This window comes from Xenopus laevis, chromosome 6L, assembly GCF_017654675.1.
Source record: "Xenopus laevis strain J_2021 chromosome 6L, Xenopus_laevis_v10.1, whole genome shotgun sequence".
Classification (NCBI taxonomy): Eukaryota; Metazoa; Chordata; class Amphibia; order Anura; family Pipidae; genus Xenopus; species Xenopus laevis.
The window spans coordinates 79730732-79874910 of NC_054381.1; the positions used below are offsets into that span (position 1 = coordinate 79730732).

The 144179-nt window shown below is 40.7% G+C and overlaps 1 protein-coding gene and 1 long non-coding RNA gene across 2 annotated transcripts in view; one reads left to right on the forward strand and one right to left on the reverse strand.

Annotated features, from left to right (window-relative positions):
• The first annotated feature begins 7068 nt into the window (after positions 1–7068).
• Positions 7069–100509, forward strand: ube2ql1.L (ubiquitin conjugating enzyme E2Q family-like 1 L homeolog). The gene is made up of 2 exons (XM_018267685.2): positions 7069–8541; positions 99617–100509. Exons 1-2 carry the CDS (start codon positions 7699–7701, stop codon positions 99746–99748), a joined length of 975 nt encoding a protein of 324 aa, XP_018123174.1. The 5' UTR covers positions 7069–7698; the 3' UTR covers positions 99749–100509.
• Positions 100510–133321: 32812 nt separating this feature from the next.
• The window catches only part of LOC121394672, a 17319-nt gene continuing 6461 nt past the window's right edge, over positions 133322–144179 (reverse strand). The window contains exon 3 of the long non-coding RNA XR_005961918.1: positions 133322–133340. This is a non-coding gene — a long non-coding RNA (uncharacterized LOC121394672). The remainder of the gene's footprint in view (positions 133341–144179) is intronic.

A 144179-nucleotide genomic window follows, 5' to 3' on the forward strand; every position in this document is an offset into this window, starting at 1 on the left:
CCTGTCAGCAAAGAATGATGGGTAAAAAAAAACAGTATTATGGGATATTTCCTGCCCCTTGGCGAAAAAAATACTTTTACGCCACTACATAGGTGGCGGTAAAAGTTTGCGAATATTCTGGCGTTAATTTTGTCTTTAGCACATTTCGCTGTTTAGTAAACCATGCGTTAATGTGTACGTAGCGTTATTTTCAGCAAATGCGATAACTGGCAAACAATTATTCTTGCGCAAGAAAATTCGCAAATTTATATTTACCGCAGGTTAGTAAACTGGCGATAACATATTTGGCGAAAATTCTGTCTATATATTGTGCGAATATTTTTAACGCACTTTAGTAAACGGACCCCTAAATATGAAAGCACAGAGGTTCTACATTTCACCAGGTAACTGATAAGATGGAAAAATTCTATTAGTAAGACTGTACTATGTTAGTGAAATTGTTCCACTGATCTATATAATGACTCTATATCAGGAATAGGTAATGTATACAGTAGGTGTAAATATATATATATATATATATATATATATATATATATATATATATATATATATATATATATACTGCATATATACTGGTAGATTAATTGCAAACATTCTTACAATACTAAATAGTATAGAAAATATTTCTGTGGCATAAGCTGAAATGAATTCCAAAAGCAGAGACTGCTATAGATAAGCTATATAACAGAAATGCATAACAACAGTACATTTGTTATATAATTTTTACCTTAGTGTGACCCTTAAATAAATCCTTAGCACTTATCCGTCATTGAAGTGCGTATTGAAATGGCTCAGTTGCTACGGTAATAGGCAATAGTAGGTCTTACTTTAGGTTGATGACCTTTTCACTGTTACCTTGAGAAAAGCCAACCAGCAGAATCTATAGGCATTAGTTACAGCAATGAGTGATTCCATTATTAATAGTTCTTCACTTGCTGTTTAGTTAATAATCAATACATTTTGATTTCCCTTTTGTACTGCAGAAATACTGGAAATACATGGAAATATAAAATCATGTTAACATCACTACTCCATACACTACTTGTCATCCCTTTACCAATATTACTTAGCTTATAGACTCATTTTATTGCATTTGTTCTTTCCAAGGACATAATGAACAGGGTTTAAGCCTACAGCCAATATGGGTTGATTCTCAGCCTGTGGATAAATGCAAGCCGAGAAACAGCCCCAATGCTCGAAGCACCACTGTTATATGACTGCACGCGGGACCTCTGTGTTGGCCCAGGTGCAGTTGCATGGAGCATATTTAGGCGATAAAAAGCACACAATTGGTTTAGCTATGTAATGCCTTGCTCATGTTCAGTTTCTCTGTGATTATGAAAAACAGAAATAGGCCTCTTGCAAATTTGCTTTGTTCTGCTTTTATAGCATTACCTACTACTATTACCTATTTCCTGTAAAGGAGAACCCATAAGCTTGACACACTTGTTTATTAGCCAAATTACCAAAAAATTATACTTGAATGCATGGAAACACTAGATACAACATTCAAGCAAATGTACTGACCTGTTCTAGAACTAAATTTGTTTTTTATGTGTTTTGCAGTGCCCCCTCCCCCTTTTGTACCAATCCTAGTTTAAAATATCATATTTCTTTCATTGCATTGAAGCTACATTACACAGTACAATATTTTTTTTTCCTGGTGTAACTAATAGTTACTTTGTCTCGCAGCAATGTTATATACTGTGTAGAATACCAATCTGTAATGCAACCAGTTTATATTTTATTACTATTTCTACAATGCCCTGAATTTTAAATTTGTACCAATCAATTACATTCTTGGATTTTGGCAATTGCCAGAGAGGCTGCAGTAAGATGCCATAGACAGTCACTATTTATTGGCCAGGGGGCTGTTTGGGTCTCTGTGTACTTGAAATGCCCAGGCCCATTTTGAATCCCAGTTCAGGCTTGGTACCAGTGTTAGACTGGGGTGTCTGGGGCTTCCACCTGGCCTGCCACTTTAGGGGCTCCCCCACCCCAGTCGTGAACATCTCTACCTGCTGTCAGCCTACACCTCCGCTACCCCCTGGTCCCTGCTTACTGCCACTTTCCTTTTTGCTTGCAGATGTGGGAGTGTTGGTAGAGCACCCAACGTTTTGGTGGGGAGTGAGCCTGGGGGGGGGGCCCACTGGGTTTTTGGTCCTGCTAGCCAGTCCAACCCTGGGTACCAATATATAATAGACTGCTTTTATATGATAAACTCAGTTCATTATTGTCTCCATGCTAGTCCTCCACTAGCAGGGCCGGACTGGGAGTAAAAAGCAGCCCGGGCAAAATAATCAAAGCAGCCCACATGTAAAGACACTATGTTTTGCACTCATCCACACATACAGTATATTGGGGTAAAACTGCAAAAATGGTTATAGGTGATGTGCATATAGGGCTGCCTTTTTTCACTTAACTGTAATTAATGTAAAATATGGTTATTCATTAATTATTATTATTATTACATTATAGTACAGTAAAATATGTAATGGCACCACATAAATCTAGTGTGTCTATATTAACCACTTTGTTGATTTGCCATTTATTTATAAGCCTTGAACATTTTATTTAAAAATTACAAGAATTCAATAGTTCACCATTATAGTATGGGGTATATTACTTCTTATAATATGCAAGTGATACGTGATATGCAAGTGATACAATCTGGACTGTTGGGGGGGGTTGGGGAGTTCTAGTTCAACAAGTGCTTTGTTTTTCAGGTTAACTGTTTATTGCTAAGAATGTTTTGTGCTGCGTAGGTACCAGCCACAATCTGGGGGGGGACTTGGTGAGTTCTAGTTCAACGAGTGCTTTGTTTTTTGGTTTAATGACTATTAAACCAAAAAAGAAAGCACTCGCTGAACTAGAACTCACAAAGTCCCCCCCCCCCAAAGTCTAGATTGTGGCTGGTACCTGCGCAGCACGAAACACTCTTAGCAATAAACAGTTAAACTAAAAAACAAAGCACTTGTTGAACTAGAACTCCCCAACCCCCCCCCCCTCAACAGTCCAGATTGTATCAGATTGTGGCTAGTATATTTTTAGCAATAAACAGTCAGCGATCCCTCTCACACGCTCCCTTCCCGTGTCTATAGCTTTAACCTCCCCTACTGAGCAGTACCTCTTACTAGGAGCTGACATGCCGACGGATCACAATGCAGAGAGGCAGGTCTAGACGAGACGAGTCACATGACGAGCTGTGACGTCTCCTATTCAACCGCACAGTCCAGCGAAGCTGCGAGGGGGGAGGAGGCGTGCTGTCACAGAGCACAGCAGCAGAGTCTCTCTCTCCCTCCTGATTATACGGCAACCGAGTGCTTCAAGCTGGGCCACATTGAAGCTGCCCTATTGGTCTTGCCTTCATTCAACGCGACGGAGGGGGAAACACACTGATTTCTCTGTTCAGGAGCGGCCCACTTGAACAGGAAACAGAGCGGCCCCACGGGCAATTGCCCGAGTTCACAGATAGCCAGTCCGGGCCTGTCCACTAGTCTCTGTTTTAGCCTGCATGGAGATTGGCAGTTAGTGAGCAAGGGTTGCACTGGGATACCTAAGGTCCAGTAGAGTACTTGGCATGCATGGCTCACTATCATAACAATGCCCTAGAGCACAACATACACTGTGTGGGGGAATCGCTCTTTAGGTAGTAGCAGCAGCTCCTTTCACACAGACAGTAGACAGTACACAGGTTTCCAGCTGATCTCACGTGTGCATTTATTTAACACAGCAGCTTAAACACCAACATAACAGTTCATACCCTTTGGGAAGGCAGTAAACAAAAATAGTCCAGCTGTGCTGGTACATGAAAATGTCCTTTTCCCAAAGGTCCCACAGTCTCCCACTTGGGCAATATAAGTCCAGCAAACAAAATTAACTGTTAACTCACAGTCCTTTGGAGATTCCTTGTGCTTTTCTCCTGGAAGCAGCCGCTCCCCAAACACTTAAGGCAGTAACTGGTAGCCAGTCCTTGCTACCAGATAACTTGTCTCTTTCTGTAAACTTGTGCCCAGCAATAAAAGTCCATATGCTTTGAACACAGGTAACATGGTTTACTATGCAAACTTTTAACACAGCCCCCCAGTAGCTCTCCTTTCTCTCCAGGGCAGAGAGCAGCCTTAATTGAGACCCCACCTTTTTACTCCAGGTGAGGCTAATCACCTCCCTGCTACTCAGAGCCTCATTTTCACATCCCTCTGCACTGCTTCATAGAGAATTCTGGGAGGGATATACTTTCCATCTATGATTTTCCCAACCATGCTACATATCCTCCCCCTCTGCTCAAACTTGTTGGGTTGAGCACACTTGGCCACCAGACAGTGTACCCTAGAGAGAGCATCAGCATTTCCCTGTTGACTCCCTGGTCTGTGTTCTACTACAAACTTGAAATTTTGTAGTGCCAGAAACCATCTGGTGACCCTGGCATTTTTCTCTTTGTTTTGCGCCATCCAAGTTAAAGGAGCGTGATCAGTCACTAACCTGAACTGGCGCCCTAAGAGATAGTACCTTAGGGCTTCTAGAGCCCACTTAATGGCCAGGCACTCCTTTTCCACAATGGCATAATTTCTTTCCCCTGATGTTAGCTTCCTGCTAAGGTAGGCCAAGATTCTAAAGATTCAGGACATATTGGGGAAATAGACATTGGAGGCACACTTCCCTCCTCGCACCCTTTTACTTTACCCCAAAAGTTACAAGTCCCAAAACACAGGAAAATCACGTCCCAAAATAACATCATGCATTAAATTTGTTACCACTCCCACTTCATGAATGCAAATTTCACCAGCCGTTTCAAAGGAGAGGGAAGCTGTGGGATAGTTTTTAACATCCCCATGTATGCAAATAACTCCCATCTGGTATGACTGTAGCTTCTGCTTGTCTACCAGGCTGGCATGAACCAAAGTTACCAGACTTCCAGAGTCTAGAAGGCCAGAAACTTCCTGCCTGTCTACTTTGACGGTACACATTTGTGGCTCCACTTCTGCACCAGGTTGGGCAATACAAACAGGCTTAGAAAATAAGGACAAATGTGGTTGTGCAGTGCTACAATCCATGGGTTCCAGGGTAAGTGGGCAACTGGCTGCCATATGCCCTGGCTCATGACAGCGCCAACAAATTACTTGTCCTCTATCCCTCACTTGCAGGTCTGGTTTAGGGCTTTGCCCTCTCAATGGCTTGGTCATGGAATCATTTCCACCTTTTGGGGCCTCCTTCCACCCCTTAGTGGTTGGTATGTCTTAACCTATACCCGGTGCCTTTTGACTCTTAGGGCCAGCACTTTTAGCTGTTGAACTTTGAAGAAAATCCTCTGTGGTAAGAAACTGCTCCACCAGGGCCACCATCTGGTTAGCATCAGTTGCATCAGCTTGGCCTGCAAAACGTTGCAGCCGAACGGGTAAAGCATGGAGAAAACGATCCAGGACCACTCTTTCCACTATTAGTGCAGGAGTTAATTCCTCTGGTTGTAGCCACTTTTGGACAAGATGTATTAGGTCAAACATCTGAGACACTACAGGTTTGACCAAATCAAATGTCCAGGCATGTACCCGCTGGGCCCTCATAGCCAGGGTTTCTCCCAACCGGGCCACTATTTCCGCTTTTAACTTTTGGTACTGATGGGCATCCTCAGGATTCAAATCAAAATAAGCCTTTTGCGACTCTCCGGACAAAAAGGGAGCAAGCACCCCCGCCCACTGGTCAGGTGAAAGTTTTTCCCGCTCTGCCACTCTTTCAAATATGGCGAGATAAGCCTCCACATCATCCTCTGATGTCATCTTTTGTAAAGAGGTTTGCACTCTTTTATACACAGAGATGGGCTCTCTTGATCCACTTTGGGATTTTTCCACAGTCTCGATCCGTTTTAGAAGCTGACTGTTGATAGCCTGCTGTTCCTTTAAAGCTGTTTGAGCAGACTCTGCAAGTATTTGATTAGTCCGCTGCTGATGAGCATTGGCTTGCTGCTGCTGAGCGTTGGCTTGCAGCAGATGATCATTGGTGTGCTGCTGCTGAGCATTGGACTTTACAAGTTCTTTTAGAATCTCCTCCATATTGGCAATGTTCTGTGAAAGTCACCCTACTGTGCTTGATATAACGATCCTTTAATATGACTGTCTCTTTAAGGAGCTGCCCGCATCCAAGCACCAATTGTGGGGGAATCGCTCTTTAGGTAGTAGCAGCAGCTCCTTTCACGCAGACAGTAGACAGTACACAGGTTTCCAGCTGATCTCACGTGTGCATTTATTTAACACAGCAGCTTTAACACCAACATAACAGTTCATACCCTTTGGGAAGGCAGTAAACAAAAATAGTCCAGTTGTACTGGTAAATGAAAATGTCCCTTTCCCAAAGGTCCCACAGTCTCCCACTTGGGCAATAAGTCCAGCAAACAAAATTAACTGTTAGCTCACAGTCCTTTGGAGATTCCTTGTGCTTTTCTCCTGGAAGCAGCCGCTCCCCCAACACTTAAGGCAGTAGCTGGTAGCCAGTCCTTGCTATCAGATAACTTGTCTCTTTCTGTAAATTTGTGCCCAGCAATAAAAGTCCTTATGCTTTGAACACAGGTAACATGCAGTTACTATGCAAACTTTTAACACAGCCCCCCAGTAGCTCTCCTTTCTCTCTCTCCAGGGCAGAGAGCAGCCTTAATTGAGACCTCACCTTTTTACTCCAGATGAGGCTAATCACCTCCCTGCTACTCAGAGCCTCATTTTCACATCCCTCTGCACAGCTTCATAGAGAATTCTGGGAGGGATATACTTTCCATCTATGATTTTCCCAACCATGCTACAATATATATAGGATGTTGAAACAAGGAGGATAAATTTGTGAGCCAGAAAAGATTCAAACCTTAGGTAGCTACAGATAAAGAATTCAGCTACTGTATGTCTTTGTGGGTCAGATAATGCAGAATAGCTGCAAACCCAGTTATTTGAGATGCAGCACAGGTAATGAATGGGGGGATGATAGGAGAAAGGGGCAGGCCAAACACATCTGAATACTGGGAGTTGCCAGTGGATTAATCATAGGACCTTTTAATTATAATGTAGCCAGTCGTGTGTCTGCTTTGCCTGCTGCTTCCATGTGAGCTGCAGTGTTCCTTCCCTCCTCCCCTCCTTGTACAGCAGCCCTCCCCCTCTTTTGTGAGGTCTGCAGATAAGAAACATAAGGGATAGGGCTGGCAGGGGATTAGTACTATTTCACTGCACCAGAAGGAGGTGAAAACAGAGAAGAGTGGAAAAAAGAGTGATTGGGGCACTGCAGAAAAGGAGGAGAGAGAGAGACGTGCTGGCAGCACGGCTGTATTTAATAGAGGGACTCTGCGAAGCTGCCACCATTGATGATCATAAAAAGGAAACGGGAGTCAGATTTGTAGGAGGCTGAATGGGGATTAATCCACTGAGGAGCGGCCAAGCAAGGCAACCTTGCTGTCACAACAGACTCATCCACTTTTTCCAGTGTTCTAGAATCAGCCACTGTGCATTTACCTGCTTGGATTTCCTAAGCAACCCAGTCCCAGGCTACAATTTGATTTATGCAGTGTATAAACAGGAAAATTGTTATGGATTGCCTTTGATCATCTGACTGGTACTGCAATGCTAGGTGCGATCTAAGTTGAGGAAGCACATTGGGCAAGAATCGCACTGCTCTCCCATTCTTCACTGAGAAAGGAGACAGGTTGGTATCAAAATAACGTAGAAAATGGCTACTCTGCTGCGGAAAATAGGACTGATTCGTCTTCACGATAGGGACACAGAAGACCCTAAGCATCATCATCATCGTAGCCAGCAAGGATCGCTGAAGGGTAGCAGGGGAAAGCATAGCATCAACAAGCAACAGCAGCATCAGCAAGGAGGCTCAGCAGGAGGAGGGGGTGGTGGGAGCAGTGGGGGAGGTAGCAGTGGCTGCTGCAGCAATAACACTACAACTACTGATGGGATCCTTGGCCAGCCTGAGATCAAGGGCAAAAAGGCTGAGCAAGGCCACAAGGACAAGCACTATACTGCAGGTGGTAAGGAAAAGAATACCGGTAGAGAGACCAGCACTCCGACCATTGCCAAGGAGCCCAAACCACAAGGAGGTGTTGCAGGAAATGGAGTGGTAGGTGGGAAACAAAGCGGGGGATCTTCCTTGCAACCCCTGGGGCCCCCAAATCGACAACATTGTACTCAGGTGAGGAGCAGAAGGCTTATGAAAGAGCTACAAGACATCCGCAAGCTGAATGATCACTTTATCTCTGTGGAGCTGGTGGATGACAGCCTCTTTGATTGGAATGTTAAACTGCACCAGGTGGACAAGGACTCCATCCTCTGGCAGGACATGAAGGAGACCAATACAGAGTCCATCCTGCTCAATCTGACATTCCCTGACAACTTCCCCTTCTCGCCTCCCTTTATGCGAGTGCTCAGTCCCAGGCTAGAGAATGGCTATGTGCTGGATGGTGGGGCAATCTGCATGGAGCTGCTCACTCCCAGAGGATGGTCCAGTGCCTACACAGTGGAAGCAGTGATGAGACAATTTGCTGCCAGCCTTGTCAAAGGACAGGTAAGCATGAAACCGCAACAGACAACTTTCTCTTGGTACTTCAGTTTTACAGGAATGCCCAATCTGATGCATTTCAGCAGTATGCAAATTGCAGCTTTCAGAATAATAGTAAATTACAGTTGGGGGCTGAAGTTCAACAAAAGCTAAATGGGGTTGGCTTTTTATAACTATATATATATATATATATATACACACACACACACACACACACAAAAAAAAAATAATCTCTCCTGACAAAGATCCCTGTGTGGGATCGAAACATCGAGTTCAACAATATATATATATATATATATGGATTCGTTTATGCAATTACAGAGCAGTATTTTCTTGTATTCTTATGAGTTGCAGCATCTCTGGGAGAAATGGCAAATAGGTATAGAGACATATAAAATAGAGTATTTATGGTTTATATGGATAATCTGCGCATAGCATGATGTTACTCTATGACACCATTTGGTTAATAAAATTGCTTGTCCAAAAAAAACTGGTCCAATCACTGTCACTGTTCAGACTTCGTGAGCTAGTGCTTTTGAGTAAGATCTTATTGTTCTGTAATAATGCCATCTGTGAATATAAACATCTGCCCTAGAAACCTTACCAAATGCAGTTATTGCTTTGGGGTTAACTGGCCCAGTCACAGAACACTAATGATTTCCTTTTTAGGAGAGACGCCTATTACAGTATATTCCATGTGCTGTATTGGGAGATTCTGCTAGTGCGGAGGAACACTAAGCACCTCCAAACGTGAAAATGGATGTCTCTCCTTTTTATGATAAAAATTATATATTCATCATAAATTAGTTATGCTTGCCCTAAAATAGTAAGCTGAGAAAGTTTAGAACATTCTGTGAAAAAATAAATAGCAGCACATTTTACAAGGCTGTGGAATATAACTGGGCTCCTAAAGCACTGGTCATGCAGCCAAAATATTACATGCATTACGTTGTAGCTCATTGGCTTGAGTGGAATTTACATCCAGAATTTGAGAGGAAGGACTGACCCAGAACAGGCAGAAAGGCAGAACATGTATGACTTATCCTTTCGATTTGGTTTAAAACACATGTCCATTTATAATGTTTATAATAATATGTAAGCAGGCTTAATAGTAGATGCAATAGGGTGTTTTTATATAAACCTTAATTTTAAGTGTGCGTGTTTAGTTGCTTGTGTGTGTACAGAGATAGTCCATAAATAGTGCCTATCCTATTTATGTTTTAATGGCCTTTAACCCAGACAGTATGTATTTGTTCTGAGGTATCCTTATCCATAACATCTTTCTCTCTGTAATAATAATATATAACACACTCCATCAAGATATATAAATGAGCAAGGCCTGAAGATAAACCATCCATTTAAGGCAATACACCTATAATATGAGTGCCACAATACTATAACAAATAATATATTGCCATGTTTAAATAAAAATCACCCATATCCAAATAATTTCATTAAAATCTGAATATTGGTAAGTACCATGAAGTATGATGTCATGTAACTGCTTGTGGACTTCCGTGATCTATCAGTTTAGGATCTACCAGTAGATAATGGGCACATATGCTAGAATACACAATTATAAGTAGAGAATGTGTTTTCATGTAGGTGACCTCAGCAGACCTTGGATAGTCATGGTTTAGACCAGGGATCTCTAACCTTTTTTACCTATGAGGCACATTCATTTGTAAAAAAAGAGTTGGGAAGCAACACAAGGATGATAAAAATTCATAGGGGGTTCCGAATAAGGGCTGTGATTGGCTATATGGTAGCCCCTATGTGGGCAGGCATGTTTGGCAGTACACCTGTTTTTTATGCAACCAAAACTTGCTTTCAAACCAGGAATACAAAAATGAACACCTGCTTTGAGGCCACTGAGAGCAACATCCTTCTTCTGAGCCACTGGTTGGGGATCACTGGTTTAGACAAATGCCTTAGGCTACCTAACATTAACATGGTTTAGAAGATTTTTTTATTCAGAAACACAGAAACAGATACATTTTAAGACAAAGGAAAGTAGTATCTAAATCAGCCTATCAGTCAGACCAGTTTTCCAGGTGTTAGTTTATAAATTTAAACCCCACAAGCACACACACTGTTTAAATGTTGGCAGTGCCCAGAGTCTTTCCATCTCAAATTATCTATTACATTTGGCACTAATCCCGGTGCTCTGTTACAATGTCTGGTGCATATTATACAAATCTCAATTTCACTTGGAGATCATGTTAAACACCTGAGTTCCAGCAGGGATAGTTTTCATAATTGTTATCATAACCAAAATCACTGATAAACTAAAATTTCCTCTTCTAAGTATCACTTATCTTAATGTTAACTTCTCTAAAAGGTTAATGCAAGAACACATTTCGGGGAGTCAAAAAAAAGATAAATGGCTGAGATGTACGAAGTCAAAAGGCATAAATCAGTTTTGTGCCTTTTCAAATTGATACAGTAAAAGGAACACAAAAAGGGGCCTGTATGTGTCTGTCATAGCCAACACCCTTTTTAGCAAGCTTTTGAGGATACAAAGGTACTATCTTCAGGCAGGATGTCATAATGGAATCTTAGGCAGCCCACATTTGTTCATTGTCATCATCATTGCCTCACAAACAGCCAGATACTTTGCAGTTGGGTACATATGTGGATGGGCATTTTGCAGGAAGGGTTTATAGCAAAGGTCAGAGATTATACTGTACCTTGAAATGCTCATTTACAGTATACCAATTGCCACATAACTCCCCGAGAGTGCTGCCTTTGTTGTCTGCATAGTTGAAGCCATCTGTGCTCAGGAATCAAAGATTCATAACCGGCGACAGAGGGCACTTGTGTTTGCAGCAATGGGGAAATATACGCTGCTACCTGCACCCGTGCTGACCATGCCTTTAGCTTCATATCTCGTGCAAGGCCCAGAATACAGCACCGTGGGTGATAAGGAAGTTTGTAACTTAATACCTGGTGGTTTAGGAGAGGGCTTTAGAGTGGCTTGCACCCTCTGGCACTTCTAGCCTTTCACATGGAGGTATGATGTATCCTGCTTATTTGCCATCCCTTTTGTAGGGAGAAAGTGTAAAAAGTTGTTTCTTGCTCATGTTGGCAGCAGGAGTTGGGGGAACGGTGCATTGAGGGCACAAATTTCACTATGCACTAATTTTTGCACTCTGCATACCTTGCCACTATTGTGATAAATGAGCCATAAAGGTTATATCTGTTTCCACAGCACCTGCAAATAAAATATTTCTCAGCAGTAAAAGTATTTTTTTATATGAGACATACTGTACGGTAGCTGTTTGGAGAGCCATGAAGGACATTTTGACCCTTGCCTAATTCTGCTTAAGAACTAAAGTCATTGTAATCCCAACATTGTATATGTTATCTTTTAGAGTTACTGAAACTTAATGATGAATACTATTAATAACATTTATATTTCATTGTTTCTCCACTTCCCACATCTGGCTTCTTTCATTGACACCTTCACACCTTTTCTGTTTCTGTTTATCTCTATATGGGGCAAATTTACTAAAGGGCGAAGTGACTAACGTGACGTCATTTCTGGACGGGCCCTGGTGTAAATTGCTAGCAAAGGAGATAGACTGTAGTGCTACTTCACACTCGAACGCCAGGTGAATTTTCACTCTGGCGAATGGACGTAACTACGCAAATTCACTATGATGCGGATTTTAATGAACGTTACTTCTTGCTCCAGACTTGCCTTTGCCACCTCAGACCAGGTGAAGTGAAATAGAGTAGATAGGAGTTCCTCAAAAAAAATGTGAAAATTCCCAAAAAACGCTGGCGACTTTTCAGTTTTTCAGGGTGATAGGCTGCAAAAGATCGTAAATATTTTTTAGGGTACCCAGCTTCTCCCTTACATTTCCTAACATATGGCAAATAAACTATACACTGGGCTTATGTGTAGGGCATTATAACAACTCTAATTTTTTATTAAGGTTCCCTGGGCTTGTGTAGTGTAAATGCTGCAACATATACGTCCATTGAAATTTAACTTCCCACTGTATGCAAATTAGCCAATGCTATTGCAACTTCGCTTTGCTTGCCGAATTAACGGTAGCCCTGGACGCAACTTTGCATTTTAGTGAATTAGCATTGTCCTGTCGAACTTTCACCTGCCGAAGTGTGGCGATGTGATCGAAGCCGTCGCTGGAGAATTTCCAGAGGTTAGTGAATTTGCCCCAAACCTTTGGGTTAGATAATCACAGTATGGCACCCCAACTGCACAAAGACCTTCCATCTCCTTTAAGGGGTGATATGATAACTATGTATAAATATTTAAGAGGATCATATAATAATGTCTCTAATGCTTTATTTACCAGTAGATCTTTTTAGCTGACGCAAGGTCACCCATTCCGATTAGAAGAAAAGAGGTTCCAGCAAAATATTCGGAAGGGATTTTTTACAGTGAGAGCTGCGAAGATGTGGAATTCTCTCCCTGAATCAGTTGTACAGGCTGATACATTCAATAGCTTTAAAAAGGGGTTGGATGACTTTTTAGCAAGTGAGGGAATACAGGGTTATGGAAGATAGCTCATAGTACAAGATAATCCAGGGACAAGTCCGATTGTCATTTTGGAGTCAGGAAGGATTTTTTTCCCCCTCTGAGGCAAATTGGAGAGGCTTCAGATGGGGGTTTTTTTTTTTTGCTTTCCTCTGGTTCAACTAGCAGTTAGGCAGGTTAAAAGGTTGAACTTGATGGACATTTGTCTTTTTTCATCCTAACTTACTATGTAACTATTTTCCAGCACCTGGTTATTGAATCTATCAGGCTTTGCAATTGAGTCCATTTGAGGCAGTCAAACTTTTATAGGCATACTGCAAAGGAACATTTTATATTACAACCAAAGCATTTACTTTAATTAGATTCTAAGCACTTATGGGCTGAATTATTAATGGAAAATTAGCTGCTTCACTATTTATTGTGTTCACTTATATCTCATAAGTGCATCCCAACTCCAGCCATGCCCCTTGCTTGAATGGCTTTAGGATATTCACATATCATACAATTCTTGTATATTCCATGTAACTGACCATTGCTAAGCAAAAATAGATTGAGAATGTTGGTGAGAACTGAAAGCTACTTCAGTGAAGAAGCAAGGATAAGGCAATCAACAGTTGGCCCATCTTAATGGGTTAAATCATTAAAATATTTGTTGTGGTTGGGAAGCTTGGAATAGGTAATATGAGGGGATGATGCAATTACTTGGGTTAGAATATCTGGAGTAGACAACAGAGATTGAGGCAGTTAGAAGATCATTTCTAGAATCTGCGAATAGATGAGAGTAAAACAGCATAGGGCTTTATAGGTAGTTGTCAAGCCTATGCATTTTTATCAGGAAAGAAACGTTCAGCACATTTTAGTACTTTTTTGGCATAACCTTAAGCTTGATTGTGTGTACCAGCAAAACCTGAATACAAATAAATATATATTAAAGCAAGGCCATGTTGCAAGCAGGAAGAGAAAGTTGAGAGTCAGAAGAATTATGTCCAGTCTGTTCTCTGATAAATAGGATCTACATTCACTATATGTTTCTGTAAATATTTGGATCCTGCTTTGTCCTGTGGGAGATGGGCTAAAAATATCGAAATTGAAATCTATTCTTGTCATAAAGCAAGAAATTAAATTGAATTGTCACAGTCATTAGGGATGTAGCGAACTGTTCGCCCGCGAACTAGTTCGCGCGAACTTCGACCGTTCGCGTCCGCCGAATGTTCGCGAACGTTTGGGAACGTTCGCATTTTGAGTTCGCGTTCGATCGTTCGACCATTCGACCATTCGAATTCCTTCGACCGCTAAAAATCGAACGATTTCCATTCTTTCGAACGATTGTAAGCATTCGATCGAATGAAAATCCTTCGATCGAATGGCTTCGATCGTTCGATTCGAATGAAAATCCTTCGATCGAACGATTAAAATCCTTCGATCGTTCGAATCGAACGGTTTTAGCGGGTGTTCGAAGTTCGCGAACTGTTCGCGAACGTTCGCATTTTTTGCCGGTGTTCGCGAACGGCGTTCGCGAACACCAAATCGGCAGTTCGCTACATCCCTAACAGTCATGTGTCAATTGAAATAGTGGAATCTGTAGCAGAAAATGGGATCCAAGTATTACAAGTGCCAATTAATGTTCTATTGAAAAGTAAACCAAATCAATGTATCATTTATCAATTTATGACTGTTTGTTTAGTGTTAAGCATATATATACAGTTGTTCTAACATCATGCATACTGAAATGTTTCCATTGGCCTCTCAGGGTTTCTTATTTATTTGCTCTGTATGTTCTGCTCTATGGAATACAGGGAGTTTGTATTTGTTGCAACAATTAAAATACCACTACTAATAGGACAACGCAAAGTAGAGTCCTGCAGCGGGTCAGGTACCCGCGGGTTACCCACAAAAACCTGCGGTACCCTGGGGGTTGCGTTTAGAAGTTCCAGGTGCGGGTATACCCGCGGTTCTGTGGGTTGCAGGTCTAGTCTAATCAGCTCTATCTAAGTAGGGCCATATCTTATTTATATGTAAAGGGGGGATTTGGAGAAGTGTGATTTTGAATTCAGTTATTGGCGAGCTAAGCTGCAATTTACTGGGTTTTGAAGAGGTCATCAATCTTTCTCCTTTATAGTAAAGTTTATCCATGGCTTCTAAATAGACCAATAGTGTTCACTGTCTTTTCTCAAGAGGTATGCAATTTCCTCAAGTTTCCTAATTTCCTCAACCCTCTTTATCCATTCTATAAATTTAGGAGGTAAAGAGGATTTCCATTTGTACATGATCAGTGCTTTAGCTGCCTTTATAAGATGAAGAAACAGTTCATCTTGCACCACCCTATTAGAGCTAACATCTAGGTAAAATAATATGAGTAAAGGGTGTTAGTACTAATTTTGATGTCAGTGAGTTTCCATATGACATTGGATATCAACATCCAATACTCTCCTAACGTAGGGCATTCAATCCACAAGTACAGATAAGTGCCTTCAGAAAGGTTACATCATAGATTAGAACTGGTTGAATATATTTGATTTAAGCGAACTGGTGTGTAATACCATCTGGTTATCAACTTGTACATCGTCTCCTTCGTCCTAGATGCTATGGAACTTTTATGTACAGATTTAAATATTTTATTCCAAGTCTCTATAGGGATAGTTGCCCCTAATTCTTTCTCCCAGTTTTTAAGACAAGGTGAGTGAAGGGGAGTTTGCGCTTGTATTATTAGCTTATAGGTGACAGATAAAGGTTTCTTTATTGGGAGCGGTCCTTCCATTATATTCTCCCAAATTGTGTTTTCTCGTTCCCAACCAGTTAGGGTGATTGATTTCAAATAGTGGGCTAATTGATTATAACACCATAGATCTCTTGGGTGTCTTCCCCATTTCCTCTGTATATGAGCCAGAGACATTCTTGTCCCTTTCCTAAAAAAATCCTTAAGCTTGGTAGGAGTGGTGTTATAATTCTTCCAATTTGTGAAAGAGCCATGATCTAAACTAGGTGGGAACTCTGGATTCATATTCACCGGTTGTAATGTAAAGGTTTAGGAGAAAGATTAAGTACCTCCCTATGTCGGAACCAGATTTCCAATGTCGGATTTGTAATTGGATGATTCCGGATATATTCCATAGCCGTTTCTCTGTTAACCCATAAAAAATTCTCTAACAGAATGTCTACAAGCTTTTTCAATCTCTATCCATGGTTTTGGTTCTTTTGAACTATGCCAAGCTAGTACTCGTACCAAATGGATTGCTCTCCACGTGTATGGATCAGGAATTGCTAGACCTCCTTTTTCCCTGGGACAAATCAAATTGTTGTATTTAAGTCTAGGACTCTTATCCTGCCATATGAATCTAGAGATCATAGATTTGAGTGAGGAAAAGAAAGCTCTCGGTATGTGAATAGGGAGCACTTGAAGTGGGTATATTATTTTTGGCATTAATATGATTTTAATTGCTTGTATCCTGCCAAACCATGTCAACCTCAGTTTCTGAGGTTCCAAAACCTTCAACAGTGGAATAAAGTTTTATATTCCTTATTTTTGACCATTATGCCTGTGATGTCTGGGTTTTGCCTGATATGTGATAGTAAAGTTTCTAACACCATTACAAACAATAAAGGGGAGAGTGGGCATCACTGTCTTGTACCATTAGTGATTTCAATTTTAGAAGACAGGATGCCATTAACTCTTATTCTAGCTGTGGGAGATTTATACAGTGCTAATATCCTCTGTTTCATTATGTGTCCCATCCCAAATCCTGACAGAGTGGCGTCCAAGAATGCCTAAGAGACTCTGTCAAAAGCTTTTTCCGCATCTGTGGTAAGGATGAGGGATGGGACACTTTCCTTTTTTGCAAGATGCATTAAGGAGATTACCTTAGTAGTATTGTCTTTCCCTACCCTCCCTGTGACAAATCCTGATTGGTCAGAAAGAATGAGTAGAGGTAAGTATTTTTTTAACTTTTCAGCGATTATTTTTGCATGTATTTTAAGATCTACATTAATTAGGGAAAGTGATGTCGAATTTTCTTATTCAGACTCTTCCATCCTTGGGGTTTAATAAATTCGAAAAAATCTGTTATTTTTTAAAAGTCCAATTTTATTTAAAAAAAATCACGATTCTTTTGGGGGTTTTTACATTTGGGGTTTAGTAAATAACTTCCTAAGTGTGGGGTGGCGTTTGGGAGGAACTGCTTCCTTCACATTGAACCTTCTCTTCTTGCCTAGGTTTTCTCTAAACAGTATAGGGCAGGTAAACAACGAGACCACAGTAACGGTTACCCTGTTTTCTCCAATCTTTGTGGTGTCGCAGGGAAAGCAAATAATCAGGCAGTAGAACTAGGGACAACTCCACCCCTCCTTATTTCATTTCCTACCTAATATTTCATGCAATGTGAGCAGTTGGTTTAAATGATTAATTCTTAATTAATTTTACTGGGCTACCAATTAATTCTATATTTTTCAATACCATGAACTGTAAATGTAAATAAGTGATTATTTATTGCACTATTAAGCATAGGAATGGGCGAATAAATTCGCGACTAATTTCTGCGTTTCGCCGCGGACTAATTTTTTGTGAAATTGCGGCAAAAATTCACCTCGTGGCTCATTTTGCCGCGCATCATAATTTTCGTTGCGTGACGAGCCGTGACGCTGAGAGCGCGCGTAAAAAAAAAAGACGCGCGACAAACTGAACGTCCCACTGTCTATATAAGGAGCTGCAGAGGTGGCCATTACTCGTGGTGTTTTTGGTAGAGGTAGAGAGAGCAGGGTAGTGAAAGATTTGTGTGTGATTTAGCTAGTGGAGTTTGTGTAGAGAGCTTTTTTTTCTGAGTCAGTGCAAGTGGAGGTTGTGGATTTCAGTTTACTGTTTTCCCTTTTCTGCTTGCCTGCTCACCACCCAATAGCCCTTTTTAGGGCTAACCGTCTTTGTTTTTGTCTGTGCTTGTGTGTGTACACCTTGTGGGTACACACTTCTGCTGAGGGGATTTAGTTGAGGGTTTTATTTTTTTTCTCCTTTCCTTCCCCCAAATATCCAAACCCCCCTTATTTTTTTTTTTAGTTTAGTTGCCCAATATGATGGGCCGTGGGAGAGGGGTGGTGGTGGTGGGAAGAAGGGTGGGATAGGGAGGGGTGGCCGAGGAAGAGGCCGTGGTTCTGGCCATGGGCATCCAGCCCCACAACAGCCCAGCCCATGTGCCATGCCCAGTCTGGGCACTGTAGTGCAGCACAAGCTGCCATCAAAGCAGCTGCCATCAAAGCAGCTGCAACAACAACAGCAGCAGCTGCAACAACAACAGCAGCAGCTGCAACAACAACAGCAGCAGCCGCAACAACAGCAGCAGCAGCAAATGCCACAGCAGCAGGTGGCTTTGGGTCACAGTGGGGCAACTGGCACACGTAGGACTGTGCCAGATTTTTTTGCCACTGCTTCACGACCCATACACTCGCAGCCGGCAGAGGCGGTGGTAGACTGGCTGACCCAGGCTACATCGTCTGCAGCGGGCACCAGTGAGCGGCAGGAGGTGGCATCACCTGCTAGCTCAGTGTGGGATGACACCCCATCCCTCTTATTTGATCCTGAGGTGGACTTAGGCCCAGACACCCAGGATCTTTTTGATGTGGGTATTGATGCCATGTATGAGGCAGGGTCTGGTCTGGGGGAGGAAGATGACAGGAACAGACCCTGGGAGCCGGCTCCAGAGGATAACCGCAGCAGTTCAGGGGGGGAACTGTTTTTTGTTGATGAGGATGAAGAGCCGGCTCCACCGACCACTGCTAGGGGGGGCAGGCAACAGGGCAGCACTGCGCCTCGGTCCAAAGCCTATGGGCGTATGGGTGGGGACCATCCCCAACCCTCCACAGCAGGCAAGGCAGTGGCCTGCACTTCAGCAGTGTGGGTATTTTTCACGTGCCAGGCAGAGGACAAGGCGGGAGCAGTGTGCCAGCTCTGCCGGCAGAAGGTTTGAAGGGGGCAGGCACGCAGGCCTGGACTGGGAGTCAAAATAGGCCCTGCCAATCCAAGTACACAGAGGCCCAAACAGCCCCCTACCAGCCCACTATATGGTAACTTTCTATGGAACCATACAGCAGCCCCTCTGGCATATGCCAGAACCCACAGATTGCCAGTCCGGGCCTGGCAGGCAGGGTCACATATGGGAACATCAGCTGTAAGTTCCCATATGAAACGTCATCACAGGATGACGTGGGAGCAGCACCAAAGTGGCAGGGCACCGGGGGGCAGCGGTGCTTCCTGTCCACCTCCTCCCATTCCTCAGGGAAGAGGTGCTAGCTCCCAAGACCCTGCAGCAAGGGAAGAGGATTCTGGAGCTCACAGTCGGAGGCAGCCACTGTGTAGCTCAGCCTCTTCTGCAGCCTCATCCTCCTCAATGCGGCCCCTGTCCCGTCAGGTTTCCCTCCCCCGGTTCCTCACCCGCAAGACGCCTCTCTCCCCCAGCCACCCCCAAGTGCAGTGGCTTAATGGCTGCCTGGCAAAACTTCTGGCAGTGCAGCTGCTGCCCTATCACCTAGTCGAAGCAGCCCCCTTCCGACAGCTAATGGCTTGTGCTGCCCTTAACTGGCATTATTTTGCCAGGAAGGCCGTCCCTGCCCTCCACCAGCAGGTGGTGGAGAATGTGTCCCTGTCGCTGGATCATGCTGTCGGCGGCAGGGTGCACTGCACCACTGACACGTGGACCAGCAGGCATGGGCAGGGGAGGTACATAACCTACACTGCACACTGGGTCACCCTGATGAGTGCTGGGGAGGGTGCAAGCAGGGGCGCTCCTCTCAGGCTACAGGTGCCTCCCCGTGGGGTACAGGGCAAACCCCGCATGCCCACTTTCTCCTCCTCCTCCACTATGAATGAGCCACCCCTGAAGCGTCCCCGCAGCTACGCTTCAGTGCAGCACAGGCGATGCCAGGCTGTGCTGCAACTCCTCTCCCTGGGCGAGAGGAGTCATACTGCACCTGAGCTCATGGCTGCCTTCCAGACTCCAGAGGTGCAGCGGTGGTTCACTCCCCGCCAGCTGCAAGCAGGTGACATTGTTTGCAACAATGGTCGCAACCTGCTGACCGCCATCCACCTAGGCCACCTGACCCACGTGCCTTGCTTTGCACATGTCCTCAACCTTGTAGTGCAGCGCTTCCTCAAGAGCTACCACGGGTTGGGTGACATGCTGGAGAAGGTATGCGCCCATTTTCGCAGGTCCCCCACCGCCAGCGCGTCTTTGGCACGGATGCAGCGGCAGCATAATAATAATAATAACAGCGGCCACCCCACAGGCTCATCTGTGACCAGCCGACATGCTGGAATTCCACCCTGCACATGGTGGAGCGCCTCGTAGAGCAGCGCTGGGTGGTCAGCAATTACCTGCTGGAGCACAGTGCTAGGGGTACTCAGGGGGCAGATTTAGGGTACTTAAGTGCAGAGCAGTGGCAGCAAATGAGGCAGCTCTGCCAAGTACTTGCCCCCTTTGAGCAGACGATACACTTTGTTAGCAGGGACAAAGCGTGTCTTAGTGATGTGATACCCCTGGTGTTCCTCCTCAAGCACACGTTGGATGGGCTGCTAGAGGAGGGTGACGTGCCTGAGTAGGAGGAGGAGAGTAGGCCCCGTAGGCAGGCAGAGGGGGCTGAGGAGGAAATGGTGCCGATGAGGAGGATGAGGGAGAGGAGGACTGGGTGCCTGCGCAGCATGGGGAGCAGGGCACATGCCACCCAACCACCCCAGCTATTGTCCGTGGCTGGTAGGGTACAGAGCAGGGGCAGGTCAAGCCAGTTGACCTGCTGCATCTGGAGGGCAGTCAAGAAGAGGTTGTTCGGGGGCACCTCTTTTACATGGCTGCCCATATGCAGACTTGCCTCCGAAGCGATCCCCGGGTCTGTTCTATTAAAGACCAGGAGGATTATTGGGTGGCTACTTTGCTTGACCCACTGTACAAGGGAAAGGTGGGGGAGTTCCTTGTACCAAGCCAGAGAGAGAGGAGGATGGTTCAATTGAGGAGGGCTCTGTGCTCAAATTTAGTGGAGGCCTTCCCCCAGTCTGACACTTCTCAGCAGCAGCAGCAAGGGCGGAGATCTCATGGGTGTGTGGAAGAGCTTTTTCGAGCCTCAATGGCCAGCAGCAGGGCCAGTCAACACCCAAAGCCACCACCAGCAGCGGGTGGAGCATATGGTGGCTGACTACATGGGGTCAGTCAGCGTGCAGGATGCCATTCACCCTGATGATGACCCCATGCATTACTGGGTATCGAGGCTCGACCAGTGGCCAGAACTGGCACAGTACACTCTGGAGGTGCTGGCTTGCCCCCATGCCAGTGTCCTGTCAGAGTGTGTCTTCAGTGCCGCAGGTGGGGTAGTCACTGAGAAACGGACACGGCTATCCACTGGCAGCGTGGATAAGCTGACGTTTATTAAAATGAACGAGGCATGGATAAGCGGGGATATCCAAGTGCCCATTACAGACAGCAGAGACTAGCCTCCTCTTCTCCTCCTCCTCTTCACAGATTTAGCCTCCTCTCTCCATTGCTGCCCATACTCTCCTCCTCAATAGTATTGCCCATTCCCCATCTGTCTGCACCTGCTGCCCTTGCTGCTGCTGCTGCTGCAGCCTGCTACTAGCCCTAGTAGTACTGCTGCTGTGCTGCATTGTCTGCAAATTTTTTTATGGTGGGGGCTATCCTACTGCTATCGTAGATACTATTGCTGCATTGTCGGCAAATTTTTTTTAGTAGTTGAGGCCTAACATAGCCTCTAAATATGTTGCTTCTATTTTTGCTGCTTAGTTGGCTAATTTCTTCTGGTTGAGGCCTAACATGGCTTCTAAAAATGTTTCTTTGAATACTGCCACATTGTTGGCTAATTTCTTCGGGTTGAGGCCTAACATGGCCTCTAAATATGTTGCTTATAATTTTGCTGCTTAGTTGGCTAATTTCTTCTGGTTGAGGCCTAACATGGCTTTTAATAATGTTTCTTCGAATACTGCCACATTGTTGGCTAATTTCTTCAGGTTGAGGCCTAACATGGCTTCTAAATATGTTGCTTATAATTTTGCCGCTTAGTTTGCTAATTTCTTCTGGTTGAGGCCTAACATGGCTTCTAATAATGTTTCTTCGAACACTGCCACATTGTTGGCTAATTTCTTCGGGTTGAGGCCTAACATGGCTTCTAAATATGTTGCTTATAATTTTGCCGCTTAGTTGGCTAATTTCTTCTGGTTGAGGCCTAACATGGCTTCTAAAAAATTTTCTTCGAATACTGACACATTGTTGGCTAATTTCTTCGGGTTGAGGCCTAACATAGCTTCTAAATATGTTGCTTATAATTTTGCTGCTTAGTTGGCTAATTTCTTCTGGTTGAGGCCTAACATGGCTTCTAATAATGTTTCTTCGAATACTGCCACATTGTTGGCTAATTTCTTCGGGTTGAGGCCTAACATGGCTTCTAAATATGTTGCTTATAATTTTGCCGCTTAGTTGGCTAATTTCTTCTGGTTGAGGCCTAACATGGCTTCTAAATACTGTATGTTTCTTATAATTTGGCGGCTAATGTCTTCTGTTTGAGGACTGCCTCATTTAATTCTTCTGGCTCTAATACAGAGTTGATTACAACATGACTGTTGCCACTGTTGTTGCTACTAATGCCTCATTATTTGCCAAAAGTTTTCTGGTTGAGGCCTGCCTCATTTAATTCTTCTGGCTCTAATACAGAGTTGATTACAACATGACTGTTGCCGCTGCTGTTGCTGTTGCTACTAATGCCTCATTATTTGGCAAAGGTCTTCTGGTTGAGGCTTGCCTCCTTTAATTCTTCTGGCTCTAATACAGAGTTGATTACAACATGACTGTTGCTGCTGCTGTTGCTGTTGCTACTAATGCCTCATTATTTGGCAAAAGTCTTCTGTTTGAGGCCTGCCTCATTTAATTCTTCTGGCTCTAATACAGAGTTGATTACAACATGACTTTTGCCGTTGCTACTAATGCCTCATTATTTGCCTTTTTCTTCTGAGTTCTGACTCTTTGCAGCTTTTAAAATATGGGTCACTGACCCCAACTAAAAAGCAAATACTATGTAAGGCTACAAATGTAGTCATTGCTACTTTTTTCTATTTAGGCCTCTCGTATTCATATTCCAGTCTCTTATTTAAATCAATGCATGATTGCTAGGGGAATAAGGTTACTTCTAATAGTGCCTAATAAGCAAATATAGTGTGACTTAATATCCAAATTTATTAAAAAAATCAAAGTATTTGAGTGTTACAGTAGTCAATTTATCAATCTCAGCGCCGTCGCGTTGAAATTCGGCGCGCGTCATAGCAAACTTGGTTTGCACGTACGCATGCGTGCGTTTGCGTCATGTGAACGGGCGTCGCCACTATAAATAGCCCCGTCCTTGCTTACAGTTGTAGGAGTGCAGTTACAAAATGGCAGGACCTGGCATGATGACAAATCAGCAGCTGCGGTACTTCATCAGGTACCTGCACCGGGAGGGATACGACAATATCCCTCCTGGTGTGAGAGGTATCCAGGCACTCCGCCGCAGCATTATGGAGCGGCTGAGGCACAGGGAGTTTGGGGTGCGCCTAACTTTGAGGGTGCTCCAGAGGATCTGGAGCGATTTGAAAAGGCGCCACAGCGCATTCGTTGAACAACTGCGCATGGAGGTTGAAGGTAGAGTTATTTAAAAAGAAAACATCTTATAATGATTTGCTATTTTACAGCAAAAATGTATTTAAGTGAATACTGTAATTAGGATTGGAACAGTTGACTTTGACTGACTGTCATAATTGCAGACAAGTTAGATAACAAGTAAATGAGCTGTCAAATGGAGATTATTTAAACAGATTATAATAGATTTATGTAAACGGAATACATGGGTTTCCCTTCTTAACTACAATAAAGCCACTCGATTCCTATTTATTTTGGTAGTTTGGAGCAAATGTGTATTTGTTTAGGCCTGCGGCAAGTAGAATATTTGGAGGCCAAGCAACTCCTGGGCATCAAACACAAATCGCTCTTCTCCAGATGATTAAAAAGTTAAATTCTTTATTAAGACATAGTATCAATCAAACAAACAAACTTAGCATCTGAGGTCTGACGCGTTTCGTGATACAACATTTCCTCTGAGACCTCTAAGGAAGTGTTGTATCACGAAACGCGTCAGACCTCAGATGCTAAGTTTGTTTGTTTGATTGATACCATGTCTTAATAAAGAATTTAACTTTTTAATCATCTGGAGAAGAGCGATTTGAGTTTGATGCCAAGGAGTGCGCGGCCTCCAAATATTCTACTTGACTGTTGGCGTTCCCCCTAGTGACGGACTCGGGGCTGGCTGCACCCGGGTCACTACCTTTGCAGGGTAAGATTTTCAGCTTTGTTTTCACCGTTGATTATATGTACAAGAGACTTGGAAAACCCAGTGTTTTTAAATAAGAGTGGGGTCCGGGGCAATCTGCACCTGGACCAACCGATGTCTACAGTGAGCAGGGTTCAGTCTGTATTAAACTAAATAGCTAAAATCAATATCCGCAAAATTGTTCTATTTTTAAGATTTAAGCCAAGTTTTAGAGCCAGATTTACTCTTCTGTGTAGGCCTGCGGCAAGGCTAATAGGAATTTTACTTCACATAAAGGTAGATTTATTTAAACGGAATAAATAGGTTTCCCTTCTTAACGACCATAAAGCCACTTGATCAGGCTCGGATCTGTGGAAAGGCCACCAAGGCCCGGGCCTAGGGCTGGAGGATTTTAGGGTGGCGGCATGCTGCCCAACCACACCCATATTGGTTCAGAAACACTGGGGATACACAGGAGATACAATAGTTTCCCATGCAGCAATCCCCATTGCTCCTGTCCAGATGATAAAAATTTTCACTAATTTTTTTATCATCTGGACAGGAGCAATGGGGATTGCTGCATGGGAAACTATTGGTATTTTGGAGCAAATTTGTATTTGTTTAGGCCTGTGGCAAGGCTAATAAGAATTTTACTTCACATAAAGGTAGATTTATTTAAATGGAATAAATAAGTTTCCCTTCTTAACTACAATAAAGTTAATTTTCCTGTAGTTACAACATGACACCTTATCCTGTATAATTCATACTGTACAAATGCAATTGCTGTGTTACTCAAACTGAAATTCATTCATTGCCAGCTGAGTGGATCCAAGATGATCCTGATGATGATAATGCAGCAGCACCACCTGACCAGGCAGCACCGCCACCACCTGACCAGGCAGCACCGCCACCACCTGACCAGGCAGCACTGCCAGCTGACCAGGCAGCACCGCCAGCTGACCAGGCACCACCACCTCACCGGGCAGCGCCACTGCCCGAACGGGCACCACCACTGGACCGGGCACCACCACCTGACCGGGCAGCACCACCACCGGACCAGGCAGCACCACCACCTAACCAGGGGCTCAGTGTAGGCACTCAGACTGGGAATGCCTATTATGACCACACTGAGCTCCTGGTTACCCTGGTCCACCAGGTGAATGCCATCAGGCAGGATCTGGCAGAGGTCAGGGACATAGCGGAGTCCCTGCAGAGGGTCATTGCTCCTCTTCCACTGTAATTGTATTATATTCTTCTTTTGGCCTAGCACCGTTGTGCTATTTTGTTTATTAAAAAAGTTTTTTTATATCTCTATATTTTGAGTTCATTTTTCGTTTAACTAAACTAATACTCAGATGGTACTTGAAATTGTTTGGATTCTAATAACACAACGATGACTATTCTTAATCGGAGTCATTAAAATTACATTACATAGTATTTCAGAATCATTACAATTACATGATGTAAATATAAGGTTCATTCACATAAACATATGGTTTATTCATTTTTATCTGAGATACAAAGCATCCAGATACTATCTGTTCAGATTTATGAGTTGTACTTGTGTTAGTAATCTACTATTAGATATATAAAGTACAGATTACTTTTTGGTTAAACAGTGATATAGAGTAGTAGTAGATACCATTACCAGTTGACCAGAGGTAATGTAAAAAAATCCACAAACGTTAAAAGTTTAAGAAACTTGCAAAATGGGAGCCATTTTTTTCAAGATAGGAGTCCTCTAACAATGCAGGACATGTGTGTAGCAGTATACTAAGTGAAACACGCGTGTGTATTGGTCTTCCGATTGAGTCCAATCCAATTCAGCACATTCAGACACAAAGCAAAAGATACCATATTCATTTATCATCACAGACTACAAAGCTTGAAACTAAGGGAAAATTTTTTATTCGTAGCCCCAAAGGTGAAAAAAGGTTATACAAACAAAACACCCATAGAAGATGGCTTTCATCGAATTACACTGCGCGTCAAAAATATCGTTGCACGCTAAAACACTGATACGCGCCCGCGACAAAATTATTTTGATGAAATCGGGCTGCGCATGTCGTTTCGCAAATTTTTCGCCATTTCACGAATTTCGCTGGAAATTCGAGAATTATTTGGCGAAACGCCACAGATTTGCCCATCACTAAGCATATTCACTGAAACACTAACATCTAGTATAAAAAACAATTAATTGATTATTGGGAATCACTGAAAGTTTGGGAATTCATTTATTTTTAATTCAACATCATTTATTGGACTACTGATTTACTTCTGAAATGTAAAGTTTGAAGCATGATGCTGCAGCATGCTGCAATTCTGTCAGCCCCATTGATGTTTGTGATAATTCATGTGACTAATTGGGCTGAATTAAATTTGTGCAAGAAAATTACACTATTGTGAATAAGCCCAAAATCACTTCCTTAATTATATTTTACATACATTTAATTCACTACATCTGTTTATTATTGATTGGTCTGTAAAGCAAAGGCAATCCAAAAAGAAACCGAAGCAATTACAGACTGCTTTTTAGAGTGCATGCTACTGTAACTGTTACTTTTCTCTAAGCTCATGCCACAAATTTCTTCTGATACAAAATTCTATTGGGTTGGGATTATAGTGCCAAGATACTCGTGCAAACACATCCCCTTGCAAACTGTTTATCTACTCTATGAGTCATGTTTCTCTTCCTCCTTTATTCTCAGACAGGCCATATGGTATATTTTAAAATCCACTTAAGTTAACATTAATGCACTGTATTTTTTATACATGAATATAACAAGTATTCTCCCTATGAAATGTGCAATTTAAATACATTTTAATCAGGTCAAGTGGTTCAATAAGTGGTTGGCATTTGGAAGGTATGGGACCTTTATTGCAACAGCTGGAAGTACTAATGAAAGCAGCTATAACAACTGGATAAGGAAGGTAGTTTCTTAAGGGTAAGGCCACACTGGGAGTTTTGGGGAGATTTGGTCGCTGGCGACTAATCGCTTCGTCATTGCGGCGACCAATCTCCCCAAATGCCTTCCCTCACTCTGCGCCGGCTAAAATGAAAAAACACTGGTGCTAATCTCACACCGCGATTCGGCATTTGGGGAGATTGGTTGCCACAAAGACGAATCGATTAGTCACCAGGCGACTAAATCTCCCCAAATCACCCAGTGTGACCTTACTCTAAAGGGGTAGTTTATCACAACAGAACTTTTTTCCTTCACTTTGATATGTTTACATTTTATCTAAAATGTAGGTTTTAAAACAAAGTCCTTTAATTTTACTCCATCGTATATAAAAAGTTCTTTGTATTTGATTTATTAAATGATAACTTGCTCAGAAGTATCACATACTAGCAATTAATGTATTAATTGTAATAGTTGCACTTTTACAGAGTAAATGCTCAGTAGGAGCTATATCATGTAATGCATCTGTAATGATATTAATTTACCTTGGTGGTCCAGGGTGCCTCACCACTCCTCAGCTCCAGCCTTTTAAGTAGGTTAAATGCTTCGGGTTAAATAGCTGCACGTTTCAGAACAGTCAGTTTCCTATATATTCCCCCAGATTGGACTGTTCTGAAATGCGCGGCTATTAAACCAAAAGCATTTAACCTACTTAAAAGGCTGGATCTGAGGAGTGGTGACATAAGGCTAAGAATTACCCCTCGAACACAATTGTATTGTGTTATATTCCTCCGAGTGGCCTATTACCGAGCGTGCTTTACCCTGCACATGGGCACTGAACAACAGACAGCACGGCGACCGGCATGGACTGGGAGGTCCTTTAAATGGCTGTGAGTACCATCATGTAACCCCCTAAGCACAGCTCCTTTTGCATCAGAGCCCAACTATGGGGGAAATTTACTAAAGGGTGAAGTGGCTAAGGCTGGCGAAAATTCGCCAGCGTGACGTCATTTCGGCACTTCACCGATTTACTAACGGTAGCTGGCAAGGTGATAGACTCTGGTGCAACTTCGCACTCTAATGCCAGGCGAATTTTCGGTCTGGCGAAAGAGCGTTACTACGCAAATTCACATAGTTTTTGATTTTACTGACAGTTACCTCTATCGCCAGACTTGCCTTTGCCACCTCAGACCAGGCGGAGTGCAATAGAGTAGATAGGAGTTCCTCAAAAAAAGTTGAAAATTTTTCTAAGTCCCAAAAAACGCTGGCGTTTTTTCCTATTTAAAGGGTGATAGACTGAAAAAGATTGTAAACCTTTTTTTGCGGTACACTCCTTCCCCCCTACATTTGCTAAAATATAGCACTTAAACTAAACTGTGGGTACATGTGTAGGGCATTATAACAAGCTTAATTTTATTAAGCTTCCCTGGCCTTGTGTAGTGTAATGTATTTGCTGCAGCATATGCGGCCATTGTACTTTAAATGCACACTGTATGCTAATTAGCCAACACTAGCGTTATTTCGAACTGCTGAGCGTAATTTCGCCAGCGTTCAGTACCCTGTGCGCAACTTCGGATCTTCGTGAATTAGCATTGTCCAGGCGAATTTACGCCTGGCAAAGTGTTGCGATCTGCGTGAAGCCATGGGGGGAATTTTCGCCGGTTAGTGAATTTGCCCCTATGTGTTGTATATTCTTTCTGCGGATTGCCTCCGAGTGGCCACTCTCCCGGATAATGGTGAGCACGGCTATCGGTCTCCCATATACGTCGTGGCAATTAGTGAGAATGGTCCTCGATATGGTAAATCCCGGGCTGTCTGTGGTGGGGGACACATTGCTGGGCGGATGGAGGGGGCCCGTGACGCTGGTACAGTTTATGTGGGGCGCAGAACAAATTGGAGAGCGTGATAAAAGACTACATATGGATCTATATCACAATGATAAACACTGGGACTGTTTGTGATGACGGTGGTTCTTCACAGCAACACTGGGTTAATGTTTCTCTAACAACTGGAACGCCTGATGGCCTATGGGGTGGGTTTTGTACTTGGGATGTTTATTTTATTTTTTATCATCACAGTCATTTTATCCTGGGACATTTTTCGAATATATTTTTTAGTTCACTGTAATTTGAATTTAATTTATTAGCATTTAGGTATGAATATTAAAGCGCTTAAATTGTGATTACACGATAATGATTAGTATAGTATATTATGGGTGATTGACACTTGATTTTGTATTTGTAGAATTTGTGGGTTTTATGTGACTACATGTATCAGGACACATGGGAGTTGTAGTTGAATCCTAATCCTTGGGAATACACGTACTGGGGTAGTGGTGAACACACATTGTGGTATGTGATTATTCATTGAAACAGTGATCACCTGCTACCTGTTTGTTATTAGTAATGACATAGAACACAACATGCAACAGAGGTGCTCTGCTGGTCCATTTGGGGATATTAGTTGAGGCCATACATATGATCACCCCAAGGTGGGTCGCTCCCTGTAGTGCTATAGAGTAAAAGGGTTAACAATAGAGAGCCAATATGTTAGCTCGACATTTCAAGTGAAAGTTTAACAGCCCAAAAGAAGGAGAGATTGTTGTGTTAGACTCAATGATTTTCACATGAACAATATAATTTACAATAATGGTGTCCTTGAGACTAACCTAGTAATGAAACAATGTATGAATGTAACAGATAAAAGTAGTAACATATAGGAACATTCTCTGATTTTTGTGAAACATTAGGACAAATTTTGTTATATTATTCCTAAAGATAAATACAAACAGATATATCTTATATACATAGATTGGAAATATACCTAGTCAAATTTTTAATTCACTTTTAATCATGTGACTTAGCTGTAGCTGGTGATTTCCCATCAGTGTGTGGTTAAAAGACATGTTCAGTATTGACTTTGGCACTTTGAGAAAGGCTGAGGAGTGATTCGAAACGTCAGTCTGCTGCTATTTTACTAAATAAATTTGCGTATATATATATATATATCAAGGGAAAGTTGTGCCCATCACTAATTTTTAAAACCATTAGTCGGGGGTGCAATGAGGCTGTGACCACATTGTATTGACCATGCACCAATAAATGATTTTTTGATACACATTGGATGGTGACCGCTGTGAGTGCTTTCATGGACTGCTTTAAATATTTTTGGATAGCACCCACCAAGTGACTATGTGAGTGGTGAGTGCCGGGTCCCTAGCCTTTCTCAAAGTGAATGAAACAAACAATCACAACCATTTTAAAGCATCAAAGGCGGGAAAAGGGAATGGGTGAAATCACAGAGTGTTGTGAATGTGGGTGGGGCAATACACAAACGTAAAAACAACAATAAAGTGTGTGAAATATACAAAAAACACTTTGCAAACACAAAAGGTGACAGAAAACAACATTGCATGTACAGAAACTGAGGAGTAGTCATTAAAACTGCAATAATGTATAATAAGTATGTAATGTAAGTATGTAATAAGGGGTATCATTGCACTAGGTCCGTCCAACAAGATGCGGTATGATGATGTAAAACTATATTATTTCACTTTAAGTCAGTAGCTGTGAAGACAAAATGGAACTTGATCATTAATGTGCACAATGGAGAAAAGGCCCAAATATTTTTGAAGGGGCAATCGACCCATCTAGTACTAGGACCACATCCAGAAATTGTTATTGAATAGACCACATGTTGTTGGTTAGCAGCAGGCCTGGTTAGTGGGGGAATAGAAGAGGAAAAAAGGAATAGAGGTAGGGGAAAAATAGGGCTGTGTAGTCGTATCGTACCCTATATTGACATAAATGTATGTGGGTGCGTAATATAGTGAATAAAGTACCCCCTCTTGTAAAATATAAGGATATTATAAGTTACCGAGGAGTTTCATGACCATATAAAAACACGAGGCCGAAGGCCGAGTGTTTTTATACAGGTCATGGAACTCCGAGGTAACTTCTAATATCCTCATATTTTGCAACTGGGGGTACTTTATTTATTATAATACACAAGTTTCAGTGAGTCATGTGACAGAAATGACATGAGAACTCACCGTTTATAACTGATGACATCAGAACTCACAGTTTATAAGGATATAATTTACAAGATATTCATGGCTTTTGTGTATTATATAAGATTTATATCACATCTATCAAACTAAGCATATCAGAAAAAGGGGGCATAGGAAATCAATTCGTTTAAGCCTCGAGGGCTAATAGTGTCCAATCTGTGTATCCATTTCAGCTCGGTCTGGAGTAGTAGGCATTCACGATCACCTCTCCGGATAGGTGTGGGTACAAAGTCAATTATCATGCTGCTCATGGAGGCTAACGTGTGTTTTTTTTCAACAAAGTGCTGGGCGACAGGTGTGTCACCAGTTCCTCTACTGAGTGCGGAGCGTATGGCAGACCTGTGGTTGGCCATACTGTCCCTGAAGGTTGTTATAGTTTTGCCCACATAAAACAGGCCACAGGGACACTTGATGATATAGATAATAAATTTAGAGGTACAGGTGACTCTGTGCTTGATAGGAATAGGTTGTCCAGAGTGAGGATGTGTGAAGGTAGGACCGGAAAGAAGTTGTCTACAGGTGGTGCAGTCTGTGCAGCGGTAACATCCAGGGTTTGCACTGGGAAGCCAGGTGGAGGTGGTCAGCGTTTGATCAGTGACGACCAGTTGATCTCTCAGGTTCCATCCTCGTTTATAGGCGATCCTTGGAGGTAATTTGTAGCATGGAGGCAGTGTTTTATCTTTTTGTACTAGTGACCAATGGTTGTGTACAGCTCTGGTGAATGATTTGCTGCTTGGAGAGTATGGACTGAGAAACGTGAGATTCTCCTCCATGTTTGTTGTTTTGTCTGTGCAAGTGGAGGATAGTAATTGGTTCTGTGTGTAGCTGGTGGCTCGCTGGTAGCAATCTAAAAGTTCATGATGCGGATAACCACACCGTTGAAAACGGTCTATGAGGTCATTTAATTGTTGTTGAAGGAGATGTGGCTCTGTATTATTCCTCACTGTACGGATCATTTGTGAATAGGGTATACTCTTAAGCAGATGCGGTGGGTGGCAGGAAGTGTGATGCAGAAGTGTATTCCTGTCAGTTTCTTTCTGGAAAATTGTGGTGATGAGATGAGTGTCCTTCTTCATCAGTAGAATATCTAGAAATGGTAATTTAACAGAGTCATTGTTAGCCGTAAACTTGAATGTCGTGGGGAGGTTATTGAGTTCTTCTACCATCTGGGAGAATTGTTCTTTGGTACCAGTCCACAGGATCAGCAGGTCATGGATATAGCGCCATAGTTTAAGTATATGTACTCCATATTGGGGCATAATGTATTTCTGTTCAAATTGGGACATGTACAGATTGGCGAAGGATGGAGCAACGTTAGAGCCCATACTGGTCCTACTGATTTGAAGATAATAGCAGAGTTCGAATTTGAAATAGTTTAGTTTGAGGCAGAGTCCCAGGATCTCGATCAAGAATTCAGTTTTTGGGCGAGTAGGATCAGGATTGAGTATGAGTGCCTGTCGGACAACCTCTATGCCGTCATCAGTGGGTATTACTGTATAAAGGGAAGAAACATCCATCGTGGCAAGAAGTGTATGAGCAAGTGTATGAAAAGCCACTACGTCAAGGTAAACCTAATATGGAGGTCCCTAACTCATTTAGTCATAGTATAAAAAGACTTGGTTCTCTGCATAATAGCATTACCTGTATTCAGTGTGTGTTGGTGGCTTTTCAACTTTATGATCATAACTTTGTAACTAAAAACCCCTGTTTTGTAAACACATGCACTTGCATTTATACTGAATTGCTTATGAGACAGGGGACCAGGGAAGTGCATTGTAAGTAGCACTTCCCTTATACTTAAACATACCTTGATTTAGCCTTAAGAGTGCTTCCACAACCCCTAAATTTCGTATATGACCTCTTTGTACCCTGTTGGGTGGTCCCAGAGCCTTAACTCCTTTTACCACCCCTTGTGTGGCTACTCTTAGCCCAGGCTCATAACAGTACCTGGTGCACCCATAAGCCATATACCTAGCACAACAATTGGGCACCTTTACAGTTGGGCACCTTTACTACACGGGGACATCTGAGGCCCCTACTACTACCACGTGAACCATTACCTCAAAAGCTCAGTTCCACAACAGTTCAAGACTTGGTTAATCTCTAGAACGGTGACAGCGCCTTACTTGGTCAGTCTACTCTTTTTTCCCCGATTATCGCCACTATTTCTCTGATTCCACGCCCTTATTCATCCTTTGTATACTACAAGCGCCCCCTACAATACGTAGTTACCATGCTGCATTTTCCTAGCAACCAGCACTTGGCATACTTGATAACTAAAGCGTTGCCATGCTGCATTTTCCTAGCAACCAGCACTGGACATACTTGATTTCTAAAGCGCCCTCTCCTGGCCATACTCCTTTAATGATCCTCCTCCTAAGCCACACCTCCTGTTACAGTTACAGGCAGAATGTATGGGCCTTGAATGCTTGCTCCTTTAAGCTTCTGCCTCGCAAAACAACACGTAAGTGCAGACTCCCTTCAATATATTTTATGCGTATTGATACACTTTACCGCTTCTCTGTTTCCTTAGCGGTTATTGTGTTTAACGATTTAACGATCTTAACCTTTCTTGCTATATACCATTAATAGCTTTACATGCTGCCGCATATCAGCTCTATTTAGCGGCTGCACATTTTCGGATCTGTTTATGTACTAAGATTGATACATTGCACTACTAATCAGTACTTCTAGAAAGAGTTCACTTGAACAGGAAGTTCTAATCTTTACTCTGTATACATTGTTACATGTCACTATGATTGTTTTGGCTGCCTAGGAGTTATCTTAGACTCTCATCTGTCTTTTTCACCACACATGCAAACACTTGCAAAATCTTGCCGTATTCAAAAGCGCGACATTGCTCGAATACGACCATATCTCAGTTCAGAATCAACTAAAACACTGATTCAGTCTCTCATCATCTCCCGCCTTGATTACTGCAACTTACTCCTCACAGGTATTCCAACAAGTCACCTTTCACAACTCCAATCTGTTCTAAACACGGCCGCTAGACTCATTCATCTAGCTCGCCGCTCAACATCAGCTACTCCCATATGTATGTCCCTTCACTGGCTCCCAATCTCTCCCAATCAAATTCAAATTACTTACACTCACATTCAAGGCCCTTAATAATGAAACCCCTCCCTATATTTCATCTCTAATCTCCAAATACACTCCTTGACGAAACCTACGCTCTGCTTCTGATCTTCGCCTCACTTCTCCTCTGATCACTTCTGCCCATTCTCGTCTACAAGACTTCTCTCTGGCTTCTGCTTTTCTCTGGAACTCTCTGCCACAAGCTGTCAGACTTTCTCCTTCTTTCCAAACTTTCAAGCGCTCCTTAAAGACCCATCTGTTTAAAGAGGCTTATTCGATGTACCTTAATTAATCATTGCTATATCAAAAATGACAAAATGTTTATATAATCCTAATGTCTCAATTGTACCCTAACCTTTTATCTTGTAAACTCTAATCTCTAGGTCCTTCTAACCCTATTGTATTCTGTAATCCTTGTTTGTTATCCACCATTTATTCCCTGTTTGCTATAACTGCAGTAAAGCACTGCGTATCTTGACAGCGCTATATAAATAAATGATGATGATGATTGTACATTATTGCAGTTTTAATGACTACTCCTCAGTTTCTGTGCATGCAATGTTGTTTTCTTTCACCTTTTGTGTTTGCAAACAGTTTTTTGTATATTTCACACACTGTAGTGTTGTTTTTACGTTTGTGTATTGCCTCACCCACATTCATGACACTCTATGATGTCACCCATTCCCTTTTCCCGCCTTTGATGCTTTAAAATGGTTGTGATTGTTTGTTTCATTCACTTTGAAAAAGGCTAGGGACCTAGCCGAAATGTTAGTTTTTTTCTGTTAAAATTAAAACCTTTTTTTCTCCATAAGTCCTGTGTGTGCTAGCTTCTTTTGAGCCATTGTAAATACTAATACATAGCTCTGCACCCAGGCACCTTATATATATATATATATATATATATATATATATATATATATATATATATATATATATATATATATATATATATATATATATATATATATATACTGTATACATACATTAGCAAAAAAGCTCACAGGTCTTTTGTAATGGTGAAAAAGAAAAAAAGTTTATTCAATGTTTCGGCCCCTACTAGCAGGCCTTCTTCAAGAATCAACAAATGCCGTACAAACAAAGTGCTCTATTTAAATGTAAATTGGCGCCAAAGGGAGTAACCCTTTGTGGTGGCATCACATACTGTGTATATATAATTATTTACAAGCAAATACTTGCTACCATTTGTCACTTAGTGCCCATCGGTGCTATCAACTATATCATTACGCTAGAACGTTTATAAAGAGTGAAACTCACTATATTAAAAATTTACACCAGTGAGAGCGGACCTCCGTCCATTCCGTGCCTTTAAAAACATCCACGTCTCAGGATATCAATTCCACTTTTCCCCTTACCTCTGGTGGACCCATCGGACCTGATTGATTATCTCAGCCCTTTCCATCAGGATCTGATCTCAGTAGTAAATGGCAACCCCACTCAGAACCCCATTGTCTATCATGGCTATGTCCCCTGAGCTTGCTGAAGCTTTTCAGAGGTCACAGTGGCAACATACATATGCTTATATTACCGCTTACAGATTGTTCTGTCCTCCCTACGAATTACCCTGAGGCAGTGTGTAGTTCGACATGCAGCTACACCTCCCCACAATCCAATAAAGAGACTGAGCTAGGAGTCTGTAAATTTTACTGGATAGGCAAGTGGAATAGATAAAGAGCTGAGTGGAGAGGTAAAAACTGTAATACAAACGAAAGGAAATACAATCAGTACAAAGAATAATAATGCAGAGACATATGCAGATATATAACTATAACAACGCAAACGCTAGCTGGCACGAAATGTATATACAGCAATGTCTCTGGTGGTGCTGGCAGTTGTAAAGGTGTTTCGGTGCAACTTTCTGTCTATTTGCTTACCAGCGATGCTGCCATAAAAGGAGAATGCAGAACTGTGTGCTTCTTCCACAGCATGGACTGTAAAATGGAGTCCTAGCTCCCATAAGGCACTGTTTTAGGTCACATGTAGTATGGTAGCCTGATTAGACCAAATGCAGTTCTGTCATAAGCCATGCGGAGGTGTAGAATAAACATGAACTGGCCTTGTGCAATTACAAGTGTCCAGCGGAGGGAGTTCATCAAAGGAGCAATGAACTATAACAGCATGATGACAGCTTATGCTGGAGACATGACACTTCCCGTCTGATATCTATAGATGCCACCACTTTATTCCTCAGGAGATTAGTAAAGTCAGTTCAGAAACTGGTCTGAGGAACAATTTTGTTCCCCCTTGTTTGGAGGTTTTAACCCTAACTTTGCGGACTCTTCCATCCTCACTTGAAAATGTTTCGGTGACAAGACCTAAGGGCCATTTATTTCTTTGTGACTGACAGTCTTTCACAAGAACAACATCACCAGGTTTGAGATTGGGCTTGGTAGTTTGCCATTCGTATCGTGGTTGCAAAGTGGAGGTGTATTACTTTCTCCATCTGTCCCAGAAGGTGTTTGCAAGACACTTTACTTGTCTCCACTGTTGTTTGTACAAGTCTTTAGTGGTAAATTCCCCGGAGCGAGCACTCATAGTCACAGTTTTCTGAGTAAGCAGAGTGGCAGGAGCAAGCAAGAAGGGATCTTCTGGGTCGTTTGAGACAGTGAGAGGTCAAGCATTTATGATAGCTGAGACTTCAGACATGAAAGTGATTAGAGACTCATGCGTGAGCCTTGTAGTTCCCACTTGCAAGAATATGGAATTGAGGATTCTTCGGGCTATGCCAATCATTCTTTCCCAAGCTCCTCCCATGTGAGAAGAGTGAAGTCGGTTGAATTTCCAGATGCAGTCCTGATCAGTTAGGTATCTCTCCACATCCTTAACATTGACGTCTGAGGGAATGTGCAGTTCTTTTGCTGCTCCAACAAAGTTTGTGCCTCTTTCAGAACGGAGGTGCTTCACAGGACCTCGTATTGCAATGAAGTGAGGGCATTTATGAAACTTGAAGTGTCCATTGACTCAATGACCTCTATATGGACAGCTCTGATGGTCATACAAGTGAATATGACTGCCCAATGTTTACTGATGGCATGACTTCCCCTCATATGACGTGTGGAGACAGACCAAGGGGCAAACACATCTAGGCCAACATTGGTGAAAGGTGGGTCTAAACTAAGTCTGTCAGCTGGAAGATTGGGCATCTTTTTTGTTTGTAACTCCCCACGGAGTTTACGGCAAAGAATGCATTTGAAAATGATACTGTTAATGCATCTTTTGCTCCAATTTTCCACAATCCAGCCGCTCGTACAGCTCCTTCTGTAAATAGATGACCCTGATGTTTGACTTGATTGTGGTAGTGGCACACAAGCAAACTTGCAATGTGGTGGTGACCAGAAATGATTAGAGGATGTTTCTCTTCAAACTCTAATTTCACACTTTTGAGACAGCCTCCTACTCTCAATAGGCCAGTTTGTTCAAGGAATGGATCAAGCTTCCTTAGTGCTGTCCTTGGGAACAGGCTTGTCTCCTTTGATGCAGTCAATCTCTTTGGAATAGATCTCTTGTTGTACGGTGCGGATGATGACATATTTAGATTGCTGAAGTTCTACCACTGTGTAGACATTCTTACAGTGATGCCATCCTTTGCAGGTACTTACATTTGTATGTTTCAAGGAGTCAGCTATGTGGGTTAAGTGGGTGATAGCTTGGATCAGTGATTTCCAAGTTAAGAATCTGTCAGATCTGCTGGATTTAAATTGGTTGTCAGTGGTTGTTGTATGACATGTGGACACTGTGGATAGATTTGACCATCTGAATTGGCATCTACTAGTTCAAATGTCTCACTCTCAGGATTAGTTTCTTCTGTGTTACACAAGAATGCTGGTCCTATGAGCCAAAATGTGTCTTTAAGCTGACTTGCTGCAACAGCTCTGGTTGCGTGGTCTGCAGGGTTGTAGTCGGTGGGTACATAATGCCACTGTTCTGGACATGTTGATCGCCTGATTCTGAGCACTCTGTTACTGACAAAAACATAAAACCTTCTATTTTCATATAGATGTAACCCAGTGCTACCTTGCTGTCTGTGTAGAATACAGTCTCTTTGAGTTCTATGCCTGTCTCAGTTGTGACAAGCTCAGCTAGTTCTACAGCTAGAATGGCAGCACAGAGTTCCAGTCTGGGTATAGTGTGTTCAGGAATTGGTGCCCGTTTTGCCTTACCCATAACAAATGCAATGTGGCATTGTCCATAGATGTCCACAGTTTTAAGGTATGCTACAGCAGCTATGGCTTTGACAGAAACATCAGAGAACACACAAAGTTTTTGACTTTGTACCTCTGTAGAAGGTACCGGGGCATATGGGTGTGTAACACAAAGGTTGGAAAGAGTTGTTAGAGAACTTCTCCATTCTGCCCACAAATTCTTTTTGTCAGGAGCCAGTGGGGTGTCCCAATCAGATGTATCAAGGGTTAAGTCTCTTAAAAGTGCTTTACCTTGTATGGTGACGGGAGCGGCGAATCCTAAAGGATCCTACAGGCTATTTATTGTGGACAGAACACCTCTACGAGTGAAGGGTTTTTCTTCCCCGTTTACTTGGAAGGCAAAGGTATCAGACTTTAAGTCCCACAGAAGCCCAAGGCGCAGTTGCACGGGTAAAGAGTCAGCTCCCAAGTCTAAGTCTCTTAGATCATTTGAATGGTCTTGAGAGGAAAAGGCTTCCATCGCTCCTTTGCTGTTGGAAGCTATTTTGTGAAGCCTGAGGTTTGAGCAAGCAAGTGCCTCTTGTGCCCATTTTAGAAGACTGATAGCAGCCTCGTTTGAAGGTAGAGATTTTAAGCAGTCATCTACATAAAAGTCTCTTTCTACTTATTGGCTGACATCTCACCCATACTCTACCTTACTTTCTTGAGCAGATCGCCTGAGCCCGTAGATCGCTGAACCTAAAAAATCTCATAAGTTTCTGTCTGTCTGTCTCTCTAACAAGAAAACAATGAAACATTTGTTAAATGTCAGCAATAAATGCAATAGAGTCTTTGCGGAAACAAAGGAGTACTACCAGAAGTTTGTTATTGAGGTCAGGGCCTGTTAGGAGAAACACCTTTGAACTTGGCACTGGAATCAGAGACCACTCTAATCTGTCCCGGTTTCTTTGGGTGGTATACCCCAAATATTTGTAGGTACCAGCAGTCCTCTGAGTCTTTGAGGGTGGGTGCTATCTCTGCATGGCTACTTTCAAATATTTTCCCCATGAAAGAAAAGTGATCTCTCATCTCTGGTTTTCTTTGAAAGTTGCGTCTGAGAGAAGAGAAACATTTAAGGGCTTCCTCTCTGTTATTAGGTAGGCGTTGTCTCTGAGGCCTGAAAGGTAGAGGAGCAACCCAACTGTTTGAATAGTTTTTAACTAGTTCTTGTTTCATTATTTTTAAAAAGAGTTTATCTTCAATAGACATTGCCAATTGGTTATCCTCTTTTGTTCTCTGGAACACTGTGCATCCCAAATGATCTTGATCACTGTCACAGGTGAGATCATCCTGGCTTGTTGGTATACAAAGTCCATGAATACAGTGAAAGGAGGAAATGGGACGTGTGCAGTTCTTTGAATTTTGACCCATGTGCCATCCACCTCTCTTGTAAGTTGTAGGGCAATTTTTGCACTATGGGGTTACCACCTCTGGCTGTGTCAAGGAATGCAAGTCCCGGGAAGTCCCCTTTGACCTTGGCTACCTGTAGTTCCATTAAAAAGTCACTTAGTTCCCTATGTTTTTGGTAACCTTAATTAGATATTTTAGGGAAATCATCAATTCTTTTGAAAAGTGCATTTTCTACTACCTCTGCTGAGCCATAGCACTCGTTAAGTCTGTGCCAGATCATTCTGAGACCAGTCTCTGGGTGGTTTATGTTGATGACCCTGATCCTTTTGGCATGCTCTGCAGACTCAGTACCTAGGTATTTGATTAGGAGGTCTATTTCCTTGCTGTAAGACAGGTCTAAATCTTTGATAGTGTTTTGAAAAGAGGAACGCCAGGCTCTGAAGCCTTCTGGGTGGTCATTAAACTTTACAAGTCCTTTCGTGATTAGCTTGCGGCGTGCAAAGAACTTGGCAAAGTCCATTGTGACCTGGTTAGTACCAGGGTAACCTGGGTGGATGAGTGTAATATTGAGGTGTTAAGGTGTTGTGTAATCATACTTGTCTGGAGGTTCTCTTTTAGGTTGGTCTGTTACATACCACTTTAACATAGCAGAGGAAGCTGGTGCAGTCTTAACCCTAGGCTTGGGTACCTGGCTGAAGAGGGTGCTATAAGCAGGATCACTTTGCTCAGCATGGTCTCTGTGATGAAATTGCAGCTGGCTTTTGGAGGTGTATGGTATCCTTGGTCTGGCTCAGGGGCAGCATGTTGGCCTGCTTGTTGTGCTGAAAGAGAATCTGTGTCCTGCTTGTAGTGCTGTAGATGTACTCTCTAGTGCGTTGTAGTGGGTTATGGGGTTCAGTCTCAAGATCAGGTACCTTGCTGTGTCTTTCACTGTTAGGGTACGCAATCATCTCTAGAGCTTCTGCTTCTGCTAAGGCTGCTGCAGCTTCCCTTTCTATGGCCAGTTTTTCTAGGGATGCTTCTAAGTGAGCGCTTTCCACTTTTGCCTCCACAGCTAGGCATGCTTTCAGGCAGGCATTGTATGCTTCCCTTTCTGCTTCTAAGAGTGCATTCTCTGCTTCCCTTTCTGCTTCTATGAGTGCTTTCTTTACTTTTGTCTCCATTTTCCTCTCTGCAAAGGCAGTACTGGGCTCTGCTGCTTCTGCTTTTGCGTGGGCAATGGCAGCTGCATTAGTAACAGATGAGCATTGAGAGGAGCCCGAAACCTGGGATCTGGTTATTAATGAAGATGTATTTTTCTGTGACATTATGCAACACTGGATACACCTTTGCCTGTTTTCGCTTTAATGGCTCCTCTGTGCTGTAATGACTTAATAGCAGTGGCTGTATCTGAATCACTGTACTAGGATGTTATCTGCACTTACAGTGAGGCTACAGTTTTATCCACTTGTGTGGAAAGGCTGTTTTACTGCGCACTCAGTGAGTTATAGTTCAATCTGCCTCTCAGGCAGCCGATGTTTCACTGTTCTGTTCTCCCTACATATTACCCTGGGGCAGTGTGTAGTTCAACATGCAGCTAAACCTCCCCGCAATCCAATAAAGAGACTGAGCTTGGAGTCTGTAGATTTTCTTGGATAGGCAAGTGGAAAAGATAAAGAGCTGAGTGGAGAGGTGAAACTGTAATACAAACGAAAGGAAATCCAATCAGTGCAAAGAATAATAATGCAGAGACATATGCAGATATATAACAACACAAACGCTAGCTGGCACAAAATGTATACACAGCAATGTCTCTGGGGGTGCTGCCAGTTGTAAAGGTGTTTTCATGCAACTTTCTGTCTATTTGCTACCAGCGATGCTGCCATAAAAGGAGAATGCAGAACTGTGTGCTTCTTCCACCGCATTGACTGTAAAATGGAGTCCTAGCTCCCCTAAGGCACTGTTTTAGGTCACATGTTGGGAGTATGGTAGCCTGATTATACCAAATGCAGTTCTGTCATAAGCCATGTGGAGGTGTAGAATAAACATGAACTGGCCTTGTGCAATTACAAGTGTCCAGTGGAGGGAGTTTGTCAAAGGAGCAATGAACTACAGTATAACAGCATGATGACAGCTTATGCTGGAGACATGACAGGGACGTTTCAGGGCTGACTCAATCTGCTCGTGCAGTGCTGCTGTTGAGTGATGTGTAGTGCTGCCGTTGTGTGACTGCCATCGCTGGTCGCCACCCGCCAGCACACTGTCACTTGATCATGTCCCACATAGCAGACTAGCATTAGGCACTTGCCCCCGCACAATGCGTGTCCTCTCGCAGTTCAGCATTTTAACCCTTTGCCAGATGGTTGACCACATTAATAACACCTCCATACCTCCATATAATCATGCTACTATGTTGAAGTTCGACAGGGTTGCCGCTACTGAAGATATATTTACCTGTATCGGGCTCTTTTGTCCTTCCCAGTCCGGCTTTCCAACCATCAGCTCAGGGACTATACATAACTCCTGAAAAATTGGTAACAACATCATTGTGTCAGTGATATTAACCAGCAACAAATCACATTGCACAAAGTCAAGGGTTCTTATCATTGGTACATATTTTTATGAAACTAAGGGTCAAATAGCAACAAAACAAGCAATTTTAGCATTTATGAAACAATGTTTAAGCATCCTTTCTTGTTAGTTAATTACAATGTACCATTATGTTGTATGGAGAGTGGAAACAAACCAGGGTAAAAGTATGATTAAGCTGGTATATACAGATATTACTGCATCATGATTCTCACATCCATTTAACTCATTAATCTACATCAGAGGTCCCCAACCTTTTTTACCTGTGAGCCACATTCAAATGTAAAATAATGCTGGAGACCAACACAAATCATGCAAAAGTTTCTTGGGTTCCAAATAAAAGCTGTAATTGACCATTTAGTAGCCCCTATGTGGACTGACAGCCTACAGGGGGTTCTGTTTGGCAGTACATGTGGTTTTTATGCAACCAAAACTTGCCTCCAAGCTAGAAATTCAAAAATATGCAGCTGTTTTAAGGCTACCGGGAGCAACATCCAAGGGGTTGGAGAGCAACATGTTGCTCACAAGCTACTGCTTGGGGATCACTGATCTATAGGTTCTATGTAGTAAGCACCCATGCTATATATTTTCCCCCGGAAAAAGAAAGAAAAAAAGCAAGGAAAAAGATTTTGATAAATTTCCTTATTAACAACATTTGGACTCTTTAGGACCATTTATGTAAGTAAATGTATTGTCTGTCCAATGTTATTCATAGGAAGAAAAAAGGAAAAGAAAAAATACAAAATAAAAATAGACAAAAAAGGTTTGTGCGTAAAGTTACTTCACAGAAAAGGGGACATTGGCAATATTTCATTAAGACCCTTCGGTGTCAAGGTGTCCAGTTTGTATATCCACATAGTCTCTTTCCTTAATAATATTGCATCTCTGTCCCCCCTCCCCTTCTGGGGGCAGGGATATGGTCGATCACCATGTGCCTAAATTGTGGTAATGAATATTTGAGTTTTAACCAATGTTTTAGTACTCATTGGTCAGTCTTCCCTGATGCTAAGGCAGTTATATACCAGCCTAATCATACCTTTACCCTGGTTTGTTTCCACTCCCCATTCAACGTAATGGTACATTGTAATTAACTAAGTAAAGATGCCTAAACATTGTTTCAAAAATCAAAAGATGGCTTGTTTTGTTAGTATTTGAAACTTAGTTTCATAAAAATATGTACCAATGATAAGAACCCTTTACTTTGTGCAATGTGATTTGTTGCTGGCTAATATCACTGACACAATGATGTTGTTACCAATTTTTCAGGAGTTATGTATAGTTCCTGAGCTGATGGTGGGAAAGCCAGACTGGGAATGACAAAAGAGCCTGATACAGGTAAATATATCTTCAGTAGCGGCAACCCTGGCAAACCCCCAATGTAGTGGCATGATTATATGGAGGTAATGCCTGAGGAGGTGTTTAATTAATTAATTAATTAATGTGGTCAACCATCTGACAAATGAAGGGTTAAATGCTGAACTGCGAGAGGACACGCATTGTGCGGGGGCAAGTGCCGAATGATAGTCTGCTATGTGGGATATGATCAAGTGACAGTGTGCCGGAGGGTCGAGACCAGCGATGGCAGTCACTCAACGGCAGCACTACATGAGTGGATTGAGTCAGCCCTGAAACATCCGTAAGTGGTAAAATGAATGTTCGTATGTTGCCATGGTGATCTCCGAAAAGAAGTATGGAGCTTGAGCAAGCCACGATAGGCAATGGGGTTCTGTGTGGGGTTCCCATCTACTACTGAGATCAGATCCTGATGGAACGGGCTACAATGGCTGAGATAATCAAATCCAGTCCGGGGGTCCACGAGAGGTAAGGGGAAAAGTGTAATTGATATCCTGAGACGTGGATATTTTTAAAGGCATGGAAAGAACGGAGGTCCACACCGGTGTAAATTTTTGGTGCCAATTTACATTTAAATATAGCACTTTGTTTGTACAGTATTTGGCCTGCAAGTAGGCCCGCAAGTAGGGGCTGAAACATTGAATAAACCTTTTTTCTTTTTCATCATTACGAAAGACCTGTGAGTGCAGTTATTTTTATACATATGTGTTTGCAACCAGCACCCAGGCACATTTTCTTTGATATTCGTTGTGCACCAGCTTGGGTCTTAGAGTCACGCAAGTTTGGCCTAAGCTTTCTTACCTTCTAATAAGCACAGGGAACTAAACGGTACAACGCAGGCAGACCCGGAAGTGCCCTGCTATCTCTGTGAAGCAATCGCTGTTACCATTGCCTAGCAACCCCTAATGCTCATAGTAGTCCATGCGTTTCTATTAAACAGCGTATTCACGGTAGCTGCATCCATTTACTTTGTTGTAGCAGCCTATACCGATAACTGTACAATACGCTCAGTGGAATAATTAGCGCAGAGGTACAGGCGACTGCTGGGTAGTGTGGTATGAAACCAACCTTTTCCCAAGTGTCGGCACATATCCATTAACCCCTAATGCAGTGTGGTAGGCTGTCAGGTTGCATGAAAAGGCTAATTGGTAAACAGGCACTGTGTCACTGTGCTTGTCCCAGACCGGGTTATTGCTAGTGGGTACATATCTATGCCCACAGCATAGATATGTACTGTTGGGTACTCCTGCTACCCAAGGTATAAGTGCGTGCTGTTGGGTACTCCTGCTACCCGCAGTCTGGATACGTGCTGTTGGGTACTCCTGCTACCCACAGCCAAAGTGTAGAGGGGGGGCTTTGTAGCAAGCATGATAGTAACATTAAAAAGAAATATGTGTGAATTCAGAGAACTGTACAGGGCTGGCAAAATAGATAGGCAGTAATTTACAAGTAGCCGAGTTAAAGATACATAGTCAAAAATTACAAGAAGCTACATAGTTATATATATAACAGCGCTTGCTTCACGGAGACTGCAGGGCACTTCCGAGTCCCAGTTCACCGATTCGAGACTCGGGACGGGTTACACCATGCTCTGCCTGCGTTGTACCGTTAAGTGCCAGAATCCCAGACTGTAGCACCCGTGCTTATTAGAAGGTAAGGGGGCTTTGGCCAAACTTCACTCTACGTTTTTAGACTCTGCACACTGTTCACTATCCTTTTGGTTGCTATGCGCCCTAGCAACTAGATTTTGGCACCATTTTGTGTATTTAACTTGGCTTTCTGTGTACTGGCACTGTTCTTCTCCCTCACGAATATTCCTGTGCGGAATCGGAACCTTCACTTTATCTGACTTGTCGCTTAAGCTGATTGATTTTGGAGTGCCATCATTGGTGGAGTTTTTATACATATAGCAGACCGGCACCCAGCTTTCATTATCTTCTTATGTTGTGCGCTCCTACTTGTTGGAACCATATATACATACAGTGTGTATGTATGTATATATATATATATATATATATATATATATATATATATATATATATATATATATATATATATATATATATATATATATATATATATATGTAACTGGTAACTGATAGCAGCACAGAGCATGTCTTGCGAATCACAAGAAGAGAAGATGGGGGACACGGGGGATTTCCAGAGGCATATATATTCACTGACTGTAGTCACCTTGGGCTGGTACAGAAACCCAAAACATAATGGGGCTCATTTATAAACATTGCAATAATTTGAAGAAACAAGGTGCCCCAGAATATATTGTAAATGACTCACTGAATAGTAAATATGGTCCTGGTGCACCAGCCCCAGACCCCCAGCTTTAGGGAGCGGTACGGCAAAGGATATAAAGAAGAAGCAGGGCCAACCCGTACTCAAAAGGATCCACAGGACCAGAGAAAATTAATTAAAAAATATGTTTTTATCTATACAAAGTTAAAAATGTATATTTGCATCTCCATCCACCCTATGCGTTTCGTACCCACATAGGGCACTTAATCATGGGCTCTGATGTCAGCCACAGGATATGAGCATTTATAGAGAGGACAACCAATCAAAACACAAATAAGAAAATGAAAAGAAAAAAACCAGAACAATCCTTACAGAGACAACGACTAATATACATCTCTAAGAGGCTAAATGAAAACAATATTTCAAAAATTACGAAAAATTTTACAAAAAATATACAAATTTTAAGGAGAATTAAACAATAAATATATCATAAAAAATGTATGAACATGAATAATAGCAGCAAAGAATGCACAAGATATAAGTAAAAGTACATATGTATAGGATCAGTCAGAAGAACTTTTATATAACATTAAATCATACTATACATAAAGAGAAGTGGTATAATCAACATATCAAGAGTAGTAGCATGTCACATCGAATTTGGCTTTCATACCTAAAGGTATCCTAGTTCTAAGATTAAAAATCCAGAACAACTCTCTCCTAGAAAGAATTTTCAACAGTGAATTTCCACCTCCCCGGTTATTGAGATATACTCTTTCTATACCCTGAATACTGCAGCAGCCAAGATTCCCCAGAGTTACATGAATGGAAGTGTTTGGAAACATTAGTATCCTTCTGCGTGTTAATATCAGAAAGATGCTCTCGAATTCTCTCCTTTAGTTTGTGCGAGGTTTTTCCCACATATTGGCTCTGGCATATCAAACATGTGATCAAATATATCACATTTTTAGTGTTACAACTGATATATTGTTTTATTTTGTGAGCTCTGCCCTCAGATTGGACAATAAAAGTGTCACTTTTTTTCATATAAGGACAAATCACACACCTTTTCTTCTCCACATATAAAGTTCCCCTTTGTGATTAGCCATGTGGAATTACAATCTTTTTTTATTTGGTGTTTACCATACTTGGAAACAACATATTACTAAGAGTTCGGCCTTTTCTAGTGACAAATTTACACCCAGAACTTAGAATGTAGTTTAGGTTATTATCCATCCTTAAAATAGGATTTTTTTTTTCAATTATGTGTTTAATCATGGGGTATTGTGGGCTATAAGTTAGTATACATAATGGTTTATCCGTATTGTATGGAGCTCGGGGTTTGGACACACGTTTCTGAAGGAGAGAATTCCTAGGGGTTGCAAGTGCTTTCTTAAAAGCTTCTGTGAACAGACTCATGTTGCATCCCCTATATAGTAATCTGTCTCTTAGATGGCATGCTTCTGTTACAAAAGTGTGAAAATCGGAACATAATCACCTAAGGTGTAAAAATTGCCCCATTGGTATATTTCTTAAAAGATGTTTGGGATGTGAGGAGGTGGCTCTCAGTATGGTGTTAGCTGCACATTCTTTACGATACAGGGATGTGGTCACCCGATTTCCCTCATTTGACAGGCTAATATCTAAGAAATTGATCTTGGTATCATGATATTCATGTGTAAAGCATAAATTTAGATCATTAATATTGATGTACTCATTGAATGTTGTTTTATCACCCTTCCAGATAAAGAGAAAGTCATCAATGTAGTGTCTTTAAAAGTGGATACATTTCCAGAAAGGATTGTAGTCAACATATATATATATATACATGTACTCCCCCCACCCCATGTATAAATTAGCATAAGATGGGGCAAATTTCACCCCCATTTTTGTACCCTGTTTTTGTAAATAGAATTGATTATCAATTCAAATTGCAGTAATAGACGGCACCAATCATTGATTTGTTGTCTTAAAATGCCTTTATTGGGACATAGGCTCTGACCCCAAACACCCGGCAACGTTTCAGACCTGTTCACGGTCTTTTCTCAAGCCACTCAGACAGCACCTGTGCTCTGTTTTTTATACAATGTATCACAGTGACCCCTAGTGACATTTTTCACAATTACAATGTTTCACATTTTAAATCGCCATAATTGTGTCAAGTTACATAAATCGAAAAACATGTATCTCTGTACCTCTGTGCAAAAAGTCCAGTGTTCCTTAAAGTGTCCAGTATTTTAGATGTGCAAAAGTTATGCTGTAAAAGACGGGAACATAATAATTACCCCTTCAATAAAATACATATTAAAATTAAAAGACATTTTTTTCATTATTATTAAAAACAATTCAGCGATATATTTTACTCAAATCATATTCCCTGTTTAGGCCATGGGGAGCCATCGTTTCCAATTGTCTGATCCATCTTGCTTCCTTCTTTAATAACAACTTTATTCTATCTCCTCCCTTCGCATTTTCGGTACGCTATCTACTATTTGATACTTTAATTGTTGTACCCCATGGCCTGCAGTTAGAAAATGATTTGCGACTGCTTGGTCACTTTTTTTAGTATTTATTGCGGACTTGTGCTCTCTTATGCGTTCCTTAGCACTTCTGGTAGTCTGTCCAACGTAGGATAACCCACAGGGGCACTTGATCACATATATTACATAAGTGCTCTCACAGGTATAAAAACCATTAATTTTAATTGCTGTACCTTTCCTTGGGTGGTATAGTGTATCGCCTTTCAAGCAGTTTGAGCAGCAGTTGCAGCCAAGGCATGGGTATGTCCCATTCTTTCTCGGCCGCAACAGTCGCTCCTGGGTGCCACTCCCCCTATATCTGCTCTAACTGCCATTGATCCGATCGTTTTTGTTTTTTTATATGATATAAGTGGGACATTTTTAAAAGAATCAATCTCAGTTAAGCCCTCTTTAAGCAATGGCCAATGTTTCCTAATTGCTTTCTCTACGTAGGTACTCACGGTACTGTATCTTGATACGAAAGGGATTCTCTTAGTGTCACTTTTTTTACTTTTCTTTATATTTCGCTGAACCTCATCGCGTTGTTGCTCCAATAATCCCTTAGGGTATCCTCGTTGTATAAATTTGGTTTGCATTTCACTCAGCCGAGTTTCTAATGCACTGTCATCGGATACTATTCTTTTAACTCTCGTAAATTGTGACTTTGGTACTGATTTTTTGATTTGCATCGGATGAAATGATCTATAATGCAATAAAGTATTTTTATCTGTTGATTCAGATTCAGGTACTTTCAAAAGGGCTTTCGTTCGGTATAGTGTCTGGCCCGGATTTCTTTGAATTAGATTGTGATTTATACAGATTTTTTCGTAACATCAAATTGAAGGTGGAATTTCAAAATAGCAGCAATAAGGGTGGGGAGGATGGCTTCTGTATTTTTAAGGCAAATAATCTATCACTTAAGAAACCAAGTGCATATATACCACGAGGTGAAAATGTTTTTGTAGAAACCTTTATCAAAAATGTGACCAGGGAAATAAAAGACATAGAAGAGGATTATAGAAAAGGAACTCTGCATACTGTTCCAAAAAATCTATCTGAGGCAGAATATAAAGCATTACAAATTTTGATAAAAAACGATAAGCTTATGATCAAGGCTGCTGATAAAGGGGGAGCCCTGGTGGTTATGGATAAAGATAAATATATTAGTGAAATTGAACGTCAATTATCTGACGAATCTACATATAAAAGGCTAACCACCAGCCCTCTCCCGAATATCAAGGCACAGATAACAGGTCTTATAAAAAATGCCCGTGAAGCAAATATAATTGATGGGCCCCTGGGGGAATTCTTGCAAACAGAGAATCCAATAACACCTGTGTTTTATGTTTTACCTAAGATACATAAGAATCTAGAGAACCCCCCAGGGCGCCCTATCGTTTCATGCATGGAGTCTATTTTGTCCCCACTCTCTGTCTTTGTAGATAAAATAATTAACCCCTATGTATCAAGACATCTTTCATATGTGAAAGACACTGGAGATTTTTTGCATAAAATAAATCAAATACAAAATTTACCTGGAGACATCATCCTGGCCACGCTTGACGTGGAGAGCCTGTACACCTCCATCCCACATGATGGGGGTGTGGAGGCGGTCTGCGTCGAGCTGGGCCGAGATGAGTCCCTGGATGGGTCACAAAAAAACTTTGTTTTGACATGTTTAAAACTGGTTTTATATAATAACTTTTTCTTATTCAAAGATCAATTCTACCTGCAGATACGGGGAACCGCGATGGGGTCCAATGTGGCCCCTTCATATGCTAACATTTACATGAATGCATTTGAGGAGACCTTCGTATATACAAACGATCTATACATAGCGCACTGTCTGTGCTGGTACAGATTTATCGATGATATTTTTATAATATGGACGGGGCCATCAGGGACCCTCTCTAAGTTCCACGAACAAATTAACTGTACCAGCACAAACCTAAGATTTACAGTACATACTGATGGGCACCAGGTCTCCTTTCTGGATACTTTGATCAGTCGAAAGGATAATGCACTGTCATCGGATTTGTACATAAAACCAACAGATAAAAATACTTTATTGCATTATAGATCATTTCATCCGATGCAAATCAAAAAATCAGTACCAAAGTCACAATTTACGAGAGTTAAAAGAATAGTATCCGATGACAGTGCATTAGAAACTCGGCTGAGTGAAATGCAAACCAAATTTATACAACGAGGATACCCTAAGGGATTATTGGAGCAACAACGCGATGAGGTTCAGCGAAATATAAAGAAAAGTAAAAAAAGTGACACTAAGAGAATCCCTTTCGTATCAAGATACAGTACCGTGAGTACCTACGTAGAGAAAGCAATTAGGAAACATTGGCCATTGCTTAAAGAGGGCTTAACTGAGATTGATTCTTTTAAAAATGTCGCACTTATATCATATAAAAAAACAAAAACGATCGGATCAATGGCAGTTAGAGCAGATATAGGGGGGAGTGGCACCCAGGAGCGACTGTTGCGGCCGAGAAAGAATGGGACATACCCATGCCTTGGCTGCAACTGCTGCTCAAACTGCTTGAAAGGCGATACACTATACCACCCAAGGAAAGGTACAGCAATTAAAATTAATGGTTTTTATACCTGTGAGAGCACTTATGTAATATATGTGATCAAGTGCCCCTGTGGGTTATCCTACGTTGGACAGACTACCAGAAGTGCTAAGGAACGCATAAGAGAGCACAAGTCCGCAATAAATACTAAAAAAAGTGACCAAGCAGTCGCAAATCATTTTCTAACTGCAGGCCATGGGGTACAACAATTAAAGTATCAAATAGTAGATAGCGTACCGAAAATGCGAAGGGGAGGAGATAGAATAAAGTTGTTATTAAAGAAGGAAGCAAGATGGATCAGACAATTGGAAACGATGGCTCCCCATGGCCTAAACAGGGAATATGATTTGAGTAAAATATATCGCTGAATTGTTTTTAATAATAATGAAAAAAATGTCTTTTAATTTTAATATGTATTTTATTGAAGGGGTAATTATTATGTTCCCGTCTTTTACAGCATAACTTTTGCACATCTAAAATACTGGACACTTTAAGGAACACTGGACTTTTTGCACAGAGGTACAGAGATACATGTTTTTCGATTTATGTAACTTGACACAATTATGGCGATTTAAAATGTGAAACATTGTAATTGTGAAAAATGTCACTAGGGGTCACTGTGATACATTGTATAAAAAACAGAGCACAGGTGCTGTCTGAGTGGCTTGAGAAAAGACCGTGAACAGGTCTGAAACGTTGCCGGGTGTTTGGGGTCAGAGCCTATGTCCCAATAAAGGCATTTTAAGACAACAAATCAATGATTGGTGCCGTCTATTACTGCAATTTGAATTGATGAACGGATTGAGGCTGGGAACCGTTGGACGTGCATCATACTAAAGGTCTTTGGAGGTGAGGGTGCTGACTGTGTAAATTGTGAAGTAGAATTGATTATCAAAAAGAAAAAAGTTATGTGTCAACAAGAAATTTATTGCTTCTAGTATGAAATTTAGGGAACTTTCATAATTGCTATAGTGATCCAAATGGCCTCTCCTTCATATTCCAGTCTCCATCTCATAGCCCTTTTTGCAGATACATATGGGCTTAATAAAACACAGACTTCACTAAGCAACTCATTGGTGTGCTTCTGGATTTTCTAATCACATGCATTCATGACCCTGTGCTTCTGGTAAAGCACCAGCACTTCCAACAAGTGACCTTCAACTAGGTAGAGCACTCCACTATCGTGCAGAAAGTTTTTATCTATCATAGTTACATAGTTACATAGTTAAATCGGGTTGAAAAAAGACAAAGTCCATCAAGTTCAACCCCTCCAAATGAAAACCCAGCATACACACACACACACCCCTCCATACTTTCACATAAATTATATATATCCATACCTATACTAACTATAGAGTTTAGTATCACAATAGCCTTTGATATTAGTCTGTCCAAAAAATCATCCAAGCCATTCTTAAAGGCATTAACTGAATCAGCCATCACAACATCACCCTATCATTTGTCAACTTCCCACACTAGTAATCAGTCAATCAGTTGTTACCTTTACAGGTTTAGTGCAGGTAGAATATTAAAAGTAAATATCAGATTGGTTGCTATGGTTTAGTTCTGCATAAGCAGTCTGTGGTTAAAACACAGATTTGTGTTCAAGGCAGTCCTTTGCATACATTAAATATGTGTACAATATGTACAATAGCTATTCGCTTATGATTCAAGGAAAAATGTAACTATACTAAGAAGCCCTCCGACCACTGGGGTACAGGTTACTGCTCTTGAGTAATCCCTTCTTCTAATGTATTTAGCTAGTCAAGTACAGTAAAGGAAAACTACATTAACCTAAAAACTCCAATGACCCAATGTTAAAAAACAAATATACTGAGGACAGCATTTAAGAATTTGTATATGTATAAAAGGGACACTAGGGTAATAGGACACTAAAACCAAATCATTTTACTGAATAACTAGTCATAAACTGACATTTTGCTCTTTTGGATAATTTTAGTTTAAAAGCTCTAGTCAATAATATACAGGTCTCTTCATATGGTTGACCCATATATACAGTAATGTGTTGGCAGCTTCATACTGTTTGGCTACTTGTTATATCAGAGATGCTTGTTAAAATATGAGCAGTAAATGGGCGGTGCAAAATACAGCAAAAAAATTAAGCTTAGGAAAAAGTTCATTTTCAACAAGACAATGATCCCAAACACCAGGCCAAAGTTATACTAGAGTGGACCAAGAACAAAAGGCAGATGATCTCAGTCAAGTAAAGAGCTTGAGTAAGAATCAGTCTGGAAGAATAGGCCAAAATTACAACTAAACAGTGTGTAAAGCTCATTTATACTTTTAAAAAATGGCTAAAGCTGTAATTTCTTCAAAAAGTGACAAAAAAAGTTTCTATTAGTATTTTAAAGGACAAGAAAAGTCTAATGCACCGGAACGTGCCAATAAATAAATCACTCAGTAAATAAACTTACTTGTTTTATTGCTTAGACATACAAGGTATGCTCATTAGCGTGAGATAAAATGCTGTTAAGAACCCCTGAGTTGTTGAGTTCCTCAAAGAACTCCTCAAATTTACATCTCCCCCAGTGAATTTCCTTTGTCCTTGTTCCAAAGTCCTTTAAATAATGAAATCAATTTTAAATCTAGACATCTTTCCAACACAGGCGGAGGGTGATTTTTTCGTTTGGAGAGGCTAAAGTTGACCATGCTAGCTTAAAGGGAACAATTGGAAGTCTTTAAAATGCTGCTTAATAAATATACTTGTCAGTATATTCCACTTGTAAGCAAGGAACGTCGTTGCAAAGCAAAACCTTTTTGGTTCAATAGAAGCGTTGGTGTTGAGGTGGGTAAGAAAAGACGTGCTTTTAAGGCTTTCAAGTTAGCTGGTACAGCCGAAACATTTATAAGGTACAAGGAGGCCAATAAATCATGCAAAGAAGCTATAAGGCAAGCTAGCTAAAATTGATATAGAAAAGGATATTGCTGCAAGCAGTAAAAAAAATCCAAAATAATTTTTTAAATATGTTAATAGTAAAAAAATGAAGCAGGAAGGGGTGGGACCCTTACTATCAGAGGGGGGTCAGCTGGTTGATGAAAACAAAATAAAAGCGCAGATTCTGAACTCATATTTTTCATCTGTCTACACAAATGAGGAACTAGTAAGTGAAGGTTTCCTTCTTAATAGTACCAATTCTAGTAATACAACTAATGATGCATGGTTCACACATGAAGAAATTCAAAAGAGACTAGAACATGTTAAGATTAACAAAGGTCCGGGGACAGATGGTATTCATCCCAGGGTAATTAGCGAGCTTAGCTCTGTGATTGCCAAACTTCTTTACTTAATTTTTCAGGATTCATTGAGATCTGGCATAGTGCCAAGAGACTGGCGAATTGCTAATGTGGTGCCTCTATTCAAAAAAGGATCCCGTTCTCAGCCTCAAAACTATAGGCCAGTTAGTCTGACGTCAGTGGTAGGAAAGCTTTTCGAAGGGTTAATAAAGGATAAGATACTGGACTTCATATCTGACGTCAGTGGTAGGAAAGCTTTTCGAAGGGTTAATAAAGGATAAGATACTGGACTTCATAGCAAATCATAATACTATGAGTTTGTGCCAGCATGGTTTTATGCGTAATAGATCTTGCCAGACTAACTTAATTTCTTTTTATGAGAATGTAAGTAGAGACCTCGATTCTGGGATGGCAGTGGATGTGATTTACTTAGACTTTGCTAAAGCATTTGATACAGTGCCACACAAAAGGTTACTGGTTAAATTAAGGAATGTTGGCCTGGAACATAGTATTTGTACCTGGATAGTGAACTGGCTAAAAGATTGGAACATTTTCTAATTGGACCAGTGTTGTTAGTTGAGTACTGCAGGGCTCTGTACTAGGTCCCTTGCTTTTTAACTTGTTTATTAATGACCTGGAGGTGGGCATTGAAATTACTGTTTCTATTTTTGCAGATGATACAAAATTGTGCAGAACTATAGGTTCCATGCAGGATGCTGCCACTTTGCAGAGTGATTTGTCTAAATTGGAAAACTGGGCAGTGAACTGGAAAATGAGGTTCAATGTTGATAAATGGAAGGTTATGCACTTTGGCAAAAATAATATAAATGCAAGTTATACACTAAATGGCAGTGTGTTGGGAGTTTCCTTAAATGAGAAGGATCTAGGGGTCTTTGTAGATAACACGTTGTCTAATTCTGGGCAGTGTCATTCTGTGGCTACTAAAGCAAATAAAGTTCTGTCTTGCATAAAAAAGGGCATTAATGCAAGGGATGAAAACATAATTATGTCTCTTTATAGGTCCCTGGTAAGGCCTCATCTGGAGTATGCAGTGCAGTTTTGGACTCCAGTCCTTAAGAGGGATATAAATGAGCTGGAGAGAGTGCAGAGACGTGCAACTAAATTGGTTAGAGGGATGGAAGACTTAAATTATGAGGGTAGACTGTCAAGGTTCGGGTTGTTTTCTCTGGAAAAAAGGCGCTTGCGAGGGGACATGATTACACTTTACAAGTACATTGGAGGACATTATAGACAAATAGCAGGGGACCTTTTTACCCATAAAGTGGATCACCGTACCAGAGGCCACCCCTTTAGACTAGAAGAAAAGAACTTTCATTTGAAGCAACGTAGGGGGTTCTTCACAGTCAGGACAGTGAGGTTGTGGAATGCACTGCTGGGTGATGTTGTGATGGCTGATTCAGTTAATGCCTTTAAGAATGGCTTGGATGATTTTTTGGACAGACATAATATCAAAAGCTATTATGATACTAAGCTCTATAGTTAGTATAGGTATGGGTAAATAGAATTTAATTAAAGGTAGGGAGGGGTGTGTTTATGGATGCTGTGTTTTGATTTGGAGGGGTTGAACTTGATGGACTTTGTCTTTTTTCAACCCAATTTAACTATGTACTGTAACTAACTATGTAACTATATGTAAGTCATCCCGAATTTCTTTTACCCCATTAATAGAGCTAATAGTGCTTGCACGCTGGTATATTAAGTGTATTAAAGACAGTGGGTCCTGGCACATTATACTCAGTGGGAGACAGTGGGGGTCATTTATAAAGTTTGCGCAGTGCAAAATAGTTCGCAATGGGGGCTTTGCGCTAGATTTCACTTGTACTTAATGCTTTGCTCTCATTCGCAGTTTTGCGATCTGTATTTTGTTTCGCGCGATAGTTGGAAATGGTCGCAGGCCACACGCTAATTTGCGAATGCGCACCTTTACTGACTGTATATTGCGAGGTCGCTCTTACATATGCGCGTTGCGCATAACGTGGGTTTTGGACTGTTTCGCTGCGACACTAAAGTAGTGGCGTAATTCAAGCTCTGGATTGCGATGTGTGAATGCGCAAGCGCGCTTTGCGACTTTCATTATTTTATAAGTTCTATTGCTATCAACGTTTGTGTTTTTTATTTTGTATGTTGTTCTTACAGTTTCCATTTTTACATGTGTATGTTAGTTGATGTTTTAATTGTTATAATTATGATAATAATTGATCTCTTTTGCATATACAGGTATAGGATCCCTTATCTGGAAACCCAATATCCAGAAAGCTCTGAATGACAGAATGGCTGTCTCCCATAGACTCCATTTTATCAAAATAATCCAAATTTTTAAAAATGTTTTCCTTTTTCTCTGTAATAATAAAATAGTACCATGTACTTCATCCCAACTAAGATATAATTAACCCTTATTGTAAGCAAAACCAGCCTAGTATGGGTCAATTGTCTTTATTTAATGTTTACCTGAATTTCTAGTAGACTTAAGGTATGAAGATCCAAATTACGGAAAGATCTGTTATCCGGAAATCCCCAGGTCCCGAGCTTTCTGGATAACTGGTCCTATACCTGTACTTTACTAATTACATTACACAGGTATGTTTAGTGCTCCTTCAGCAGCTAAAAATACATAGTACATGACATATATGGTTTGGATCAGAGATCAGCAACTTAGTTAAACATGTGACCTACTTTTATTTGTGATAAATTCTTGCAAATGATTACAGCCTATAAATAACTAAATTTAGTGATGCAATTGTATGCTAAAAGTGACTATTGGAAATCCCTCAGCAGTTTGTTTGCCTACTGTTTTGCATTAGTAGTTTTTATGCATTCTACATTAATCTGCAAGTGTTGAATACTGAATTATGTATTTTTAGCGTGTAAACAAGTAACCACATTTTGCTGGTGACCCACTGGAGTACACTGCCTTACAGGTTGGTTGCTTAACACATCACCACCATTGTGAGAAATTTGCTTGCCTTTTTTAACTTAGTTTGGTAGATTAATACATGGAAAACACAAGTAAAATAATCGGCTTTTTGGATGAGATCCCAGAATACTCAGCAATTGGACAAATAATCATATTTGAAACAAGTTTAATTATTTTAATGAAGACATAGCCTTAAATCCATATGCGTTAATTTCCTTTGAGGAGAACACAGCACCCAATTAAACATCTTTGGGCTCTTAACAACAATTTTAAATGCTAAGAAACACCCAGAACAAACCCTACTAGGCTTATGATCCACAGCCAGTATATGGCACACTCAGGGAACATAGGGCTGGCCCAGTATGGCATACTCAGGAAGCATAGGGAAGCCATAATACATCAGGAGACAGGGATAGCTATCATGACCACTGCAAGATGTACTACATACAGTTGACACAGTGCTGGTGCCCTTTCAGAAGATTGTATGAGCGTGACCAGGTGAACAATGTAGTCAGTTTAAATCTGGGTCACAGGTGTGAACAATACAGGGCTTGAACAATAGAGGTGTCACTAGTGTGAACAATGCAGGGGGAATTACATGTGTGAAAAAATGTACTAAATTACAGACAGTAGTGTGAATTTGAGGTTTAAACAATGCTGGGGCCAGTTTTTACAGTTAAAAAAAATTGTCTATAATCTGTTGACGTACTAGCACACCTTCAAGAGTATCTTCAGGATGGAACTGATCTATGTCTTCCACTTGACTGAGATCCTCTAAACCGTCAATATTCTCATTATGTAAAAGTGCAAAATTATGAAATATACAGCAGCAAAAGATGATTAGACACACTTTTTCAGGACGATAAAACAGTGCACCACCAGTTTTGTCAAGACAACGGAATCTGCTTTTTAAAATCCCAAATGTTCTCTCTATTATGCATCTTGTTGTTTTGTGGCTTTTATTAAAGCGTTGTTCTGCTCGAGTCTCTGCATTTAACAGTGGTGTTATAAGCCATGGTTTTATTTGATAACCATTGTCCCCTTAAGGAAGAAAAAAATTCATAATTAAGAATAGAAAGCAAAATGTAATCAATCATGAATAATGTTTGTACACAATTTGGACAAGTTTATAATGTTGTAATGGCATGTTGTTTTCTTTAATGTTTAATGTGGTCATAGCATAAAATTTATTTTGTGTTGTGTATGAAAGTTATTTAATAATAACAAAAAATAAATAGATTCGCAATGCGAACACAACCGTTCCATTGTGCAGTTATTTTCGCAGTGACGTATTTCCGGTTCCTTCGTTTCCGGTTGTTACAACATATGCGTAGAGGCAACATGGCGGATGCATTAGACAGAGCTATTCGCTTCTCCCATGCTGAAGTGATGTTTATGCTGAAACATCTTGCTCACTTTAAATATAAAAGCACAGAAGGGGATTCCAGTGTCAAGACACGTCGGAAAAAAGAAATCATGGATAAAGTATCCAAGCTAATGTATGCAAAATTTGGAATACAAAGAACAGTGCTCCAACTTCAGAAAAGGCTGTCTGATGTTAAAAGACGTGGATTTCCAGTGTATGATGAATACATTAACATTATTTTTCAGGGTAAGTAATATTAATATTCAAAATGTAACTACTAATGCTCGGTTGAAAATTTTGAAAATATGTTCAACAAATAAGTAGAATACGTTATTAGTAGTGTTTTATAAACTATTAGGGGAAAAAATGTATAAGTATCATTTCAGTATTGCATTTTAGCTAAAGTCAAGAAATTTGCATATTATGTGATGCATGTTATTTTTTTGGGGGGGGAATGATTGATAACTATGGTTCTATTATATCAGAAAACTGAATAATGTAATTATGTATCAATTTACTAATGAAGTAGCATAACTATATTATAGATGTCACTATATACACTTACGTTTATAATATTAGGGAAGTATAGTGCAACATTTCCAAAGTATGAAACTACAAGGAGTATATATTGTTATAAATATTTTTGTAATATTTTTAAAAACATATATATATATTAAATGGGGACAGGCATCTCTGGTTAAATGATAAATTAATTACCAACAACAGTTAGACAACTGCCATTTTTCTTTAGAAAAATGTTTTATTTTATCTAAACGTAACTGTAAAATTTACACATTTACAATGTCATAAACGGACTCATTAATTAACTTTATTTGTCCCAAACAGGAAACTGTTCTAAAAAAAAGACCTCTTAAAAAACAAGTCTCAATTACTGACCGTCAAAGTCTAAATTCTGAAGGTAGGTGAAATTTTGGACTATAGTAAAAATGTTATTCTTATCTATTATGCTTTTATTGTGATATCTATTGTTTAGTGCAAGATTTTCCCTTCAATGAACCGGTGATCGGTCTGCAGAAAAAAGAAAAAGCTAACAAAAGAAGCACTTCTTTGTATACTAATGTCTTGAAAACAAAAGTCTCCAAAAAAACTTCTGTTGAACGTAAGTTTAAATCACATGAGGCATCAAGCAATGGCATTGATTGTGGGACAAATATGCACATAGGATATAACCAATGCCAACCATTACAATTTTTACTTAAAATGTACAAACAACAGTTGGCAGTCTTTTTTTGAAAGGTCAGGCCCCTGGATAGATGGGTTATTGCCACGGCTGTTTCATTGAGCCTTAATATTAGATTTCTAAGGGAATAGTGACGTTAAGCATTCTGTAGATGGTTTCTGTATATTTTACATTTTAGATTTAAGAGGTAGGAGTTCATGTGTGTATTGTATGTAGCTACATTTAGGGCATCTTATCTATTTTACATTGTGAATATAGTTTAGAACAATATATGATTATGTAAAAAACTATTATCTAAGAAACATATGGTTCCGAGATGCAGATAGCAGGTTAACAGTTTCATGACCTAATCACTTTTAGAAATATTTCATGTATTGAACATTTGATTCTCATAACAAGTGTAGTATTGAAAAGTATTAGCATTTAGCAGGTCGTTCCATTGCAAATCTGTATACGTAATGCATAATTAATTAATGTTATTTGATTAGTTAAAAGTAATATTATTTTAAACAATTCAGCAGTCATTCAAACTCTTCTATACGAAACACAAATGCAAGCCACAACCAGCATGGCAAATTAGTAAATAATGTACATACATAATGCATGGATGCACATAATTATGTTTAGTGTACAGAATGCATCTAAATGATTTGATAATTAGCCATGCAGGCTGTTGATTCAATATGTGTTTAGTTTTAAGCAATGAGGTGGCAACCATAACTGCACGAATGAAGAACTGTGTCTTCATTTTGTGCTTCTGCAACAGCGCCCACTTGAACTGCAATCAGTCATTAAACTTTAAATAATAAATTAAATTAAAATGTAAATGTAAAAAAAAAAATGTAGTGTTGTATTAATAATATTCTAACAATAATTTTTTTTATTGCCGAATAGACAAGTCTGATGCACCTTCTACCTCTTCTTCTCAAGCAAAAGCTGGAGAACTACTTAATTCCATTAAGGTGATGAAGCGTAAATCTCGTAAATCATCGAGACACAGAAATGTTATTGTGCAAAAATGTCACCGTTCAACATGTGTAATGTACCTTAATAAGATTCAAAAGCTTATCTGTGCCATGGGTAAATACTGGCATCATCTGAAAAGGTTGCATTAAGGCATTACATGGCAAGTTTTAAATAGAAAAAGTTTATTTTCTGTATTGTCATCATAATGTCTATGCTAATTTGTACAACTAAAAAAGTTCTTTGTATGTAAATTGTTTAATATGTATCTGAACATTTAGAAAGTACAGCACTATTTGCACTATTGATACATTATTATTAAGAATTGTTAATGGTTTTATATTATATGTAAGTTGAACTAGTAATTGTACCTTAAAACACACACCATTTGTGCCTTTCCGCATCCACATGTTGATTTGTCATGAAGGTTTTGTAGCTAGTTTGAACGACATAAAAAATTGAAAACAACCTCAAATCTTCAGTGCAGCTATTCTACACAGACTAGGGAAGGGTGTAGTTGTCATTCTGTTAATCATGGTAAAACCACTGCCTGCGGACATCACAGCAAATTATATGTGTGACCAGGGCCTTAAAAAACAGTTCAATGTGAAAATACAAACTGTAAATTGATTGTCTGTGCAAAAAAAATACAAATGTATCTATTATGTTTAGTAAGCCAAAAAAACATGTATAAAGGCTGGAGTGAATGAATATCTTAGATATAGCCAGAACACTACTTCCTGCTTTTCAGCTGTATAAGTCAGTAACTTGAAGGGGGTCACGTGGGACATAAATGTTCCGTGAGTTTGCAATTAATCCCTAGCACGCTGCTCAAATTCATAAGCAACAGTTATGACCCATGTGCCCCACCTCAAGTATTTGATTCGTTAATTCCTGGTAACCAGGTTAACCTTTTACTTCTAACCAAGAGAGCTGAAAAGCAGGAAGTAATGTTCTGGCTATTATGTTACACATCCAGTCACTGCAGCCTTTATACATTACATCTTTTACTTCTGCACAGCCGATTTATTTACCTAGTTTTTAGTTTGATACTGAACAATTTGTTTAAGTTAATTTTCTTATAGTGAGCATTCAAGTGACAGTGTTGCACATAATGTTTTATTTTTCCTTTAAAAAATACATTGCATAGATTGCAACCTTGGCTGTGTTTTTTTTTTAATTTTAATTTTACAAAAAATACACGTGTTAAAGCAATAGGTGACTAGTGAAAACTGATAAAAACAACAACCAACATAGTGCAATATGGTAAGTATTCTTCTCTATATATAATTGAAAATAAACTTGAAACCATTCGAATTTGTTTAGAAAAAAGTAAATTAGAAAAATCTTTATAATGTCTTCCACAGCCTACACTCATTGCACTTAATATTTCTTAGGTAAAGAAAATTTTGCTTACTGTTTAGTTAAACAAATAAAAACTTTTTTTTACCATGCACTTTTAATTATGAGTATTTTAACAGTGGAAATCAATGGGCTACTTTTTTAGAAGGTATACCATAATACCACAAGCAATCACATACTTCAGCAGGTGTGTTTTATATATAAAGATGATAATTCTGTCAATTGTTGCCATTACACTTTGAATATTCTATCATGTGCATATTAATAACAACATAATTGTTTCTATTGCTTTGTTTACACATTTTACAATTAATGTGGATTTAACTGATCACTTGCTTACTATGTATTAAAATAAATACTTTGTTCAAAATGGGAAGTGTGTTGTTTTCAAACTGATAATTAGATTTTTGACGTCACATTAAAAAGTGGGAGTTTACTAACGAGTATACTAAGATTTTGAGAACTAACATTTCAAATCAGCCTTCACTCATTTTTATTCCTTAATTCTTGGCATAACAAACATATTACCACAAAACGCACAGCAATAGTCCATAATAATTACACTTTTTTTAAACAAAGTAACATTTATTTGAAAATGTAGTTCAAAAATAAATGGTGATTTTAGAAAGTAACAAAAAATGCACAGATTTCTTTTTTTTTCATACCCATCCAAGAAAACCAAGAATGGCCTATATAATTACAGTAACTTAGCTAGAAGATACATTTTTTAAAAGTATTTGTTTTCAACAAACAAATAAAAATGTCGAACCATTTAGACAAGTTTGATAATAAAATTGGTTAGACATAAAGTAATTTAACCAAAAAAACAACCTGTTTTCAACCAGTTTATATTTACTTTGGTAATTACAATTTCTAAAGTAAACTTTATTAGAATTAAACAAAGCTTGCTATTTTGGACACAAAAAACTAAACTAAATATATAGAACTAAATAGTCAATTTGAGTGTTTACTGGGGTACAACTGTGTACTTTTACATGTTGGTATTAATTAGGAGGGGATATACTTGAAGGACCTTTGTCTATTAAGAAGGCCTGTACACTATTGGACTATGTATAAATAGTTTATTTTTTATTTTTTTTATTTTTTCTACTAGAGCAAGCAAGTAATTCTTTATTTCCTTTTACTTGACGGAGTGATCGTCTTAAAGGCTTATTCTTGTCCAAAAATAGTACATCTACATCAGGCACATTGTCAACAGACAACTTTGTAGTAGTCATGTTCTCGTTTGTAACAACTTTACTTGATTGAACATTAGTTTCTGCAATTACAGGACACAAAACAAGGTTCCTTTTGTAAATCGATACTATTGTCTGCAAGACTGCAAATAGAGCCCTCTTCATTCTCCACTGCAAGCACCAAATGTCGTTCCATTTTTAAAAACTCAAAAAAAGCACTCTCTATTCTACAGACACTCTCTGAACTTTTTTAAAATACAATTTTGTTCAAGAATTGCCTTAGTTTGTTCTCTCATAAGAGTTAGCATTTCCTCCTGCTTTTCACCGATTTTTTCCTGCATTTTTGAAGTTTCCAGGCACGTTTCAAACATTTTTTTCCCCATGGCAGCCTTAGAATCTTTGCTGACTTCTTTTATTGCCGAAGCTGTGTTGCTTCTGTTTATTTCTTCTTTACTTTCACTAATTTCAATGGGGTCTTTATTTGGCAAAAAATTTTCAACAACAGCTGGCAAAGATTAAAGGAACAAAGTTAGTTTTGATATTCTAGTTGATAAGGTAATTATGTTGTTTACAAAAACAAACACATTTCCTTTATTAACTTATTACAGGTTTTTGATCAAAAAATAAACTTGGGTAAGTAGTAGTTAGAATATGCACATATTACTTCTACCCATTGAATGGCAGGTGCCTATTTCCTGTCATACAATTATACATTTTATGTGATGGCCACATAAGCTGTATCACTGCAGGCAGAGGTGAACATGTTTTCCCTACACCTGACATTATGGTCACAAACTTCCATGGACTTAAAAAGACTTTTACTGAAAAACGAATTACTAATCTCTACTGATTTTTACAAAATAATTCCACTCATAGGCTCGTTAATTTGTTTATATATATTATAAACAATATTTACCATATGTAGCAACTGACTTGGGATCACTACTATCCAAAATTGAATCACCCTTCACTAAAATGTCCGGGATTGTTTCTTGAACCTAGTAGACATACAAAAAATTTTTTATAATGATTGTATAAATGATTGTATAAATGAAGACTTAAAGTATTATTTGGTCTAACTTTACCACAATATAAAAGTAATCAGAGGCAAAAGTTAGTAGACTGGTGTTTTCATTTAATGTATAAGAAATCAGCACAAGGAAAAGGATTTTCAAATATAAATTTTAATTTAAAAATATTAATAATTCTATGTGAACATAGATGATATCTTTATATATATATATATATATATATAATTTTTTTATTTTACATACATAAATTTTTATGGTACACCCAAACTGGCAATGTGTTCAGCCAAGTACAACATGAATAGCCATTAATTTACTAAAACAGGCCGTATTTTGACCTCATTGTAATTGTGTTTCCTGCCCCTACTTTGAATTCCCACTATAAATGTTTTTATCTTTCAATGGCCAAAATATTAAGGACAAACATTATAATTTACCATTTAGATTGATCTTTTAAAACATGTACAGACAATTTATGCCAAAATATTATTTTATTTCATAATCCCAGAAATACTAAAAGCAGACATTACTTGGCTCTCAAATTGACTGAGTTGTTTACTTTCTCCATCACCTCCTCCAGTTTTTCGGCTGCTCTTTTCTAATACACTTAATTTGTCCTTTGTGCGCCTAATACAAAACAGACATAGATATTATTGACTGCCTGGTTCTCTCTGCAAGTTCATTTTTAACATTTATAGTATTTACAGACCTACAAGAAAACATAATATTAGTTTAACTAATCACATTGTAGACTAGAAATGGAGAACATTGGTTGCTTTACATACCGTCTAATATCTAGCCATCGTTTTTTGAGATGGACTACTGTTCTCTGGCCAACTCCTGCTGCACAAACTTTATTTTTAATTCCTTCCCAGATTTGGTTTTTCCTTTGAGTCGATATTTTCCCAGATATAGACCCGTACAGCAATTCATAGTTTTCTGTAATCTAAATAAACAAAAAAACTTTCACATTTTTACATTGAATCAAAAAAAAAATATCTAATGCAATTAGTATATTGATGTACAAATTTTGCATTCACATATACATGCTAAACCCGGTAACACTAATACAGTTTGTATAAATTCAGATAGTTTTATACAACCCCAATTTTACTTGAAACAAGGAAACTAATTAAAATTAAATATGTATAATCATGTATAAGTGTTACAGTAAATTTTTACCTTAATATAAACGTTAACAGCACAATAGTATATTTTACTATGATATTCTAAAACAAACTGTTTTAACTGCAAGGGTTTAGCATTTCATCACTGATGTTAATCAAAGGAGGGCATGTAGAAGGTATGTGTGTTAGTCAAAATTACAATTTAACGCAATAAGGGATTAGTGCTGGTATCCCTTATATTGACTAATTAGAGGCAGCACCCTTAAAATAAAAATTTTCAAGATTGAGGTGGAAAAATAACAGAAACATTATATATAGTGTAGTACTTATGAGTAAAATGTCCACATATACACTAAAAGATGTAAGTGCCAATGTCACAACAACATTTTTTGTTGCATGCCACCTTAATACATATGCTTTTGGTTGAATACAACCCCCTATAAACAAAGGGTATAAAAAAAGTAGGTATTGCACCCATGGTGTCTAGTTGTAGTTGCACAAAAGCCCACAATCTCATTTCTTTCTGAGTTTACCAAGTGATCATAATTACATGAAGTAAGTTAAAGTAAGCGTTTAAGATTGGTAGTTGCCTTACAGATTATTTGTTTTTTAGATGGGGTCAGTGACCCCGATTTGAAAGCTGGAAAAAGTCAAAAGAAGGTGAACCACTCCTTTAATAGAAAATGGGGCAGATTTACTAAAGGGCGAAGTGACTAACGCTGGCAACGATTCGCCAGCATTACCGCCCGCAGGGATTTTGCCGATTTACTAACGGGCGCAGGTGTCACTTCGCTAGCGAAAGAGATAGACGCTAGCGGTGATTCACACTCTATCGCCAGGTGACTTTTCGATGTGGCGAATGGACGTTACTCCGCAAATTCACTAAAATGCAGATTTTACTGAACGTTACCAGACTTTCCTTCACCAGCTCAGACCAGGCGAAGTGCAATGGAGTGCATAGAACTTCCTCAATCTTCAGTTATTACTTTATATTCTGAGTGGAAAAAGCATCTAAGTTCAAAAACGCTTTTCCTTTTTTCATGGTGATAGGCTGTAAAAGATTTTTTTTGGGTAACCAGTTTCCTCCATACATTTTCTAACATACAGTATGGAACATTATTTTACAGTGGGCTCATGTGTAGGGCATTATAACAACTAAAATTATTAAGGTTCCCTGGACATGTCTAATTATCAGTGTAAATGTATTTGATGCAACTTGTAACATAAAGACGTCCATTCAACTTTAAATTTCCCGGTGTATGGAAATTTGCCTGATCGCAAGACCTCTAATGAATTTGCGCTAGGCAGAATTGAACACTAGCACATCTTCGCTTTGATTTGCTCGCATAGAGAAAATTTGCCAGCGACCATCAGTTAGGACGAAACTTCGGATTTTAGTAAATTAGCGTTGTCCCAACGAATTTTCGTCTGGCAAAGTGTTGCGATGGGTGTGAAGCCGTTGCTAGCGAATTTTCGCTGGTTAGTTAATTTGCCCCTATGTTTACAATAACTGAAACTACATAGTAACATAGTAAGTTAGGTTGAAAAAAGACACACGTCCATCAAGTTCAACCTTTTAACTTTTTTTAACCTGCCTAACTGATTGATTGATCCAGAGGAAGGCAAAAGAAACCCCATCTGAATTTCTTCCTGACTCCAAAATGGACTAGTCCCTGGATCAACTTTTACTATGATCTAATGTATCTTCCATAATCCTGTATTCCCTCACTTGCTAAAAAGCCATCAACCCCTTTTTTAAAGTGATACTCATGCTAAAAAACTACTTTTTAAAATGTGAATGTACATTAAAAGTTATCTATAGGTCATGTTGATCTTTTTTTGTTGAGAGGTCTGTTTTTGTAAATAATTTTTAGTTGATGTTTCTAAACCTGACTGTTTTTCTAACCTGACTGTGCCATCTCGTTAAAGTTTCTAATGCTAACAGACTTCTGCTGCACAAATATGGCAGCCCCCTCATAGACGAGCATGGGGAGTCAGATGGGTAATGTAAAAGCTATATAAAATTATAAGTAGCAATCAAAGCCAATACTATGGTAGATGTAAAATGGTTTAATTTCTCTTTAATATCTCTTTAAAGCTAATCTAATGTATCAGCCTAATGGTTTCATTTTATTAATGTATATTAGGTCGCTTAAATCACATTTTCATTATGCAAACTTTAGTTTTTGCATTTGCATCGCCTTTAATGCATGGGGATGGAATATTTAGGTAAACTTTTTTCTAACATTAGGGGGGCGTGGTCTGGATGGCAACCTAGCAGGACGTGCGCGCTAGGTGCTCCGCACTACATTCATCCTGAACTTTACTTTAAAGCACACTGAAGGGCTGCAAGAGGCTCATCCTCTCTTCCCAAACATTCTTTGGACTACGCTGACGAGGATATGGGAAAAAGTACCCAGAGGGTGCGCTCAGAAGCCGCCTCCAAGTTGGAACAACTCGCAGAGTCCTACGCACCAACCCTCCATGGATCAGCCGTCAGACACAGGCGCAATAGAGATTGACCCGCAGCCAGCGCCAACACCGCCTGACTTAATGACGGCTATTTTGCAATGCCAGACCACCTTGACTACCACCTTTACCTGCAAGATAGAGGAGCTCCGTGTGGACCTCTCCCTGATTAAGCAGGATCTACAAAATGTCCGCGAACGATCCAACAGAGCCGAAAGCAGAATCGGAGACCTAGAGGACCGCACTGCCTCTTTACCAGAGGATCTGAGGCTTCTACGCCGCCAAGTGCAGGCCAACACAGACCGCCTAGATGATATGGAGAACAGGCTGCGTAGGTCTAACATTAGAGTGGTCGGTCTGCCGGAACGGAGCGAAGGGACATCTCCCGAACAGTTTGCGGAGGCCTGGCTCAAAGATCTCCTAGGCCCAGCTACCTTCTCGGCGCAATTCATGGTGGAGAGGGCGCACCATGTCCCTACTAGGCCCGGACCACCTGGAGCGCCACCACGCCCTTTCCTGATCAAACTACTGAACTATCTACAATGCCCTTGATCAAACTACTGAACTATCTACAACGCCCTTGTTTGACGACAGACTAGAGACTGGAACTGCCTTAACCACGTTCTGAGTTTGAAAATTCTTCTGTTATGGGATACAGGTATCCCCAAGTTGGGGAGGGGATGCAGGGTGGGGGGAAAATGTGGTTGATATGTGTGTATTTTTTTTTTGTCTTTTCTTCTCTTTTCTTTTTCTCTCTTCTGGGAGCAGGTAACGAGTACTATGCCTATATCTTGTATATGCAACTGCTATGATGTGCATGCACCAGGGGGGCGAACTGCCCTGGGCCTGAAACCCATGGCTACATACCGCACATTACAGGAGGATACCACAGCTCCTGGGTGGCGGCTCCCGGGTGGCGACCCCCCACCGGTGCTGGTTTATTTTATACAGTAACTTATGTCAGTGAAATTCACGGTGTTGTCCTGGAATACCCGGGGGCTAAATAACAAGATAAAACGCTCTGTAGTAATGGGTCAACTACGGAAATCTGGAGCAGACCTAATCTTGCTTCAGGAAACGCATCTTATAGGACAGCGAGTGCTAGCTCTGAAACGTAACTGGGTGGCGGCTGTTTATCACTCGGAATATTCCACATACTCAAGAGGTGTGACTGTATTGGTTAGGAAGTCCCTTAATTTTGCTTTGGAGCAGGTGATCACTGATCGGATGGGCAGATATGTAATTGTTAAATGTAGACTGAACAGCCTATTATACATTTTGGTGACTGTGTATATCCCACCCCCCAGCAGAGATTACTCTCCTTAACGACATTTTCCAAAAAGTGGCCACCCTTGGACCTTATCCAACTATTTGGGGGGGTGATTTCAATATGGTACCTGACCCTGGCCTGGATAGGTTAAAGCCAAGTGTCAATGACTCCCAGGCGTTTGGCAATTGGCTAGATTCCACGCATTATATAGACGTTTGGAGATGGAAATATCCACACCTCCGACAATATACCTGTTACACAGTTGCTACATCTGCCCTATCCAGAATTGATCTCATTCTGACCATGTCAGATCTCCTAGCAATGGTTTCTAATGTTCATTTTGGCACCCGGGTATGCTCAGATCATTCACCTGTGCTGATGACTATTGAGAAAGGTGGGGAAACCCACGCCCAAGCCTGGAGACTCCCCACAAAGTGGATCTCCAACCCTAAAGTAACGGATAGGTATATTGCCCAGTTAAAAAACTATTGGGAGATTAATGCGCACACAGCCTCTGACCAATCGGTTTGGGACGTCTGCAAAGCTGACTGTGGCTAAATCCAAGACCTGACTGTGGCTAAATCCAAGTTAGGGGAGGCAGAAAGAGACCTGACCAACGACCCCAGTGAGACCGCTAAACAGGTTATGTCTGATGCACAAAGAGACGTAGACCTGATACACATAGACAAATACTCCCAAAAAGAATTATACCATTCAGCAACATGGTTTAGCCAGGGAGACAAAAATGGAAAACTTCTCGCCATACTGGCCAGGGATGATACCCCCCGCTTAGCAATTGCAGGAGTCAGGGATGTATCTGGGGCCCTTCTCACTGATAAGACTCAAGTCACTAAGAGATTTGGGGAGTACTTTCAAGAAATTTATGCTGCCCTACCTCCTCTGCCAGGCCAAATGCTCACAGATTTCCCTTCCATCCCCCTAGACATGAGACACTATTTAAATTCCGACATCACGGAGGAAGAGATAGGAGAAGCCATATCGGCCATGCCGAATGGCCGATGCCCAGGGCCCGATGGCCTACATACTGAGTGGTACAAGGCACACACCCAAATACTAACCCCCCAGCTTAAGCCCATTTTAAATAACATCTCTGAGGCATACCCACTCCCTGATATGTGTTATATGGCGCATGTCACACTCATTCATAAAGAAGGCAAGCCCCCGGAGCATTGTGACCGCCCCATTTCTCTCCTAAACTGCGATGTCAAGATCTTTGCTAAGGTGTTGGCCAATAGGCTTAAGAGAGTGGTGAGGGGGATAGTCCACCCAGACCAGACAGGCTTTATGCCAAACAATGCCACGGACATAAACATCCGGCGCCTTTTTAACAACCTTGAGGTCCCCCATGACAACGCAGGAAGTAGAATAGTCATGTCTTAGATACTGCAAAAGCATTCAATACGGTCTCCTGGGCCTATCTTTGGGAAGTCCTCCGACACTTTGGTATAGGTCCCCGATACATCTCCTGGGTGAAGGCACTTTACCTAAAACCACAGGCCAAAATAGTTGTAAACGGTAACCTCTCGGAAGCCATGCAGCTGGGACGGGGGACTAGGCAAGGTTGCCCCCTCTCACCCCTGCTCTTTGCACTTGCAATAGAACCACTGGCAATACAGGTTAGGGACTCCCCGACCATACTTGGGCTGCAAATAGGTAGGCTTGAGGAAAAGGTCTCCCTGTATGCAGACGACTTGTTATTATATCTGGCCAATCCTAGAGGGGCCTTTGATGCTGCCTTAGACCTCATCGATAACTTTGGAAGGTTCTCAGGTTTAAAGGTTAACCGCGATAAGTCTGTGATTTTCCCCATTGATCCACTTCCTGTTGAATTTGCTGCGAACATTGGCTGTCTCAGGGTGGTACAATCCTTTAAATACTTAGGGATCACCATAACGAAAGATTGCAAAGGTTTTGAGGAGGCTAATTTGTCCCCAATAACCAAGGCACTGGCCAACAAAATAGATGTATGGACGCAATTACCACTTACCCTCCCTGGAAGGATAAACTTATTCAAAATGGTATTCCTCCCCAAATTTTTGTATGCCCTCCACAACTCCCCCATCACACCCAGATCCCAGTGGTTCAAATATGTGGATCGGCTTATCAGGAGACTTGTATGGGCCGGAGATCGCCCCCGTTTAAATTTTAGAACTCTACAAGCCCCCGTTGCTAGAGGAGGACTAGCCCTTCCCAAACTAAAGCTGTATTTCCTTGCAGGCCAGTTGACCTACTCGCATTGGTGGTTGGTTACCTGCCGGGACAACACAGCTACAAACCTGGAAGCTAACATAGTGGGATCATTAGAGGCCCTAGCAAACCTCCTTTATAGGGGACCTTCTATAAGACATAACACCACGACCCCCATGCGAACAGTGCGCGATGCATACCAGAAAGCACCAACATGGTCCAAGTGGGTGCCACTCTGGGGTAATAGCTATCTTCCTCAATTTCTCACTATTCCTGATGTCTCTCAATGGGCCGCTAGTGGTATCAAACAATTGCAAGATGTAGTAGTGGAGGGGGACTTAAAATCGTTCCAAGCTTTGAAGGATGAATTTAACCTGCCCCAAAGTATGTTTTTCTGGTACCTCCAACTTTCCCACGCCTTTCGTTCCCAATTCCATGAGAGACCGATAGAAGTGTCAGGCACTACTCTAGAAAATATCTATGTAAAGATGGTCTAAACAAACCTTTGTCCCACTCATATACACTGCTGTGGTTGACCTCCCCTGATCCACTTGTCAATATTCTAGGTAAATGGAAAAGGGATATCCCTGAACTAACCGATGACATGTGGGAGGACAGTTTAAGGCAGATCCCCAAGATAACTATACCTGCTAGGGATCGGTACATTCAAATGAAATTCCTGAATAGGGTCTATCTGACTCCCTATAGGCTGGGCAAAATGTTCCCTAATGCATCCGATGTTTGCTTTAGGTGTGGGGGGGAGGTTGGTTCCTATATGCACATATTTTGGCATTGTCCAATTATTCAGAAATTCTGGAAAGACATTGTGTTTTATTCCTCCAAAGCCTTAGACCTGCCTCGTATTTTGTCCCCACTGATCTGCCTACTGGGAATATTAGAGGACCTGGATCTGGACCACTGCACCAAAATCTTCTATCTTCAACTTCTCTACTTTGCAAAGAAAGCCATACTTCTGAATTGGAAGTCTACTGCCCCTCCATCCCTGCCATTCTGGCTGAACTTAGTCAATAGTTCTCTGTCAAACCAAAAACTGACATACCTTTCCCGCGGCTGTCCGCAAAATTTACCAATATCTGGGGCTCGTGGCTGACCTACAGAGATAACCCGGTCAATCTGCTGAGAAATGTGACTTGTTAAACTGTGCTGTTCCTGATTGCTAGATGTGTTAGCATGCCCTACTCCCTTTACCTTTGCTCTCCTATCTTTTCTTTTCTTTCTCTGTCTCTCTCTTACCCTATTTTTTTTGAAAACCTGAAAATAAAAACTTTTAATAAAAAAAAAACAGTCACATTAAAATTATATTTTTGAGTTTCAAGACTTCTAAAATATCACAGAAAACAAAATTTGTGTAGGAGAAAAAGTTGTGCCTTGAAAAAGTTTTCATACCCTAGACACTTCATAGCTGAACTGATGGCTCAGCTCAATCTAGTCAATGACTGACTCAGGATATGATTCATAAAGCTTTAATAAAAATTAAAGTAAACAAGGCTCCAGGGCCTGATGGCATACACCCCAAGTTCTAAGAGAGCTTAGTTCAGTTTTAGATCAGCCCCTATTTCTGATTTTCTCAGAATCGCTTTCATCTGGTTTGGTACCTATGGATTGGAGAAAAGCTGATTTCAATATTTAAAAATGAATTACGATCTCAGCCTGGCAATTATAGGCCAGTAAATTTGACATCTATGGTGAGCAAATTATTTGAAGGCTTGTTAAGGGATCACATCCAAAATTTGTCCTAGTGAATGGCATTATGAGCAGCCAATCAGCATGGCTTTATAAAGGATAGGTCATGTCGGACAAATTTGATTGCTTTTTATGATGAGGTAAGTAAGATGCTGGACAGTGGGGGGGGGCAGTAGATTTGATCTATTTGGATTTTGCCAAAGCATTTGATATCGTGCCCCACAAACGACTGCTTTGTAAACTAAGGTCTGTTGGGCTTAATAAAGTTGTTTGCACATGGATAGGAAACTGGCTACAGGATAGGGTACAGAGGGTGGTTGTTAATGGTACATTCTCTGCTTGGAGTAAGGTTCTTAGTGGAGTACTTCAGGGTTCGGTATTGAATTCCACTTTTGTTTAACTTGTTCATTAATGTAAGTAATTCGATATTGATAAATGTAAAGTCCTGCACCTGGGATAAAAATAACCAAGCCACTTATACCCTTAATGGAACTGCACTAAACAAATTCATAGAAAAGGACCTTGGAGATCTTGTAGATAATAAACTTGGGTGTAGCAAGCAATGCCAGACAGCAAATAAGGCATTGAGCTGTATTAAATGGGACATAGATTCACAGGAGGAGGGGGGGGGGTCATTCTTCTACTTTATAGAGCACTGGTAAGGCCCCATCTAGAATATGACATACAATTTTGGTCTCCAGTGCTCAAACAGGACATTATTGAATTAGAGAGTGTCCAGAGAAGGGCAACTAAGCTGGTTAAATGTATGGGAAATCTTAGCTATGAGGAAAGACTGGCCAAATTGGGGATGTTCACTCTGGAGAAGAAACGCTTAAGGGGTGATATGATGACTATGTATAAATATATAAGGGGATCATATAATAATCTCTCTAATGCTTTATTTACCAGTAGGTCTTTCCAGCTGACACAAGGTCACCCATTCCGATTAGAAGAAAAGAGGTTCCGCCGAAATATTCGGAAGGGGTTTTTTACAGTGAGAGCTGTGAAGATGTGGAATTCTCTCCCTTAATCAGTTGTACAGGCTGATTCATTAGATATCTTTAAAAAGGGGTTGGATTGCTTTTTAGCAAGTGAAGGAATACAGGGTTATGGAAGATAGCTCATAGTACAAGTTGATACAGGGACTAGTCTGGAAGTCAGGAAGGAATTTTTTTCCCCATCTGAGTCAAATTTGAGAGGCTTCAGATGGATTTTTTTGCCATCCTCTTGATCAACTAGCAGTTAGGCAGGTTAAAATAGAGTTCAAAGGTTGAACTAGATGGCCTGTGTCTTTTTTTATACCTTACTATGTTACTATGAACAATTTGGTATTCTTATTAAATAACCAATTATATTACCATTTATTATTTATATAACACATTTACTCTGCAATTTACAGAGATTGTTCATCATTCCAGTCTGCCCCTGTTCCAGTGGAATATATAGTCTAAGGTACCTAATCACATTCACACATGCTATGGTCATTTCACCAGGAGCCAGTAACCTGACTGTATGTTTAGTAGGAGAGTGAACTCCTTTGCACATAGTGCCCAGCATGAAGTTGAACAAACAACTTCTACCTTGTACTGCTGGGTTCCTGATAGAGATGTCGCGAACTGTTCGCCGGCGAACTTGTTCGCGCGAACATCGGGTGTTCGCGCTCGCCGGAAGTTCGCGAACGTCGCGCGACGTTCGCCATTTTGGGTTCGCCATTGTTGGCGCTTTTTTTTGCCCTCTCACCCCAGACCAGCAGGTACATGGCAGCCAATCAGGAAGCTCTCCCCTGGACCACTCCCCTTCCCTATAAAAACCGAAGCCCTGCAGCGTTTTTTCACTCTGCCTGTGTGTGCTGAAGAGATAGTGTAGGGAGAGAGCTGCTGCCTGTTAGTGATTTCAGGGACAGTTGAAAGTTTGCTGGCTAGTAATCGTTTTGATACTGCTCTGTTATTGGAGGGACAGAAGTCTGCAGGGGTTTGAGGGACATTTTAGCTTAGGTAGCTTTGCTGGCTAGTAATCTACCTTCTACTGCAGTGCTCTGTATGTAGCTGCAGTGGGCAGCTGTCCTGCTTCTGATCTCATCTGCTGACTGCTGCAATAACAGTAGTCCTTGTAAGGACTGCTTTTATTTATTTTTTTGTTGTTTTACTACTACTACTACTACTACTATAAGAGCCCAGTGCTATTAGTCTAGCAGTGTTGGGGAGTGGGACTGGTGTGCTAATCTGCTGCTCCTAGTAGTTCAGCAGCACCAACTTTAATTTTTTTTTTTAATATTCATTTTTTTTTATTTTACTTTTTTTTATTTTACTACCGCTGTAGTAGTGTATAAGTTGACCTTTTAGGCATTATTTGCCCTGTAGGCATTATTTGCACACTGTTTTCTTCAACCCGCCATCTAGCTGTGTGACCTTGTTCACATTCTGTCTAAATATCCATAATATTACCGTCTCCAGAAAAAACACCGGAGTGACTTTTTTCAAGCAGCCATAATATATTTTACGTAATCCGTATCCACCGCTGTAGTAGTGTATACGTTGACCTTGTAGGCATTATTTGCACACTGTTTTCTTCAACCCGCCATCTAGCTGTGTGAGCTTGTTCACATTCTGTCTAAATATCCATAATATTACCGTCTCCAGAAAAAACACCGGAGTGACTTTTTTCAAGCAGCCATAATATATTTTACGTAATCCGTATCCACCGCTGTAGTAGTGTATACGTTGACCTTGTAGGCATTATTTGCACACTGTTTTCTTCAACCCGCCATCTAGCTGTGTGACCTTGTTCACATTCTGTCTAAATATCCATAATATTACCGTCTCCAGAAAAAACACCGGAGTGACTTTTTTCAAGCAGCCATAATATATTTTACGTAATCCGTATCCACCGCTGTAGTAGTGTATACGTTGACCTTGTAGGCATTATTTGCACACTGTTTTCTTCAACCCGCCATCTAGCTGTGTGAGCTTGTTCACATTTTGTCTAAATATTGATAATATTATCGTCTCTAGAAAAACCACTTGAGTTACTTTTTTTCAAGCAGCATTCATATATTTTACGTAATCCGTATCCACCGCTGTAGTAGTGTATACGTTGACCTTGTAGGCATTATTTGCACACTGTTTTCTTCAACCCGCCATCTAGCTGTGTGTATTATCGTTTCCAGAAAAACCAACTGAGTTTTTGTTGTTGTTGTTGTTTTTTTAAAAATAATGCCAGGCAAAGGCAGGCCGCCACGCAGAGGCCGTGCTAGGGGCCGTGCTGCTATGCAATCCTGTGGCCCTAGCAAATTGCCCAGTTTTAAAAAGCCAATGACCCTGAACTCCCAAAATGCTGAAGAGGTAGTTGACTGGCTTACACAGCACACCCCATCCTCTACCGTTTCTAACTTTACCACAACATCCTCCTCATCCTCCACTGCTATGGCCACCCCACGTAACACTTCCTCCACCACCGGTGCCCCTTCTTCACTGGGGTCAGAGGAGTTATTTTCCCATGAGTTTCTTGAACTGAGTAATGCGCAACCATTATTGCCAGAAGAAGATGAAGGAGATGAGGACCTTACACCAGATTTAATTCTGGCAGAGAACACGATAGAGATGGACATAATGAGTGATGAGGAGGAGGTCCCCGCTGCTGCTTCCTTCTGTGATGTGTCAGAAGAAATTGATGCATCTGAGGAGAATGATGATGAGGAGATTGATGTTTTGTGGGTGCCTAGTAGAAGAGAGCAAGAGGAGGGTAGTTCAGATGGAGAGACGGAGAGTCAGAGAGGCAGTAGGAGAATAAGACTTAGAAGAAGCAGGGAGGACAGCCCGCAGGGATCAGTAGGGCAACAACATGTATCGGCACCTGTGTTCAGCCGGCCAACGCACCCGCCATTGCCGCCAATGCCGCCAACTTCTACTGTTACCGCCAGATCGCACACTTCCAAAAAGTCAGCAGTGTGGGATTTTTTTAATGTGTGTGCCTCTGACAAAAGCATTGTAATTTGCAATGAGTGCAGTCAGAAACTGAGCCTTGGTAAGCCCAACAGCCACATAGGTACAACTTCTATGCGAAGGCACATGAGCGGCAAGCACAAAGCACTTTGGGAGCAACACCTCAAAGGCAACAGGCAAACTAAAAGCCACACTCCTTCTGGTCCAGCATCTTACTGCTCTACCTCTGCTCTCCTTGACCCGTCTGAACCACCCTCCACTCCGCCTTCCACCTTGACCACCTGTTCCCATTCCCAGTCATCTGCCACCAGCCAAGTTTCTGTGAAGGCCATGTTTGAGCGTAAGAAGCCAATGTCTGACTGTCACCCCCTTGCCCGGCGTCTGACAGCTGGCTTGTCTGCACTCTTAGCCCGCCAGCTTTTACCATACCAGCTGGTGGACTCTGAGGCCTTCCGCAAATTTGTAGCAATTGGGACACCGCAGTGGAAGGTACCCAGCCGCAATTTTTTTGCTAAAAAGGGAATACCACACCTGTACCAACATGTGCAGAGCCAAGTTACCGCATCTCTGTCACTTAGTGTTGGGCCAAAGGTCCATATGACTACTGACGCATGGTCCTCCAAGCATGGTCAGGGCAGGTATGTCACCTACACTGCCCACTGGGTGAACTTGGTAATGGCTGGGAAGCAGGGAATGGGTAGCTCAACAACAACAGTGGAGTTGGTGTCACCGCCACGGATTGCACGCGGTTCTGCCACCACCTCTACTCCTCCATCGCTCTCTACCTCGTCTTCTTCTTCTTCTTACTCTGCTGCTGGGTCCTCCTTCTCCTCCTCCACACCTGTGCACCCCCAGCTCCCCCTAGGCTATTCGACGTGCCAGGTACGCCGTTGTCACGCTGTCTTGGGGATGACGTGCCTGGAAAGCAAAAACCATACCGGATCTGTACTCCTGTCATCTCTGCAGTCACAGGCCGATCGGTGGCTGACCCCACACCAACTGCAGATCGGAAAAGTGGTGTGTGACAATGGAAGCAATCTGTTGGCAGCGTTGAGACTAGGCAATTTAACACATGTGCCCTGCATGGCACATGTGTTAAATTTAATAGTCCAACGTTTTGTCTCCAAGTACCCAGGATTCCAGGACGTTCTCACCCAGTCCAGAAAGGTGTCGGCCCATTTCAGACGTTCCTACACAGCCATGGCACGCCTTGCTGACATTCAGCAGCGCTACAACATGCCAGTCAGGCGTTTGATTTCTGACAGCCAGACTCGCTGGAATTCAACGCTCCTTATGTTGGAACGTCTGCTGCAACAACAAAGGGCCGTCAACGAGTACCTTTTTGAACTGGGTGGTAGGACTGGATCTGCACAGCTGGGGATTTTTTTCCCCCGTTACTGGGTGCTTATGCGCGATGCCTGCAGGCTCATGCGACCTTTTGAAGAGGTGACAAATATGGTCAGTCGCACCGAAGGCACCATCAGCGACCTAATACCCTTCGCTTTATTCCTGGAGCGTGCCGTGCGACGAGTGACAGATGAGGCTGTAGACCAGCGTGACGAGGAGCTGGAAGCGCACGATTTCTGGTCGGAATCACCAGAACGAACCCAGGCACCTGCTGCAACGCAGGGAGAGGTGCCAGAAGTGGAGTCAGAGGAGGAAGGTGGCTTTGTGGAGGAGGAGGAGGAGGACCAACAGGAGCAGGCTTCCCAGGGGGCTAGTGGTGACCTTTTGGGGACCCCTGGTCTTGTACGTGGCTGGGGGGAGGAGACCGTGGATGATGCAGTCCTTGATAATGAGGAAGCGGAGATGGATAGCTCTGCATCCAACCTTGTGAGAATGGGGTCTTTCATGCTGTCATGCCTGTTGAAGGACCCCCGTATCAAGAGGCTTAAGGAGAAGGACCTGTACTGGGTCGCAACGCTACTAGACCCTCGGTACAAGCATAAAGTGTCAGAAATGTTACCAACATACCACAAGTCCGAAAAGATGCGGCATTTACAAACCAGCCTGCAAAACATGTTGTACAATGCTTTTAAGGGTGATGTCACTTCAGGAACTCATCAACATTCCAGGGGCAGAGGTGCCAGTAATCCTGCCACGAGCACACCTGCAAGGACAAAGCCCTTTGGCCAGTCTGTAACGTCAGACATGCAAATGTTTTTCTGTCCAAGGCAGCGCCACAACCCTTCTGGATCCACCCTCAAAGAACGCCTCGACCGGCAGGTAGCGGACTACCTGGCATTAACTGCAGATATCGACACTCTGAGGAGCGATGAACCCCTGGACTACTGGGTGCGCAGGCTTGATCTGTGGCCAGAGCTGTCACAATTTGCCATGAACCTCTTGTCTTGCCCAGCCTCAAGTGTGCTCTCAGAAAGGACCTTCAGTGCAGCAGGAGGGATTGTAACTGAGAAGAGAACTCGCCTAGGTCACAAAAGTGTCGATTACCTGACCTTTATTAAAATGAATGAGGGGTGGATCTCGGAGGGTTACTGCACGCCGGAAGACTTGTTCTGACTTCTATGCAGCTGTCCTTCTCTTCAAGCCTCATGACTCCACACACAGCTGTCCTTTAGCGTCCTCCTCCTCCCTCCGCCACCGTTACAAACTAGGGTGCAAACCCTACTGGTTTAATTTTTTCTGGCCTCTGTGCTTCAGTGGCTGCAACCAAAAAAACTGGGCAAACAATGTCTACAAGGTCAACGTATGGCAAAAAATGACTATTTTCAGCATTTATATGGCATATTTTTTCTGGCAACTGTGCTTCAGTGGCTGCGTCCAAAAAAATGCATATTTTCTGCATTTATATGGCATAATTTTTCTGGCCTCTGTGCTTCAGTGGCTGCAACCAAAAAAATGCATATTTTCAGCATTTATATGGCATAATTTTTCTGGCCTCTGTGCTTCAGTGGCTGCAACCAAAAAAATTTATATTTTCAGCATTTATATGGCATAATTTTTCTGGCAACTGTGCTTCAGTGGCTGCGACCAAAAAAATGCATATTTTCAGCATTTATATGGCATAATTTTTCTGGCCTCTGTGCTTCAGTGGCTGCAACCAAAAAAATTTATATTTTCAGCATTTATATGGCATAATTTTTCTGGCAACTGTGCTTCAGTGGCTGCGACCAAAAAAATGCATATTTTCTGCATTTATATGGCATAATTTTTCTGGCCTCTGTGCTTCAGTGGCTGCAACCAAAAAAATTTATATTTTCAGCATTTATATGGCATAATTTTTCTGGCCTCTGTGCTTCAGTGGCTGCAACCAAAAAAATGCATATTTTCAGCATTTATATGGCATAATTTTTCTGGCAACTGTGCTTCAGTGGCTGCGACCAAAAAAATGACTATTTTCAGCATTTATATGGCATATTTTTTCTGGCCTCTGTGCTTCAGTGGCTGCGGCCAAAAAAACTGGGCAAACAATGCCTACAAGGTCAACGACGTTGACCTTGTAGGCATTGTTTGCCCAGTTTTTTTGGCCGCAGCCACTGAAGCACAGAGGCCAGAAAAAATATGCCATATAAATGCTGAAAATAGTCATTTTTTGCCATACGTTGACTCAATGTATATGGCAAAAAATGACTATTTTCAGCATTTATATGGCATATTTTTTCTGGCAACTGTGCTTCAGTGGCTGCGACCAAAAAAACTGGGCAAACAATGCCTACAAGGTCAACGTATGGCAAAAAATGACTATTTTCAGCATTTATATGGCATATTTTTTCTGGCAACTGTGCTTCAGTGGCTGCAACCAAAAAAACTGGGCAAACAATGTCTACAAGGTCAACGTATGGCGAAAAATGACTATTTTCAGCATTTATATGGCATATTTTTTATGGCAACTGTGCTTCAGTGGCTGCGTCCAAAAAAACTGGGCAAACAATGCCTACAAGGTCAACGTATGGCAGTTGTTTAAAGAGAACAGTAGATTACTAGCCAGCAAAGCTACCTAAGCTAAAATGTCCCTCAAATCCCTGCAGACTTCTGTCCCTCCAATACAGAGCAGTATCAAGCAGATTACTAGCCAGCAAACTTACTATCATCTGTCCCTGAAATCACTAACAGCTCTCCCCCTACACTATCTCTTCCAAGCACACACAGGCAGATTTTTCAGATACATTTTTGCCCTTGATCCCCCTCTGGCATGCCACTGTCCAGGTCGTTGCACCCTTTAAACAACTTTAAAATCATTTTTCTGGCCAGAAATGTCTTTTCTATATGTTAAAGTTCGCCTTCCCATTGAAGTCTATGGGGTTCGCGAACCGTTCGCGAACCGCTCGCGTTTTTGCGCAAGTTCGCGAATATGTTCGCGAACTTTTTTTCCGACGTTCGCTACATCCCTAGTTCCTGACTTGATATATCAGAGAGCAATATCTAGTCTAAAATCAACCAGATATCCATTCATATATATCTAGATTGGCCTGATTTGTCCATGGTCATGGGTGGCCATATCAGGAAAAGATTGCAAAACAAGGAAATCATTGCATGCATGCTCAGCTTAAAACTGGGCACAACCATAAATATTACTTTTTTACTTTTATGAGAATATTAAGTGTTTTTTTAATGTGTATCCCAGTAACAGAGGACCTGATTTATGTTACTAGACTGAGCCTTTCACATTTATCAGTTTAATATTTAGAAACAATGCTACACATCTGTACAGGAATACAATTACTGCATACAAGACAAGAAGGCACACAGAGGAGCACTCTGGACATATTTAGTACATTCTTGCATATTTAGTATTTTAATTGTTGCGTTTGAAAACTGGGTATACAATTTTGTCATAACTACTGCACATATTTTATACATACAGTACAAAGGGGAAAAATCCTCCCTGACTCCAAGACAGCAATCAGACCAATCCCTGGATCAACTTGTACTATGAGCTATTTTCCATAACCCTGTATTCCCTCATTTGCTAAAAAGCTGTCCAACCCCTTCTTAAAGCTATCTAATGTAGCAGCCAGCATGACTGATTCAGGGAGAGAATTCTACATCTTTAACAGCTCTCATTGTAAAAAAAAACCTATCCAAATATTAAGACAGAGCCCAGGCAGCAACACCGATGTCGCCCCCGCTCTGCTTTTAGAGCCTGACCGTGTTCAGGGGGGCTGCATTGCTAGTGCAGTGAGCACTATTGCAGAGCTGAATTTCCGTGTTAAATGGCTCTTAAAGTTACCAGAGGAGGCTTTTTTCACTCCTGGTAACTGGCCGCTCCATGCCACCTGAGGCAAGGTTTTCATGGCCTCATGGCAGGAGCAGCCCTGACGGAAACTCCTTTCTTCTAATTGGATAGGGTGCCCTCGTGTCAGCTGGAAGGATCTACTGTTAAAAAAGATATTATTATATGATCTCCTTATATATTTATAATTATGCATTTTTAATGCATAAGTTGAAATATTTGCATATATCACTGATGACATTGCAGCCATGTGTTTTACTTCCCAATAGCCATATTTCATACACCAACAGTACCAACTGTAAATAAAGATATAAAAGATACTGTATAAACATATCTTTAGCCTGTTCCCGCGTGGTGTAACAAGCTGAGAGTTCTAACTTGTTGATCTACTATATAGCAAGAACTTGTTGATCTACTATATAGCAAGGGCATGCCTCAAAGTGCTTCTTTTTATGTCTCCAGCTAGCATTGACATGACAGGAAAATAATATGCCTAAATTATTATAATTACTGAAATTATAATATACAGTATATTTTCAACTTATCATCAACATATTTTTATTTCAAACATGCAAAAATACACAATTCAGAAACAGTTCATTCCACAGATTAATACAATATAAAAATATTTTAGGTCAGGAGTTATTCAATGTTTGTAGAGATGTGGATTTTATTTACATGAAACCCAGGAGCCTTTTTTGCTGTATGAATATCCTCTGTCATATTGTATCCTACAGGTGACATGGCTGACTGGTCGCCTTAGAATATGCTCTGTCTCTGAGCATCAGGGCTGTCTCCTTCCTTTCAACAAGGCAGATATTACTTTCCCATAGGACAGACAGAGAGATCATAGTGTACTGTACCAGAAGATCTCTCTATACTACTGTATATCTGCCAGCTACTAGTCTAATTATACACTGAGTCAGTCAGTTCCCAAGCTGATCCTATCATTAACACTTACAGAACCCAAAGTTAAAATATATATATATATATATATATATATATATGTGTTCTCCCAGAAGTAATTTTTTATGGCAACTAGTGCATTCTAATTTGCACACTGGGAAATCAAGTCTTGATCAAGTAGTCTAAGGTACAGTGGAATGGCCTGAGATTCACTGTCATGGTGAAAGACATTTAAGATACCTCCTAAAAGTGCTCAGGGGCCCCACAGTAATTCATGCCCATTGATTTTATCAGTGACTCCAGTATCCAAAGATCAGACATGGTGCTCTAAAAGCATATGTTAGCATACAGGATAGGGAATGTAAACAATGCCATTGTAGCGATCGTACCTGGTGGTCTAGTGGGGGGACGGCAGGGACGCCTGCTGCCCCCTCCGCGGGGATGCCCGCCGCGCCGTGACACTCCCTCTGGTAGGCCGCAGGCTGCGTGCGGATGCTCCCGTGATGACGTCAGGGCACAAGGGTGTGAAGTTTAAATGTATAAATAGTTTGTTTGTGCGTTCTGACCTTGCCCGTTATAGGATTTGTTCCTGTTGCTGTTAGCTTTTGCTATTCTGTTCTTGTTCCTGATTTTGACTACCTGTTGTGACCCCTGCCTGTTCCAGACAATTCTGAGCTCTGTATCCTGATCCTTGCCTGAAATCCGACTACCTCTTCTGCCTTATCCATATATTGATCTCCTGGTTTTGACCCTTGGCTGCCTGACCACGTTTTGAACTCTGCCTGCCCAGACCCGGCCTGATTTGTTTACACTCACTTTCTGCCTGCCTCGAACCGGCCTGTTCTGACTACGATTCTCTCTAAACACCTTGCACCATGACCTTCTGCCCAAAGACTTTGTTTACAGTTGTAACCCTTCGATTGTTTAGAACCTTTCGCCTTGCACTTCTCGTTTTAAGATCTGGCGGCATCTGAGTAGCTGAGGGCTCCTCCCGAGGCCAAAGGCGGCTGCTATAGGCAGAAGCACGAGCCGAGACCAGGGTGCTTGGCATTGGTACTAGATTCTGGGTGCCAACCGTTACAGACATTAGGGTGACATTTATTATGCTGACTGCGGTTTCCCATAGATATGTGGTGCGGTTTGAACTGTGGTCTTTGTTTTTACCACAATTCAGCCTGCAGCTTCTAATACCTTTATACACTGAGTGGGTCTGCTTTTTCCTCTGTTGGCATCCATGATTATTCCAATAGCAACTCAAGCAAGAGCTCAAATTCACATATTGGATAATACATATACAGGAGTTAGCAAAAATCATGTGGCTGGTTATGTATGTTGTGTTGTGCTTTCATTCTCTATGGCCAGCATTTCTTAAAGTTTTTTATGGTATTCTTTATATACGTTCTATAAATATTGCTGCTTTTATTAGTTGCTCCTCAGTATAAGTACTCATTAGATAAAATTTATATATTTATTTGTTTTCTTGTTTGTTGGTAAGAATAACTGGAAAATCATATGTAGCAGACCTAACATACATAGTAACATAGTAAGTAAGGTTGAAAAAAGACACATGTCCATCGAGTTCAACCTTTTTTTTTTTATTAACTACCTATCTGCCAGTTGATCCAGAGGAAGGCAAAAAACCCATCTGAAGCCTCTACAATTTGCCTTAGAGGGGTAAAAATTCCTTCCTGACTCCAAAATGGCAATCGGACTAGTCCCTGGATCAACTTGGACTATGAGCTATTTCCCATAACCCTGTATTCCCTTACTTGCTAAAAAGCTATCCAACCCCTTCTTAAAGCTATCTAATGTATCAGCCTGTACAAATGATTCAGGGAGAGAATTCCACATCTTCACAGCTCTCACTGTAAAAAACCCCTTCCGAATATTTCGGCGGAACCTCTTTTCTTCTAATCGGAATGGGTGACCTTGTGTCAGTTGGAAAGACCTACTGGTAAATAAAGCATTAGAGAGATTATTATATGATCCCCTTATATATTTATACATAGTCATCATATCACCCCTTAAGCGCCTCTTCTCCAGCGTGAACATCCCCAATTTGGCCAGTCTTTCCTCATAGCTAAGATTTTCAATACCTTTTACCAGCTTAGTTGCCCTTCTCTGTACCCTCTCTAATACAATAGTGTCCTGTTTGAGTGATGGAGACCAAAACTGTACGGCATATTCTAGATTCTACAAGTGCTCTATACAGTGGAAGAATGACCCCCTCCTCCCTTGACTCTATGCCCCTTTTAATACAGCTTAAGACCTTATTTGCCCTTGATGCTGCTGACTGGCATTGCTTGCTACAGCCAAGTTTATCATCTACAAGGACTCCTAGGTCCTTTTCCATAATGGATTTGCCTAGTGCAGTCCCATTAAGGGTATAAGTGGCTTGGATATTTTTACATCCCAGGTGCATGACTTTACATTTATCAACATTGAATCTGATTTGCCACTTAGCTGCCCAGATTGCCAGTTTGTCAAGATCATGTTGCAAGGATGCCACATCCTGGATGGAATTAATTGGGCTGGATAATTTTGTGTCATCTGCAAACACTGATACATTACTTACAACACCCTCCCCTAAGTCATTAGTGAACAAGTTAAATAAAAGTGGACCCAATACAGAGCCCTAGGGGACCCCACTAAGAACCTTACTCCAAGTAGAGAATGTCCCATTAACAACCACCCTCTGTACCCGATCCTGTAGCCAGTTTCCTATCCACGTGCAAATGACCTTAGTTTAGAAAGCAGTCGTTTGTGGGGCACAGTATTAAACACTTTGGCAAAATCCAAATAGATCACATCTACTGCCCCCCCCACTGTCCAGAATCTTACTTACCACATCATAAAATGCAATCAAATTCGTCTGACATGACCTATCCTTCATAAAGCCATGCTGATTGTTGCTCATAATGCCATTCATTAGGACAAAATTTGGAATGTGATCCCTTAACAAGCCTTCAAATAATTTGCCCACCACAGATGTCAAGCTTACTGGCCTATAATTGCCAGGCTGAGATCGTAATCCCTTTTTAAATATTGGAATAACATCAGCTTTTCTCCAATCCATAGGCACTATACCAGATGACAGTGAATCTGAGAAAATCAGAAATAAGGGCTGATCTAAATCTGAACTAAGCTCTCTTAGAACCCGGGGGTGTATGCCGTCAGGCCCTGGAACCTTGTTTACATTAATTTGTATTAAAGCTTTTTGAATCATATCCTGAGTCAGCCACTGACTAGATTGAGCTGAACCGTTCTTGCAGTTATTAAGTGAGCCTGTGAACCCAGACTCCTCTATTGTATACACTGAAGAAAAGAACCGATTTAACACATTTGCCTTATCTGTATCTGTTACAACCATACTGGTACCATTATTTAATGGAGCAACACTCTCAACCTGCATCTTTTTACTATTAATATATTTAAAAAACTTTTTAGGGTTAGTTTTCACCTCCACCGCAATTTACTCTTCATTTCTTTTCTTAGCCTTCCGGATTGCTGATTAACAACATTTATTACAGTGTTTATATTCATTAAATGCAGCTTCTGTCCCTACAGATTTGTAGTTTTTAAATGCCTTTCTCTTCTTTCCCATTAACTTCTTTACTTCTGTATTAAGCCACACAGGATGATTCTTAGAGCTTCTACGTTTAGTCCTTAAGGGAATAAATTGAGAAAAGTAATGATTTAATATCATTTTAAAGGACAACCATTTTTGTTCTGTGTTTTTAGCTGAAAACCTAATGCCCCAATCAATGTCTGTAGGGCAGCCCTCAAGGCACTAAAATTAGCTTTTCCAAAATTCATGGTTTTTGTTGCCCCAGTATATTTTTGTTTTTTGCACCAGACATTAAAAGATATAACATTATGGTCACTATTACCCAGGGGTTCAATGACTTGCACATTTGCTATAAGTTCTGGGTCATTTGAGATCACTAAATCAAGAATAGCATTTTTTCTGGTAGGCTCCTCAACAACCTGTGCTAAAAAATTGTCGTGCAATAGGTTTATAAACTTGTTCCCATTAACTGATCTGGCAGTACCGTTGCTCCAGTCAATATCTGGGTAATTAAAATCCCCCATTATCATTACTTTACCTAAACTAGCAGCCTTTTCTATTTGCATTAGGAGCTTTGTCTCTACCTCCTCACTTACATTAGGGGGTCTATAACATACTCCTACAATTAATTTTCTGGATTCTTTACAATTGGTGAAGAACTCCACCCATACGACTTCTGCCCCCTCATTTTTTAACATAACCTCCTCCTTTATATGAGCTTTTAAATCCTGCCTAACATACAGACATACCCCATCTCCTTTTCTATTGCCTCTGTCCCTCCGAAACAAAGTATAGCCACTGATATTTACTGCCCAGTCATGCGACTCATTCAGCCATGTTTCGGCCACACCAATCACATCATATTTTCCTTCCAACACCTATCCTGCTAGAGAATAGATGTAGCGCTTCAAGGTTATTTTAAAGTGTCAACATTTTTTGTTTAATGATACATTAAAAATGTATTATAAAAATCTGTGTGGAAAATAACCAACATAAAAAGTACAGATATTTTTTGTAATAGTAAAGCAAAACACAAAACATATTGTACATCACGGTAAAAGTTGTCCAACCATTAATCCTTTATTCAATCTATGATTAAGTGCCCAAGTGCACAAAACACATGTACTAATCTACTTTGTGGCCTCAAATAAAGTTATCAATTCTTTTAAAAGCTTGTCTGTGGGATCTGTGAGTGCCTGCCATTTTCTGTTTGGTTGCATACCCCCCCCCCATTGAGCTGTAGGTCTGGGGCATGTGCACCAAGACCCCACGTATTACTGTTGAGATTACAAATATATTGTACACTTACACTGGGAATTTTTTTTCTCTTTAAATGTATTAGTCCTTTGTTTCCCACATTTTATCACACTGTGTATTTTTTTCTAGTACTTTGGGATAATAAGCCCACTACATGAAAATAAAAGCTTGACAGCATTGTTACAGTACATTTCATTTATTTTGTGACGTTGCTTCTTACACTGAGAATGGCAAATCATTATACAAAAATAAGTAAGAATTCTGTTACAATCTTGATCCTGATCCCTTTTGGGTAGCAGCAAGTAATACATTGGACGTTGTATTAATTATTAATTATTAATTAATACTCCAAACCCCTTGATAATTATTAAAGAAAAGTAAAGAAAACTACCTTGAAAAATAGGTCCAACAAAAATACATTTTAGAATAGAGTTTCCACTTTTTCATTCATTTATGAACTTAATTTTAGTGTGAACTTTATCCATTGTTCCTTTTTTATTTCTTGGTCTCTTCTGTTTCTAGGCCTTTTAAATGTATTCATCAGTTTACAGTGGAACAGAATTTGAGGGACCTGAATCAATCATTTGCAACATTTGATGCTTGTGCTGAAAATACTTTTTGCCTGTTCTTTTATTTAATAACTATCTATGGTTTTTATTTCTTTCGCTAAACAAGCTAATTTTGGAAAATTAAACTGAATTCACATTCCACTTCCTGTTCCAAAAGAGCAAACAAACTAGTAGTGCACTGAGACACACCCTCCTATATAATAGCTGCTCTACAACAAATTGCAGCTGGGGGGAGGAAGGAAGGTGTTTATGTATGTAGAGGCTTTTCAGTGCACTATTGGTTTGACTTTGCTCTTTGAGAACAGGAATTAGAATGTTTCATTTTCATATTCTGCCCTGTGTAGAGCAAATTAATTTTAAAAAAAGTCAAAAAGTATGATTTGCACCAAGTCCAATGTTGAGAAAGGTGGTATGCATAATACATAATAATGTGTGGCTGTATAATTTATGCAAGGACACAAAGCACTTTAGGTGGCCATGCCTGTACTAATATGGCTTGACCAGTTTCAACCTTACTGCCCAGCCACTGGGCAGGTCTTCTTGCTGTTCCTTCACACCAGAGTCATTTTTCAAAAATACTGATACTTCTATTTTGGATGTGTGGGTGTGTGAGAAGGGCCACAGTTGCTCACAATTTTATTGAAGACCTGATCATTTAATCTAAATAACTAGATCAGTGCTATTTTGCTATGTTAATGACATAGCCAGAAAATATTAAAAGTTTTGATTAGTTATTAACTAATGTATTAGCTTTCTTATGAAAAGCTAAAGGGAAACAGCAATGTATTACTGTTAAAGAGATACTGACACCAGAAATTAAACTTTTTTACATCTATCATAATATTACCTTTTAAAGCTTCTTATAACTTTGCCATAAAGTATTTGCACAATGCTTTTACATTACATGTCTGATGCCCTGTGTTCCTGTATGAGGGGGCTGCCATATTTGTGCAGCAGAAGTCCATTAGCAATGGAAATTTTAACTGACAGGCTGAAATGGGACAATCAGGTTGGCAAATCAGTCAGGATTAGAAACTTCAACTAACAACTTAGATAACCAAACCGCTCAGCTAAAAATGATCAACATGACCTTTAGGTAACTTTTATTGTACGTTCATATTTTAAAAAGTAGTTTTTTAGTGTCAGTATCACTTTAAGCTTGCACTAATTTTTGTCTTTGTTCTAAGGGAATGGATTTTTCCATTCCTGAATTTATAGTACATCTTTGCAGCTAGCAATTTACTAGTGACAAATTACTAGTGACTTAATACTTCCATATCACTGGTAGAACATTTGTTTGTATGTGTATGTTGCATAATACTCAATAACATCTAAGTTTCACACTCATAAGCCTAAACAAGAAGGAGATTTCTAATTTTAATATTAGAAATTTGCAAGAATTTAACTTACACTTTTCCTTCAAAATCCTCTGCCAGCCCAGAAATAATGATCATTAACAATTAAACATTTCTGTTTTGCTATAATATATACTCTTTGTTTCTTCTAATTTACCAAGGGTAAGAATTATCTTTTTTTCAAGGAGTTTTATTGGTTAATTTTTTTCAAGAGGTGATGTGGAACTATGTATATGGTCAACCTAGTACTTAGAGGTTATGAGAAAAGAATGTGTTCTTCGTTATTGTACAGGAGATTAAATTAACACCTTTTCATTTTGACTAGCCCGGGTACTTATTCGCAGGGAAGTGTTTAAATAATTGCACTGGGAGTACAAGATGAACTGAGACTTGGGAAATTTTGATTGCCGCTACTGAGGGAAATCACATCAATCTGAAGCTGTGATGGTCAACCCCCAATTCATTGATTATTACCAGTACATCTTGTCAGTAGGAAAACCTAGTGCTCCCTGTTTAGATTACTGGTAAATTTCCAAAGAAGATTAGCATGGGTTCTCTAGTACTTGCAAGCAAAATGAGCTGCTCGACATCTCCCTCTTTTTAGACATTTTGATCACCTAGCTTGGAACTGCTGGCAGCAACTTTCAGCAGTAATTCTTGCCATAGGTTTCTCTTTACATAGTAACATAGTAACATAGTAAGTAAGGTTGAAAAAAGACACACGTCCATCAAGTTCAAACTTTTTTTTTTTATTTAAAGATTTTATTTTCATAAGAAAGAAAAAAGAATTTGAACAAGCATAATATTAAGACATGTATGATAGTTACAGATACATTATCATGGATTGGAATATCAAGACTTGCAAGCACTGCTAGATACATATCTATTTGTAACCAATAAACCATTGTATTGAACATATAGATGCATCATTGTCTTTATTAGTACTACCATCATGTGTTCCATCTATGTTATGGGAGAAGTATTGCCCAATCCGTTAATAATGCTTTGCATGAATCCAAGAGAGGAGAAGAAATATAAACTAACAGAAGTTATAAAGGGGAAAAAGAGGGGGATGATAAGTAAGGGAAGAAATGTCAGAGGGTGGATGCTGAGTCAATTCGAGTCTGTTTGAGCTGTCTCAAATTCTGCCCAGGGAAGCCACAACAGTGCATTTTGTATCCTGTACCATGTAGATATGCTCTGATGGTTTCCATGTTTCTAATCCATTTCACTTTAATGATAAGGGCCTGTTGGTTTGGCAGGTAGGTGCTCTTCCACTTGGCAGCTCTTAGCGTTTTTGCAGCCATAAGTATATGTGTCGCTAGTTTATTGGCATCTGAGGTTTTCAGTGTAGTAAGAGGTAGACCCAGGAGGAATGACAAAGGATCAGGTTCTATGGAAAGTCTAAAAATAGTAGATAGAGTATGGGCCACCATTTTCCAAAATTCCCTGACAATTTTGCAAGTCCACCACATGTGGTAAAACGTACCCCTCTCTCCACATCCCCCAAAAAATTGCGAGGAGGGGGCATTACTTGAGAGATGGGCAAGCTGTGAGGGGGTATAATACCATCTAAATATCAATTTATACAGTAGGCCTTCTCCAGTATAATGGTGCACACTGATGTTTTACTGGCCTTGTCCCAAATTGTTTGCCATTGTTCCATTTCAATTGTCTCTTGTAGGTCTCCTCCCCATTTAGCCATATACAGTTGTGTTAAGGCGGTATTATTCTCCGCGAGCTTGTTATATATTATTAATATCAGATGAGCATTCTGATATGAGTTATTGCATAAGAGTTCAAGATGTGTGGGAGTTGAGGTCGGGGAATCACCCTGCAAAAAGGTTTGTGTTATAAAATGACGTATTTGTAAAAATCTGAAGAATTGGCCGTTTGGGATCCGGAGGCTGTCCTTGAGGTCAGGAAAAGTACGTATCTCTCGCCCTGCAACTAAGGTTGAACAGAGATGTGCTTTGTTGTCTATTCAGGGGAGAAAGTCTCTTTTTTCGATCCATGGGGGGAATTTTTTATTGCTCAAGAATGTGCAGTACATCGAACTGCATGGGGAGAGGTGTAGCCTTTCTCTGTATTTGTCCCAGATTTGTAGTAAGTGCATTGTTGTGGGGGGGAGGTGGTCAGGTATGTCTCTATCTTTTCCCGGAATCCAAATGATCTGATCCATTGTCATAGGGGTTAGGCCCGTGTTTTCAATCTCCAACCACGGCATGTTAGAGTTTCTATGCATTGCTACAACTTCAGATAATCTCGCTGCCATATAATATCTAAATATGTGCGGTACCCCTATTCCCCTATTTTTTTTGGCTTCGTCATAATGTCTAGTTTTAGTCTAGGACACTTGTTATCCCATATGAAATTCGTGATGGCCTTTTGGAGGGTATTAGCTGTCCTTTCAGAGAAATGTATTGGGAGGACTCTAAATAGGTATAGTATCCTGGGAAGTAGCGTCATCTTTACTGCCGAAATACGGCCAAACCAAGAGAGTTCATATTTGCTCCAAGTTTGCAGACATGTTTTCAAGGAGGTCAGCAATGGAGTATAGTTGTTGTCTTAGAGGGAGCCATATGTTGCAGTCAGCTGTATTCCAAGATATTTAATTGCCCGTTCTTGCCAATGAAAGTCAAAATTGAGATGTAACAGTTTTTTCTCCATAGGGTGCATTTTGATTGCGATTGCTTGAGAGTTAGAATTGTTGATCTTGAATCCTGAGAAGAGGCAAAATTGGTCCAGCAATTCATTAAGATATAGTAGTGAGGTTGGGGTGAGCTCAAGGTAAGTAGAATATCATCTACTGGCAGAGTAGCCATCAGGGCCTGGAGATTTGCCCGATTTAGGATTCTTGACCGCCTCTTGAATTTCCTCTTGCGCAATAGGGGCCATCAGCTGTTTTTGTTGCGTGGGTGAGAGGGAGGGCTTGATCCAATCTGATATAAAGTGGGACTGCCTCGATTGCGTTGCTAAGGGGGCTTTGTCGTCTGAATACAGCTCTGCATAGAATTTGCGAAACATCTCTGCTATCTTGAGTGTATCTCTTGTGATATGTCCTTTCGAGTCACGCATGGCATGAATGGCATGGGCTGCGTTGTAGTCTCTTAACTTGCGTGCTAACATGTTGTGTGGTTTATTAGCATACTCAAAATATTTCTGTTGAGTTCTGTTTAAAGCAAATGCCGCTTTATCTGCCAAAAGCTGCGTCAGATCAGTTCTCAATAGGTTAATTCGTTGTAAGGCTGCTGGAGTGGGATTTTGTTTATGTTGTATAGACAATCTATGTAGCTCCTCTGTTATAGAAGATACCTTCTTGAGTTGATCTCTTTTTGCCTTTGAAGCTATGTTTATCAATACCCCCCTCACCACCGCTTTGTGGGCGTCCCACCGAACCGCTAAAGAGGTATCCATGGGATCATTTTCTTTAAAGTAGTCTGTCAAGGCCTTCCTCACCGTTGCACAAGTCTCTTGATCGACAAGTAGCGAGTCATTTGGCTTCTAGGAGCTTCTACCTCTTATTGCATCCCAATGTTCAAAGACAGCCTCCACCATCCCATGATCTGACCATGTTATTTCATGTATTTTGGATCTCCCCACTACAGCAATCTGTGTTGAACTGGTGAACAGAAAATCGATGCGTGAGTATGAGTTGTGTACTGTAGAGAAGTATGTGTAATCCATGTCAAGGGGGTGCCTTTCTCTCCATATGTCTACCAAAGCTAAGTTTCTCAAGTGTTTCGTTAGGCGTTTGGTATCCGATGAAAGTTCTGGGGGTTGTTTTGCTGTCAGGGTATCTCTGGTTCTGTCCAAGTTGTTATGCAGAATTGTGTTAAAATCCCCCCCCCCCACACTATCAGCCTGCCCTCTTTTACCTCTGCCAATTTCTCAAAAAATGCAGAAAAAAACGTTGTCTTTCTCATATTCGATGCATAGACTGAGGCCATCGTGACCATTTGGTTCTGTAACAGACCAGTAACTATCACATAGCGGCCCTCCTGGTCTATAAATTTTCTTTGTAGCTGGAATTTCACATGCCTATGAATTAAGATGGCCACCCCTTTTGATTTAGTGTCTCCACTGGATAGGTAGCAAGTGGGATATGCTTTGCTCATGTACTTTGGAAATGAAGTACGGGAAAAGTGGGTCTCCTGTAATAGGATCACATCTGCTCTTCCTTTTGTTTGGGGAGTTGAGCCCTCTTACATTGTGAGTTATCACTTTCAAGTGGAATGGGTGGACTTGTTCGTGGTCTCTGCCGTGGCTCTCAGCTAGCTCCTCTGCCTTTGTGTGTGTGGGTAAAACTGGGAAAGTTTCAACTTACAATAGTATAGGTAGGGGGAGGGGGCCCTGAATAGACAGTATCTCAGGGTATCTTGGGGTCCACTATCGGGGTACAAATTAGGTTGTATCCGCTGGGGTTTCCCAAAGGAGGAGTGAGACTAGTAGGTTATTATTTGGGTATGCTCTCCCCCCAGTCCCGGGTGTATGCAAACATATACAGTACGTAAACATTCACTTATGCATCCAATATACTATTCAAGAAAAAGAAAATTCAACAAGCAATTAACACAAACGAGTTAGGTGAAAAAACCTGAGGGTCTGCCGGCTGAAGTCATAGGATCTTGTCTGGCATCTGGGTCTCCCCTCTGGATGGGTGGGTGTCAGACTATTTCTCCATGTGCAATGTCATGAAAAGGCAGATATAGTCCTTCCTTGAGAGTCCTATAGATAGTTCTGTAAACCGGTTCCTCAATTTCGTACTCCAAGAAGGCTGCATGGGTCAGAGGCCAAAAATAGTCCGTGTCCATCCTTACTGTTTGAGTAGTTCCGGCACCTCAGGAAATGTAGAAAACTATTGGTCCTCATCTGCAATTGGTTCCTGTAGCCCTTCCAAATGTTTAAGAGCCTCCGCAATGTCTTCTGGGTCTCTCATAGTGTAGGTAACATCGTTGTAAGTAAAAATGAGTTTAAAGGGGAAGCCCCATTTGTATTGGATGCCCTTTAGTCGTAATGCCTCTGTAAGCGGTTTCAGCTCTCTCCTTTTCTGTAGAGTCGATGGAGCAAGATCTGCGTAAAGTTGAGGTGTAATTCCTTTCAGTTCTATCGGGTTTTCCCTGGCCGCCTTGAGTATTGCTTCTTTTGTGCGGAAGTAGTGAAAATGCACTATGATGTCCCTAGGAGGTGCATTGCCCTTTGGTCTCGCCCTGAGCACCCTATGGGCTCTATCCATCAGTAGATCACTCCCTTGCATATTCGGCAGTAATTGTTTAAAATATCTTTTCAGGAAAGACTCCATCTGTACAGTTTCAGGGACACTTCTAATGCGTAGATTGTTTCATCTGGAGCGATTCTCTAGGTCTTCTTGAGAGTCATGAAGCTCCTTTAGTTATAATTGCAAATCTTGGATTTGTGCTTCCGAGTTGGTGAGTCTCTCTTGAATATCACCTTGATCCTGAGTGACTGTCTGGAGTCTTTGATCCACGGAAGAAAGTTCGGAGGTGATCTCTGCCAAGGAATTTCTAAGTTCAGATTGAATATCCTCCTTAAATCCACATAAGAACTGTTTTAGTTCTTGAATATCCTTCTTTGTGCATGGGGCATTGGAAGATTCTTGATCTGATGAGTCTGCGTTCTGGGAACCCATGAGTTGTTTTTTGGCTGTGGATCTGCTTTTAAAGAAATCTGCTCCCTGGTCGGCCGAGCCTGCTTTGCTCTTACCCCCCGTCATTATAGAGGACAGTGCAGTATCAGTCTCCGGATGCGGGTAACGAGGCTTGCTCCCTATCCAAGTATGTGCAGTAGGTGGCAAGATGGCCCTCTTTGCTTTCAGGAACGATTGGTAAGAGGTGTCATATGTTGCCAAATGTCAATGGTCACTGTATAGCTGTTCTTTCCTCACACAGCCCGGATATGTGAGTTCAGATAGGGAAGTAGGAGTTGTGCGGTGTGTGCAGTATAAGGGCCTACGGGGCCTTACAAGTCTTGTAAAGCAGGTGAGCTATCTGGAGGGATATTAACTGTGTTGCCAGGTGATAGCGTTCCTCTCTCCAAAGGCTTATGGCCTTATCAGCCTGCGTGGTGGGGCGGTGTGTGTAATGAAGAAAGGCCCGCCTCAGTACAGTGCAGTGCGGTATTGGTAAGCCACGTATTAGATGGCACTGGGCCCACGTGGGTATGCGCTCACCTATTGCGCCGAATGCGACCCTCCGCAGTCGGTACCGGCTGCTTCCTCCCGGCAGGTCCAGTCTCCCTGCAAGCGGCAGTGATGTTTCAGCTGTAAGGGAGTTGTACTATGAGCTATCTCCCATTACCTACTGGTAAATAAAGCATTAGAGAGATTATCATATGATCCCCTTATATATTTATACATAGTTACCATATCTCCCCTTAAGCGCCTATTCTCCAGCATGAATGTCCCAAATTTGGCCAGTCTTTCCTAATAGCTAAGATTTTCCATACCTTTTACCAGCTTTTACCCTTTTAATACAGCTTAAGTGCAGTCCCATTAGGGGTATAAGTGGCTTGGATATTTTTACATCCCAGGTGCATGACTTTACATTTAACATAGTAACATAGTAACATAGTAAGTAAGGTTGAAAAAAGACACACGCCCATCAAGTTCAACCTTTTAGGTTTTTTTTTATCTGCCTAACTGCTAGCTGATCCAGAGGAAGGCAAAAAAAAGCCTCTCCAATTTGCCTCAGATGGGGAAAAATTCCTTCCTGACTCCAAAATGGCAATCGGACTAGTCCATGGATCAACTTGTACTATGAGCTATCCCACATAACCCTGTATTCCCTCACTTGCTAAAAAGCAATCCAACCCCTTCTTAAAGCTATCAATTGTACTGAATCAGTTGTACAGGCTAAGTATATAAGTGGCTTGGATATTTTTACATCCCAGGTGCATGACTTTACATTTATCAACATTGAATCTCATTTGCCACTTAGCTGCCCAGATTGCCAGTTTGTCAAGATCATGTTGCAAGGATGCCACATCCTGGATGGAATTGATAGTTTTGTGTCATCTGCAAACACTGATACATTAATTACAATACCCTCCCCATACTTATTAATGAACAACTAAAATAAAAGTTGACCCAATACCGAGCCCTGAGGGACCCCAGTAAGAACATTACTCCAAGTAGAGAATGTACCATTAACAACCACCCTCTGTACCCGATCCTTAGCCAGTTTCCTATCCATGTGCAAATAACTTCAATAAGCCCAACAGACCTTAGTTTACAAAGAAGTCGTTTGTGGGGCACAGTATCAAAATCCAAATAGGTCACATCTACTGCCCCCCCCCCACTGTCCAGCATCTGACTTACCTTATCATAAAAAGCAATCAGATTTGTTTGACATGACCTATCCTTCATAAAGCCATGCTGATTACTGCTCATAATGCCATTAACTAGGACAACATTTTGAATATGATCCCTTAACAAGCCTTAATTTGCCTACCACAGATGTCAAATGTACTGGCCTATAATTGCCAGGCTGAGATGGTAATCTCTTTTTAAATATCGGAATAACGTCAGCTTTTCTCCAATCCATAGGCACCATACCAGATGAAAGTGAATCTTAGAAAATCAGAAATAGGGGCTGGTCTAAAACTGAACTAAGCTCTCTTAGAACCCGAGGGTGTATGCCATCAGGCCCTGGAGCCTTGTTTACATTAATTTTTATTAAAGCTTTATGAATCATATCCTGAGTCAACCACTGACTAGATTGAGCTGAACCATTAGTGCAGCTATGAAGTGAGCCTGGGTACTCAGACTCCTCTATTGTATACACTGAAGAAAATAACTGATTTAGCCATTTCTATATCTGTTACAACCATACTGGTACCATTATTCAATGGAGCAACACTCTCAACCTGCATCTTCTTACTATTAATATATTTAAAAAACTTTTTAGGGTTAGTTTTCACCTCCACCACAATTAACTCTTCATTTCCTTTCTTTGTCTTCCGGATTGCTGATTTACAACATTTATTACAGTGTTTATATTATTACAGGAAGTTAAAGCAATGCATGCAAGCAACTGCCTCCGATCCAGGTGGGTAAAGAAGTGGCTGAAGGCAAATAAGATTGCAAATGAGCATAAATATGTATTGTGATGGTGGAGCAAAGTTGGGACATCACCTACATGGCCATATGTTTTGGGAAGGACCTCGTACTCATTGCCAGATCAAGTGTTAAGTAGAGGGCTGACTTGCACCTAAGCAACTGTACACCTCATGCACAGTACTGGGAAATTGATACATCCTATAGATGATGTGTGTTGTGTTTTAACACTGAACCTGTTTTTCATAAAGTCTTCCATGCAAGTTAGATGTCGCTGTTAAATGTGTTTCTAAAACTACAGCATACCTCACTATCTGTAAATCACAAGATGAGGTACATTGCACACACTTTTACTGGCTCTTACATTAAATCTCTAACAGGCTGTTAGTCTTCCCTCATCCTATCCACAGCAACCCAAACGTTGTAGTGTGTTCATTGAGTTCTTTGAGGCACTTAAAAGCCTTCGAGAGATACAGGCGAGTAGATTGCAGCTGAATCACAGAAATACACATTTACTAACTTTCTTAAATACAGCAAATACTAATGTATACAGAAGTGGAAATAAGGATTAGAATTAAAATTGGCACAATTTACAAAATGGACTGTAAATAATGTGTTAGTAATCAAGATGCAACTTTATATATTGAAGTAAATGTTTGGTTTGGTGCCATATTGGATCAAAAAAGGTGGTTTGGTTTTCTGGTGATTTTTCTGGTGGGCAAATACTTAATCGATCAAACTTCCACAACCCTTCCTATGTAAATATATTATATTTACAACATGGCAACCAACACATATTATATAAAGTTTAAATACATGCTAAAATGCTTTCCTGTGCAGTGTATCCTATGCTTATATGATTTAACAAGATCTACTTTTAAATAGGGTATATTTCAGCTTTATGGTGGAAATGTTTGTTATTTTTGTGTTGTCTTTACTTTTAGCCTTTAATTTAGAAACAAATACAGAACAAAGAACTGTAGCAGTCATACTTTAGTTCTATTAACATTGTTTTTATTCTGCACTTGTTTCCCAGTCAATACATATATTGCATAAGGCCAAAATGCTTAGCTCCCATTTAAAAAAGCAAAACAATCCCAAGCAGAGTACAATAAAGTAGGTGTGAATCACAACAATATTGGGCATAACTAGACATGATCTGAGATGTTAAGGACTTTGCACAAAATGTAGCAATATTTAAATCAGGAAAATTTACAGATATGATTAAGAGCAGAGAGAGTCTGAGGTTTGAATATATCCTCAATTATCATGGGTTTTATCTTGTTTTAGTCACTTGTTCTCATTTGCTAGTATCTCTAAATGCAGGCTGCTATTGACTTTGAGAAATGTTGTGACATGGAACCACATTGTCAGTTTTTTAATAGCACTAACCAAAATGTGTATTCTCTTTGCAGGGGCGCATCTGTAGAAAAGCTGGCAAATCCAAAAAAGCCTTTAGCCGCAAAGAGGCAGAAGCAACATTCAAAAGTCTGGTGAAAACCCATGAGAAGTATGGCTGGGTTACCCCACCTGTGTCTGATGGCTGATGGATAAGAAGCTTAAGAAAATATAGACATTCAGGAAGGAAAGAGAAAACAACCTTACAGAGAAAATGAATATATGAATATATTTAAAAATAAATCACTATGCCATCTTCTCAGTGCTGTATATCATCTATACATCTGTCCTTTTCTACTTCAGCTTCAGTTTGAGAATGTGACTGACAGGAAGATTTATAATTTATCTATGTTCAGATGTGTTTACACTGGAATTTATGGAAGGAACCTAGAACATGGAAAATAATGTGCTACAATCATGTTTCCAGACTGATGAGCGATCCTCTTCAAGTCACTATAGTGTGGAGATTTGTCCATTCTAGGCATGATATTTCAGCTTCTTTCCATGACAGCAGTAACAAAAGGCAGCAGCAGCATTAAATCTGTGGTTGCTTGGTTTATTTAAATGTAAATGAAGCCGTTAATATTTTATAGGCAAGCAGTGCATTGCAGGTACATGTTTGCTGTGATGTTTATCTTTGTCCTTTTTCCTGCCAGGTCAACACAAGTTTGAAGATTTGTCTTTATGTGGAGCTGTGGTCCGCTGTGACTCAAAATTTAGACCTCATTTGTGTTCGATGTGATCTGTGTTGGATAACTGACGAAATATAACAGTGGGAAAAATAATAATAAAGAGTTATAGTGTGGAGCTATTGTAAAATAAAAATCACCTGAAATGTTCAATGCTAATTCTGTGGTGTAATATATGGTGCAGTGAGATGTTAAGCCAAATAAACATCCTTTCTGACAGATGCTAACAGGCTCACATTTCACTTATGCTATGTGAGGCTCATTAAATGCATTCTAGGTTGATGTGTATAAGCTAGGCATTATCATGTTTCATTCAGGCAGCTATTCATTAAAACTTAATACCACAAGCATTCCCTAGCACAAAAATGCAGCATATTTTTGTGTCTGGAGGGATAACAAAATACAATTATTGTAGAAGTCATACAGACATAAAAAGGCAGGGGAAAAGGGCATGAAACCAGGGGAAAAATGTTAGTGCTGTGTGTATTGTGCCTGCAGAAATGTGGTTACTTCTATTTTCAGGGTCACTGGCCCTTAAATTAAACAAGGAGAACAGAGGCTTGTACATATGTTATACTGTTGTTTATGTCAGAAGCATAGAATTAGTCCCTGAAAGACAAGGTGGCCCTGATAAAGTAACTGCCTATAAAATCCAAGGCATTATTACAATTTGAGTGTATCAAGTTTTTAGAAGCAAAAGTAAAGCAACAATCTACATACCATATATACTCGAGTATAAGCCGAGTTTTTCAGCATCCAAAAACCTCGGCTTATACTCGGGTCAGCGGGCAATAGCTGAGATTGCAGTCACTTTTAATCATTCCTATACCAATAGTTCACTTGGGGAGAGACTGCAATATCCCACAGCGTCATCTGTTGGTTATATGAAAGAATAACAGTGACTGCAATATCACACAGCACCCTCTGTTGGTTATACGAAAGATTAACAGTGATGGCAATATCAGACAGCACCCTCTGCACATGGTAGTGGGACAGTGGGACAATGCACACAGTAATCCGTTTGGCAATTCTCTGTCACCATCAACTTTGCAAAGAAGTCCGGTTGATCGCTGGGGGGGTCGCTTTGGCAGAATGTGCGCTGCTGGGAGACAGGGCTGTAGTTGTGTCTAGGCTTATACTAGAGTCAATAAGTTTTCCCAGTTTTCGTAGGTAAAATTAGGTACCTCGGCTTATACTCGGGTCGGCTTATACTCAAGTATATACGGTAAGTGGATTGAATAATGTGCTGGCATACCGCTGCAGGTAGTTTCACAATTTTAGTGTGGGAGGCTTTTAAAAGCATGTTTGGAGAAAAGCAGTATACTGGCATTCAGTCACAGGGACCACACAAATAATAATGTGGCTTATTTCTAAAGAAATGACAGCTATAGCAAAACACTAGCAAACAAGTGTAGGTCTTAAGCTGGCCTTAGACACAAAGATCCAATTGTACGAATCGAGGATTCGTACGATTTTCTGTCGGCTGCTGATAATTTCTCTGCATGTATTGCCGATCATGCGATTTTCAGTGGGATACTGTTACCAGCTTTGTCAAACATAACTTTCGTACGATTGCTGTCAGGGGCAGAACATCAGCTGATCTGCTCTTTTACTACTTTATTTTATCGGAATGGTTAGTGGCAGGTCGGGAGATGAGTAAGTCTGATCATTTAAGGATTCGAACGATCGGGTCTTTGCATCTATGGCCAGCTTATGTATCATATATGTGAGGCTTGAGAAAGAGTGTTGGCCCGAAACGACCACTGTCACAGGCAGGGCCGCCATTAGAAATCACGGGGCCCCGTACAACAAAATTTTTGGGGCCCCCTGGGCCCCGCCCACACTGACGACCAAGCTCCGCCCCATATCCCGCCCACATCACAGTTAAAAGACCACACAGACATCAGCGCTAAAAAAGTAACCCCCCCCCACACAAGTTGTAAAAAGCTATTGATGGTCAGGGCCCCCTTATAAAAAAAATTGGGGCCCCAAAAAAATTAAAATTTTTTTTTTTTTAAAAACATTGGTGGCAGGGGCCCCCTGTTAAAAAAAACTTGGGGCCCCAACAAAAAAAAAGTAAAAAAAACTAAAAAATAAACAAACATTGGTGGCAGGGGCCCCCTTCTAAGTTAAAAACAAATTGGGGCCCCAAAAAAAAATTTGAAAAAAAATTTAATTTTTTTTTGAAAAAAAAAAAAACATTGGCGGCAGGGGCCCCTTATAAGTTAAAAACAAATTGGGGCCCCAAAAAAAATTTAAAAAAAAAAATTTTTTTTTGAAAAAAAAAAAAAACTGGTGGCAGGGGCCCCCTTACAAGTTAAAAAAATTTGGGGCCACCAAAAAGAAAATTAATTTTTTTTTTAAAAAAAAAAACCCAAAAAAAAACAATGGTGGCAAGGGGCCCCTTACGAGTTAAAAAAAAAATTGGGGCCCCAAAAACAAAAGTTTTAAAAAAAAGATTGGTGGCAGGGGCCTATAGAATATTAAAATAATACATTGGTGGCCAGGGGATTAAAAAAAAAAAAACACAAACTGGTGTTCAGTAGAATTGAACTCATGGCTTCAGTACTTCAACTTCGCCTCCTTTCGTGACTTCGGGTCTTTTCACCGCTTCAGGACTTCGGCTTCGGCTGTTTTCGTGACTTCGGGTCTTTGCGCTGCTTCAGGACTTCGGCTTCGGCTGTTTTCGTGACTTCGGGTCTTTTCGGCGCTTCGTGACTTCGGGACTTCGGCTTTTTCCGTGACTTCGGGTCTTTTCGTCGCATCGGCTTCGGCTTTTCGGCACTTCCGCATTCGGCACTGAAGAGGCAAGACGTACGGCTCGGGCGCTCGTAAGGGGGGCCCGGATCTTCAAAAAAATGCAGCGCTGCCGGGCCCCCCTTCATGCCCGGGCCCGGTACGCTTGTCCCCCCTGTCCCCCCCTGATGGCGGCCCTGGTCACAGGATTCGGAGTGCTGTAGCGTGTTTCTTGGAGATATCTGTGAGGCAGGTTACTTAAAGGAACAAAACCATAAAAATGAATATGGCTCAAAATGCCATATTCTATATACTGAACTTATTGCACTATCCTACAGTTTCAGTTTCTAGATAGCGGCAATGATCCATGACTTTAATCTTGTCACAGGGGGGTTACCATCTTGGAAAGTGTCTGCAACACTTCCATGCTCATTGGGCTCTGAGCAGCTGTTGAGAAGCTAAGATTAAGGGTTGTCGCAAATTATCAAGTAGAAAATGAGTTTGGTCTCTAATATAAGATGATGCTACAGGGCTGATTATTAAATTCTGATGCTAGTTGCACTGTTTTCTGTGCTGCCTTGTAGTAGTAGTAGTTATCTGAATTAATTACTAATACAACTTATATTGTGACATTTATATTCTATGTGAACTGTTTATTTTGAGTCGGCTCCTAAGCTCAGTAAGTGATAGCAGCACAGAGCATGTGCAGTGAATCAGCAGATCAGAAGATGGGAAGCTACTGGGGCATCTTTGGTGCCACAGATCTTTACTGCTAAAGGGCTGTGGTTGCCTTGGGCTGGTACAGAAGCCCAAAACATAATGTACAACATTTCTAGCCTACTGCTTTAGTTAAGCTTTAGTTATCCTTTAAAGGAGACATATTATGTAAAAAACAAGAATGTGGCAGTGCATTATACTCTTTTACATATAGAAGGAAAGTGGCGTTGCTGGTTACTGTATTGAACATTTCTGCTAAAACCCTACTAATGCTGCCCATCTGTTCCACTTCCTGCTGCCTTCTTTCCCAGGCTGAGTATGGGAGCTGGCAGCACTCAGAACACTGCACTGTAAGATATGAACAAAACAGCAGCGTGAAAATTCTCCAGCATCAAAAATATTTGTTTGCGCGCCGGAATAGTCGATTGGGTCAAAACTGTTGCACGTCAACATTATTCGGATGCCCATTGACTTTAACGCGGGCATCAAAATTCGTGTGTTAAACTGTTTTTTTTGCCAAAACGGGACAAGTTCACCCATCACTGAACATGGACATTGTCCTTAGAAGAACTATATTAGGATGGGTTTTTAGCTATGTTATGTCTCTTTAAGGCACGGAGGCAATAAGACACTGTATCCAACTACAGGTACCTTGCCAACTGAGCATGGTAGGTTTCTAAAGGTTTTGTTGATAAAGCAAGTTTCTGGGATACAAATGTGGGCTATAGCAATGTGATGAGGTTTGAAATATTGGTCATACCCAATTGCACTTACCTGCAGACACTATACTCTTTCCCTCTAGACACACCCTTCTAAAATAGAGCATTTAGTTATCATGGTAGGAACAAAATACATATGTACGTAAAACTGTATACATACAGTACATACATATGAATGACTGCAAGCAGCAATCACTTTGCAAACTCAGCTGGCAGCTTTAAGAAAGAGTTTTATTGTAAAATTGTTTGACCCATTTATCCCCTACTTGAATTGGCCACTGTACTTTCATATATTGTGTTTTCACTTTATTTATGTAATAGAGTTTAAAAAAATGTCTAACTATTTCCTTTTTAGAAGAACCTAGAAAAAATGGCTTAAACAGCTGGGTTGGCAAAGTCACATGTGGTGGCTATTCAGAAATGGACGAAAATTGAACAATTTAGCAAGGGCAATGCCATGGGGCAGATTCACTAAAGGGCAAAGTGGCCAACGCTAGCATCAATTGCCAGAAATCCCATCTACTGTGCCTATTCACAGGTGTAGAGGACAATTCATTACTTAATGAGATCGTCGCTAGTGTTTGCACCATATCGCCAGATGACTTTTTGCTTTGGTGAACGGTGGTTACTCTGCAAATTTTACTGAACGTTACTGAAAAGTCGCGTTTTTTACAAGTTTAATGAATTTCCAGAATACAGCATATGATGTCACTGACATAAGATTGAGGAAGATGTAGCTTTGTTTTATCAGTTCGTCTTGTCTGAGATGGCGAAGTAAACTCTGGCGAAAGGGATAACGTTTAGTAAATTTTGCATCTTAGTGAATTTGCGGAGTAACGACCGTTCGCCAGAGCGAAAAGTTGCCTGGCCTGGGTGCGAACGAATGATATCGGCGATCTCATTCATTCTCGAATTGTCCTCTACACCGGTTAGTGAATAGGCAATGTCCCTGCGGATGGGATTTCTGGCGCATTGACAGTGGCGTAACTACCGGGGGTGCAGGGGGTGCGATTGGGCCAGGCACCGCACCCCCTCAGGGCCCCCCGGCAGCTTGCGCACCACTCTGTTCTGCGGCTGTTTCCGGCCGTACGGAGGGGGCGGGGCCCGGCTGCATGTCCCGCGCCAGGGCCCGCCCCCTCTAGTTACCTCTCTGCGCATTGACACTAGCGTCAGCCACTTCGCCCTTTAGTGAATCTGCCTCCATGAGTTTTATCATATAGAGGCAATAATATACAACTATGGCAGCTCGGTTGAGCAAGAAAAATATTTCCCTTTAAAATGTTTTCATTATCAAATCCCCTAACACTTTGAATTATGGCAGTTTTAGTGGTTTGTGGTTTTTAATAAAACATTAAAAGCCCACAGTCACTTTATGCAATTAATATGACTATGCAAAAAAAATGAGTAGTAATGTATACAGGCAAACCTTAAAGGGATCCTGTCATGGGAAAACATGTTTTTTTTCAAAACGCATCAGTTAATAGTGCTACTCCAGCAGAATTCTGCACTGAAATCCATTTCTCAAAAGAGCAAACAGATTTTTTTATATTCAATTTTGAAATCTGACATGAGGCTAGACATTTTGTCAATTTCGCAGCTGCCCCTGGTCATGTGACTTGTGCCTGCACTTTAGGAGAGAAATGCTTTCTGGCAGGCTGCTGCTTTTTCTTCTCAATGTAACTGAATGTGTCTCAGTGAGACATGGGTTTTTACTATTGAGTGTTGTTCTTAGATCTACCAGGCAGCTGTTATCTTGTGTTAGGGAGCCGTTATCTGGTTACCTTCCCATTGTTCTTTTGTTTGGCTGCTGGCGGGATGGGGGAGGAAGGGGGATTTCAAAATTGAATATAAAAATATTCAAAGAAATAACACAAATAAGAGCCCACACAAGGAAGCCATTCAGCACAGGAACCCCTGTGGTTTATTGTGTCAAACAGAATATACAATGTTTTGGGGGCTTGCCTCTTTGTCAGTTATATGAATAAAACTGATACAGCTTAAAAATTAACAATATATAAGAAAATATTTCTCACATGTGCACTCTTGATAAGAATAAAAACTGTTAATACTATTTAATCAGTTAATTGTCTCATATTGTGATATTACTTCTTGTAGAATTAATATACCGATAGAAATTATGGTATGGTGGCAAAAATCATTTTTCTTTTCTATTTAGCTGAGTGCTAGATTTCAACTACTTAAAATGATTGTCTGTAAACCGTCTATACAGCTTTCCCCTAATCTTCCATTTCACTTGGGTGAAGTTATCATATTATAGCATCCCCAATAGTAATGGGCGAACTTCTCCCGCTTCGCCAAAAATTCGTGAATTTCCTGCGAAATTCGCGAAACGGCAGAAAACTTGTGAAACGCAAGTCCAATTATTTTTGACACTGGCGACAATTCCGATGCTGGCGACAATTCTAACGCCCATTAAAATCAATGGGTGCTACAATTGTCGCCGGTGTCAGAATTGTCGTCAAATATATTTTGCAGCAATTTCGTGAATTTATTCGCCGGCGGCGAAACACGGAAATGCGGCCAAATTTGCGCCTGGGGAATAAATTCGCCCATCACTAATCCCCACAACTGGCCTACATTATTTAATAGACCCTATCAAGATACATGGGTTCTACAAAATACTAAACACAAAACACTGTATATACTTGTACAGTGTGACAAATTAGAAAAGCTAGGGGCCCATTGATTAACAATCAAATTTTGTTTTTTTCCACAGATCTCTAAAAAATTCATGGTTTGCTCAATTTTTTAAAAAGCTCTAAAAAATAAAGATTTATTTAAGTGTAAATACCACAAAAACCACTAATATATAACTTTGTCAGGTAAATGTTGATGAGGTCCTATAGAAGCCACCTTAAATAAATTTAGACTTTTAAAGGTTTTGGGGGTTTTTTGCTAAAAATTTTCTGAGGTGTTTGAGGTAGTCACATCTCTTAGCGCATTGTTCAGTTTAATTTTACTGATTTTTTTAATAAATGTCATGGCATTTGTAGTTTTAGAGTTTGTGAGTTGAATTGTAGTTTCAAAAACCTCTAAAACCACTAAAATTCGACCATTTGTTCTTTTGAGGGGGAATAATGACTGTATGCTTTTGAGGACTGATGGTGCATATGGCTTGTGCACAAGGGCCTCAATTACTTGTGACAGTGAAGTCAGACACGTTACAGTGATACATAATGAGCAATTTATTGTAACACTGTACAAGTACATAGTTACATAGTTAAAACAGGTTGAAAAAAGACAAAGTCCATCAAGTCCAACCCCTCCAAATGAAAACCCAGCATTCATACACACACCCCTCCCTACTTTTACATAAATTATATATACCCATACCTATACTAACTATAAAGTTTAGTATCACAATAGCCTTTGATATTCTGTCTGTCCAAAAAATCATCCAAGCCATTCTTAAAGGCATTAACTGAATCAGCCATCACATCATCACCTGGCAGTGCATTCCACAACCTCACTGTCCTGACTGTGAAGAACCACCTACGTTGCTTCAAATGAAAGTTCTTTTCTTCTAGTCTGAAGGGGTGGCCCCTGGTATGGTGATCCTCTTTATGGGTAATATGCTATGCTATTTGTCTATAATGTCCTCTAATGTACTTATAAGGTGTAATCATGTCCCCTCGCGCCTTTTTTCCTGAGAAAACAAACCCAACCTTGACAGTCTACCCTCATAATTTAAGTCTTCCACACCTCTAACCAGTTTAGTTGCACATCTCTCCACTCTCTCCAGCTCATTTATATCCCTCTTATATCCCTCCAAAACTGCACTGCATACTCCAGATGAGGCCTTACCATGGACCTATAAAGAAGCATAATTATGTTTTCATCCCTTGAGTTAATGCCCTTTTATATGCAAGACAGAACTTTATTTGCTTTAGTAGCCACAGAATGACACTGCCCAGAAGACAACAAGACAACTTGTTATCTACAAAAACCCCTAGATCCTTCTCATTTAAGGAAACTTAAATGTAGTATCATAAATAGAAACAGTACTTTGACCTCCAGGTCATTAATAAACAAGTTGAAAAGCAAGGGACCTAGTACAAAGCCCTGTGGTACTCCACTAACAACACTTGTCCAATTAGAAAATGTTCCAGTTACCACCACTCTTTGTAGTCTATCTTTTAGCCAGTTCTCTATCCAGGTACAAATACTATGTTCCAGGCCAACATTCCTTAGTTTAACCAGTAACCTTTTGTGTGGCACTGTATCAAATGCTTTAGCAAAGTCTAAGTAAATCACATCCACTGCCATCCCAGAATTGAGGTCCCTGCTTACCTTCTCATAAAAATAAATGTAAGTTAGTCTGGCAAGATCTATTACGCATAAAACCATGCTGGCATACATTCATAATATTATGATTTGCTATAAAGTATATTATCCTTTAATAACCCTTCAAAAAGCTTTCCCACTACTGACGTCAGACTAACTGGCCTATAATCTTGAGGCTGAGAACGGGATCCTTTTTTGAATAGAGGCACCACATTAGCAATTTGCCAGTCTCTCTACACTATGCCAGAACTCAATGAATCCTGAAAAATTAAGTAAAGAGGTTCGGCAATCACCGAGTTAAGCTCGGTAAGTACCCTGGGATGAATACCATCTGGCCCCCGGACCTTTGTTTATCTTAACATGTTCTAGTCTCTTTTGAATTTCCTCATGTGTGAACCATGCATCATTAGTTGTATTACTAGAATTGGGACTATTAAGAAGGAAACCTTCAAAAACTGGTTCCTCATTTGTGTAGACAGAGGAAAAATATGAATTCAGAATCTGCGCTTTTATTTTGTTTTCATCAACCAGCTGACCCCCCTAAAGGTCCCACCCCTTCCTGCTTAATTTTTTTACTATTAACATATTTAAAAAATACTTTTGAATTATTTTTACTGCTTGCTGCAATATCATTTTCCATATCAATTTTAGCTTGCCTTATAGCTTCTTTGCATGATTTATTGGCCTCCTTGTACCTTATAAATGATTCGGCTGTCCCAGCTAACTTGAAAGCCTTAAAAGCATGCCTTTTCTTATCCACCTCAACACCCACACTTCTATTGAACCAAAAAGGTTTTGCTTTGCAATGTCGTTCCTTGCTTACAAGGGAAATATATTGACATGTATATTTATTAAGCAGCATTTTAAAGACTTCCCATTTTTGTTCCGTGTTTATCCCTGTGAAAAGCATTTCCCACTTAAAATGTTGCATAGATGCCCTTATACTGTCAAAGTTTGCACGTCTGAAATTTTGTGTTTTGGTTACTCCCTCATAGAAATGCTTCAGCAACAGAATCTCAAAGGAGACCATGTTATGATCACTATTCCATAAATGCTCACCCACATAAATGTTAGAGATGAGTTCAGTATTATTAGTTATTACAAGGTCCAAAAGTGAGTTATTCCTAGTAGATTCTTGAACGAGCTGGAATAAAAAGTTGTCATTCAGCATATTTACAAACCTACTAGCTTTTTTTCTCTTGGCAACCCCATTACCCCAGTCAATGTCTGGATAACTGAAGTCACTCAAAGCAACAACTTGACCCAGCTGTGAAGTCGCTTGTATCTGCAAGAGTAACTGGACTTCATACTCGTCACTTATACGAGGTGGTTTATAGCATACACCATTGATAATTCTCTTTGCCCAGTCAAAATCTCTACCCAGAGGAATTCTACACCCTCACCAGTGCCAGCTATGGTTATTTCTTTAGTGCATGGCTTTAATTCAGGCTTTACATACAAACACACTCCTCCATCCTTTTTTATCCCTCTGTCCCTCCTAAAAAGTGTGTAACCATTTAAATTCACAGTCCAGTCACATGTTTCATCCCACTAGGTCTCAGTGATACCAATTATATCATAATTTTTAGAGCATGCAATTAATTCTAGGTCTCCCATTTTACCTGACAAACTCCGTGCATTTGCCAGCATATAGTGGAGGTTACTACTTTGACTTTTGAAATTTGCTTTACCTAGTGGAGAATTGTATGTTAAGGATTATTCTGTTTTCTTTGTAACAGTGGGACCTCCTTATCTGGTAAACTGTATGCCCCCCCTCACTCCTCCCCCATGACCCCTTACTAACCCCACTGCCCCGTCTACCCTAGCTTCCCCATAACTCTCAACCGCCCCCCCCCCTGCCTAGTTTAAACACTCCTCCAACCTCTTAGCCATTCTTTTCCTTAGCACAGGGGACCCCCTTCCATTGAGGTGCAAGCCTTCACGACTGTATAGGTTGTACCCCAAGAAAAAATCAGCCTAGTGCTCTAGGAACCAAAACCCTTCTTTCCTACACCTTGAGCCACGCATTTATCTCCCTAAGCTCACGCTGTCTTCCTAAACTTGCACGTCATACGGGCAAAAATACAGAAAAGATGACATTGGAAGACCTTTCCCTGATCTTAGAGCCTAGATCACTGAAATCACTCTTTAAGGTCTTCAATCTACCATTTTTTATGTCATTAGTACCGATATGCACTAAGACAGTTGGGTCGTGCCCAGCCACACCCTTTAATTTATCTACCCGATCAAGGCTTTCAAGTTAGCTGGTACAGCCGAAACATTTATAAGGTACAAGGAGGCCAATAAATCATGCAAAGAAGCTATAAGGCAAGCTAAAATTGCTATAGAAAAGGATATTGCAGCAAGCAGTAAAAAAAATCCCAAATTATTTTTTAAATATGTCAATAGTAAAAAAATGAAGCAGGAAGGGGTGGGACCCTTACTATCAGAGGGGGGTCAGCTGGTTGATGAAAACAAAATAAAAGCGCAGATTCTGAACTCGTATTTTTCATCTGTCTACACAAATGAAGAACCAGTAAGTGAAGGTTTCCTTCTTAACACTCCCAATTCTAGTAATACAACTAATGATGCATGGTTCACACATGAAGAAATTCAAAAGAGACTTGAACATGTTAAGATTAACAAAGGTCCAGGGCCAGATGGTATTCATCCCAGGGTAATTAGCGAGCTTAGCTCTGTGATTGCCAAACCTCTTTACTTAATTTTTCAGGATTCATTGAGATCTGGCATTGTGCCGAGAGACTGGCGAATTGCTAATGTGGTGCCTCTATTCAAAAAAGGATCCCGTTCTCAGCCTCAAAACTATAGGCCAGTTAGTCTGACGTCAGTATTAGGAAAGCTTTTCGAAGGGTTAATAAAGGATAAGATACTGGACTTCATAGCAAATCATAATACTATGAGTTTGTGCCAGTATGGTTTTATGCGTAATAGATCTTGCCAGACTAACTTAATTTCTTTTTACGAGAATGTAAGTAGAGACCTAGATTCTGGGATGGCAGTGGATGTGATTTACTTAGACTTTGCTAACGCATTTGATACAGTGCCACACAAAAGGTTACTGGTTAAATTAAGGAATGTTGGCCTGGAACATAGTATTTGTACCTGGATAGAGAACTGGCTAAAAGATAGACTACAAAGAGTGGTGGTAAATGGAACATTTTCTAATTGGACCAGTGTTGTTAGTGGAGTACCGCAGGGCTCTGTACTAGGTCCCTTGCTTTTCAACTTGTTTATTAATGACCTGGAGGTGGGCATTGAAAGTACTGTTTCTATTTTTGCAGATGATACTAAATTGTGCAGAACTATAGGTTCCATGCAGGATGCTGCCACTTTGCAAAGTGATCTGTCTAAACTGGAAAACTGGGCAGCAAACTGGAAAATGAGGTTCAATGTTGATAAATGCAAGGTTATGCACTTTGGCAAAAATAATATAAATGCAAGTTATACACTAAATGGCAATGTGTTGGGAGTTTCCTTAAATGAAAAGGATCTAGGGGTCTTTGTAGATAACACGTTGTCTAATTCTGGGCAGTGTCATTCTGTGGCTACTAAAGCAAATAAAGTTCTGTCTTGCATAAAAAAGGGCATTAACTCAAGGGATGAAAACATAATTATGCCTCTTTATAGGTCCCTGGTAAGGCCTCATCTGGAGTATGCAGTTCAGTTTTGGACTCCAGTCCTTAAGAGGGATATAAATGAGCTGGAGAGAGTGCAGAGACGTGCAACTAAATTGGTTAGAGGGACGGAAGACTTAAATTATGAGGGTAGACTGTCAAGGTTGGGGTTGTTTTCTCTGGAAAAAAGGCGCTTGCGAGGGGACATGATTACACTTTACAAGTACATTAGAGGACCTTATAGACAAATAGCAGGGGACCTTTTTACCCATAAAGTGGATCACTGTACCAGAGGCCACCCCTTTAGACTAGAAGAAAAGAACTTTCATTTGAAGCAACGTAGAGGGTTCTTCACAGTCAGGACAGTGAGGTTGTGGAATGCACTGCCGGGTGATGTTGTGATGGCTGATTCAGTTAATGCCTTTAAGAATGGCTTGGATGATTTTTTGGACAGACATAATATTAAAGGCTATTGTGATACTAAACCCTATAGATAATATAGTTATGGGTATATAGAATTTTAATTAAAAGTAGGGAGGGGTGTGTGTATGGATGCTGGGTTTTCATTTGGAGGGGTTGAACTTGATGGACTTTGTCTTTTTTCAACCCAATTTAACTATGTAACTATGTAACTATGTAACCACATGCCGAACCCTGGCACCAGCAAACTGTTCGGTTGTAGCAATCGTGACGACAGATTACCCTATCCACTTTCCTAATAATTGAGTCCCCTACAACCACAATCTGCTTAGGCCTGTCTCTGCTCTCCTCCCCACCACTACTAGAGAAACTAGAGATCAGCCCCATCTAGAATTGCCAATCCAGAGTTCATACTCCCATCCTCATCACACAATCTGCCAAATTTGTTGCGATGTATAAGCTCCAGATCAGCCTGCATTTTTCTTTTGCCCACCTTATATTTTCTAACTGTCACCCAGCTAGCTGCCTCAATATCCTGCTGCTGTTCTGTTCCCCCCAAACTATCTGACCCCACTAGGTCCTGCTCAGTGAGCAAGAGACTCCTTTCAAGATTGTCAATTGACCGCAGTGTTGTTATTTGTTGCTCTAGTGCTCTAACTCGAGCCTCCAAAGTGGCAATTTGCTCACAACCACCACAGAGGTAAGCATTTTGGATCTCTTGTTCAAAATCTGCATACATATGACAGATTGTGGTGCACTGAGTCAGACCTTCAATCCTGCTAGCACTCATTATCCCAGTACAGATCAAAACAGGAATAAAAAAATAAATAAAATGGTTTAGAACAAACTTTTGACCTACTTTGAACCTCCTTTAGTTTGAAACTCCGGTGTTTGTAACTCCACTTACAGATCCCTCACTTAACTCCGGTGTTTGTAACTCCACTTACAGATCCCTCACTTAACTCTGGTATTTGTAACTCCACTTACAGATCCCCCACGTACAGATCCCCCACGTACAGATCCCCCACGTACAGAGCAAACACTTAAGAGCAGCTAAACACTAGAGCAAGCTCCACTGGAGTCCCAGGGGTTCTATTTATACAGTCTGTTGCAACTAATCAAACCCCACCCCCTCAAACTGAGGGAAAACTAACTGCAAAGTAAAGCAGGTTGTGACAAACTTGCTGTAAGCACACTAGCACACCAGACTTTGTTATTTAGCACTCAAGACAGAAGAAAAAACTATAAAAAACAAACCACAGTATTTAAATATAAAACCTTACTATAAAATAGCAGTTAATAGCAAATACTTATCCTTTTCAGTTGATTTGTTTGCTTTTAGTTGCTTTTTCCAGTCAGCAGCTTGTTTCAAACAGGAACATGAACAGGTATGTAATGAGACTTCACATTTAGTACTCAATAAAATAGTATAAGCTTTTAATGAAGAGGCATGGAGTACTGTAGAGATTCACAAATCAGCATTCAGTTCTCCTTAAAGTGAAAATATACCTCCCCTCTTTTTGACATAAGTTCATTCAGTTGGACTTAAAGGGCACCAATCATAACTAAAAGTATTTACTAAGTAAAGACACTATGTGAAAGTTTATGTAAAAATATGATTTTTAAAACTAGAATTGTTAGAGTTAGAATTGTTTGTATAATGTAAATCATCAGCTCACTGTACCTTCTGCAAAATCTCCCCTATCTCCACCGCAGTTCTAGCTGAGGCAGACATCTTGGATTTCACTGGCTCCTCCTACCTATATCTTCACAGCCAACTACAGCTCTGAAATCTTGCACATGCTAAATTGAAATTATTTGGTTGCTTAGCAACCCTTCTAAGCTATTTTCAAATCAGCCAAACCTCTGTGTTAGGTGCTGTTCAGTAGTGCTGCCACCTTCTGAAAGTTAGTGTGTCCCCTTCATTTACATAATAAGATCACTAGCAGGGGACAAGATAGGGAAATCTTGTGATACTTCTAGTGGAGGAATTTACTAAAACAAGGCAATGCTACAATCTGAGCATGTTCCTGAAATTTGCATGTTATAGTAACATAGTAAGTTAGGTTGAAAAAAGACACACGTCCATCAAGTTCAACCTAACTGCCAGTCACTGTTATAGTAACTGTATGGCCTCCCTCAGTGAAAGAACCCATTTGACAAAGTAAGGGATTTTTAAAAACTGCAGTTTAAAAAAAACAAACAAAAAAACTATATATGTAGTTTGATTAAACGTGTTTAGGTTGTACTGGTCAGATTGTTAATATGTGTTTAATTTCGGCTGTGATAGGTGCCCTTTAAGCATGAACACTATCTGAGCTTCCAGAAATAAATATAAATGTATATTTTATTTTACACAGATATACAGGGTCGGACTGGACACCAGCTTGCGATTGCCAGTGTGCATGCACTACTGTCGCCATGATTAATTTTATTTGGAGGCCCGGAGATTGGGGGGCTGGTCCAGCGGGAGCCTGGAGATTGGGGGAGGGGGGCTGGCAGATACTGCACTGCAGATATACCTTATTCCACATATTGAACGGAAACCATAATAGCCTTTGAGGGAATAGTTCCCCACCCCCTTAGGTTTAAGGAGTGATTCAACTTCTTTCTTACCTTGTACCATTGTGATAAAGTCCCTCTGCTTTTTAGAGAATGAGTGCACCACACACTGCAAAAAACAGAGTGATTTAAAGTCTCAGAAAGCATCACTTCGCAATGGTGCAAGGAGAGGGAGGGATTGCTTGGAAACTGTTTTTATGAATGTGATTTCTTTTTAGTATGTGAAATGAGCTGTAAAAAATAAATTTAAATGAATATTTGGTGGTTTAGCTGCTATGTATGCATCTTTTTTACATAAGCCCAATTCAATGAACTTGTGTCTAAAAGGATGATATATTTTGCCTTTATATGAAAACTATTATGCATTTCAATCCGCACAAAAATTAGTAAACAGCATATGTATCTATCTATCTCATCTATCTCTCTGTCTATTTATGTCTTATATATGTATCATCTATCTATTTCTATCTAGTATCTTTCTATATCTGAGTATCTATCTATTTATCTATCTAGTATCTATCATCTATCTATCCAATATATAATACACAAAAGCCATGAATATCTTGTAAATTATATCCTAATAAACGGTGAGTTCTGATGTCATCAGTTATAAACGGCGAGTTCTGATGTAATTTCTGTCACATAACACACTGAAACTTGTGTATAATAATAAATAAAGTACCTCCAGTTGCAAAATATGAGGATATTAGTGTCACGATCGCCGCCCGGAGCAGGTCCAGGAGCTCTGGGCGGCGCGTCCTTCCCTGCCGGCGTCGCTTCCAAAATGGAGGCGCCCATGGCCGCCACGTGGGTAGCGGCGCCAGCGCGATGACGTCAGCGCGCCGACGTCGGCGCAAGGACGCCAATGACGTCACTATGGCGCCAAATTTGAAAATAAAAACGCTACCTAGACGCCAGAATGGCGCCCAAGTATAGGAATCATTTCCTGCCTGCCCGTGAACTCTTGCCTGGATCCTGACTACCCCTTTGATTAACCCTTTGGACACCGTGACCTTGCACCCTCAAGAGGGCTTCCTCCTCGATCCTGACTACCTCCCTGGAGGGAGCTCCCGACTCCCTGACATTATACTTGGGCCATGGATCCTACTGAGGAAGCTACGCCTGATGTCGGACGAGCACTCCGCGGACTGGCATCCCGCATGGAGGAATATGAAGCCCAGCAGTACCGCATAGGTCAGGCACTCGATACCCTTCTCTCCCGAGTGCCTCCAGCGTCTCCTGCTTCCCAAGCGGCTGTAAATCCTCCCATGGCGGACGTCTCGTCTAGCACAGGTCTCTCGTCTGGTGAGCCTCGTATTCCGCCTCCTCCTCGCTTCAGTGGGGACCCACAGGCCTGCAGAGGTTTCGCTACTCAGTGCCAGATCCAGTTCGAGTTTCAACCCTCGCACTTCCCCAATGAACGTTCCAAGGTGGGGTATGTGATGTCTCGTTTGGTGGGCAAACCGCTTGAGTGGGCAACATCTCTTTGGGAGAAGAATTCTCCACTGACTTTTGATGCCAAGGCTTTTCTTCAAGCATTTCGTACTGTGTTTGATGCCCCGGGTCGGGTCACAAATGCCCCTTCTCGTCTTCTGCAACTCCGTCAGGGAAACCGCAGTGTCAGTGACTATGCTATTGACTTTAGAACTTTGATGGCTGAGACTTCCTGGAATGACGATGCCTATAAGGCCGTATTCTATCAAGGTCTGTCTATTCGCATTAAAGATGATCTTGTCTCCAGGGAGTTCCCTGATCTGCTGGAAGATCTGATTGCACTATCCATTAAGGTGGACACTCGTCTCAGAGAGCATCAAGTAGAGAGGGAGCGTTGTAAACGATTTCAACCCTTGTTGGCACCTCGCTTCCAGAGACCTCTCTTGCAAACTCCAGCTGCTCAAGCTTCTCCTTCTCCGGAGGAACCGATGCAAGTTGGAAGGGCTCGTCTCTCCGAACAAGAAAGACTCCGTAGACGAATGACTGGCTTATGTCTGTATTGTGGTGGACAGTCTCATTTTGCGAACTCTTGTCCGGTGAAGCCCACGAGTTCTGTTCCCCGAGGTATATCTAGGGTAACTCATGTAGGGGGCACTACTCCGAAGTCTCAAGAGAACACTCACAGGTTTCTCCTTCCTTTACAGATTCGCCTAGCCACTAAGACCATTGTCGGCTCAGCTTTCATTGACTCTGGAGCTGCTGGGAACTTCATGGACGCTCTTTTCGCCAAACACATGGAAGTTCCCTTATTCCCATTGACCACTCCGCTTCGTGTCACTGCCATTGACGACAGACCCCTGGAGGCTGAATTTATCTCTATGACGACTGGGGAATTGCCTGTGCAGTTTGGGACGCTGCATAAAGAAAGACTTTCGTTCCTAATTATTTCCTGCCCATCCGTTCCAGTCGTTTTGGGTCTCCCTTGGCTGCGCCTGCATAATCCCACCATTGATTGGTCCGCAGGACAGATTTCCCGTTGGAGCCCATTTTGCCAGAAGCATTGTCTTCCTGCTGAACCCCTCCAGAGGGTGAATATCTCTATGTCTGATCTGAAGACTCTACCCTCCTTTTACAGGGAGTTCTCTGATGTATTCTGTAAGAAGTCAGCAGAATTCCTTCCTCCACATCGACATTACGATTGTCCTGTCGATCTTCTGCCTGGAACCATGCCCCCTAGAGGTCGTACTTATCGTCTCTCTCCAGCAGAACCCACTGCCATGAAGCAATATATCCAAGAGAATCTCCAGCGGGGGTTTATTCGCCCTTCTACTTCTCCTGCCGGGGCTGGATTCTTCTTCGTGGAAAAGAAGGATGGAGGTCTACGTCCTTGTATTGACTACCGGGGTCTTAATAAAATCACCGTTAAGAACCGGTATCCCTTGCCCCTGATTGCTGAACTCTTTGACCAACTGAAGGGGGCTAAAATCTTCACTAAGTTGGATCTCCGTGGGGCGTATAACCTTATCCGCATCCGGGAAGGTGACGAATGGAAGACAGCATTCAACACTCGTGATGGGCACTACGAGTACCTCGTAATGCCCTTTGGTCTCTGCAATGCCCCCGCTGTCTTTCAAGAACTCGTGAATGACATTTTCCGGGATCTCTTGGGAAAGTCTGTGGTCGTGTACCTGGATGACATCCTAATCTTCTCGAAAGACCTTGAATCTCATCGCTCCCAGGTGAAAGAAGTGCTCTCTCGTTTGAGGAAGAACTCTCTCTTCGCCAAATTGGAGAAATGTGTCTTTGAGGTGTCTAAGATTCCTTTCTTGGGTTATATCATCTCCCCAGAAGGTTTCGAGATGGATCCCATTAAGGTGTCAGCAATCCAAGAGTGGCCCCTTCCCTTGAGCACCAAGGCTATTCAAAGGTTCATCGGATTTGCCAACTACTACCGGCAATTCATCAGAGGGTTTTCTTCCGGTATTGCACCTATCCTTACTCTCATCCGTAAAGGGGGTAATCCCAGGTCCTGGCCTCCAGTTGCTTTAGAAGCTTTTCAGTCCCTAAAAGACGCATTTTCTTCTGCCCCAGTCCTCCGTCATCCGGATCCTAAGTTACCCTTTTGCATTGAGGTGGATGCATCTGAAGTAGGTGCTGGGGCTATTCTATCCCAGAGACATTCTGACGATGGGAAATTGCACCCCTGTGCCTTTTTCTCCAGGAAGTTTTCCCCTGCTGAACAGAATTACGATGTAGGGAATCGAGAACTTCTGGCAGTCAAACTTGCTCTCGAAGAGTGGCGTCACCTCCTAGAGGGTTCTTCAATCCCGGTCACGATTTACACTGATCATAAGAACTTGGAGTTCATACATTCTCTCAAGAGACTGAATCCTCGTCAGGCCAGGTGGGCCCTGTTCTTCTCCCGCTTCAACTTTGTCTTGACTTTTCGTCCTGGCTCCAAGAATCGGAAAGCCGATGCTCTGTCTCGAAGTTTCACTCCAGTGGATCGTACTCCTGAAAGACAAGAGCCTATTATTCCTCCTGTCAAGATCATCGCTTCCTTGTACCCTCAATTCGCTGATCAAATTCTGGCTGGTCAATCTTCTGCTCCTCCTGATACCCCCATTGGGATGGCGTTTGTTCCCTCTGAGTTACGTCTGCCCATTCTTCAACAGACCCATTGTTCCAAGCAAGACTCTTGAACTCCTTCGACGTTTAGTCTGGTGGCCGACTATCCGAAAAGATGTCAAAGACTTCGTTGCTGCTTGTACCGTTTGTGCCACATCCAAGTCTAGCCATTCCCGCCCCAGTGGCTTATTGCAACCTTTGCCTATTCCCTCTCGTCCATGGACTCATTTAGCAATGGACTTCATAGTTGAGCTTCCTCCCTCTTGTGGGAACACGGTGATCTGGGTTGTGATTGACCGCTTTAGCAAGATGGCCCATTTCATTCCTCTGAGGAAGCTTCCCTCTGCTGTGGAGTTGTCTCAGCTCTTCATCCAGTATGTTTTCCGCTTGCATGGTTTCCCTGTGGAAGTTGTCTCCGACAGAGGTTCTCAGTTTACAGCAAAGTTTTGGCGTTCCCTGTGTAAAGATCTGGGTATTACTCTCCAGTTCTCCTCCGCTTATCATCCCCAGACAAATGGAGCAGCTGAACTAGTAAACCAAGCTTTGGAACAGTTCTTGAGGAACCACTTCTCCCTTTGTCAAGATGACTGGTCTGATCTTCTCCCATGGGCGGAATTTGCCCATAACAATGCATGCCACTCTTCCACTGGAAGGTCTCCATTCATGACGGTGTATGGTCAGCATCCTCAAGCCTTTCCTCAGGACTTTGTGTTGTCTGACATCCCGGCTGCTGATGACCATGCAGCCCACATGTCTGCTATTTGGGCTGCAACCAAGTCGAACTTGGAGAAGAGCGCTCTGGTTCACAAGACGTTTGCTGATCGTAGACGTAGACCCTCTCCTCCCTACAAGGTTGGTGATAAAGTCTGGTTGTCTTCCAGGAACATTCGGTTGAAGGTGCCTTCTCCTAAGTTGGGTCCGAAGTTTGTGGGTCCATTCTCCATTTCGGAAGTGATTAATCCTGTGGCTGTCAGACTTCAGCTTCCCCCTGAGATGCGAATTCCCAACGTATTTCACGTCTCTTTGGTGAAACCCGCTACCTCCAACCGCTTTTCTGTAAACCAGTCTCCTCCTCCTACCATCTCTGTGGATGGTCAACAAGAATATGAGGTGGAAAAGATCCTTGACTCCAGAATCTCCAGGGGCTCCCTTCAGCACCTCATCAAGTGGAAAGGCTTTGGCCCTGAAGAATGCTCCTGGGAAGGACACTCTGATGTTCATGCTCCTCGTCTTGTGACGGATTTCCACTCCAAATTTCCCCAGAAGCCAAGTCCTGGTGGTCCAGAGGCCCCCCGTGAGGGGGGGGGGGTACTGTCACGATCGCCGCCCGGAGCAGGTCCAGGAGCTCCGGGCGGCGCGTCCTTCCCTGCCGGCGTCGCTTCCAAAATGGCGGCGCCCATGGCCACCACGTGGGTAGCGGCACCGGCGCGATGACGTCAGCGCGCCGACGTCGGCGCAAGGACGCCAATGACGTCACTATGGCGCCAAATTTGAAAATAAAAACGCTACCTAGACGCCAGAATGGCGCCCAAGTATAGGAATCATTTCCTGTGTGTATCCTGGGTTCCCTGTGAGTTTCTATAGCTTAATCTTGTTCCTGATTGTTATTCTGACCCTTTGCCTGGACTTTGGACTTTGTTGTTATCTGCCTGCCCGTGAACTCTTGCCTGGATCCTGACTACCCGTTTGATTAACCCTTTGGACACCGCGACCTTGCACCCTCAAGAGGGCTTCCTCCTCGATCCTGACTACCTCCCTGGAGGGAGCTCCCGGCTCCCTGACAATTAGAAGTTACCTTGGAGTTCCATGACCTGTATAAAAACACTCGGCCTTCGGCCTCGTGTTTTTATATGGTCACGAAACTCCTCGGTAACTTATAAAATCCTTATATTTTACAAGAGGGGGTACTTTAGTCACTATATCTATGTATCTATCTATATCTCTATCTATATCTCTATCTATCAGCTATCTCTTTCTGTCTATTTATCTGTCTCATCTATTTCTATCTAGTCTCTATCTATTTATCTATCTAGTATCTCTATCTATCAGCTATATATTTATCTAATATCTCTATCTATCTCTTTCTATCTATAGATACAGTAGATAGATCCATCATCTATTTATCTATCTATCTATCTATCTATCTATCAGCTATCGTATCTATCTATCTATCATCTATCTCGTATCTCCATCTATCTATCTCTTTCTATCTATAGATAGATATCTAGTGTCTATCATCTATTTATCTATCAGCTATCTTATCTATCTATCTATCTATCTATCTATCTACTGTATCTATCTATCTATCATCTATCTCTTTCTATCTATTTATCTGTCTATTATCTATCTCTTTCTATCTATAGATAGATATCTAGTATCTAGCATCTATTTCTCTATCAGCTATCAATTATCTATCATCTATATCTATCTATTTATCTGTCTATTATCTATCATCTATCTCTTTCTATTTATCTATCTAGTATCTATCTATCTATCATCTATCTATCTAGTATCTATCATCTATCTATCTCTATCTATATTATCTATCTAGTATCTATCTATCATCTATATATATATCTATTTATCTAGTATCTATCATCTACCTATCTCTATAGATAGATATCTATCTATCTAGTATCTATCCATCTATCAGCTATCTATTATATATCTATCATCTATCTCTTTCTACATATTTATCTGTCTGTTATCTATCTCTTTCTATCTATTTATCTATCTATTATCTATCATCTCTATCTATCCAGTATATCTATTTATCTATCTATCTATTTATCTAGTATCTATCTATATCTATCATATATCTCTTTCTATCTTTTTATCTAGTATCTATCATCTATATTTGTATCTATCTAGTATCTATCATCTACTGTATTATCTGTCATCTATCTATCATCTATCTCTTTCTGTCTATTTATCTATTATCTATCCTCTATTTCTATCTAGCATCTATTTATCTAGTATCTATCTGCCTTTCTATCTAGTATCTATTTATCTATCTAGTATCTCTACCTACAGATGAAGCCACTTGGATTTGTGAGTTAAATGCGTCATGACTCAGAGTTAATTGAAGAAACTGTGTTATCTAAAGTTATCTTAACTCATTTAATGCATTTAACCTTTTCATTAGCATACCAAAGCACCATTGTTCACAATGGTGAATGCTTTAATTAGATGGGATGTTGTGACACAGTTTTCTGTGTTAAATGAGATAAATGGGATATCTGTGTTTAGTTATTCTGTGTCAAACAGACAAACCAAAGTGGCTGCATCTGTATTATCTATCTCTTTCTATCTATAGATAGTCATCTAGTATATATCATCTATCTATCATCTATCTATTATCTATCTTTCTATCGATAGATAGTATCTCTCTCTATCTCTATCTATCTATATCTCTATCTATCTCTATCTAATTATAGAGCACAGTGAAATCCTGAGAGGGACACAGTCCTTATTTCATAGCTTTGTCTGGGGTACATTGTAGTGCATTATCCACACTGTACACAACCAGAAAACATTAAGGTATCTGTCAGTTTTTTCTTATGGACACAAAGCTGTCCAATAAATATAAGAAAGACATTTATTATAGTTTTTAACAAAGTGATCAAACCCAGAAGCCATAAGGGTCCAAAGGATCCAATTTCCAGTTATTGATTTGGGAAGCAGCACCCACAGAGCTCTTCCTAAGCCAATGGCAGGGGTGGAACAAGGAAGAGATAAACCAGGTAATGGCATTGATTAGAAATCAAATTGAATTAGTCTATGGGTGGCAAATTTATTTTGTTGCACAAACTTTTTTTCACCAATTAGAGTCTATGGGTGTAAATTTTGCGGCAAAATTTACTCATCATCACTTTATATTTCATCACTTTATACCTGTACTTCACTCACATCAGTCCCTGCCCCTGTGGAGCTTAGTCTTAAAGGAGAAACAAACCCATAACATAAAAAACCCCTACCCTTTGTAGACCCTACTCCCCCCAGCCTTTTTTTAGCCCTCAGAGCAGGTTCTGTCCCCTGCTGTTCATGGCAGCCATCTTCTTTTTTTCGTTAAACTTCGGAAGCAGACCTTCGTTTTTGGCACATGCTTAGTTGGAGTAATTTTTCCGGTCTTGAACAACTGCGCATGTGATGAAAATTCCAAAAAACATTTTTGTGACTTTCGGCGCATGCGCAGTTTTTCACGACTGGAAGATTACTTCAACTGTGCATGTGCCGAAAACCGAAGTTCTGCTTCCGAAGTTTAACAAAGAAAAGAAGAAGGCTGCTGTGAACTGCGGGGGACAGAATCTGCACCCTACAGTGTCATCTCTTTTTTTTCAACATCTTCAATCTTGCGGCTGCCTGTGAAGAAGCCACTGTTTTTTTACTTTTCAGCAAGTGGACCATACATCTGTGCAAGCTATACCTCCTTCACTGCGATCGCTGCTGTGGTCTAAAATCATCACCAGTTACCTAGGCCAGTGGTTTTCAAAAATAACTTACGACTTCAAGTAAGTCAAGTGGTCAGTCCCACTGGCAGCTTTAAACCTCAATGGATCCTGTCTCATGCCTGGGAAGAAATATTTTATGTGGTTGATAAGTTTAACTTTTTTCCTTCTTTCCCTACAGTGTCATATCTTTTTTTCAACATCTTCAATCTTGCGGCTACCTTTGAAGAAGCAACTGTTTTGACTTTTCAGCAAGTGGACCAGACCTGGACAAGCTACACCTCCTTCCCTGTGCTCTCTGCTACAGTCAAAATACAGTTCATCACACTGATCCCCCACACAGGTATCAATTTGACATTCATTTTTGTAGATTAGCCATCCCATCTCAAATCCATATAAGATACTTATGGTGATTTTCCACTGTTTTTCACAGCAATGGTGGATAAGTGGATTGCCAAAAAACAAAAACTAAATTCACAACAACAAGTGACCTCAGAATCTATAATATTGATCGATGATGAAGAATCTGAACCTAGCATTGTCCTTCCAACACCTAATAAAAAAGGCACATTGTGGATTTCCTCAAGTGCACATTCTCTGAGGGCAGAATAGAACAATTATAAAGCACTTTACCAGCATTTTAATCATACTCTCATACTTCTGCAAATGCTGGCACAGATTCTGACAAAAGGGGGCCAAAAGGAACTTTTAATCCATGCTTTGGTGATAAAAAAAATTAGTCTCTTGGCTAGAAAATTTAAAGTATGTTCGCAAAATGCAGTTCAGGGGTTCAGAGAATACGTAGCAAGTGGGGAGCATGTAGTGCCTTTGCATCTGCAGCCATTAAAATCAGCTGTAAATACTCTTATCATATCCACTGCGGAATGTGAGAGATCATTCAGCACCATGAATATTTTAGTGTCGCCTATAAGAAATTCCTTGCTTCTAAAAACTGCATCAAACTTAATGTTTATATCTTTAGTTGGTCCTCCACTTCAACACTTTGATCCAAAGATCTATGTTCATGAGTGGCTAAAAATGGCTACAGATATGCAGAATATCTTTCATGTCATCCCTCAGTCCCCAAAGGTTTTGTGGAGCAAACGAATTGTGGAGCATTTTTTGAAAACAAAGTGAATAGTGTCTTTGAATGTCATATTTTTATCTTGCTGGAGATCTGCTGTTTATTAATATCAAACATTGTGGCTAGATTTATGGACTCAGTCTAAAGGTTCATTTTAATTTAAGATTTCTAATACAATTCCTCACCCTAAAACCTGTATCTTCTAATATCAGGCATTGTGGCTAAAGTTTGGACTCGGTCTAAAGATTTATTTTAATTTAAGATTTCTCAAGCATTGTGGCCAAAGTTTGTAGACTGTCAATCTAAATAGTTTAAGTTTTCTTTTAGAATTCCTTATGTCTAAACCCTGCATCTTCTGATATCAAGCATTGTGGCTAACATTTGTGGACTCTCAGTCTAATGGTTCATTATAATTTAAGATTTCTTTTTTTTCCCCAAATCTCTTTTTATTGAGGTTTCAAGGGGAGAGGGTACAGAATGGAAAAAGGGTGGGGGAGGGAAGGGGACAAGAAATTCACAGTATTTTAATCTTGAATAGAGTATAACGGTTAATAACAAGTCATATCTCAATTACCTGTAATACGATCATATCCTTGATGGAGTGAGTTGGACGGGTACATTTGGGGTACAGTACATTTTATAATAGTGAACACATGCAAAAAACACAGTCACGACAAATTATAAAATTCTAGCCAAGGCAACCATGTCTTTCTATATCATCTATTGTTTTGTGCAATAGAGCAGTAATTTCTTCAAGTTTTCTGGTCCCTTCAACTAAATGTATCCATTCATTAGGATCTTGTGCTTTCCATTTCTTAGGTATCAAGGCAATAGCAGCTATTAATAAATGTTGTGAAAGTTTATCAGAAATGAAACTATTAGTCCAGCTATCTAAATGAAATAACAATAGTGAGAAATCTGTGTGACCATATTTGTAACCTGTAATCTGAAAAATGGAGTAACAAATTTGTTCCCAATATTTCAAGACCTTATCACATGAAAGCCAAATATGTTTGAAAGTGCCCAAGTCATTACCACACCTCCAGCATTTGTCTGTAGAAGAGGGGAAAATACTATGCAGTCTAGTAGGGACATAATACCATCTTGTAATAATTTTATATCTCATCTCTCTAATTCTAGAAGCCCTTGATGTTTTATGTACATTTGCAATAATTTTGTTTCTAGTAGGAACTGGCAGGGTTATATCTAATTATTTTTCCCAGAGATCAAAATATTTAAGACTAGTCTGCAATCTGTTTGTGTGCAGTAATTTATAGGTTTGAGAAAGTAGTCTTAGAACTGGTGATTGGAGGGCCAAAAGGGTTTCCCATGTAGTAAGCTGTAGAGGTATGTAGTTGTTATATGCTTTAGAGAGATAGTTATGCAATTGTTTGTAGCACCAAATATCTCTTGAGTGGGTACCCCATCTCTATTGAACCTCACCCAAGCTAATGATTTTCCCATATTTATAAAAATCCAAAAGTTTTGTTTCTCTATTGTGGAATATTCCCCATCTGTCAAATGCCTTGGGCTCTTGGCTGGGATGACAATCTGGTTTAATAACAATGGTTGTAGAATTGGAAAGGGGTTAGTCAGCTTGTACAACCTTTTATATTTGTACCATATCTCCAATGTTGTCATAACCGTAGAGTGGGATCTGATGGCCTTAGGAATATTCTGCTTTTGGGACCATAGTAGGTTACTCAGTGGTATTTCTGCTGTAGCTTGCTCAATATTGATCCAAACTTTATCTTTATTTTTCAAATACCAATTATAGGTTCTCACCAGATGGACAGAGATATAGTAGCGAAAAGGATCAGGCAGGGCAAGGCCACCCTTATCTTTTGCTAAGGTAAGCAAGTCCTGTTTAAGTCTTGGAGTCTTGTTGTCCCAGATGAATTGGTTGAATAGGGTTTTAACCTTGGTAAAAAATGTTTTAGGGATTTTAATAGGTAGAGTTTGTAGTAAGTATAGAATTTGTGACATAATGGACATTTTAATAACTTTCCAAACCATGAGAAATAACTCTAAATGTGTTATCCTTGCCCTCTCTTCCTGGGACAAATCCTGCTTGATCTACGTTGATCAGTTGGGGTAAGATGTTTTTCATTCTATTAGCTATGATTTTTGCGTAGATTTTAATGCCCACATTAATGAGGGAAATTGGTCTGTAACTGGAGCAGTTTAAAGGGTCCTTACCCGTTTTGGGTATTACCGTTATATGTGCTACCTTTGCCTGGGGAGGGAAGTGATTATGAGTGTCAATAGATTGGAAATATGTTAGCATGTGTGGAGATAACTTGGCATTAACTGAATCAGCCATCACAACATCACCCTGCAGTGCATTCCACAACCTCACTGTCCTGACTGTGAAGAACCCCCTACGTTGCTTCAAATGATCCGCACTAAATGGCAGTGTGTTGGGAGTTCCCTTAAAAGAGAAGGATCTAGGGGTCTTTGTAGATAACACGTTGTCTAATTCTGGGCAGTGTCATTCTGTGGCTACTAAAGCAAATAAAGTTCTGTCTTGCATAAAAAAGGGCATTAACTCAAGGGATGAAAACATAATTATGCCTCTTTATAGGTCCCTGGTAAGGCCTCATCTGGAGTATGCAGTTCAGTTTTGGACTCCAGTCCTTAAGAGGGATATAAATGAGCTGGAGAGAGTGCAGAGACGTGCAACTAAATTGGTTAGAGGGACGGAAGACTTAAATTATGAGGGTAGACTGTCAAGGTTGGGGTTGTTTTCTCTGGACAAAAGGCGCTTGAGAGGGGACATGATTACACTTTACAAGTACATTAGAGGACATTATAGACAAATGGCAGGGGACCTTTAAACCCATAAAGTGGATCACCGTACCAGAGGCCACCCCTTTAGACTAAAAGAAAAGAACTTTCATTTGAAGCAATGTAGGGGGTTCTTTACAGTCAGGACAGTGAGGTTGTGGAATGCACTGCCGGGTGATGTTGTGATGGCTGATTCAGTTAATGCCTTTAAGAATGGCTTGGATGATTTTTTGGACAGACATAATATCAAAGGCTATTGTGATACTAAGCTCTATAGTTAGTATAGGTATGGGTATATATAATTTAATTAAAAGTAGGGATGGGTGTATGTATGGATGCTGGGTTTTCATTTGGAGGGGTTGAACTTGATGGACTTTGTCTTTTTTCAACCCAATTTAACTATGTAACTAACTATGTAACTAGGTCCGAGTTAGAAGAGTAAACATTTGCTATTGTGATAGCTTTCCCAGCTATTTTCCCTTTTAGGATAAGGTATCTCCCTTCTTGATATTTTACTTGATCCTTCATTACAAAGGGAATGTCTCTGTGAATAAAAGTCATAACACCTGTACATTTTTTAACTGGGTTATTGCTTGTGGCAACTATGGGATAATGTTTAAATTTAAGATGGGGAATTTTACCTTCCTTAAAATGAGTCTCCTGTATAAGTGCTATTTTTGCCTTTAATCTGACACATTCATGAATGATCTGCGATCTTTTAACAGGATTGTTTAGCCCATTAACATTGTAGCTTATGGTTTTACATTCCATAACAAGGCCTTAAAGGTTTATCTAATAAGATTGTACCATACATCCATGTCATAATATATATTACTATATTCAAAAGTGAATTACTTGTTATATCCCTTGTCCATCTTGGGGTGGGGAGGGAAAAAGTAAGGGATAGAGATAACTGGGGATTAAGGGTTAATGTTATGGCCAAGCCAGTAGATTTTAGGAAAATAATTAAACCTAGTGGCCATAGAAATGTGGGGGGGAAGAGTTTGTCACCAAGGGGCGACTGAACTATGGGAAGCTCAGATATCAGATCCTATCTGCACATAAGGGCTCTTAATTATATAACCTGTGGGGAAAACAGAAGCCTCAAATGAGAATGTAACCAAGGTAGAACAAAATAACTTGTAATATCAGCATTATAGTAAACATATATACTTTACATTTCAGAGGACCGTTCTAGCTTGTAGTTCGATAAGTCCAAGTCAAAAAAGACCAAACGGATAGTAACAGAATGGTCAGGTAAATAGGCTCCTAAGAATAACTTCAGTCTTGCTTTTAGCCAGAAAGTTATTTGACCGCTCCAATTGGTGTTGCAAATCTTTCTCTGGAGCTCACCGGTCTTGGGGTTCTTGGGGTACGCTTAGGGGTACGCTGAGTTGTCCAATGTCCTTGCAGATCAAAGTCAAAGTCCTGTGCTGAGTTAGATTCCGTAGCCCATTCTGGTAGTGGCATCTGTGGAAGCTGTCATTTTTTCAGAAATGATGAAGTATCCTCAGGTTGTCTGAGCATTACTTGGCCTCCATCTTTGTTAACAATTAGGGCAAATGGGAAACCCCATCTATATGGTATGTTCTTTTCCCTTCAGATTTCAGTGATGGGTTTAAGTGCCCTTCTTTTCATCAGAGTCACTCTAGAGACATCTTGGAAGAGTTTTAGGTTGCACTTTGAGTCTAAAGCTGGGTCAGAGGAGTCGTGCGCCATTTCAGAGAACTGCTCACGTTCTGCATTAGCCGGCACCATATTGGAATGTGTGCAATCAGTCTTTTTCTGCACAAACAACGGCGCCAGTTCCTTTTGGGACAAAGATTGTCTTCTGGCAGCAGTCTTCTCTCTCTCTGCTTTATTCTTGCCTGTTTTCCCAATTTTTAGGCAGCGATTAGAACTTCTTACTGTGCAGACACAACGGAGCCTCTCAAACAGCCGCATCGCTCAGTGGCAAGCCACGCCCCCCCTAATTTAAGATTTCTAATACAGGTTTTAGACTGAAGAATTGTAACTGAGGGCAGTATGGAACAAATAGGAAGCACTTTACCAGCATTTTAATCAAGCATCACAGGATGCATATCGCTCTGGTAATGAAAGCACAATACATGGAGCTTAAAGAAATTAAGCTTTTTTAGACAGCAATACAAACAAACCACTGAACATCTAATATGGGCATTAAGAAGCGGATCTTGGCCAGAGGGGCCCACCGGGTTTTTTCCCGGGGTGTACCATCGGCCCAGTCCGGTGCTGTTTGTGTAGAGTCTTTAAAATAAGTTGGTATTTTTCTACATATGAAATTTTTTCTACATATTCTGATAGGTTGCATGAAATGGAATTTATTCCAGATATTATCGGTCTCCCTGGTGGGTCTATAATATTCTTATGAATTTTGGGTAGGCAATAGAGGACTGGAATGTTTGGATTTTTCTTATATAAATATTCACTGTCCTTCTGATCCAAAATTCCTTCCTCTGTAGCTTTAGCTATAAATTTTTGTATTTTGGCATTGAAGATTCTGGTTGGGTATTCCTAACTGTCTATATGTGTTTTGATCTTCTATTAAGTCTAGGCACATCCTTTTATATTTGACTGTATCCATAATGAAACCTCCCCCCCCCTTTGTCCGCTGGCTTAATGATGATTTCAGTGTTGTTTTTTAACTCTTGGAGGGGTTTTTTTTTCTTTCTTTTTTTGTGGAATTATATTTTACCTTTTTGTTTACCCACTTCCTTTGTAATTCACTTAAATCTGTTTTAACCAATTCCTCATATAGTTTGATATAAGATCCCTTTTCTTCTTTAGGGATATAATTTGACTTGTTTTTCAAACCTGTATGATAGTAACGTGGTTAATTGTTTTCTGGTTGTTTTATCTCACTGGCTATAATCACTGTTTGATAAAGCTCTCTTCAATCTTAGTTTTCTTATGAATTTTTCTGCATCAAATGTCAAACCCTTACTTAGGACTTTTTGTTCTACCTCTGATAATGATGTACTGCTGAGGCTGAAAATTCCTAATGTTCCATTGGCTTTTTTGTTCCCCAATTTTTTTGTGTTTCTTTTCCCTTTTCTTTCCTCTTCCCTCTGTGTTTTTGGTGTCCCTCCTCCTGTGTTCTCTGTCGTGCTCCCTGTGTTGTGAATAATTTGTGTGTTATTTGTGGCTCCATCCCTTGTTCCCCCCTTGTTTGATTCCTCTGGGGGTAATATCTCTTCTGTGTTTGTGGCTGTTTCCTGTGCACTTCTCTTGTTTTGTTTCTCTTGTGGTAGTGCCAATTTGTGTTTCCTGGTTTTTTCCTTTCGCCAATCGCTTCCACCAACCTGGAAGTAACTTAGAATGTGAACTAAAGGTGAAACGTAAGCCAGGAAGATCCGGAAAAGTTTTGCTAACAACTGAGAAGGCTCGGCCTTCTTAAGGGAGTCACAGAGAAAACACGTCATGCCTCTGATGAAGCCTATTGGTGAAACACATCAGGTGCCGGCAACTTCTTCTCCTTTGCAAAACAACGGATGACACCCGCCAACGACTTACACTTATACATGACTACTAACTCTCTTTTTTAAAACTTTTTAATAAAAACAGCATTATACTATGATATTTTTACACCCTTGTGTCGGAGCCTTAATATTGACTGGGGGAGGATACTGACTACTGTACCGTTTGGGGAAAAGGGGAAGACATTGAGTACCATTACTACACATGATAATCCTACTGCTATCTTGTAAGTAGGCACTTTAGCCAAAGTTGTTGAAGGTTGTTTGTTGGAAAACACTTAAACCTAAGTATAAATGGCACAGGAAGAAAGTCTGGTTTAAATGGAAACCCACGAAAGAAAACACCGGGTTCTTCAGAAAGAATCAGAAATACTCAACCATATTTCCTGTTTTTGTTTGTTTTTTTCTACTCTCTCCATTTGCTTTAGGCGCTGATCCAAAAACATCTTCGTTTTTATACATAATAATTTTTTATGCAGTTGAGAGACTGAAAAGGAACGGCAGGAGAGAGTCTCTCTAAAGGACTACTTTATTCCTAAGTGTTGTTATATTTTATGGTTTCTAAGTTACATAAGGGTACAATCTGTTACATCAGAGAAGTATAATGAAACAGAAGTTAATGTCTAAACATGATGTTATAAAATGTTTGTATGTAACCTAAAACTAATAAATACATAATTGAAAAAAAAGATGCTGTTTTATTATTAAAGAGTAAATGTAAAGTACTCAAAATAGCAATTGTTTGCTTAAACATTACATTCTTGTATTTTGCATTAATTGAGATGAATTTCTGGATAATGGATCCCATGCCTGTAGTAGCCATATGATAATGAACATTCATAATCATCCCTGCCTTAAACAGATACTGTCATGAGCAAACATGTTTTTTTCAAAATTCCTCGTTAATAGTGCTGCTCCAAGTAGTACGGGGTGCTGTTTGTCCAAAATACTTTCTGTATACAAAACTATCCCCAATACACAGAATTAATGTCTCTCATGGTACATAAGTATTTGTGACCATACACCGATAAAAAAATATACAAAAGACTTATTTCTATTAAAGAATGAGAACTTAATCTGGTTAGTGCACAAAAGAATGTCATTATATTATGAACACCATTCTGTACATTTTAACAAACAATCTGTCTCACAAATGTTTAACATCCATGTAACAGACACACTTATGTGTAGAGTTACTTACAGAATGAAATATGTAAAAAAAAAGTTGGACATAATATATAACAGTGTAACTAGTCAAGTCAAGATAGATTTGAATGACAAAATAGATATTTGTGACTGAAAGCAAGATTTTATAATGCAGGATTTATTCTTTCCACAAAATGAAAGCTCACTTTCACAAAAGAGATACAATATACATTCTGTGAAACAATACTGTCAGTCACACTCCTGAACCAATAAGAACAAAGCTTATTGCCATATAACAAAGATGAAAAGTTGCCAGCTCTGCTCCACATGGCTGCATCATCCCTAAGGCATAGTATCTTGCCTGCTATAGAGTGCGCCCTCTAATGTCCCCTGTGCTGTATGGTAATAATAATAAACATGAACAAACATTTCTTAAAAGGGCTGCTGTTAAACACTACAAGTTCCTAATTGGAAGTTCTTTCAAATGGCTGAGAAATTTAATGCTGCACTTCAAGTCAAGTCAAGTGGATTTTATTCATCATTTCAGCCATATACAGTAAATACAGTACATAGTAGAAACGAAATAGCGTTCCTCCAGAACCCCCCGGTGCTATACAACAACTCCAGTACACGGTCATGTTGGGCAAAGTGGACATTTCAGTTCCTTATGAATATATTCAGTTCAGTCCTTGGGAGTTGAGATACCTGATGGCTTGTGGAAATAGACTGTTTCACATTCTGGAAGTCAGCGCTCGAATACTGCGGTATCTTTTACAGGATGGCAATAGGGTAGGTGATCATATGCAGGGTGGGTGCTATCCCTGACAATGCTGGTAGCCTTCTGGAGACAGCGGGTGTGGTACATATCCATAATGGCAGGAAGCGAGACCCCAATGATCTTTTCTGCTGTCCTCACCACCCGCTGCAGGATCTTGCACTTATGATTGTAGAGAAAGAAAAGTATGCAAAACATTAATATGATCATTTTAAGTGATATGGCTATTCTTATTGTAGTAACCTGCTTGTGTGGACATTTTGATTAAGGGCATTAATGCCGTTTTGCCATTGACTTATGGTTCACTCATGTTTCTGTTTCCCTCTTCCTGTCTAAGCTGAGAGCAATAAAGGAAAGCCCTGGAGCTATACACGCAGGGGCTGCATGACAAGGGATCCGAATGACCAGCAGCCAGATTACACTGGTTTATAGTTAAAGATTGTCAGAATCAGATGCAGCTGTGATTGGGTGAGAAGGAATGAATTAATGCAAGGAAAAGCCAGGGGGTGGGCGGAGACAGGGATGTGATGTCAGGGGAAGAAGCACTTCACTTCCTTATCTTCTGAGCAGGTAGAAACATGAGGCAGAGCTCTCTCTTCCCCTTGACAAAGCTTCTAAACGAAACGCGCACCGGCGTTCTTTGAAAATTGATCTCCTGAAAATACTCTTACTCTGATGAAATACTTCCCTTGGGGAAACAAACTGGTTATAATATATTGGATGTGGGCTACAATCCTGGTCTAATCCTCCTTTCTTTACCACTCTTCAATCTTCCTTCCGTTCTAAGGGGCCGTGGGTTTGTGGCTTTTTAGAGTTATTTAGCCTCTTTTAAATTACTAGGGCAAGTTAAATAACAAGGTCATAGCTCCGGTTACCCTGTCCTGCCTTGTCTTTGTGGCGTCCCAGGCCTTAGAAACAAAAATAAGTAGTTCGATTTTGGGACAACCCCACCCTCTATTTTTTTCAATTCTCTATCAATTTTATCTATGGATCATGACCGGAAGACTTTTTAACTCTCACTATTTTGGTCAATTTTTAATTACTCCTTTTAACTAGTTAATGAATTACCAAGTTTAATTTTTTACCCTATTTATTGCACTGCAATTTATCGGTAGAATTTAATTGCAATATTAATTTGTTAATTCTGTTGATTAATTGAGCCTTATTTAATTAATTAATTAATGAATACATTTGTCTACTAAGGGGTGGCATTTGAATGAATTGGCGGGGTAATATACCCTTCTAGTTTAGGAATAATTAACTATTTTTTATCACCAGCCTTTGTCGCTGACTGATTTCACATTATTTATTTGCACTAGCACTTTTCGTAATTTTCTAGATAGCACTTCCTTACTCATTATTATCATTATTAACTGCCTCAGTCTTCCAACTTAAGATTTGAATTAACTTGGTATCGATACAGTATCAACTATTTGGTGGGGTTTCTTTCTCTAATCTAAAAAATTATCAACCGGCTATCTCATCTGACTTTGTCAGACCTCTACCTATAGTTGTACTTAAATAAGGATTATATACATATAATCTACAGTCTGGTCAATTCCCTATGGGACCAGACTGTAAATTATATCCTTATAAACGGCGCGTTCTGACATCAGAACGCGCCTTTTATAAGCCAGAGACGTAACTTGCCGCTGCTTCTCTTTTCCTCCACTGCGTCCCGCTTCTGTAATTCGCTGGCTCAGCTTTATCTTTACACGGCGCGCTCCTCCTGTCTCATAACTATGGCCTGTTTAAATCAGTCAGTGTAAGGTCCGGCTCTCCTTAGCCCCACCCCCTCCGTCTGGCTCCCGTCACATTATGCTTCTATCATCTCCCTCCCCTTCGCAAAGTGCCTCTCTGTCACACTCCCCCTCCCTTTCTCTCACCATTTTAACTTTAACTTCCTGCTCCTCCGTGTCTGCTCCTTTAGCTCCCCCTCCACGATGTCATTCCAGTCTCCCTCACACAGTCCTTACACAGTCAAACTCTGGTTTCGTTCCGCCTTTAGCCATCACTCTCTGTTCCTGAATTCTGTCATCTTCCTTTATTCACCCTCCCCCCTCCAGCTGTCTTTAACCTGCAACTGACGACGCACTCAATGCAGCACAAGGAAAATGAAAATAGCAGATTGAATTCAAAAAGGTATTATTATTATCCCCAAAAAAGTAACTACATGGAAAAAATTTAATCAGAGGGGGGGGGGGCGGGGTAGGGCAAAATGAAACTGCCTCAAAAGTGTTATTTTGTACCACATAAAGCAATGCCAGTAAAACTCTGCACAAACACAGCCACTGTAAGGCACTGTACATAAAAACTAGATTATAATGCATAATGTACCCCCTACTGTAATTTATAAAGTTATTAGTAGTCACCTTGGAGTTATGTGACCTGTATAAAAGCACTCGGCCGGCGGCCTCGTGCTTTTATATGGTCACATAACTCCTCGGTGACTTATAATATCTTTATAAATTACAGTAGGGGGTACATTATCCAGTATATATATATATATATATACATTAGCCTGTGGCCTGCAACTAGAACAATGTTGGGATGCCTGCCTTGGGGGGCTATGGTCAGAGTTGATAGGCTGGACTATGACCCTGCTCTTGATGGGCAGGAGTCCTGCAGGAGTCATAACAAGTGGCTGCCTGGCTACACTTGCCCACCTGACCCTTACCGGTTGGGTGGCCGGCATGTCAGGTAGTCCAGGAAGTTGGATGGTGATCGATTATTGTCAGACATTCTCTCTGGGAAAAGGGATCATTTCCCATCATGCTTTAAGTTTACATAAAATCCATAGCGCTGAAAAAAACCAAAAATAATAATTATACTACTGTACACTTAGCACAAAGTCGCTTGTAGTTTTACTCTACTCAACTAACATAACAACTGGGGTTAGAGGCAATTTCACTGTATCTGGGCAAGTATATAGAATTAACAGCCCCCAATATTATATCATGTGGGCCTGCTATTGCAGCTTCCCTTTGTGAGTCGGGAGAGAGGTAGGTTTAATTCTTAAGCTGATCACTTAAGGCCCGGCACAGCACTAACCTTTATTTTCATAGAGCCTAGTTTGATTGTTTGGGCAGAAAGCAGTTGGAGCGCAGGTCTGTACAGTGTGGAAGGGCTGTCGGAGTGTGGGGCTTCACAACGTGGAAGTGCTGTCGGAGCGCGGTGCTCCACAGCATGGAAGGGCTGTCTGAGCATGGGGTCTCCACAGTGTGGTTTTGCTGTTGGAGCATGTCTCCACATAGAGGTTGGGCGATCAGATCAAGTCTCGGCATCGTGGATGGGCTGTCGGAGTGGGTCTCCACATCATGGGCAGCTATGGGACCAGTATGGTAAGTGGTGGTTGACCTTAACTCTGAGCCAGGCAAAATGAACTGGAGGGGGGTCTTTACAGAGCAGATGCTGCTATAGAAGACACATGCTAAGCGAGGTTGGGCAGTTAGATCAAGTCTTCACATCATGGATGGGCTGTTGGAGCGGGTCTTCACATTGTGGATGGGCAGCTACGGGACCAGAATGGTAAGTGGTTGGATGACCTTACCCTCTGAGCCAGGCAAATACGGCTGGAGGGGGGTCTTTACAGAGCAGATGCACTGCTATGGAAGAAGCATGGTAAGTGGTTGTTGACCTTACTCTTGGAGATGGGCAAGGGCAGCTGAGGGCCCCCAGGCCAAACGGGCAGGCCGACCTGCACTACATTATTTTTAAAAGAAGGGCAAGTTTGGTATCAAGGATGGAATCAAATTGCCACCATTTTAGCATCATAGTCCACCACTTGGGCAGAGTAAATGGTAATTTGTAGCAAAATAATTCCATGATTCAATTCAAGTCTCCTGGCCAAGAGAATGTTTTAGTGGTTTTTGTTTTGTGATCATCCAGTTATGTAGCGGTGAACTACTTGGGCTTATATGACCTAGTTTACCTTGTTATAACCTGTCCAACAATTATACATCCACAGGGGGGTAGCTGGCTATGCCGGCAATTGCACATGGTCATAGATTATTTGAAGATATTTCAAGTAGGAATGTGTTATGTTTTGCATATCTACGAAAAAAAAAATTATATATATATATATATATATATATAACCATACAGAAAGCTGACGCACACTGGGATTTATCAAAAATTATAACATGCCCATGTGGTCTGACATATGTTGGGAAAACGCAGAATACCCTTCGTGAGAGGATGGGTAATCATAGGTCATCCATTAAAAAAGCCTTTGAAACCGGAAGATCAGATTTACCATTACCCCAACATTTTCTAAAAATGGGTCACAATCTCCCAACATTTAAGTTCATGGGCATAGATCTAATTCCTGAACCCTCTAGGGGAGGTGATTGGGATCGTATGTTATTGCAAAAGGAGGTTTATTGGATCAAAACGCTTAACACTGTTGCCCCCAGAGGTCTTAATGAATATTGTTCGTTTACTTGCTTTTTATGAGTAAATATAATATTTATACTATTCTATGTACTGCCAAAAAATGTCGAAAATGTGTCTACATGCAAACAACTGATTTTCCAAGTATTTATTACATTGTTTTTAAAACATTTTAGTACACTATTAACACTTTATTAACTACTTGTCACTTTATAAGCGTAATATTACTGTCAATTATTTTTAACAATATTTTAAATAATATTTACAATATATGATCATGAAATTGTTTAATATACTGAATATATTATATTGTTCCATGCACTTTGTTTTTCAGACCAAGTTAATACTATCCACGTCTGCTGGACTTTTGGGTCTTCTGGAGTTAAATTTTTCACTTGATGTATGGGCGTGTTCTGATGCATGTTCACTGGTGGGTGAGTCTATAAAATGGCCTACACTTGCACTTTATATGTATCTTGATAAAGGTCCGTGTGTGGACCGAAACGTCGATCCAAATAAAATAAGTTTTTATTTTTGATAAATCCCAGTGTGCGTCAGCTTTCTGTATGGTTATATGGCTTCTATCTGACTAGCACCTGGGTTTTGCCTAAGTAAGTGTGTGCCACAGCCTTTCTACATATATATATATATATATATATATATATATATATATATATAGCAGCAGCAACTCCTTTCACACATATAGTAGACAGTACACAGGTTTCCAGCTGATCTCACGTGTGCATTTATTTAACACAGCAGCTTAAAAACCAACATAACAGTTCATACCCTTTGGGAAGACAGTAAATAAAAATAGTCCAGCTGTACTGGTAAATGAAAATGTCCAGTGCCTGGACTGAAGCATGGCAGTGGGCACTATAGGGTTAACCCCTCTTGATGTCAGAAGGACAGGAAGTGAGCTAGTTGATAAATTATAGGCTTCCCCCCACCATCTCCATCCTATTGAATGTACGAGACAGTAGACTCCACCGCAAAAACAAGGGAGGGAAACTAGGCCCACTGCCATGCTTCAGTCCAGGAAAAGAAAATCTCGGTGAGTATGATTTTATTTTCCTTTTTCCTGTACTTCACATGGCAGTGGGCACTATAGGGAAATACCCCAGCAGTAAAGAAACTAGGGAGGGCAAGAAAACAAAACATTTTATTTATTATGCAAGGCAACCTGAAGCACAGAATGCCCAAAGGAAGCCTGTTTAGCAGACAGAACATCTAGTTTCTAGAATTTAATAAAAGTATTGACAGAAGACCAGACCGCAGCTCTGCATACTTCTGTTGAAGATGTCTGGGCTTGGCAGGCCCATGACACAGCCACAGCCCTGGTTGAATGAGCCTTTATGTCCACAGGACAATGGGTTGCACTGACCCTATAAACTTCTTGTATGCAGGATTAAATCCAAGTCGAAATGGTGCATTTAGCCACCTGGGAACCCACTCTTGGACCTGAAGGAATGATCAAAAGATTGTTTGATTTTCTGAAGGATTCAGTTCTTTGAAGATACATTTTTACACACCTTAGCACATCCAAAGTGTGCCATTTCTTTTCTTCAGTTTAAGGAGAAGGAAAAAATTCAGGTAAAATGATGTCCTGATTAACATGAAAATCTGAAATAACCTTAGGTCGAAAATCCTGAGGCAATCTGAATATCAGTTTGTCTTGAATATCATGCAATTTTCAGAAATGTTTAGTGATTGAATTTCTCCCACTCTTCTTGCTGATGTTATTGCCAAAAGAAAGGTTAATTTCCAAGAAATAAACTTTAGTTGTACAGATTCAAAGGGTTCAAAGGGAGATTGAGTAAGGGCCTGAAAGAACCAGGTTCAAATCCCAAGGTGGAGCTGTGGATTTCATTTTTGGTTTTAATCATTTAAAGATTTGAAAAATCTTATCACTAATGGTGCAGAAGACCATGACACTCCTGTTTTGGCAGAGAAAGCCGACACCTGATTATTCAAGGTCGCTGGACTAAGCTGCTTCTCAAATCCTGCTTGAAGAGATTCAACAATATCTTCTTCGAAAATATTTTCAGAAGATCTACCTGTAATTCGGCACCACTCCAGCAACTTGTCCCAATATTTGGAATATTTGATAGAAGTAGATGACTTTCTTGAGGATAGCAGGGCCTTTCCTTTGCCTTTCAATTTCCAGGTAGTGAGTTTCAGCTTCTCTGGATTTGGGTAAAACAGGTGACCCTGTCTCAACAATCGAGGATGAATAGGAAGAAAAAATGGTTTGCTGACTGCCATCTGAAACAATTTGCGGGAACCAAAACCTCCTGTGCAACCATGGTAGAATTATCAGTACAGAAGATTTCTCTTCCCATATCTTCTTGAGACACTTGGGAATCAGAGGGAAAGGAGGAAATAGGTAAGCAAGTTGAAATTGCCAAGGAATACTGAAGGCATCTATCTGCTCCGCCTGAAAGTAATGTGTCCTGGCATAGAACCTCGGCAGTTTGGCATTGTGACTCGTGGCCATAAGGTCTATTTGAGGTCTCCCAAATTTCCTCACTAACATGTTGAAAGTTTCTGGGCACAGCTCCCACTCTCCCGGGTGAGGCTGAGCTCTGCTCAACCAGTCTGCAATCACATTCAACTTCCCTGGTAAGTGTACAGCTGTAAGATTCAGAAGGTTCCTTTCTGCCCAGGCTAAGATTTCTTTTTAGGCAGTGTCGGACTGGGATGCCAGGGGCCCACCAGAAAACCTTAGAGCGTGGGCCGATTAGAAAACCTAAGACTGAGGGCCCACTTTCCAAATTATTATTCCTACTCTCCTAACTAAACCTCTTTATTCTCCTAGTCTTTTATATCTACTTACTATAATATATTGTTCCATTATTAAGTGTTTTTTACCCATGAAGAAATAAGTAATGACCATGAAATAAGCCAAATGTTTAAAAGCAAGGGGGCCCACTGACACCTGGGCCCACCGGGAGTTTTCCTGGTATCACGGTTGGCCAGTCCGACACTGCTGTTAGTTTCATTAGTCTGGAGCTCCTTGTTCCTCCTTGTTTCCTCAGGTATTTCACTACTGTTGTATTGTCTGAGAATATTTTCACTGAGCTCTCTTTGACAATTTCTTGAAAAAAGGGCTAGCTGAACAGCCTTTAATTACTTCCAATTGGAAGAGTGTTTCTCTTACCCAGTGACTCCACTTCCCCCAGGCTCACTGATGAAGAATATGGGCTCCCCAACCCGTACCGCTTGCATCGGTTGTGAGGTGTAACCATTGGGGAGAGTGGAGAGAAATTCCTCTCTGAAGGTTTCTCCTTTGCAGCCACCATTTCATCTTCTGCCGAACTGATGAGAATTTTATGGTTCATAGAATGACCCTTGTGCCACTGATTCAGGCAGACTGAAGAGAGACTGTACTGGGGTTATAGAGGATTTTGACCAGTTTATCATCCAACCGTGGTTCTGAAGTGTTTCTAACACTAGTTGGGTATCTCTGAGAATTTTCTGAAGAGAACTGGCCAGGATATCGTCCAGGTAGGCGAAAATTTACACTTGTTGTAATCTTAGAAGAGCTAAGACAGGAGCCAGAATCTTTGTGAATGTTCTTGGCGCCGAGGCTAGACCAAAGGGTAAGGCCTTGTACTGAAGATGAATGCTGAAAATGTGAAAGCGTAGATACCTCTGATGGCTTGCCAGGATCGGTACATGCCAATAGGCATCTTTTAAATCTATTTTGACCATCCAGTCTCCTGGTCTTAGAACTTGGCCAATTGCCTTGATGGACTCCATGCGGAAAGTTCTTGCATTTATGAAACGATTCAAGAATCTGAGATCCAAAATGGCTCTGAAATCGCCTGAATTCTTTTTGATCAGAAAAAAGGGGGAATACACACCTATGCCTCTCTGGCCCCTTGGGACTTGGACAATAACTTCATCTTTTAGAAGTTGAATCAAGATTTTTTTCATTGCAGAGAGTGTCTCCCTGGTCCTCGGAATTCCTGATTTTTGAAAATGAAAGAGATGGGGTGTAGGCTTGAATTCTAAATGATGACTTCATATGATTACTTCTCTCATCCAGTTGTCTGCTGTAGTTTGAGCCCAAACAGTCTCGTAGTGCAAAAGACTTGCACCTACTGGTGACGGCTAGGTTTGCAAACCTTCAGAAGGCTTTGTTCCTTTCTGATTTGATGTCCGTTTTGGGCTGAAAGGACTGAACCTTATTAATCCTCTCTTTCAATTGCCTGATGGTTTTACCTCAGTAAATCAGGCCACATTGATTATTAAATTCTGATGCTAGCTGCACTTGTTTCTGTGCTGCCATGTAGTAGTAATCTGTATTAATTAGTTATCAGCCTTATATTGAAACATTTATATTTTATGTGCTTGTATATTGTGAGTTGATCGATAAGCTTAATACCTGACAGCAGCACAGAACATGTGCAGTGAATCAGCAGAAAAGAAGACGGAGAGCTACTGTACATGGATATCTTTGGAGACACAGATCTTTACTGCTAAAGGGCTGTGGTTGCCTTGGGCTGGCACAGAAGCTCAGCAAAAAATCCTCCTTTATTCCAAAAGAGCAATCAGATCAGTTATTGGATCAAATTTGTACTAAGAGTTAATTAATAAGAGTGACCCTGTTGTTGAATAGCATTCATGTACGTACGTGCATGTATGGTTTACCTTGTTATCCAAGGGTCTGTTCCCTTCTTGTATGTTCTTCTACTTTTATTATGTGTTTCCTTTCACTTTAAAGGGCTATTTCTTCTTTTGTTATGTTCTGACACCTTTCCTAGCCACCTTTATTATTTTAATATTTTCTTCTTCTATTTGCCATTTTTGCATTCTCTGCCCCCTCTTCTACACTTTCCCCTTCTCCACAGCTAATTTCATTTTTGTCCACTTCCTCTTCTGAAGTCATTATCTTTTTCTTGCTATCCTTGTAGTGCCTACATTTCCTTTCTTTTATTCACTTGTTTTCACCTTTGTATCTATCATACTTCTGTCTCTGATACCCCATTGATCTCTTCCTGGATGCTTTGCCTTTCTTCTTCCACTTCTCTTCCTCCTTTTCATTTAATGTGCTGCCCATTCCCAGCCTTTGCTCTGTTTCTTCATAATCCTATATTGATAAGGAGAGAGTTTATTAAAGGATCTATACTGCACCATCCCACAATTTTTTAAGTGCAACTTTCATAACTAAATTAACATTTATGAAATAGAAATAAATACATTGATCAGTTTGCTTTTATTTTTACAAATGTTTACTCTTACATATGTGCAATGTACTTAAATACTTTTGGCATGGTGCAATACTGTATACCTCCTTTAATGTGATTTTAACTCTTTACACCCACCAGGAATACAGGCAATATAGCAGACTTAAGTCAAACAGCACAGCAAGGATGAAGGCATCATAGGTGGTTTAGCTTACTTCATGCAGGCATGGTTTGAATTTCCCGCATGTTAAACAGGGATTTCAGATAGAAATATCAGAAGCACTGCAAGTTTATGGCCCATAAAAAAAAAGATGCAACTACCAGAACAGGCGCAATAACTTGATTGACTTCATTATGTGTGGGATTTTGCAGGCATTGTTTGAATCTCCAGCATGTTAAACAAGAATTTGAGATTGAAACATCAGAAGCGCTGCAAGTTAGAAGAAATTTCCATTAATCCCGTTAGTGGGAAATCCAGAGTTCCCCTCGGGACTTACCCTCCCTGTTCTAGGAATACTAACAGGAGCCAAACTGACTCAGCTAAAGTCTTAAGCTGAAAAGAGTCTCTTGCAGAGCAGCACGGGGCAGAGTTAAGGCAGTGTTAAGATACACTATGGGTGCTATTTTTTCATTATGGCCACGTGAGTGCAGTGTTTTGAACTGGGTCTGTTTTTCTGTTGATATATATTTTTGTGTTAACCCAATGGACACCAGACAGTTCTTTAGTGGCCAGAATGACCAATAACTATGGCACCAAAAACTATCTGTGTCCTGGGTGAGTCACTATATGGAGTGCAGTTCCTATAAATTTATATAAATTACCTAACAATTTGCACTCAGTTAACTGTAAAAATCTTAATTTGAACGGGCGCCAGGGAAGTGGGGGCCGGCTGGGCTGCCTAGGGCACCCGGACAGCCTGACCCGCCTCTGCTGGGGGAGTTATAGAGATTTCTGACTTCTATAGATCAAAAACTCCCAGCAGCAAATTACTGAATTTCAAAGCACTATAGCAGAATACGGCATATTTCAGGTTTTAAAGCCAAAAAATCCTGAAGCAGTAGGTTTACCCCAGGAAACCATATATTTTTGAATAGAACACATTCTGTTGAATTCAAAATGGATAACCATGTCTTTCCACTCCTAATTACCAAACATCAAAGCTTTTCTGAACTCTGCAGTTTCTATAAGCGTGAAAATTCAGAGAAATTACCTCAAAACTTTCAATTTGCAAGTTCATATCTCCCTCACAAGTCGAGGATGATTAGAGTATAACAGTGCTTTATTAGCAGGCTCATGCAGCCATTACACAACAGTAACTTTCACTTTCACTCTTAAGCTGTCAGGAAGTATACACAGTATAAGTCTGGGCACAATGACATCTACAGGACATTTGTATAAACACCACAAAGCATTTGG

Excerpts from the sequence above, each read along its gene's own strand:
- ube2ql1.L (XM_018267685.2), top strand. The coding sequence starts at position 7,699 with ATGGCTACTCTGCTGCGGAAAATAGGACTGATTCGTCTTCACGATAGG. Across the intron at positions 8,542-99,616 it reads CCAGCCTTGTCAAAGGACAG|GGGCGCATCTGTAGAAAAGC; the intron begins GTAAGCATGAAA and ends TTCTCTTTGCAG.